Here is a 142,447-nt window from a genome sequence, read left to right on the forward strand (position 1 = left end):
GAACTTCATGACCTTCATTTTTTTTATTTTTCATATAATTAAATTTGCAATTTATTTGTTTATTTATTTTGAGACAGAGGGTGAGAGAGAGAAAGAGAGCATGGGAGGGGCAAAGAGATAGGGAGAGAGAGAATCCCAATCAGGCTCCATGCTGTCAGTGCAGAGCCCAACTTGGAGCTTGAATCCATGAACCGTGAGATCATGACTGAGCCAAAATCAAGAGTCAGTGATCAACCGACTGAGCCACCCAGGCGCACCTAAATTTGATTTAAAAAAGGGAGAGTGGCGCCTGGGTGGCTCAGTTGGTTAAGCCTCTGACTTCAGCTCAGGTCATGATCTCACAGTCTGTGAGTTCGAGCAAGTCTGTGAGTTCAAGCCCTGCATCAGGCTCTGTGCTGACAGCTCAGAGCCTGGAGCCTCCTTCAGATTCTGTGTCTCCCTCTCTCTCTGCCCCTTCCCTGCTCATGCTCTGTCTCTCTCTGTCTCAAAAATAAATAAAAGCATTAAAAAAAAATAAAAAATAAGATAAAAAAATAAATAAAAAAGGGAGGAGTGTTTCTGTGGAGTTCAGTCCAAAGAGAACCATTTTGCAGATAGTGGTTCTTAAATCATTTAAATGGAACATGCAGGGGCACCTGGGTGTTTCAGTCGGTTGAGCCTCCAACTCTTGATTTTGGCTCAGGTCATGATCCCAGAGTCATGGGATGGAGCCCCATGTTGGGTTCTGTGCTGAGCATGGAGCCTGCTTGGGAATTCTCTCCCTCTCTCTCTCTCCCTCTGCCCCTCTCCCCTGCTCATGTGCTCTCTCTCTCTCTCTCTAAAATTAAAAAAAATTTTTTTTTTTAAACATTTACGTGGAGCATGCAATCTGGAAAAGAAACTAAACACATTGCCTTTCCCACACACCAAATTGACTCCATTTTTTTATCCCTCATGCTCCAAGAGTCCCTTCCTGAACATTTCACATCTACCTGTTTATCTTGAACATGCAGAACTTCTATACTTATTTTTATGTCACATCTAAAATATTTATAATTTACAGAAGAATAATTATATGCATGTTTGTATTAATCAGATGTCATTTCCCACACACTAGCAATAATTTCAGAACAGCCCTTCATGTGTTAACAGCAGCTCCCTAGTTTTCAGTCCTAATACCTAACTCTTTAAACCTGATATGTTAAGGGAGAGTGAACACTTTCTGTGATAATACTTTTCATTTTTCCCAAGCTGCACAAAGAAGAGGAAACATGATTCAATGGAGTTGGGAAATAACACAAGGGTAAAAGAATTTATATTTATGGGACTTACTCAGTCCCAAAACCTGAGTTTGGTCCTATTTCTTTCTTTGTGCTTGGTATACATGACAACTCTTCTGGGAAACCTCCTCATCATGGTCACTGTGACCTGCGAGTCCCGCCTTCACACGCCCATGTACTTCCTGCTCCGCAATCTCTCCGTCTTGGACATCTGCTTCTCCTCCATCACCGCTCCCAAGGTCCTCGTAGACCTCCTGTCAAGGACGAAGACCATCTCCTTCAATGGTTGCATCACTCAGATCTTCTTCTTCCACCTCCTCGGGGGGGCAGACATTTTTTCTCTCTCTGTCATGGCCTTCGATCGCTACATGGCCATCTCCAAGCCCCTGCACTACGTGACCATCATGAGCAGGGGGCGATGCACTGCCCTCATCGTGGCCTCCTGGGTGGGGGGCTTTGTCCACTCCATCGTGCAGATTTCCCTGTTGCTGCCCCTCCCCTTCTGTGGACCCAATGTTGTTGATGGCTTCTACTGCGACGTCCCCCAGGTCCTCAAACTCGCCTGTACAGACACCTTTGTACTTGAACTCCTGATGATTTCCAACAATGGTTTAGTCACTACCCTGTGGTTTATTTTCCTGCTTGCATCTTACACAGTCATCTTGACAATGCTAAGGTCTCAGGGAGGGGAGGGAAGGAGGAAAGCCATCTCCACCTGCACCTCCCACATCACTGTGGTGACCCTGCACTTTGTGCCCTGCATCTACGTCTACGCCCGGCCCTTCACTGCCCTCCCCACTGATAAAGCCATCTCTGTCACCTTCACTGTCATCTCCCCACTGCTGAATCCATTGATCTACACCCTGAGGAACCAGGAGATGAAGTCAACCATGAGGAGACTGAGGAGAAGACTCATGCCTTTTGTAATGGAATAGTGTAAGTATCTCCAACCTCTTCATCACCAAGGACTCCTTTATTTTTTCCATAAAGTCATATTTATATACCCAAATACATTGTCAATAAACCAACTATACTTACTAGATAGCAATTTATTTTCCTATTTAATAGGTTACTGATAACTTAAGTTTCTGGTGAGCATGCAGATAACTAGTATTATAGGACTGAGCTGATTGATGTCCTTGAATAGAAATTCAAGGACAACTATATGGCAGGTAAAGACATAGATTGAATCTAACACCTTTTTCAACAGGCAAGTTAATAGAAGTCTAGATATGAGTGATTTGCTCAAAATCTTATATCAAGTGAATTGCAGAGAAAAGTCTTCAGATACTTAATCTATTGTCCTTCTGCCATAAGAAGGCAATGTGTTACATTACCAGAACTGTCTACACCAAACTGCAATCCTGTTCTAAGAAAGATCTTATGATCCGTGCCCCTGTAGTACACATATATGGGTGCATATGTCCTACACAGATTAGGGAATTTTCTCACCTTAAACTCCATATGGGGATGTGACCACTGAGAACCTCAATAGTAGTACGTAATGGTTGTCCTACTGGATTCCTATCAGGAATGAAGAAACTTGGGCCTAAAAGGATTTATCACATGCAGAGCCAGACAAGCCAGATGCACATTCTCATGATAAGTTTAGACAAAAGCAGAACCTCATTAATCCTATATGAAGAGCAACCCATTCTCATTATTTAAGAACCGATTCCAGTCTCATTGGCTTCACCATTAAGGATTTACATTCTTCCCACCAAAGAGGAAGAGAGGAGGTGTTCAAGAAAGTAAAATTCTAATCAGTCTGTTTTTCAATCTGTTGATGTTTGGGAAGATGTGGTATAGGCTAGTGTTTTATCTGGGAGAGCATGGGAAAGAAATAAAGTAAAAAAGTAAAGCCTTGTGACCTCTGCCATCTACCAGCTGTGTGACCTTGAGCAAGTTATTTTATTTCTCTTCAGGTTATATATAGTTCATTCATGCAAAGATATTTATAATGTCCATTTCATGGAGTCATTGATATAGTTAAAGGGAAATGGTATATGTGAAACACACAATCCCCAGCAGATAGTAAATGTTCAGTGCAAGACAAATGTCATTTTCAATATCACCCTTACTGCTCTGCCTAACACACATTCGGTCCCCCATGAGCCTATTGCACTCTTCTCCAATATGGCCTGTATTCCTAATTATCAAGGAAAAAAACCTGATGGGATAAAAAGCAAAGTAATGTACACTGAATTCAAAGCATCTATCATCTTAAAATTTCTAGTGTTCTGTCATTAAAACATGACAATGGATTTGCTTGCCATTCATTCAGGTCAAAGAGACATCCTATAGCTGATGAGATACAGCACAGGAGAGTTTCATACCAAAAGAAGGTAATGAGTCAAAGATAAACCCTAGCTGTGAAGGTGATATGAGGGGTCAGACAAAAAAGTCAGACAGACTCAGTAGGCTAGAAGAGAGCCCAAGTAAAGTTAGCCAAAGCGTAGTGAGTATTGAGGATGAACTTCAGTTATATCTGTCATTGGATCTGGGCTGGCCTCATAATCACTCATCAACTGACTGGCTCAATCATTTGATCACTTGATCAATTTCCTGTCACTTGATTTCCTGTCACTTGATCAATCAATTCTAACTTTTTACAGTATTAACCTACTTCCTCTAGCATGAAAATTATAAGAATAATTCACACTTAAGTCACCATTCATAGAGTCCCGCTACATTACTTGTATAGTTTTGGTCTTGAGTCCTTAGGCCTTTCTTTATGAAATTGCCTATAAAAAATGCACACCACAAGCCACTTTATGGTCCATTTCATGCAAATGTGTTCTATCCTTTCCTTCGTATCTCATATTTTTACTACTATGTCAGAACTGGATGGCACCGAAGATATATGGGGTGTGAATCATTGTATCACTGGAGCATAATCCCAAAGGTCGAGAACCCAGAAACCTCTTCCGCAACATGGCTCCTGACACTTCCTCAACCATCTCTAAATAAACATACAACATAACCTGATCAATAATTCAGGGGAAGGGAAAAGCAATACATCTGATTACACAAACATACATCATTTATATGGATGACATAAAATCACAACGTGGGTGGGCTGCATTTTTTCCATTTAAATAAGCTTTTATTATTTTTGCAGTTCTGCTGTTAACAGCCATAGGAAATTTAACAGATTCTGGGCATACATAGAGCTTTCAAATTACCCTTTCCTGCATCACTCCCTGAATCAAACGTTTTAATGATAAACATCTCTGCGTACCTGTGAACCCAATAACATAAAATAACTCCAAAATAATTAAATTGATGAATATCAAGAACTGTCACTGTGCTATGCTCCTAGGTCCTAAGTGAACTGTGGATCTCAGAGATGTAGTAGATTAAATTAATTGCAGAGGGACAATGTACCTATTGCATTAAACAGAAATTGCACAGATAAATCTACACTGTCCAGTCTCTGAGAGCTGCCCTATCAGTAGTCACAGAGCTTTGATTTTTTTCCATTGGTACTCTTTTACTTAAGTTTCATTTCCCAGCTGATTGCAAGCAAATTGACTTTGGTCAGGAGGAAGACTGCACAGTTCTTGGTATCGTTGAACACAACTCTTTCTTCTTGAGCCAAGGGGGATAATGCACTGTCTCATATACTTCCTCCAGAGAAAAGCTTGTGTCCTGAATGTGCATTGGGACCTCTGCATTATGTGTGAGATGGGGCAGAGAGGAGATGAGGGAGTCTCATAGGAACTCCGCTGAATTGGCCACTCAGCTTCCCTGCACATACCCAACAGTATTCCCTTTGCTCATTCCTATATTTGGCTTGTGGCTGAGGGACTAATTGAGATGGCCGAGGCACTATGGGGCAAAGTGGAGGAGTCAGTTGGATGTGATTCCCTGAAGCTTCCTTCTCCCACCTGCAGAAAGAAAGTAACAAAATCACTAACCTTGAGGTTGGCTTTCCATTAAACACAGTATTTCCCCAGAACGTACTTCCTGTCAGATGTAGCCGGAGCTTCATAAGAAGATCAATTTCCCATTTGGAGACTGAAGTCGGATAGTTTTGGTATGTGTGAATCTTCTGAAACTGGAAAGTTGTTAGTGTTGGTTTTTCAGAAATGCCACAAGTGTCTAGAATGTTCCTATTGAAACCATAACTCTAATCAAGCAAATGAAAGTGGTGGTTTTTCACAAAAGAGGAAGTAAGGATTACAGAATACAAGAAGGTCAGTTGGCTTCAGGGATGTGATGTATTCTACTTGGTGAGATGTCGAGATTCAAAGTGTTTTGAAAGTGAGATGGTGCTAATATCCCAGCTCTCAGGAGGGTGACTGCCTTGGAAAAATACACCAAGACAACAATTCCTGAATTTAGTGTATGTTTCTTGGCTGGGAATGGAAGTATGGGGGCTTTGAGTAAGGTGTTTTAATGGTTAGCTTGTTTATCTGTGCCCTTATGTGCTGATGAGCATGAATCATGCTCCTAAAATTTTTAGGGATTCAATTAAGGATAGACGCCTTTCAATATTGGGAAAGAGAAAACTGTGACATGAGAAATTCCATTCCATGTAGAGAATGCTTAGCATTTGCTCAGTGGGAAGCTGGGATGTGAGGGTAGCCCTCAGGCTGTAGGCTCTGTCCAAGCTTGACAAGCTTGTTTCCAAAGGATGAGGTCTCCTTGGGGGTGATTTCTTTTTAATGTTTATTTATTTTTGAGAGAGAGGAAGAGCATGAGTGAGAGAGCGGCAGAGAGAGAGATGGAGACACAGAATCTGAAGCAGGCTGCAGGATCCAAGCTGTCAGCACAGAGCCCAATGCAGGGCTCGAACTCGAACTATGAGATCATGACCTGAGCCGAAGTCAGATGCTTCACCAGCAGAGCCACCCAGGTGCCCCACCTTGGGAGTGATTTTTAAGAAATTCTTATGATCTGTATTTTGACCTTGCAAAGACACATAAGATTGTATTTCTTTGTCCATTTCCCCCTCACACTATTATGCATGTGTTTTGATGCAATATGCACAATATACTTTCAAAGTAGCTTTCCCACTCTTGGTAAAAAGATAGCATCCATAGGAACCCAGCAGATCCAAGAGGAGTTTATATTTAAAGTAATGCTACTCAGATCTCATTTCTGCGCCCTGCACTGGAGCACTGCATGTGGTACCTTGATGAAGGTACCTCTGAAGACTGCAAAGCCTGCTCTTTCGAACTCTGCTTTTCTTTTTTTGTTCAGTCACTCTGACATCCTCTCACAGGAGAGGATGTGCCATCTCCTAACACTCGCATACTACTTTCCCTTGATAGGAAAAGATTATTTTTTTCTCTGCATCGCTTTCTGGGACGGGCTGATCAACACTGGGAAGAAGTACAGGTGCAGTAGTTAAGAGCATCTGTCTTTGCAATAAGACAAATCTTAGTTTGCGACAAGGCTCTGCCAGCTGTGAGACCTTGAGCAAGTTACTTAATCTTTCTGTGCCTCAGTGTCCTCATCAACAAAGTCAAAATAATAACTATTTCATCTGGATATTACAGGTTTTGGAAGAGATAAAGTGAAACAGTTGGTATAGCACATAAGAAACACTCCATAAATGTTCACTAAAAGCAGGGAAAAAATAAGCAGAGCAGAGCTCCATTATCCTGCCCATATTTGCATAAGGCTGAGACTTTGAAAGTTGCATGGATCCTCTCCACCACCACTACCACCCTCCCCTGCCTGCCGGACCTGATAGCCTGATGACTGCCTTTCGAGTTGAGGATTATAGTCCATTTTCTTTCTTTCTTTTTTAATTTGAGAGAGAGAGAGAGCACGGGAGTGGGGGAGAGGGGCAGAGGGAGAGAGAGAATCCCAAAAAGGCTCCATGCTCAGCACAGAGCCCAACACAGACCTGGATCTCAAGACCCTGGGATCATGACCTGAGCCAAAATCAAGAGTCGGATGCTCAACCGACTAAGCCACCCAGGCACCCCTATAGTTCATTTTCTATCTAAAGACTTTTTATGACCATACCTATATTTATGACTGCATACAAAAATAAATTTATTGGTGTTTATAAGCAGATATGTGATACAATACTCTGAATTTTTTTTTTGGACATATGCTTCGCTCAAATCCCTAAGCAGAAAAGAAAACTATTGCTAAAGGAGAGATTGCATTTTTCATTTACCCCAAAGTGTTGGGAAGAGAGCTTTGAACCATAGGGGTCAATAGCAAGATGAGCCGCGCCCCTGGGTGGCTCAGTGGGTTAAGCATCCGACTTCAGCCCAGGTCATGATCTCATGGTTCGTGAGTTCAAGCCCCACGTCAAGCTCTGTGCTGACAGCCTGGAGCCTGCTTCAGATTCTGTGTCTCCCTCTCTCTCTGCCCCTCCCTAGCTCACACTCGCTCTCTCTCTGTGTCAAAAATAAATTAACTTAAAAAAAATAGCAAGATGAGCCACTCTCAGACAAGCCCCCACAGATGGACCCGGCAGGTATAAGGCAGAAGCACTCACCTGAGGCTGGTGACACTGAGTCATCACTGGCAGAATCAGCCTCCTCAGTACCTTTCAGTTTCCAAGACAGACATACAACCTCACCTCCTCCTTAGAAGGATCCTGTGTATGAGGTAGGTCTCGTTTATCATCATGGTACAGATAAATTATAATGGTGTAGGCCGAAAACTACGTCTAAGCCATGCCCTGTGAATCTCATGAGTTTGGTACTATTAGTAACTTGCCAAAGGTCACACCAGCTAGGAAGTGATAAAACCCAAATTGCGTAAGTGTTCCAGATGATCCTCGCACGTGTATCCCAAATGCGAGTGTGGGATGATACTGTCCAGCAGAAGTCCCAGACAGGGTTTACAAACATTACGTACCTAAATGGAAATGGTTTTTGTGTATGTCCCCCACGATTTTGTACACCCCCCCCCCGACTTTTCTTTCCACTGATTCCACAAGCTACAACACTCTTACTGTTCTAACTGTAAACTTATTTTTGTAATGTTTATTTATTTATTTTGAGAGCGAGGGCATGGGGTGGGGGGGGGGGGTGGGGACAAAAGAGAGGGAGAGAGAGAATCCCAAGCAGGCTCCGTGCTGTCAGCACAGAGCCCAACTTGGGGCTCGATCTCATAAACCGTGAGATCGTGACCTGAGCCAAAATCAAGAGTCGGACACTTAACCAAATGAGACACCCAGGTGCCCCATAAACTTCTTAAAGAAAGGACCAATAGGGGCACCTGGGTGGCTCCATGGATAAGCTTTCGACTCTTGATTTCAGCTCAGGTCATGATCTCACAGTTCGGCTCATGGGATGGAGCCCTGCGTCGGGCTGTGTGCTGACAGCACAGAACCTGCTTGGGATTCTCTCTCTCCCTCTCTCTGCCCCTCTCCCACTTGCACTCTTTCTCTCTCTCTCTCTCTCTCTCTCTCTCTCTCTCTCTCAAAATAAGTAAATAAGCATTAAAAGAAAAAAAAGGAAGGAAGGAAGGACAGATTTTTGAGTCACCTTTCCCTCTAAAAGATCATCTCAACATCATCATAATGGTTAATTTTATGTATCAACTTGACGGGCCGGAGGGTGCCCAGATTAAACATTATTTCTGGGTGTGTCTGTGAGAGTGTTTCCAGATGAGGTTAATTTTTTTCAATATTTTTAACGTTTTATTTATTTTTGAGAGACACACAGAGCACGAATGGGGGAGGGACAGAGAGGGAGAGGGAGACACAGAATCCGAAGCAGGCTCTAGGCTCTGAGCTGTCAGCACAGAGCCCAATGTGGGGCTCGAACCATTGAACCATGAGATCATGACCTGAGCCAAAGTCGGATGCTTAACCAACTGAGCCACTCAGGTGCCCCTGATGAGGTTAAGTTTTGAATTGATGGACTCAGTAGAGCAGATGAATTGCCCTTCCCAACTAAGGCAGATGTCATTCAATCCTTTGGTGGCCTGAACGGTTTAACAAAAGTTAGAGAAAGGAGAAACTTGCCCCCTCTCTCCTGTCTCACTGCTTGAGTTGGAACATGTCATCTCATCTCATCATTTATACCACTGGTTCCCTGGTTCTCAGGCCATCAGACTAGGACTGAATTACACAGCTTTCCTGAATGTATAGCTTACAGACAGCAGATTGTGGGACTTCTCAGCCTCCATAATAGTGCAAGCCAATTTTTCATAATAATTCCCCTTTTACGTAAATATATGTAAGCACATACATGTGCATCATACATACGTTGTCACAGTGGTTTCCTGAGCAGAAGATCTGCAACCTGTTAACCTATTCGAGGATTCAAAAGCAAGATTCTGGAGTGGGTGGCTGTCATCCTTTCTACATTCCAGGTTGATCAGACTCCTTTTGGAATGATTTCTCCACCTTCTAGCCATGGTATGTAATAGTGCAGGGGATTCTTAATTCTGGGATCCTGGAGTCCTGAAATCTACCACAATCATTATTCTAAACATCTATTCTTGTCACTCCATGTCGTTACATAAACCTCCAACACAGGGAGACTGAGATGAATCTGAACAAATGATATTGGAATGAGGAGGGAGCTCTTTATCTTATTTTTTGTGTGTGAGCAAAAAGTATATTACCATGAGGAGCAGTGGTCACTTAAGGATTTTTTTTCCCTATGATTAGAAGAGCAAAACAAAAAAAGAAATCCAAAAATTAAAAACCAGAGTCAGAGAAAGAACAAGAGGGCATCCTGCATAACACAAGGATTTGGGATGATCTGAAATCCCTGAGTGATGGGTACCTGGGTGGTTCAGTCAGTTAAGCATCCAACTTCAACCCAAGTCATGATCTCATGGTTTGTGAGTTCAAGCCCCACATCAGGCTCTGCGCTGACAGCTCCTGTCTCCCTCTTTCTCTGCCCCCTCCCATGCTCATGTGCTCTCTCTACCAAAAATAAAATAAGTCCCTAAGTGAGAGGAAAATAAGAAGGCAACTCTCAGGTTGCCTTTTAACTATAAAAGTAGACATTATGAAAGTGAGTAATCCATCAACTCTCACTTGAAATGAAATTCATTCTTTAGACATGAGATTAAAATGTTACAATCGCTATATGCTTATTATTTTTTTACATTTTACGGAAGTATAACGTACGTACATACAGAAAAATGTCCGTGAATGCACAGCTCAATGAATTTTCACACGTGCTGAAAACGCCTTTATAACACCCTGATCGAGAAACAGAACATCTTCAGCACCTCGGAAATCTCCTTCATGTTTCCTTTAACTTTGTATATTTTTGTCCTTTATATGGACGAACTAAGAGAGTGTACGTTCCTTTGTGCCTGGGTTATTTGGCTCAACGTTATAAACATAATGAGGTTCATTTATACCATTACACATAGTGTAGCTCATCCCCACTGATGAACAATACTGTGTGGATTTGACCCAGTGTATCTTTTCTACTGGCGATGGGTATTTTTTGTCATTCTCCAGTTTGAAGCAATTACACACAGCGCTATGAACATATGTTCTATTTCCTAGGAGTGGAATAGATGTTCTTATGTATATATTTCCATCCTAACTGATACATGCACAGCATTAGCCACTATAGCCCAACAGCAATTTGACTGCACAAGTTTCATACACCCTCCAGCAGTGTATGTATGTACATTCCAGTTGATATACATCTTCACCATCATGTGGTATTTCTCATCGTCTTCAATTTAGCCATGTTTGTGTGTATGCAGTAGTTTCTTCCTGTAATTTTAATTTACATTTCCCTGATAACTAATGACATTGAACTGGCATTTGGATGTTCTATTTTGTACAGTTTTGGTTGGTGTCTTTTGCCATTTTCTGATTCAGTCATCATCTTTTTCTTTGACTGATTTGTAGAAGTTTTTTAATATATTCTGCACATGAATATTTTTTCAGATATATATATTGTAAACATCTGGTCCCATTTGTGGGTTATCTTTTAATTCTTGTAATATCTTTTGTGAGCAAAATTCTTCACAGTCGAATTTACGCTTATTATTATTTTCAGTTTCAGATTATATGGTAAAAGTACAATTGAATAAGTTCACAGACCTGTCACCTGTATTTCAGTGACCACAGTGATAAAACCTATCTGCTTGGATGATGGAGTCAAAAACACAGGTAATCCTCCACCTACTGGTGGCATGCTGAATTGCAGGCACAGCTCATGCATTGCAAGAGCTTCCTCCTAAGGCAAACACCAAAACTCAAGTGCCAGAAAAGAAAACAGGAGATTATATAACACACTCTTTAACTGCTCTGTTATTTCTTCCAAAGATATACTTGAAAAAAGGATCTGTGACCCAATGGATCAGGGAAACTACACCAGAGTGAAAGAATTTATTTTCCTGGGAATTACTCAGTCTCAAGAGCTGAGCTGGGTCTTGTTTGGCTTCTTGTTTTTGGTGTACATGACAACTCTGCTGGGAAACCTCCTCATCATGGTCACTGTGACCTGTGAGTCTCACCTTCACACCCCCATGTACTTCCTGCTCCGCAACCTCTCTGTGCTTGACATCTGCTTCTCCTCCATCACTGCTCCCAAGGTCCTAGTTGATCTTCTGTCAGAGAGAAAAACCATTTCCTTCAGTGGCTGTGTCACCCAAATGTTCTTCTTCCATCTTCTTGGAGGAGCAGATGTTTTTTCTCTCTCTGTGATGGCCTTTGATCGCTATGTAGCCATCTCAAGACCCCTACACTATATGACTATCATGAGTAAGGGACGATGTACTAGCCTGGTGCTGGCCTCCTGGGTGGGGGGCTTTGTCCACTCCATCGTGCAGATTTCTCTGTTGCTGCCCCTCCCCTTCTGTGGACCCAATGTTCTTGACACGTTCTACTGCGATGTTCCCCAGGTCCTCAAACTCGCCTGCACCAACACCTTCACTCTGGAGCTCCTGATGATTTCCAATAACGGACTGGTCAGTTGGTTGATTTTCTTCTTTCTCCTCATATCTTACACAGTCATCCTGATGATGCTGAGGTCTCACGCAGGGGAGGGAAGGAGGAAAGCCATCTCCACCTGCACCTCCCACATCACCGTGGTAACCCTGCACTTTGTGCCCTGCATCTATGTCTACGCCCGGCCCTTCACTGCCCTCCCCACAGATACTGCCATTTCTGTCACCTTCACCGTCATCTCCCCTTTGCTCAATCCTATGATCTACACACTGAGGAATCAGGAAATGAAGTCAGCCATGGGGAGACTAAAAAAACGACTAGCGCATTCAGAAAGGATTTAAATTCTATGAGAATGAGATAGCACCGAAATGTAAAGGTAGACATTAAATTTCACCTTCTCAAAATGGGAAGAGATCACTTTAATGCCAAAAACAAAAGGGCATCTATGGATATCATGGAGTCCTCAAAGAGGTTGGTCCTATAGTATAGTGTGTGCTGAGGACTTATAGGTGACACTGCTTTAAGCTGAGGCTCACTCATGACTTCCATTGCTCACTTTCAATTATTCATTCTGCAAATATCTCACAGAACATGCACCGTGTGCCTGACAGTACTAGGATTCAGATTGCTGCAGAAAGATTAAATATAGTCACTTTCCGAGAGCCATACCCCAAGATGCTCTAATGAAGAAATGTTGTAGTCACTTTACCTGAGAGCTTCAAAAGATGTTTTACAGTGAGTAGACCTTGTCAAGGGGAACAGACAGAGAAAAACAACAAGAAAAGAAATCAGTATTACAGATGGAAAGAACGGTGTAAGAGTATGCCACATTTGTGCAACAGTGAGCTCAACGTAGCCATGAAGTAGTACACTCATGGAGTGAGTACCACTAGTTGACATTTACAAGGAAAGTTAGGAGAGAACTCCATTTTTTGTCCCTCAAGCAATGTAAATCTGTGATTTCTATTGGGAGAGAGGATCCTCAAATCACTCCAAAGCTATGGTTTCCTCCTAGACAAAAGATAATACTGTGAGCGGGAGTATTCATCAAGAAATAACAATGATGGGTAAAGGCTATGGACAACTCACCTGGATTTGTGCAAGGCTTAAGCAAATAGAGATGCTAAGCACTCCCCCTGGAGAAAAACTGTCTCCTCACTGTATAGCAAGATTATCCCAATCACAGGTGAGCCAGGCCCAAATTCCTCACTGTTTCTGCACATAGGGACCCCAAAACTCCTTAACATTTTCCACTCAATCCATTAGAAGGTAAAGAAAGGGTCATGAAAAGCATGAATGTTTAATTGTTGAATCTGGGAATTTTCTAGTGTCTGTAATGAGAGGAATGAGGATAGTACTAGCAAAAGTTTTACCTAACAGTCCAGCTGATATTTTGCTGGGACCTATTGACTTTGCTAGACAATGTCTCTCTTCATGATTATGCTCAAGCCACAGAAGCTGGCATTCATGTGTCAATCAGAGTAGATCAAATGCTATGACAAAATCAAAGTACTTAATAACCAGAGAGCTTAAAAGAAATGTTGTGGGCACTTTACCTGAGAGCTTCAAAAGATGTTTTGCAGTGAGTAGATATTTATTTCCTGCTCATGGCACAAATCAATGTTGGTCTGTAGAAAGAGCTGTTCCATGCAGTCATTTACAAAGATAGGCTTCTTCCACTTTGGGCTCTACCTCTCTCTACGTCCTTAGAATCTCTCCATTCATCTAACAAATGGAGAAAGGGAGAGAGGATTAAGAATTATGGGGAGAGGGGAGGGATCATTATTGGCCAGTCCTGAGAGTGGTATGTACCACTTCTGATCACATTCCATCAGCCAGCCCTTGATCATATGGTCCCAGGTCCCTGCAAAGGAATCTGGAGAATGTAATCTAGCCCTATTCCCAGAAAGAAAAGGAGAACGTGAAAAATGGTGAACTCTAATGATCTCTTCCACATTTATGATTCATTGCTAAGAAATCACAATTGGATAAGATTACAGAGACTAAGACTTTGTCTCTAAAAGGATTCTCTTAATATATAGATGTGCTGGAAATACTGCTAGACCCTTGGAATGCACAAAGAACTAAACTGAGATGAAGGAAATTGGGGGAAAGAAAATTTAATTTAAAAGAAGGGGAGGGGGATCAAGGTAATCCTGGGAATTAGAATGACAACAAACTGGAAGACCAGGTCCGCAAAGAAAAAACACTGGAGTAAAGTGCCCAAAGAAGATAGGTCTGGAAGACACCCTTATAGAAGACAACCCTCATTTCTCCCCATAGTTGCCATAGGCTAATTGTAAACAAACATTTATTAATGCAGAAGCTTCTACAGAGATGAGTGTCTTTCTGTTTGTTGATTGTCCTTTCCTGTGTTCTATTCCACTCCCAACACTCAAAAATGTTCTGAATTATTTTCCAATATCAGACGTACTTCCCCAAGCATTAACATTCCAATAAAGACAAAGTTTTGTCTTCAGTTAGATTTATCTGCCGAACAAATGATCATTTACCACCTGGCTCCATCTTTGCTCTGGTATCATTTTTCTCCAGATCCTATGTACTTTTCACAACGATGCCTTTTTCTTTTCTGTCCCTCTGCTGACTTTACCTTGAACAAAACCTTTGTGACTGGGTGGAATTTTAACTAACCCAAGATGTGAACAATCAGAGTTTATGTTCCCAAGTGTAGGACCCTCCAAATGACAGGAATCCAGCAAAAGTCACCCAGGAAGCTGTCTTAGATTGTTTACACATGCAAAATAACCTGATCAAACGCAGTGAGGGATAGCAATTGAATTCATGAAAACATTAAATTTACTTCTCTTTTGGAGTCCCTGGCTGGCTCAGTCAGTTGAATGTCCAACTTCGTCTTGGGTCATGATCTCGTGGTTTGTGGGTTCTATCCCCACATTGGGCTCTGTGCTGATGGCTTGGAGCCTGGAACCTGCTTCAGATTCTGTGTCTCCCTCTCTCTCTGCCACTTCCCTGTTCAAGCTCTGTCTCTCTCTCTCTCTCTCTCCGTCTCAAAAAATAAACATTAAAAATTTATAAATTTACTTCTCTTTCAACATGACACCAAATAATTATTTGTATTTATATTTTTCTCCAGGTAGAGACATTTCCTTAGTTAACTATTACATATAAACTGACTCTAGCTTATCTTACACAGGTTACATATGCTTGGTCCTATCACCTATGATTTTTTTTCTATATAAAGAAGCTTGATTTTACATTTACACTGTATTTTTCATAAGCAAATCAACATATCTATATGCACAAATCGGCTGGTTTAAGAGTGATCTTGCCATTCTGGACTTCTTTGAGAAATTCAAACTCTTTCAAGTCTGAAAGAGAATGTTGTCAATATAGCTCTTACTCAATAAAGAAGACTGTTAGTTCAGTGCTGTGTTAGTAATCTATTACTATTACATTGTATTACCCCAAAACTTAGTGGCTTAAAACAACACAGTTTTTGGGGTGCCTGTGTGGCTCAGTCAGTTAAGTGTCTGCCTCTTGGTTTCGGCTCAGGTCATGATCTTGCAATTTGTGGGTTTGAGTCCTGTGTTGGGTTCTGCACTGGCAGCATGGAGTCTGCTTGGGATTCTCTCTTTCTTTCTCTCTCTCTCTCTCTTTCTTAAAATAAATAAATAAAAACATTTTTTTTAAAGGAAGCAGATTTTTAAAAACTCAAAAAGCACAGTTTATGTGTGTTGGGAACCAGGCATGGTTTAGCTAAATCTTCTGCTTCCGGATCTCTCACAAAGCAACAGTCAAATGTCAGCTGGGAGTTGTCTCATCTCAAGGTTCGACTGGGGAAAAATCTGCTTCCAAGCTCACTGACATGATTGTTGGCCCGAACAGTGAGCTACAGGACTAAGGGCTTCAGTTCTTTATTGAATGTTGGCTGGAGACGATCTTCCAGCCTCTCTCCAACATGGCAGCTTACTTCATCAGACTGAACAATCAAGGCAAAAGAGTGTGCAGCAAGATAGAAGTTGGCCTTTTATAGCTTAATCTTACAAGTGACATCCTATCACTTTGGCTGTACCTCTGTTCACCAGAAGCAAATCACTAAATTCACTCCACACATAAGAGGAGGGGATTGCACAAGAGCACGAACATCAGGTCCAGGACCAACAAAGTTCTAGAAGAAAATTATGAAAAATTATTGCAAATTATGAAAGAAACCTGAAATTAATTTATTCAGAAAAGGTTACAAAAGACAAAAAAAAAAAAGGGTCATGGGGAATGTCGGAGATGATTCAGAGGTACTGAGCCCTTATTGACAAGCAGAATGATAGAATGATAGTATCAGTCACAGCTAGAGAAGTATTTAGTTATTAATAACAATGATCAGATCAATTGTATTAATAACATTGATCAGAAGCGCCTGGGTGGCTCAGTCGGTTAAGCGTCTGACTTCGGCTCAAGTCATGATCTCACAGTTCATGAGTTTGAGCCCTGTGTCAGGCTCTGTGCTGACAGCTCAGAGCCTGGAGCCTGCTTTAGCTTCCGTGTCTCCCTCTCTCTCTCTGTGTTTCTTCTACTCATGCTCTGTCTCTCTCTCTCTCAAAAATAAATATTTTTAAAAATTTAATAAAAAAAATAACAATGATCAGATCAAATGATTAGACCAGATCAACTTTTTAAAAAGATTTCATTTTTAAGTAATCTCTGCACCCAACATGGGGCTTGAACGCACAACCCCAAGATCAAGAGTCACATGCCCACCGACTGAACCAGTCAGACACCCCTGCTATAGACATTTTAAATGTCTATACATATGCAATATCTATGATATGCGATATCCAAGCGAGACCATCCATAGGTCTATGGTGAGAGACGAGGTTTCAAAAATGATATTAAGGAATGAGACGGGAAGCAACATGCAACTGTCTGCTTTTAGGACTTCCGGAATCATAGGGCCTGGAACATGGTGGATGCTCAGTAAATATTTTGCCATTAGATATTCGACGGATGAACAGCACGAACACGTCTTTTATCTGCTCCTACCCCCACTTCTCCAGGGAGAAGATGCATTGCCCAATCTTTATGATGCTTCTGATTATGCATATCAATAGGACATCAAGCAAAGCATCTGCCTAGGAAGAAAAAAGCTTGGAATGGGCTGAAATACAGCCTACTGGGGGTTCTGTTCATTTTCCCTGAGGTTCTACCACTTACGGAAGCAGACTCCTGCCTCTTAAGGAGGCAGGCTCCCCTCTATGAGCCCCCCTTCAGGCAAAGGTATGTGGGCTCTAAGCCCAAGGTTATTTTTAATCCAAATGAATACATTTGATTAAGGATAATTATTCTTTCTTCCTAAAAGAAGTGATTCAATTTATGAAAATTATGGGAAAAGGTTTACTTAAAGAAGATCTTTATTCAATATCAGATCATCTTACCTTCTTCTTTAAGTTCAAACATACACACATCCCCTTTGTTTTTCCTTATGTCTTATTTGCCAACTGATCTTAGTTCATATACCATAGACCTCCACGTGACCTCATGAAGGAGCTTTACATGTAAGCTTTACACGTAAGTACATGTAAAATGTGGCCTCTACATAGTTTGATCTGAGGAATCTGAGTGTATTAGTTTACTATCACTACTGTAAACTAATTGCCACAAACTAAGTGGCTTCGAACCACATACATTAATTATCTCACAGTTCTGTAGGTTAGAAGTTTGACAAAGGTCTCACTGGGTTGAAAGCAAGGCATCTACACACATCTTCCAGTACATGACTTCTTAATAACGCTCAAGGGAGCTTCATCCCAAAAGGAAAGTCTAGCTGTTCGAGTTAGCAGTCACATCCAAAACTATTCCCTGCGGTGAAATATCGGGCCCGGGCCTGGGAGACTGGTGCTCATGTCAGAGGCACCACAGAGCAGTGTGGTGGGACTGTGGGAGGACCGTGCAGAGGTGATTCTTGGAGCTGCCGTCTGCCTCTAACAGTAGGAAAGAAGACATTGACCCAACCAACACTCAGATTCACGTCTGCCCTACGGGAGAAAATTCTTTGATGGTTAGCGTCTCCTAAGGTCAGTATGTGCAACCAAATGGCAGGCTCTGCTTCTCAGGTAAGGGATTCAAGTTTGGGACCTTTAATGAGGTCACTTTGTTATGAGGGCACTTTAGTGGGTGCTCACACGTCCGACTGTGTGTCTGTGTGTGTGTGCCCACAGCCAATTTTGAAATGTTACGGTGAATCACAAAAGGGGTTTGAACATTAACGATGCTCTTGTACGTTATATTATGTAGATTAAAGCTAGAAACTGTAGTGAAGCCAAGAAGAGGAATTCGTCCTTCAAGATGAGGAAGGTGGCTTGAATAGCCTACAAGGATATCAGCTGGTAAAGGGATGAGTGGCCTCTCTCAGGCGGGGGATTCTGAAAATCGATAAGCCCAGTTTATTTCTTTTTATGTTTATTTATTTTTGAGAGAAAGCACGAGCAGAGAAGGGGCAGGGGGGTGGGGGACAGAGGATCTCAAGCAGTCTCTGCTCTGACAACAGTGAACCGGATGTGGGGCTCGAACTCACGAACTGTGAGACCATGGCCTGAGCCGAAGTCAGACACTCAACTCAATGAGTCACCCAGGTACCCCAATACACCTGTTTTATGAAGACGGGTTGACCTGGGCATGCTTCTGAAGAAGCACTTGGGATCTTGAGTTTGTTCTTGCCAAAAACAAAAACAAAAGCAAATTTATAAACGATGCTTGTCTGTTTTCTGTCCTCTTTTTTGTTCCAAACAGACCCATACATTCTCCACCTTTTCATTTCCTAGTTGCACATACATTTTGTGCACAGCAGAGCACCATTTTTGGCATTTCTTGGTGATTTTGGTGCCACCCAGGCGCCTCCAAAATTTTTTTTTTTTAAATATTACTCTGGGGGCGCCTGGGTGGCTCGGTCTGTTAAATGCCAGACTTCGGCTCAGGTCATGATCTCACAGTTCCTCAGTAGGAGCCCCACGTCAGGCTCTGTGCTGACAGCTGGGAGCCTGGAGCCTGGAGCCTGTTTCAGAATCTGTGTCTTCCTTTCTCTGCCCCTCCTCTGCTCGTGCTCTGTCTCTCTCTCTCAAAAATAAATAAACATTAAAAAAAAATTTTTTTAATGAGAAAATGTCTGGCCCTTTTAAAAACTAAAAATGTTTGAAGACAGTGACGTTCCCTGAGAATTATTGATGGGTCAGTAGATCATTGGCAGAAAGCCTAGAAAGTTAGCTGTGTGTGGCTTGGGCTCCAAGGGAAAGAGAACGGGAGGAAAGTGAGCGAAGGAGAAGTTCTGTTCTGATGAGAAATTGCAAGAGACAGTTCGGTGAGATCAGAGGACCCTGTAGTTCACGACAGGCCCCTGCTGGCTTCGGTGTGGACAGAATATGGAAGGAAGGAATACAAAGCAGCATCAGAGCCGAGCCCTGCCAGACATTAGAGTAGTGGTAAGGACCATATTAAGTATTGGCCATGGGGGAAGTGAGTTCCATCCTGATCTGCACAGAGGTGACTGGGCGGGCATTCTGGACAGTGAATGAGGGAGAAGCAAGCGTCAGAGAAGGGACAGATGGCAAGAAGCGGGTCCATGTCCCTGAGACTAGGCCTCTGCTCTGTCTGCCGGCGGGCAGTTACGGAAGTCAGCATTCTGACCTCGCACAGAGACAGGGAGACAGAGGCCCATCCTTCCTGATGATTACAACCAAAGGAACAGCTCTCCGGTCCTTGTAGAAAAACTACGTTGCAAGAAATACATGTTCACCATTGCAAGCCCTTTTTACTAAATGCTCTGAGAAAGGGAGGTCAGGGGTCTCTCTCACACAGAAAATTTTCCTGGCACTGATGAGCTTTTTCGGGGAGGCGTTTGAATGGGGGAATGGGGGGGGGGGGCTGGTGTCATCCTAAGGACACAGACTTCTGCTGCCCGAGGCCCTGATAAACTTGGGGCCTGTCTGGGTGCAGAGGTTTGGACAGAATCATTTGGGTCAAGAACTCGGCAGTTCTCCGGAGCACAGGGAAACTTTTGGGGGTGGATGGAGCTTTTTTAAGAGAGATCTGAAAAGGGAGATTTTATTGTAAGCAGGTGACAAAACCACAAAGCCGGATGCCTGTCGACACCCAAAGCAGGACTTATTGCAAATATTCTTCTCTTTGTAACAGGATGGGGAGCAGGGGGAAAGCACTGAATGAGGATTTATAGAAAGTGACACTTGGTGGGGTGCCTGGGTGGCTCAGTCAGTTAAGCGTCAGGCTTCGGTTAAGCATCAGACTTCAGCTCAGGTCATGATCTCACAGCTCGTGGGTTTGAGCCCCGCATCGGACTCTATGCTCACAGCTCAGAGCCTGGAGCCTGCTTCTGATTCTGTGTCTCCCCTCTCTCTCTCTCTCTCTCTCTCTGCCTCTCTCCCACTCACACTCTGTCTCTCCCTCAAGAAGAAATAAACGTTAAAAAAAAAGTGATGCTTGGTAATAAAAGTTTTTATTTATTTATTTACTAAAGTTTATTCACTTATTTTGAAAGAGAGAGCAAGAGTGTGTGAGAGCAGGGGAAGGGCAGAGGAAGAGAATCCCAAGAAGGTTCCGTGCCGTCAGCACAGCACCCCACGCGGGGCTTGAACTCATGACCCATGAGATCACGACCTGAGCCGAAGTCAGACGCTTAACCGACTGAGCAACCCAGGCACCCTTAAAAGGTTTTTTTTTAATGTGTTTCTTTACCAAATGTAAATGTTCTAAATCGTTTTATCCTTTGGTATATCTGCTTTTAAAAAAAAATTAATGGATTTTAGTTCTTAGAGTAGCTTAGGTTTACAGGAAAATTAAACAGAAGGTACAGAGAGCCCCACACTCCTTCTCCTCCCCTGCCCCGCCCCAGCTTCCCCACTATCAATATCTTGCGCTGTGTTCGTTAACAAGGGAGGAACCAGGATTGATACATTTATTAACTAAAGTCCTTAGTTTGCGTTAGGGCTCATTCTTAGTGTTGTACATTCTCTGGATCTGACAAATGTGTGATGCCATGTTGAAAGAGCAGACCTAGGCTGGCCGACTAGTGACTATGTCCCCGACATGGCCGCAGAAAGAAGTTCCCGCTCAAACCTCAGACCACGCATCCCCCCCTCCTTGAGTAACTTATGTTTTCTAAGAAAGCAGGCTACTACTGATTGATGCATTCTTCCGAAGTCTGAGGTGGGAGGAAGGGGAGTGTGAGAGGTGTGGAAAGTGTGAGTAGAAGAGGGAGGGCTTCTCTCAGGTAGGAGCCAGAGGCAGGAGCCCTCAACCCTGTCCAGGCTTAGAATGACCTGGGAGCATTTTAATAACTGATCCCTCCCCAAACCAATTAATCAGTCTCTGGGGATGGTGTTTGGTGGTAGGTATTTATCTAGCACAGCAAGGCTGACAGCCAATGGTTAATAGGTGACCAGTGAGAAACGTTCTGTATACACTGAGGCCAAACATGTTAAACAACCTCAGACACAGTGGTTCTTAAACTTCAGGTGCATCAGAATCTCCTGGAAGACTTGTTCAAACACAGATTGCTGAGCCCCACCCCCAGAGTTTCTGATTCAGTGGGTCTGTGACCACCAGGCCCAACATTTGCATTTTTAACAAGTTCCAGGTCACGCTGATAATTGCTGATCTGGGACCACACTTTGGCAGCCAATCGGCTGAGGCCACGACCCTTCCCCAGCCAATCAGCTAAGGCCGCGATCCCTATAAAACCTTTGTGCTTTTGAAACTCCCTCTCTCTCCGGTATCTCACCGCCTTGTCGGTGCAGGTAGGGGATTGAGCTCGAGCTAGCTCGAATAAAGGCTCTTTGCTTTTGCATCGGACTTGGCTCCCTGGTGGTCTTTGGGGATCACAAATTCTGGGCAAAACAATGTATCCATGATTAAAAATAAAAATCCCTAAAAGTCCCCTGTGCCTCACCTATTCATCCCTCCCCACCTGCACACCCCAGCCCTTGGCAACCGTTAACTTTTCTACTACAGTTTTGCCTTTTCCAGAATGTCATATAGTTGGAATCATACAGTATATATATTTTCAGATTATCTTCCTTTGCTTAGGAATTGTGCATTTAAGCTTCCTCCTTGTTTTCTCGTGCCTCAGTAGCTCATTTCTTTTTATAACTAAATAATATTCCATTGTGTGGAATGTATCTGCTTTTTAAATGCTATATTTGAGGGGCACCCAGGTGGCTCCGTTGGTTGAATATCTGACTTCAGCTCAGGTCATGATCTCCTGATTCATGAGTTCGAACCCTGCATCAGGCTTGCTGCTGTCAGCACAGAGCCCACTTTGGATCCTCTGTCCCCCCATTCTCTGCCCCTCTCCTGCTCACTCTCTCTCTTTCTCTCAAAAAAAAAAAAATTAAAAATAAATAAATAAATAAATAAATAAGTAACATTTAATAAAAATACTATAGTTGATCTTCATTGCAATTATTTCAAAACACCATCTTTTATAGGAGAAGTGTACCAGCATCTCCCAAATAATGTTGTGAGAAGACTGGCCCAATAAAATGTTAACTGGTGCAGCATGAGGGGACATGTGGTCTGTGGGAACTCAGGTTAAAGAATTAAACAAGTCCACTCGAACTTCACGACCCTATGACACAAGCGTGATTCTGCCCACTTGTACTGATGATACACAGAAGCTCAGAGTCACCTACTAATTGAGCCACCTACCCAGTTAAGACAGAGTCTGTATTCAAATCCAGGTCTACTGGTTCTAAAATCCGTGCTTTTTTGCACAAAACCGAAGCCTCTACAAATAGTGAGGTGAGACGAAGTGCCATCCAAATGTAGGTGTTAAGAAGGGAGGGAGCCCGAGAAAAGACAGCCATTTGTGCAGTGGCCTCAGTGAGAAAGCCTTTGCCAAGAGCGTTATGAGGAGCAGGGACTGTGGCTAGCACTTGCCAAGTCCCATGTGGACCAAAGAGAACAAGCCACCAAAAGGAAGAAAAACTGAAAACAAAAGCAGCTTGTGCTCAGATTGCATGAGCTGCTGCAAACCTCTTTATCCTCAGGGGAGAAGGCAAACTGGAAATGGTTTTTCTTGCCTTAGTGCTGATCATCAAGCATTGTGACAATTTGCACAGACTATGCCAAGCAGATCATCTACTGTGGAAGATGGTGAGACAAGACGCTCTAAGCTTCCAGTACCGTCTCAGGCCCTGTTTTATACTTTTCCCTGGCATGTTTCCCACGTCCTAACAATGAGATACATGAGTTCTCACTGAAAAACAAAATGAGTCCTCTTTGCTTCTCAGGCCATCTAGGGACTTTTCAAGAGGGGTACAGGATATGTAAAATTATGCAACCATAAAAAAAGGTCAAAAGAATTTAATAGCATGCTGATTTTGGTATTTTGATTAATCACATCCATTGGAAACTCACTTTTTCATTTACTCTGAAGGAACTCTAAACACACCATCTACTGGGGATATCTTCCTGAATTGTAGGCATCCCTGCCCACAAGGAAAATAACTGCAAAAATAACCCTTGAGACACTCCAGTCCTACAACTCACATTCCTTTTGTTTTTAACGATACACCTCGTATTTTCCATTTTCTCCCTAGGTAGTTGAAGACGAAGAAACATAACACAATGGAGCAGGGAAATTACACCAGGGTGAAAGAATTTATTTTTCAAGGACTGACCCAGTCCCGAGAGTTAAGCTTGGCCTTATTTCTTATGTTATTTCTGGTGTACACATCAACTCTTCTGGGAAACCTCCTCATCATGGTCACTGTGACCTGCGAGTCCCGCCTTCACACGCCCATGTACTTCCTGCTCCGCAATCTCTCCGTCTTGGACATCTGCTTCTCCTCCATCACCGCTCCCAAGGTCCTCGTAGACCTCCTGTCAAGGACGAAGACCATCTCCTTCAATGGTTGCATCACTCAGATCTTCTTCTTCCACCTCCTCGGGGGGGCAGACATTTTTTCTCTCTCTGTCATGGCCTTCGATCGCTACATGGCCATCTCCAAGCCCCTGCACTACGTGACCATCATGAGCAGGGGGCGATGCACTGCCCTCATCGTGGCCTCCTGGGTGGGGGGCTTTGTCCACTCCATCGTGCAGATTTCCCTGTTGCTGCCCCTCCCCTTCTGTGGACCCAGTGTTGTTGATGGCTTCTACTGTGACGTCCCCCAGGTCCTCAAACTCGCCTGCACCAGCACCTTTGCTCTTGAGGTCTTAATGATTTCCAACAATGGCTTAATCTCTACACTATGGTTTGTCTTCCTCCTTGTGTCCTACACAATCATCTTGACAATGCTGAGGTCTCACGCCGGGGAGGGAAGAAAGAAAGCCATCTCCACCTGCACTGCCCACATCACTGTGGTGACCCTGCACTTTGTGCCCTGCATCTACGTCTACGCCCGGCCCTTCACCGCCCTTCCCATGGACAGAGCTGTCTCCATCACCTTCACGGTCATCATCCCGGTCCTGAACCCCATGATCTACACCCTCAGGAACCAGGAGATGAAGTCAGCCATGAAGAGACTGAGGAAAAGACTTGGACCTTCAGAAAAAGAATAGATGGCTACGAAGTCCAGATTGAAAGTCAGAACTGAAAAGTATTCTCTCACAACACAGTAGCAGACCCCAATCAATAAGACCATCTTGAGGCCAAAGTTTCCCCTGTGTCTTATAACAGCATCCTCTAATAAGGGTGTCCTGAAATGGCCTTCTCTGAAACGTTTTTTCTTGGTGAAATGGTCAATGACTTAGAGTCTTCAATCCACAAATTGGCCTCTCTTCAAGAAACTCCAAAGCTTGCATCACCCAAACACCTCATTTTACAGGTGAGGAAATGAGGTCTGAGAGAGAGTGACTTCTCAGTTGTGGAGCTCTGGCTGTTGTTGCCCAACCAGTAATTAGCAAAATGATCTCCAGGGACCAGGAGTCAAGGCCAGAAAGCCCAGCCATCCCTCCCTTTGTGGAAATCATCTTCCATTGCCAACCTTGGAGGACCCAGGGTACATCTTTCTATGGAAGCCTCTGGGTTTCCCTTGCAGAAGCTGAGGTAAGTTTTGTGTGTCGCCAAAGGTTTCCTAGCTAACTAATGGTGGAGGCAAGGCTGGATCTGAGTTATCTGACCCTCAGCTAAGTGCATGGTTCCCTACTCCTGCCTCCTCATACGGGATTTGATAGGGTCTGAAACAAGCCCATCCACAAACATCTCTCCTCTAGCTTAGTATTATGAAAGGTGTTTGCTTGTCTTCACCTGACCAAGGAGTAAATACCTGAGGGCTTCGGGCCCCTTTAAGAATTTCAACATCATTTCCAGCCATTCATTCCCAACCAACCCTCCAGAGAAAGGAATCCTATCCTGTGTGCATTGCTAGAATGTGCCTGACTCAAGTCCACAAGAAACAACGGCTTAAGAATAAACTCAGGGGCACCTGGACAATTCAGTCAGTTAAGCAGCCAACTTCAGGTCAGGTCATGATCTCATGGTTGGTGAGTTCGAGCCCCGTGTCAGGCTCTGTGCTTACAGCGTGGAGCCTGGAACCTGCTTTGAATTCTGTGTTTCCCTCTCTCTCTGCCCCTCCCCTGCTAGTGCTCTGTCTCTCAGAAAATACATAAACATAAAAAAATTTTTTTTAAAGAATAAACTCAATTTGGGGTACTTGCATGGCTCAGTCGGTTAAGTGTCCCGATTTTGGCTGAGGTCATTATCTCACGGTTTGTGGGTTCAAGCCCTGTGTCAGGCTCTGTACTAACAGAGCCTGGAGCCTGTTTCAGTTGATTTCTCCCTCTCTCTGCCCCTCCCCTGCTCTCTCTCTCCCTCTCTCTCTCTCTGTCTTTCCCAAAAATAAATAAACATTAAAAAAAGAAGAAGAAACTCATTTTTCATTATCCAGACCTCCTTTGTAAGAGAATAGAAAACAATATTTTGTTTGAGTTGGTCTCCTGGAAACCTATTAAGTTTGTCAAGTAGAGATGAAGTTGGTGGTCAACTAGAATTTGGGTTGCATTTGGATCCCAGGCTTATCTCCCATGCAATCTCTGATGGATGCATGAAGTAAAAGTAAAGAGCCATTTGCGCTGCCCGATTCCAAGAAAAACACAAGTAAGGGAAGCCTGCCAAAATATAGCCCATCCCAAACATCTCTAACACTGCCTAGTATTCCTCCCTTGGTGCTGGCTTGAAATCCCTGCTCTTAGAATATTTCATAAGATAGACACAGTTCATGGGGGACAAGCTAGATAGAATGCCACCACTTCCGCAGTTAGATACGTCTCCGGATGGCCATAGCAATCTGCTGGTCTTGACGGTGGGAAGGGGGCATCTCTGAGTCTATTTTCAGGGGTATGCCTCTGGGGATTCATTTCAGATGGTTTGTTGGATTAGTCAAAGGCGCCAGGTGTCCTCTGAGGGTAGAGGAGATGTAGAACTGGAAAGCTGCAGTGGGTGGATGTGAGGGGGTGACTCCAAGTCCAAAGGTAGCCCAAGAGACCCAGGTGCAGAAGGGTGGAACCCTTCAGCACAGCAAAGCAAGGCAAACACTAGTAACAAAATTCACACGTGCTTATGCCAGATCCTGGACTCATGGCTGTTTCACCAAAGCTGGAAGATCTTTTTTAAAAGATCTACATTTGCTTCTTTGGGGTAGTTGTTACTTCCTGCCTAGAATTAAAACCATTCACCTCACTTTTGACCTCAGCCTTGACTTTTGTATCAAATTACCCATGTTACAAAAACAGCAAGAACAATTCAAACTTCCTTTTGAACCAGAATACAGAATCACATTCTGCCCTAACCAGTGTGTTCTTTTATCAACAGTAGCAGATATTTTCTTCCTTGTAAATTACTTTAAATTTTTTTTTCATTAGTATTACTTGGGGCACCTAGGTGGCTCAGGCGGTTAAGCGTCGGACCCTTGATTTCACTTCAAGTCATGATTTTGCGGTTCGTGAGTTCAAGCATCGGGTTCCACGCTGACAGTGCGAAAGCTGCTGGGGATTCTCTCTCTCTGCTCCTCCCCCGTTTTCTCTCTCTCTCTCTCTCTTTCTCTCTCAAAATAAATAAATAAACGTTAAAAAATAATAATAAAATAGAAAGTTTTATTATTCAAGTATGGTTGACATACAACGTTCTATTAGTTTCAGGTGCACACGTAGTGATTCAACAACTCTGTACATTAACCAGCAGTGCTCAACACAGTAAGTGTAGTCACCACCTGTCACCATACAAAGTTATCACAATATTACTGACTATATTCCCGATGCTGTACTTTTCATCTCCGTGACTTACTTATTCTATAACTGGAAGTTTGTACCCCTTAATCCCCTTCACCTACTTTGTTCATCCTCCTACCCCCCTTATAAATCACTTTGTTTACAAAAAAATCATGCTTTTCTTAAAACTTAAACTTCCTTTCTTTATACACTCTTCTAGCATTTCGTCTTTAAGAGGTAAATAATGAATTGAGGATTCACGAGACAAAAAAAAATATGTGTGTGTGTCCTGTATATACACATGTATGCTTACATATAGACTGCTTAGTACAGGAAAATATATATATATAGCATGTCAATTTTAAAACACACACACACACACACACACACACACTTACTTTTAAGAGAAAATTAATTGATTATGGCAGTCCCAAAAGACTATGGTACTTTAGAAGTGCCTGGGTGGCTCAATTGGTTAAGTATCTGAATTCAGCTCAGGTCATGATCTCACAGTTCATGGGTTTGAGCCCTGTGTTGGGCTTTGTGTTGAGAGCTCAGAGCCTGGAGCTTGTGTCTACCTCCTTTTCTGTCCCTCCCCTGCTCATGCTCTGTCTCTCTCTCTCTCTCTCTCTCAACTAAATAAACATTTAAAATTTTTTTTACAAAAAGACTATGGTACTTTACAGACAAGTAGTATCGATTAAAATCCATTTCTCAAGCAAATATGTTTCTTCTCCTTTAAGGTGATGAGAATGTCTTGTGGGACAACAATCTTTTAACATATGGATTCTAATACAAGATATATATATATTTTTTTTTACAGAGAGAGAGCATGTGCAAACGGGGGAGAGGGGCAGGGAGGTAGAGAGAGAGGGAGAGGGAGAGACGGAGACAGGAAATCTTAAGCAGGCTCCATCCACGCTCAGCGTGGAGCCAGACGTGGGGCTCAATCTCTTGACTTTGGGATCATGACTTGAGCTGAATTCAAGTCGGGTGCTCAACCAACTGAGCCACCCAGGCACCCCTCTAATACAAGATATTTAAGTTTTTGCTAAATTGTTCAATATCTCCCACATTAGGAAGCTGTATTTCTGAGAAAGCTCCTCTTCAATCAGGACTAGGTTCTACGAAGCAAAGTGTTTTGTAATTTCCTTACCTCTAAAGGGAGCCATTCCCCTTCCATGATTCTGCCTTTGGCAGACAGAACTTAACTGAAATTTTTTACTTCCAGAGATGAAGCCTCAAAACCCTTATCACATGCATTTCTTTCCCCCAAACCTCAGATCTTTCTTTGAGACAAACGACTTTGCACATGAACTCACACACAGATCAGGAGAAGCCACTCTGTAAGTGTTTCCCTGAGGTACATCCACTGTAGTCCTCAGGGATCCACAGATCACAGTTGGAAGCCTCTGCGAGGGCAGCCAATGTGCTCCTGGGCCAGTGGTTCCCAAACCTCAGCGGGCACAGAATCATCTAGCCATTTACATTACATTACATTACATTTACATTACATTTACATTACATTTACATTAAAATGTAAAGTCCCAGGCACCAGTGAAGAGATCAATAGTCTTCCTGGATACCAGGAATCCACATCCTTTTTCCGGTGGCCCTGGTGTGAGGAGCCTGTGTTTCACCACACTTTGACAGCACTGCTCCAGGTCAGTGTTTTTCTTGTCTTTTCTTTTTTTAATTGTCTTCTTTATTTTTTTTTAAGTTTATGTATTTATTTTTAAGAGAGACACTGTGTGAGCAGGATAAGGGCAGAGAGAGAAGGAGAGAGAGAATTCCAAGCAGGCTCCCTACTGTCAGTGCGGCACCCGATGCGGGGCTTGATCCCAGGAACCGTGAGATCATGACCTGAGCCGAAACCAAGAGGCAAATGCTTAACCGACTGAGCCCCCCAGGTGCCCCCCAGGTCAGTATTTTTCAAACTGCAGAAACTCTAAGGGGTGTGAGTCGTTAATAGGTCTGCGTGTGCACTTTTTTTTTTAATTAAATTGAATAGTTTAGGGTAGAATAAAAGGCACAGAATTCTTCAAATAATAATAATAATAGTAAAGCATCATTTCCTGAAACCTTTATTTCAGGCTATTTCATTCCTGAAACCTTTATTTCACTCTACTTGAGTATAGTGGCCTTGATGTAAATAAAACGTATTTCTTAGCACGAGCTCCAGTGAAAAGAGCTTGAAAACCACTGGGTACATATGAAGCCCCCCAGACCATCAGGTCCAGTTACCAAACCCTCAGACCCATTAATATGGAACAGCGTGCCTGTGCTCCACTCTGCTCCCTTCACTACCCCTGTCCAGTGTCAGCACGCAGGGGACGGGTGACAGCCACTAAAAGGAGCCACGTTCTAAATCCTGAAGGTCAGTGGGGCTGTCTGAATAACCCGGGAGATGCCAGCAGGCTGAAAGTCCAAGAAAATAGGGGACAGTGGGGCTCCCAAAGGACTGAGGGCCTTCAAGTTTTCATCTAGCATTTACGTCTTGCACAACGTCATGGCACTGAAAAATCACATCATAAAACCACGTGCCTTTGAGAAAGAACTGAGGCCAAAGGCAACGTGCACCTTTGCTAAAGACATGAACATTTGCACCAAACCATTTTATTTATTTATTTATTTATTTATTTTAAGAAAGAGAGGGGCAGAGAGAGAAGGAGACAGAGAATCTCGAGCAGGTTCCACGCTATCAGCACAGAACCCACCTCGGGGCTCCGTCTCACGAACCATGAGACCATGACCTGAGCCGAAATCGAGAGTTGGACGCTTAAAGGACTGAACCCCCCACAGGCGCCCCTCCCATGTGGCTTCTTTCACTTAGCAAAACGCTTTTGAAATGTATCCACGTTGTTGTGTACATCGGAAGTTCATTCCATTTTCTCGCTAAGGGCTTTTCAGTGGCATGGCTGTGCCACCATTTGCTTACCTATTCACCGGTCAAGTCTATTCGGTTTGGTTCCAGTGTGGGGATTATGACTAAAGCTGCTATGAACATTTACACATCCAACTTTGTATAAATGGGTGCTTTCATGCCCTTGGGTAAATACCTACGAGTAAGATTGCTGGTAAAATGGTAAGTGTGGGGGCGCTGGGGGGCTCGGTAGGGGAGGGCCTTCTCGTCTTCAGCACCACCTGCTGAACAATCTCATGGCACTGAAAGTTAGAACGTGACCTTACTTGGAGACAGGAGTTTTATAGAGGTAATTGCACTACAGCGAGGCCATTAGGATGGGCCCTAGTCCCGTATTACTGATGCTCTTATGAAAAGGGGAAGCAGACAGAGGACAGACCATATGAAAAGACAAAGGAAGAAGACTGAGCCCCTACAAGGCAAGAAGAGAGGTCAGTAAATACAGAGCTCACTCTGAGCACTTAGCATTTTCTGAAAATATCCTGGTGGGGGGGTGGGGGGGGGCACCTGGGTGGCCCAGTTGGGGACTTCAGCTCAGGACAGGATCTCTCAGTTCGTGAGTTTGAGCCCCACATCGGGCTCTCTTCTGTCAGCTCAGAGCCTGGAGCCTGCTTCGGATTCTGTCTCCCCCTCTCTCTGCCCCTTCCCTGCTTGCTCTCTGTCTCTCTCAAAAATAAATAAACATTTAAAAAAAATTAAAAAATTAAAATGTCCCTATGGGAAAACCATACTGTTCTACCTAAACTTACCAGACTTATCTGCCAAATCATAATGACGATGATGATGATGATGATGGTAGATGACATTTGCTAAGTGTTTACCCCATGCATTTCATTTGAAATACTTATGTACAGGGGCATCTGGGGGGCTCAGTCGGTTGAGCCACTGACTCTTGATTTCAGCTCAGGTCATGATCCCACTAACCCTGAGCTGGGCTCTGCACTGAGTGTGGAGCCTGCTTGGGATTCTCTCTCTCTCTCTCTCTCTCTCTCTCTCGCTCTCTCTCTCTCTCTCTGTCTCCCTTTGCCTCTCTCTCTGTCTCTAAAAATAATAAATAAATAAATAAATAAATAAATAAATAAATAAATAAAATGTTTCACATACAGTAATTTACTCAATCTTCTTGAGAATCTCACCTGAGCTTTATCTGCATTTTACAGAGGAGGAAACTATGACAGAGCAGTTAAGCAACTAAGCCAGTGTCACACAGCACAGACAGGTTATGTACTGTGCCATGGTCACACAACCAGGAGCGACAGAACCAGGAACTGAAGCCACAGTTTGGCTCTGGAGTCTACAGGTTGAGCTTCTACAGTCTGCGCTACGCCACCCAAAGCTATGCCCTTTGTGAGAAGGGAAGGAGCCCAGCCGACGCAACACAGAAAAGAGGAAGGAAGGTGGCTTGATGAGCCCAATGAGTACCAGAAGGGAAGCCGACATCAGCAGAACTCCTGGAAAGTTCTAAGGACAGGATGTTAAGGAACTTGAAGCTAGAGACAGGCAGAACCAGTCTGATTTTTGAAAACTATGTGATTTTGACCAAGTTGACTGATTTACACACCCCAATCCTCCAGAGTGATTTATAAAATCCCTCTATAGGGGTCTAATGTCCCTGTCTCATGGTTTATCCAGTGTCTTAGTCTGTTCAGGCTACTGTAACAAATATATCACAGACTGGGTGGCTTAGAAGCAGCAGAAATCCATCTCACAGTTCTGGAGGCTGGGAAGACCAAGGTCAAAGAACTAGCAGATTTGGTGTCTGGTGAGTATGCCACACCCTCGTTCATAGATCACTGCCTTCTTGCCATCCTACATGGCAGAGGGGGTGAGGGAACTTTCTGGCATCTCTCTTAAAAGGGCACTAATCCCACATAAGGTTTTATACTCAGGACCTTCCAAAGCCCCCCAGCCCCCCCCCCCCCCAAGCCTTCACCCTGAGGATTAGCTTTCAACATATGAGCTTTGGGGCATCACAAACATTCAAACCACAGCACTAGTTATAGAGATTTCAAAAGGACCAACGATATAACAGATAAATATTAAGGAAATAATAATCTGGAGAAAATATAGCATCACTTTTGGAATATACTCTCAGAATGGGGAAGCACTTTCCAGGCTAGAAATTTTAAAGCCCCCCCCCAAAATAAATAAAAAAGAGGATAATGAATTTGACTACATTAGCCGTTTTAAATGGCTACATAGCACAAAATAGCAAAAATAAAATTAAGAGGCAAACAGCAAGTCTGGGAAATACATTTGCAAAACATATCTAAATCTATAGTTATGAAAAGCACCAAAAGATCAATAGGAAAACGTTAACAATACAATAGAAAACTGTACAAAAGGATTGAACAGAGTGCAGGATGGAAGGAAGGGAGGAAGGGAAAAAGGAAGATAGGGAGGAAAGAGAATGGGTTTTTAAGCATATGAAAAAATATTCAACCTTACTCTGATAAAAGACATGTAAATTGAGACATTTTCCCCTTTCAAAAGGCAGAGAGACCCAAAAGCCCGTTAATACTTTTTATTTAAGAGAGACTGAGATGAAGCAAAGCACGCTCACGTTGGTGGGAATATAATATTGTCCAAGCTCTTTGGAGGTGAAAGCATTCATAGAAATATAACATACATATGCCTGGCAATTCCTTTTCTAAAACAAAAAGGCACTACTCTGCCTGCCTCGGTTGGTACACTGTTCTGTCCCTGGCCAGTGTGACCCTGGGCAATCACCCTCTCTATGCTTCTTCTTCGTCTCCCAAATGGGTTAGATCATAACACAATCATCCTGAGTATCCCCTGAGTCAACTGAGTCTCCCGCCTAACCACGTAGGAAACGCCTAGTCAAGATTTTGCTATTATTACTCTTTATGTTGATCTACCCCAAAACCAATCAACAAGGAAATCCACCACAGCATGGTAAGATGGACCACAGGTTAATTGTTCATCAAATACCACAGACTAAACAATTATGGTACATCCAAACGCTGGAAGTCAAAGATCGAGCAGACTTAAGAACGACATAGTAAGATTTCCAGAATAGTGTTGGATTGAGGGGAGCAGTACCAATCGTATGCTATCTTTTGGACAAAAATCCAAAGTGGCTAATAAAGGAAATGCACGTCTACACTGGAGAGAGCAAAGAATAGCTCGGAAGGGTCACAAAAGAAACTCCCAGCAGTTGAAAGGCAGGAGGTATCCAAGAGAAAGCTGGACACGAGTTAAAGGGAACAGCACAGATTCTAATCAGTAATATACTATGGCAAGAGGGAAAAGTGTCCAGCGTCAACTGCACTCACCTTCGATTTGTACATGAGGGGACAGGGAGGCGAGTGATGGCAGCTCAGTAGACCCAGGGGAGCGAAAATTACAAAAATCTGGAAGCAGGTGGAGTTGGTCCCTGAAAACCTCATGTGGGTTTGCTAACTGGTTCTTAACTCTAAGGAAGTTAGGCTCCTACCTTCCCACAGAGGCTGAAACACAGGGGCCCTGTGTCAGGCACTGGCTGGAACCAACAGTAAATTGGCCAGTCTTCTCAGCACTGTAAGTGGACCTAGGGTCACCTTAGAGATGCTGCTAGAAACTCAGCGTTGCTGTTTGTTCAAGTCCTCCTAGGCCGGGGTTGACAGGCCTCGCTGACAGGAGGGCTCAGAGGAGCTGGGCTAGAGTTTGGTCAAGGAGACAAGCTTTGTGAGAGGGGCACATCACTGTAAGACACGTGGAGCTCTTTGAAATCTTTAACATGTGCATGTAATTTTTCAAAAAGATTTTTAATTTCAATAAACAATGAGGTCAGTGGAGTTGGTGTTGATCAACAAAAGGAGGTGGCCCTCCGGGTATCCCCCCCACGGAGCGGTGGCCGCCACCTTTAAAGATGGCGGAGGAGCAGGTGGGCCCAGGACTCCTGCCCAGCCACCGGGAGGCAGGACTGCGGTCGGGAAGGCGCAGGCGCCGAGGTGCGCTGCGCCCGGAGCCCGGCCCGGCGGCCTGCACCTCCCCAGAGGCGCCACCCGGGGGCAGCCGCGGCGGCCGATCTGCGCAGGCGCCCACCGGACCGGAGCCCGCGCGGCCTGGCGCAACGCCAAGTCCCGGCGGAACCGCGGCGTCTCTCGCTTCCCGGAGTAAAGCTTAAGATCTGGCTGACAAAACAAAACCTGAAAACATCGCTAAAAGGGATGATTACAGCCTCATGGTTCCACTGGGGCTCGAACCCAGGACCTTCTGCGCGTAAAGCAGATGTGCTAACCGCTACACTATGGAACCGCGCGCCGCAGAAGCTCTCCAGGGTGAAATAAGTGCACATAAAGACCTTTCTCTTTCCAGTGTGGGAGGAGACTGAGAGTTGATGCCCAGCGATCGCTTACGGAGAGGAACTATCAGAAGGATCTCGGGCCGCCAAGCGCAGCTCCCACCCACGCTTCTCCTCGGCTGCAGGGGCTCCGCCACTTCTCCGAGAAGGAAGGCGCGGCCGGACCCGCGGCGGGTGTCCCGGGGCAGACGTTGCTCCTGCCTTGATGTAAGCAGCGCGGAAGGGTCCAGCTGGCTGGCTCTGTGGCGCAATGGATAGCGCATTGGACTTCTAGACAGATGGAGGCATTCAAAGGTTGTGGGTTCGAGTCCCACCAGAGTCGCTTTTGTTTTGGTAAGGGAAGTGAAGAAAAAAACCCACCTTAACACCTTTAAAATTCCCCATGTCACTCGCGTACTATGAAAAGGAAGGAAACTCATTCCAACTCCCTGTGGTGTCTTCTCGTGTGAAGTTGTTGGGAGACCTGTCACCCGAGTCTTCCCAGTCGCCTTCAGGGGGCCCCAGGGTTTCCGGTGACTGGAGGCGGAGAAATTGGCACGACCTGGTAAGTTTCGGAGATTTTTTTTCGCCCCCACATTGTCCTTTTACATCTCAATCCAAATTTTTAATTGTTTGGATACCTCCATAACTCCATATTGTTCAAGTTCACTAGAAGTAACCACAAGTTTGTAGCGTACCAGAATGGCCGAGTGGTTAAGGCGTTGGACTTAAGATCCAATGGATTTATATCCTCGTGGGTTCGAACCCCACTTCTGGTAACAGCTCTTCTGCTTTTCCAAACACGAATTCATGCTTCGAGTTTCCCCAGGGCTTTCAAGATGGTAAACAGTAAGGACCGTCTGTGTGTTTTCAATCTTACTAGGCTGAGAGACTATGATGGAACCAGAGTAACCAAGACGGCCGGAATGGTTACATGGCAATGACCTCTTATTCTGAGGGTTAGTATTTTTGCCAGACACGGAAAGTGTAGCAGCAAATTCAGAATTGATGGTTTGGAAAACTGAAAGAAAGGGTCTGTGTAAAACTGTACTACGTTGGGATGGGGGGAGTAAAAACGTTCACCCTTTGAAATTAGTCGACAGTTATTTCTTAAGATCCTTCTGTATGCCAAGTGCTGTTCTAAACGCCGGGGTTATGGGAATGCAAAAAATTTTGGAAAAGGAAAAGTAAAAAAGAAAGGTAACAAAAAAGACAAGGTCCTCACCAACAAGATCCCTGTCCAGCGGCACTTGCATCACAGAGTGACAGAGGGAAGAGATGGTTTATAAACAAATAAACAGAATATCAGATGGAAATAAGCGCTATCAAGTAAATAAAACAGGGAGGCCCAATAGAGTGGCATAGAACTTTCTCAGGGCAGAGTTACTCCATTTGTGGAAATCATTCACCTTGACAGGAAGGTTCTCCCCCTCTCTCTACCAATCAAAAACTCCCAAGAACTCCCAAAATCTGCTCTCCAAATCTTCACTAAAACCTTCCCGTGACCCATGACCCTCATTCATTCCACAACAGGTTTTGAGAGCTTGATCTGTGCCAGCCACTGACCAGGCACCGGGGACACACAGGGACTGTCTGCCTCCCAGCAGAAACATTGGAGGAGGGAAGACTGACCCAATTAGACAGGTGTTGAAGGTAGGTTGTGGTGAGTGCAGCAGGAGTGACAGCCTCAGAGGCCCCCAGCACGAGTAACCCGATCTGGAGAGGATCAAGCAGGGATCTCTGGACAAGTCCTCATCCCTGTCTTTAAAGTTCAGAGGGAACTTCCCAAACCAACGGAACTTGGAAAGTGGGGAGAGGATGGCATTTCAAGACTAGGGGGTTGGGGAGGACGGAAGGGAGTGGAAAAAAGCATTGCAGCTGTTAAATGACATGTAAACAGCTCCGGCATCAGTGAACCCTCTCTATGCTGAGTAGTCTGGTTTCACACTGTTAACGCTTGAGGACATACAGTTTGAGACTTTGGTTCTCAGTATTTGGTACCTGTCGATCTAGTCTTGTCTCAGGAGAGCAGGAAGCAGATCTTCCCGCTCTGTCGCACTCAGCACTGTACTGAGCAGGCCCTGTGAACAGAGCCCTGTTGTAAGAAGCTGAGGTTAGTTAGGCCAAAGGCTCACTAAGCCCCCCAACACTGACTTCCTAGCACAGGCAGCTCCTCTCCGGGGGGGAAGGGGGGGGGGCGGAAGCTGGTTTTGGTTTTCTTGGTAGAATCTAGACTTGTCATCTGATTCTTAGGGATCCACATCCTCATTTGTGAACACTACCTTATCCATTTGTGGTTTTTCAATAGAGCGATTCCCCTCCCAAACCATGAGACGTGGAGGGACTCCCCCTCATCCTCTCCTCCCCCCACCCCCCCCCACCCCCGCCCATGCTGGGAAGAAAATTTGTGCTTTTACCCTTTCTCTGCTGGGATCTGTAGAAAACACAGGATCAGGGATGCCTGGATTTGAAAGGCTCCCTGTGTGATCCCAGAAGGATGGAATAATTTAGCAGATTACATTTTTTTCATTTATTTTATTATGAAAAGAATGCATTTTTTTACTCCAGTAACACAGATGTACCCAAAGGAAATGGTGAGAGCCTCCTCTTACAAAATGTAGCCATTTTTATTGAACTTTCTATCCTTAAACATCTCATGTATAGGTAAACCCCAAATATACAAAATGTGTGATTAAAGAATGTATATTCATGTACAGATCCTTTATTTTTTTTCCCACAAATATTATCCCATACATATTGTATAGCACCTTGTGTTTTTGTTTAACATAACATGGATAACAGGTTACCTTAAACATTGCTCCTACTTCCTGATACATTTCATTCCTGATACGTTCCGGATCATACACATTTCCTAAAAGAATGCAAGCCTCAACTTTCCCCAATGTAAGGGAGTGTCTCTGAAGCCCAAGCAGGGCTAAAATGGTTGTGAGGTTCTCCATCATAGGATTCCCTTCCTTTCAAGGGATCTTGTCCAATACCTCAAGAAATCATATGGCAACAAGGGAGGAGGATGAATGAAAAAATTAGTTGAGTGCGAGACACAGCTGCCAGGATCATAGGACTTCCTCAACATATAAAATCCCACCTGGCCAAAACCTTTGAGCGAAAGCTCTGGGAAAATGTTCAGATTCCCTGGGCGACTTCCTGTTCGCTGTTCCCTCTGCTCAGAATTCTCTTTCCAAGACTACAGGGGCCCAGTTACCATTCACACCTCAGTTCAGGCTTCTCTATCCCCCTGGAAGACTTGGCTGCCCCTTACTTCTGGTGTCGGCCGGGCGCCTAAGAAAGCCAGTTTCCCACCATCAAAGCGCTTGACTGCGTCTGTTAGTGTATCTTTCTGCTGCACTGAGGACTAGGACTGGGTCTTGGCAGCCTAAATTTGCTTAGCGCTGGAGAGCAGCATGCACTCGATGAACGTCTGTGGAGTAGATTATCAGACACCTAATCAATTATTCATAATGCGCCACCCACATGACGCTCTGGGGCTCTTCAAAGACCAACACTGGAATTAAAATCCCGCTGCTCAACCAGAAGAACGCCCAGAGTTCCTAAATCTGGAGACTTCTTTAGGGGATGTTCCCTTTAGGATGCTAGTACTTAGTTGGCGGGGGGGGGGGGGGGGGGGGGGGGGGGGGGGGGGGGGGAGCTGCTCGGGGGCGGGGCAGGTGAGGCAGGCAGATTTTTTCTTTATAGTCTATCTCTGATGGGAGAGAAAACGATTCCATTCAGCCCAACACCCACTGGATCTTGATTTTGTAGTTTCACCTTCAGGAAATCAGTAAAAGGACTCAGGATATTAATTCAGTGAGAAAAGAGTGCAGCCACATGGCCTATTTCACTGCGGATAGGGTTAGGAGAGGGCCTCCTTTGCGAGCCCGGATAGCTCAGTCGGTAGAGCATCAGACTTTTAATCTGAGGGTCCAGGGTTCAAGTCCCTGTTCGGGCGAAGGTTATTTTAAATTCCAGAAACAAATTTGAGATTGTTAACACACTTAGAGAACAGGTGAGGGATCATGCAAAGCCCACTGGGCTCCCTTCCGTGCTGGGCGGGAGGGGCACCACCCCGCGGGCCAGACTGGCCGCGGACTTCGCGCATGTGCACAGTGCCTGACTACGAGCCTTCCACGCTCAGGCTTGTCTCTTCCAACTTTGGAGTGTTTTGGTGCCTTCGGCTGCTTTTTTCCTTGAAACTTATGTGTATTACTTTTATATACAAAAATCTATAGACCCACAACCAATAAACTGCACCCCCGTCATTCCCGACAGCAATGCTCCTGACAGTAATTGCGCAGCGTTTGGCCAGGAGCACTTGTTGGCGCCCCGTTTCTTAAAGGCGCGGTGAGAAAGCTGAGGTTCCAAAGATTCTTTCAGACAGAGACACGTGCTTCTGAGTCACATTTCCGGCTGGGAACCATCCTTTACCAGATTTCTGACGCGCCCACGAGGGTCCCTGGCTTTTGGGTCTGGCTTTGAAAAGGTTTTTGAAGGCACGTCTGTCGCCCAGGAGAAAAACTTGCGAGCGTGGCGCGCTGACCACACTGGGAACTGCGAACAAAACACTACGGAGCCTAGTGTGCGGTAGTGCGGGGCATTCCACGGCTCCGAGCTTCCCTACGAGGACTAAGCCTCCGAACCTTCCCTGTACCACCGTAGCCTCCGCCAAGCGCGCGCGCTGAGACCCGCACGGCCGCTGCGCAAGCGCGAGGGTGAGCACGCGCGCAAGAGACCCGCTTCCCCGCAACAGACACACAACCGCTGCGCACGCGCAAGGGTTGGCCCGAGCTCTGAGACCAGCACCGGTGCTGCGCAGGCGCGCGCGGGGGCCCTGGGCGGGGCTCTACGGAAATGAAAGCACCCGAGTCCCGTTGGGAGTCGGCAAAAACCCTGCCGAAACCCGGGATCGAACCAGGGACCTTTAGATCTTCAGTCTAACGCTCTCCCAACTGAGCTATTTCGGCGGAGGCAGGAGCCCTTACTACCCTGTTAAGGAAATTTAACAGAAAGAAAGAAAAAAGAACTTTCTCTTATTTCCTCCGCCTTTCCAGTTCCTAATTACGTTCTGAGGTTTGGAGAACAGTGAAAATTCATCCCTGTCATAGGAGGATTTCGCGTTCTTCCTAATGCTTTCTCTACCTCTCCCCAGAGCCCTAAAAAGAGTAAACGGCCACTTACTAACAAGTGCCTACTGTGTTCCCAGCCCATGACTTACGTGGTCTTATTCGATCCCCACCCGCCTCACCCTGCCGTAAGGTTGATTTCTAAATGAAATAACTGATTCGCCTCAAATCATCCAGAATTGAACCAGAGCTGTCCAGCTCCAAAGCCCAAGAGGTCTTGGTCAAAACAGATGTTAGGGTTTGGGGGTTTTTTTGTTTGGTTGGTTTTGGTGTTTTTTGTTTTTTGTTTTTCTTTTTTCTCACTTTCCCCCCCCTATGGGGAAAGGCAGAGGGAGTGAACTTGAATTGAGGAGGGAGGTAAGAACTAGGAGTCCTCAATGCTCTCCACCCCTGTCCTCTCCTTGCCTCAGCCTGCTCTATTCTTGTTCAGTCAGGAAATAATTGGAGCAAAGACACTTCACTTTTCAAGGTTGCCAAAAGTGCACTTGATCACTTTCCAAGGGACTCCCTCAGAGAGAAGAGGATAAATTCGAGTGTCTGCCACAGCTCCTCGCCTTCTTTCTCTCCCTGGGATGCCAGGTTGGCCCCATGATTCAATTTCTTCAAGAAAATAGCCTGACTGGCCCAACCAAACCACTCCGGTCTTGCTGTCCCTTCAGCACCTATCAACCAACACAAATCACATGAACATGTGCTTTGATCTTGGGCATACTGGGAGTATGTTTCCTTGAAATGGTTCCTTAACGTGTTTCCATATGTATCCGTTTTTCCTCCCTAGATTGGAAACTCTTGGAAAGAAAAATAATGATGGTAACAGCTACAATATTGAATGCTTACCTTGGGGCAAAACTCTACCAAGCACTGTGCATGCCTTGTTACTCATTTAATCACACGTTCATAAGTTAGATGCTATTGCTCTGATTCCCTTTCTTCTGATGAAGCTGCGCTTTGGAGACGGAGCTAATTGTGGGTGTGTGTAGGCACAGCATAAGGCGCTCCAGCGTGAAGGGTGAAGGCCCTCCCTCCCTCTTGAGTGCTACCTCCATCCGGGTCCTGCTCCACTAATCAGGACTCCCTGGGGAGCACAGTCCATCAGCTGGGGGGGGGGGCAGCTGACTCAATCAACCTACACTCCCATCCTGCTAAGGAGATCAAGATGGACTTTCTTCCGTTGCCTGGCAGAGACAAGAAAGGCTCAATCTCTAGTGAAGCAAGGACGTACCTTCCCCTCCACCTACCAGGGAAATTAGTTTTAGTCTTTCTCTTTTGTCCACAACCCAACTTCCTCAATACTTCTCAGGAGCCGAAGGCTTCCCTTGTTAGACTGTAGTCAGTGCGAGCTGACTCTTTTTGTCTTTGTGACACCAGGACTTGTCCCACCCCAGCCCCTTGAAGGCACTCTTTCCAACACGCACGTTCTTCCTCCCACGGCAATGCTGCCATCTCCGCCTCACTTTCTCCCCTGTGTTCAGGGTCACACTTGGGGTTGGGGAGGAGAGAGAAGACTTCATTTAGAGAGAAGACTGCTCTATTTGGTGTTTCGGTTTCTAAATGGCCTTCTCTTCCTTTTCAGCGTGCAGAAATATTCTCTAGAAGAGTAGTAAAGTGGCGTGTAGGTGCAGGAACCGTGCAGTAATCCCGGACACCTAGCGGGAGGGAACCCCAGAGAGAGGGTCAGCGGGGACGGCCCGCAGGACAGCGAAGCAGGACGGTGACCGGGGGAGTCCAACGGACGTCCTGAAGCATTCGTTCCCCCTTCCTGTGAATACCGCGGTAATTGGGACCTCTGCGGCCCCGCCGGTGGTTGCAGAATAAAGCGGTGTATTTAATTCCCTCGAACAATGCACTGCAAGCCTCCCAGGGGCCTTTGCACAAGGGTTTGCAATGTGTGTCCTCGCTGGGACGCGGCTTTTCCTCGCAGCCTACAAGCTCCAGGATTTTACTCCCTTCTCGGAAAGCACCCGGATAACGAAAGCTGATCCTGAACGCTTGTTCTTGTTTTTAAATTATTAGGAAAAAGTTTTGCGTCGCGCCCGAACAGGGACTTGAACCCTGGACCCTCAGATTAAAAGTCTGATGCTCTACCGACTGAGCTATCCGGGCTCACGGGAAGTGCCTCCCTTCGGTGCATGAAGACTCTGTTGTCGTTTGCGCTGCGAGCTAACAGCACCGCCCAGAACGAGCTCCCGGATTCGTCCTTTGTGTGTGACTAATCCAATTCCGGCCCACGGACCCCGCGGGGACGGGAGGTAAAAAGGAGAGCGTGTGGGGACGGTGTCAGGTCGTTCTTTGGCAGCTGAATGCAGATTTCTTAAATATAACAAAATAAAACGCGCCCCCTTTTATTTAGAGACTCCTTGGCAAACATGAATCTTCAGTTCTGCAAAAACCTGAAGAGGGGAGGGGAAGCCATTGCTTCACTGCACACACACACACACACACACCCCCCCCCCCCCACCCCGGCCCACGCATGTCTTTGCCCTAAAAGCAAAGAGCACAGGCTCGGAGACCACAATTCCGTGTTAAAGGTGGCAGGTGTCCCTTCTTCCGAGAAGCACCACTTCGCAGTCCCTTGTCCTCAGGTGCCCACCTCAAAAGAAGCACAAAGCGGAGGAGCTTAAAGAGGCGACCAGGGCTCGGGGGAGAAGCGCTAGCAGCCACCCTGGGCCTGGGCGCAGAGAGCGCGCCCCCGCCCCCTGCCCCGCCCCGCCCCCTCAGGCTCGGCCTCTGCGCACGCGCGCTCCGCCCTGCGGGGGCAAACCCGTCTCTTCACCAGGACATGCTACTATTTGCACATTACAGATGCCCTGCTGCCTTTCGGTCCTCTGGGTCTTTACACACGTTCCCTCCAACTGGCATGCTACCTTCCTTTCACTCCTTCCCCCTCGCCCGTCAGTTTAACTGCCGTCCTCCCTGGGTAGCACCTTCTGGTGACCAGCACCATCCCTAGCTTCTCCTTCCCTGCCCTTGTGTATCTGATGGGGAAAAAAACCAAACCCTGACCTTGAGAGGGAAAAATCATAAGATGGCCCACAGGACTGATAGGGAACTCCAGGCCCCGCCTGAAGACTCTCCTTCTGGGGTCTTCTTCCTGCCCCGCTTGCCTCACACCATATTGCCACTAATGCGGAAGTAGCAGACTATACATTGTCCCCCCATATGCTTATGCTGGTGGCTCGGATCTTTGGAGAGACCGTCTCCCCTGAGCCCATCGATGTAAATCAACCTCCGATCCTCCAAGCTCTCCGAGTGCTGCTTGGTTCTTCCGTCAGCGATCCAGCCTGGTTCCGTAACAAATCTACACCCCAAACCTTTGGGAGCCTCATAACCAGTGCTTTAATAGAGGAATATTCAAGTGCTTTGTCAACACACATGGACAAATAGAACGCGGGCAGAGTAGAACGTGGTAGGGAAAAAAAGACATTAACTGGGTAGGTGGATGCCACCAGGGCAAGAATGGTGATTCAGGCAGACACCCTGTATTCTCTGAGCGTCTTGCTTGGATCCCAAGTACTTCCCGCAGAGATCCTTCTTCTCTCCTCAGGCTGGAAACTGGGGAGGTCCGCAGTGAAAGAGAGAGATTTTAAGAAATTGGCCCACAATTGTGGGGGCTGGCAAGTGCAAGGTGGGTAGGCCGACAGACTGGAAATTCAAGTAAGAGTTGATGTTGTAGTCTTGAGTTTAACTTCAGGAAGGTAGCAAGCTGGAAGCCCACGCAGGTTTTCTATTTACCAGCTTGCAGACAGTGCCTTCTTCATCAGATGACCCCAGTCTTGGTTCTTAAAACCTTCAGATGACCGAACCGAGGCCCAGCCACATTCCAGAGCATCATCTGCTTTACTCAAAGTCTACTGATTTACATGTTAATCACACCTAAACACCTTCACAGCAAGCAACATCAGGACTGGTGTTTGGCTAAACAACCGCAGCCTAGCCAAGGTGACCTATAAAATTCCCTGTCACACATGCCAACGTACATCATGCAAACTCTGAACTACCCAGTTTATTAATACATCATTTTCTTTTCCTTCTTTTTGACCATCATTAGATTTCAAGAGTCCCTCATCAAAATGCATCCTTCCACCCAAGAACCCAAAGATGTGGGGGACAAAGCCCCTCATCAGCTAGCATATTGACACAGATGAACAGAAAGGGGAGGGCATATAAATAGGTTCCAAAGCAGTATTTCTCCATGTTGCCTTTCATCACATCTAGGGTTTTTAGAATATGAGAACTGAATCACCATTCTCTCTCCCCATGTCCCAGCCTGGCACCCAGCCCAAAAGAAGGCATGCCTAAGTGTATTTTGTTCCATTGCACTACCTTGAGTTGAGTGACTCATCATCTTAACAAGTTATAGTAATAATAATAATGACTATCATCATCATCATCATCATCATCCAGCCCAGAGCCTCCAAATTCCCCCTCTCCTCCACCCCCATCCCAGGCTAGTGTAAACAACTCTGGAAGCCTGGGTCAGGTTGGACGGTTTGATTCCCTGTGTTTCCTGGGAATCCCTGCTATGGCCTCCTCTGATGGTGATGGTCGCAAACCCATTTTGTGCATTTTGAGATTTTGAGAATAAGGAACTACCAGTCTGTTGTGCAAATCCGGATCATCCTGAGTAGTTTCTCAGTATAATTGCGGGGGCGCGGGGGGGCAGGGGGCGCATCGAGTTCAGAGTGTATGTATGTGTACGTGATGTCCAACAGCAGTTTGTGATTTACCAAATAAAAATTTAGTTACATTTAAGCTTCTGGGAAACGAGTGTGTACTTCGTATGATCCACGCAGTATTTGGAACATGCTTATACTAAAAAAAACATCTGTCCTTTCTTTGAATTTCAAATTCAATTGCGTGTCCTGGAATTTGATTTGGTAACCCTGCTGTAGACGTGAACCAGAGAGGGCTGCCCATACCACCGCACCATCACCACCACCACCACCAGCACCCAAAGCTGACCTAGGTGCTTGTTTTTGTTAAACCAGGTGGGCCAAACCGAAATCGAAGATTTCCTTGGCGGAGAGAGAGCCCGGGATGTCGGCATCCCCATCGAGCCCCTCGCGCCCCGCGCTCCGCGCCCCCGCGCGTGGCAGCTGCGTGGCCGTCAAGCCCCCTGCGGAGCCCGGGCGCGCCAGAGGCTCCGACCCGCGGGGAAAGGTTCTACCTCCAGCAGCTCCCGGAACGTCGCTGGAAACAGGAAAGAAGAGAGAGGGCTAGACTGATCAAGCAAGCGAGAGTTGTGTAGTACGTGCGGAGAGCGTGGTCTCAGCCAGATCCAAGGTTAGGGAAGGGACCCTGACTTTAAACTGAGCAGTTTAAAAGCAACGACATATACTCCTTTTCGGTTTCCCATTTCCTCCCCTCCCTCCTTTCCTCCCCTCCTTCCCAGAGGGGAAAAAAAAGCCAGTCCCTCCGTGCCTACACCCCAAGCTCGTGTGCGTGGAAGATGCCCCCCAGGGTGGCAGCCTGGGATTCCTTCATTAGAAGACGTGTTCTGCTCCCTGGAAAGGAGCTGCCACTGGCAGTGGCCTCTAAAACCACTGCCGAAACCCGGGATCGAACCAGGGACCTTTAGATCTTCAGTCTAACGCTCTCCCAGCTGAGCTATTTCGGCAGCTTATAAAAGCTGCTTTCCGTATTTCCATAATAAAATAGTATTTGTTCCGTTGTCACAGAAGAGGTCAGAATAGATTCAGCGGGAGGTAAGCATCTAGCAAATATTATAGAGGTGATAAAGCAAAGCCTCCCCGTGTATAAGCTAGAAATGACAAATAATTTTACATTTCTCAGTTGTTTGGACTCAAGAAACGTTATGGAACTGAACAGGACGGCCATGTGTAAAATGTGACTCTTCAGTGTCACCTCCAGATGAGGTATGCGTAGAGTCGCGGCATCTGTATGTTAAAAGCATTGATTTGCCAAACCTAAGTCGTGAAAATATGCCTCCGTTTTTGTAACCCCACCTGGACATCTTTAAACTCTCAAATATACAGACACTGTCAAAACATGGGATTGGCTGAGACTCTCTCAAACTCTAAGAAGCAAGCTGTGGTTTAATAATATCTCCTAATAGGTTAATTTTATTCCACCTATTTCATAACTTTGCATCCCTAACATTCACATATATAAAATTGAGCTAGCCCTAACGCTAACTGAATCAGGCTCTCTGCAGAGGGGGCTCAGGACTGTGTACTTTGTAAATTGACCAGGTGAAATTTAATGTGCAGCCTCCCTCAGTCTCACAAAAACTATTACCAAGAGATCTACACTTTCAAACGCTTACCCAACCTCTTCATGGGGACATCCAGCTCAGAATGTCCAAAAATGAACCGTCTTTCCCTCTAAACTTACCTTTCTATCACCTGCTGTCTGCATTTCCCGAGGCAGAAAAACACAATTTCCTCCCTCTCTGCTCGCCACCCATAATCAGACCCAGGTGCTGTTCATTCAAGTTCAGTATTTCTGGACTCCCTCCACTTCTCTTCATCCTCACACCTTCCCCAACCTCTTCATTGATCTTCCCACCTGTAATTCACTTTCCACACTGGAACCCATCACCCTGCTTAAAAATCCTGCACAGGCTCCCTACTTGAGAGCAAAAATGAAGACTTCTTTCTTCAGATAGGATATAGCCTTCCAGAAGCCCCTTGCTCTCTCCAGTGCCAGATCAGTGCTTTCTCCTTGACTCTGAAATCCAGCGACTCACGCAGCCACCCAAGCTCAGGATGCTTTCCTACACCGCTCTTCATCTTTGTCCACGCAGTGTTCTATACATTGCCCTTCCCTATTAAACCTCTCATCTCAGATACATTCTCCTCCTTCTAGAATTTCTCTCCGACATGTCTCCGTCGTCCCCCCGCCCCTGCAGGCTGGTGGCCCTTCTCCAGTGCTTTCACCAGCTCTTATTGCCTGTTTGTCAGAGCTCTTTCTCTCCACGTGTATCCTTAATGTATGTTACATAGCAGACTGGAGTCGATGCTGAAAGAGAAGGAAGAGAGAGAGGAGAGAGAGATAGGGAAGAGAAGAAAGAGAGAGAGAAAGCAAGCCATATCTCAGGGCCAATTGTTTTTTTATTTTTTATTTTTATTTTTTTGTTTTTCAACGTTTTTTATTTATTTTTGGGACAGAGAGAGACAGAGCATGAACGGGGGAGGGGCAGAGAGAGAGGGAGACACAGAATCGGAAACAGGCTCCAGGCTCCGAGCCATCAGCCCAGAGCCTGACGCGGGGCTCGAACTCACGGACCGCGAGATCGTGACCTGGCTGAAGTCGGACGCTTAACCGACTGCGCCACCCAGGCGCCCTGTTTTTTTTTTTTTTTTTTTTTTTTTTTTTTTAATGTTTTTATTTATTATTTTTGAGAGAGAGAGAGAGAGAGAGCGCGCGCGCATGACGGGGAGGGGCAGAGAGATGGGAACAAAGCTTCCAAAGCAGGCTCTGTGCTGACATCAGAGAGCCCAAGGCAGGGCTTGAGTTCATGAACCCTGAGCCACTAGATCATGACCTGAGCTGAAGTCAGATGCTCAACCGGCTGAGCCACCCAGGTCCCTCCCCCCTCCCCCCCCCCCCCCACAGGTTCTTCATTAACTTTTAAAATCACCTGGTTAAACTCAGATGTGATCTCTGCAAGGTTGTTTATAGGAGATTCTGAGCTCTTTAGTTCTTGCCTTGAAAGAGACCTCATCTGGCCACCCTGCCTCCTTCCCCTGAGGGATCAGTGTGAACTGAAAAGGTAGTAGGGAGGAAGGCCTGAGGAGAATAGAACTACCCATTACTTTATGAGCTTGGAAGGGAAAACCATGAGCGGCTTGGAATGCTTCCCACAGGGCAGGGCAGATCACCGGGCAAAAGCTTTATCAACTTTTAGAAGCAAGCTCTAAATTTTGACAGCAATCTTAGAGTTTCACAGGGTATACACCTTACAGTGAAAAAATTCCAAAGAAGATTTTTCTACACCTCTTTTTAGGGTTGGTTTTCATTTATCTTGCTGAAAGTAGAGTAGGCCCTTGCAATGTGTGGGACCTCAGAGGTCCCTGACAAGTGTACTCATTTGTACTTTTGCTGGGTCATCATTTTGAAGCATGAGTGAGTATGGTAGACCCTTCGGGATCCACATCCCAGCCAATCAGGTCACAGTAGCCCATGAAAAGACTAAAGAAAGGATCGTTACTATGTTCCAGCTACATCTGCCCCTTTTGGATGAAATTGTGGAGCACAGTGCTATTCAAGATTGCCGGATGTAGGTCTCACAAGTGCAAGGGTCTACTGCAATGTTTTTAGCTTGCCAGAAAAAAACCTGGTAAGTTGCTGAATTACCGTCAAGCCCGGAAGTGTGAATCAGGCAAATGACTTGAACAGATGAGTGGCCTTCCCAAGAACCAGGCTAGAACAATCCCTGGAGACACAGCTCATTTTTGTGGACTTGAGAGCCTTGGGAAATCAAGGAGCCTGGAGGCTGAACTTCAAGGTTGCTCTTTCCTGCAGATGGACCTCCAAGGTGGCACTCTCCACATCACTAAGCCTCTGCATAATATGACCTAATCCAGGAGGAAATGACTTAACTGCCAGCTGCCTTCCAACCCACTTTCTCTTAGGACACAGGGTTGTAGGGGGTCACAGACTCGGTGGTCAGACAACCCAGCTTTGGATTCGAATGACTGTGACCAACCATGCACTGTGTGACCTTGGGTGAATTTAGGTGTTTTTTTTTTTTTTTTTTTTTTTTTCCCTAGTGCCTTTCTTCATATTCAACACGACGATTCTAACATTTACCTCTTAAAATTGTGTGTGAGCCAGACAATGTTCAGAATCTCTAAGTTAGCCTGCTGGGCCCAGGAGTAGATGCCCAGTCACAGGACAGGGCCCAAGCCTGCCCTGATGTGCAGCCTATCTGGGTCCTTTGATTCCTTTGCCCACCTCCTCCCTGCCCTGAACTTTACAGTGAAAACCTAACCAAGCCTTTTCACAGTCCTAATGCTCTCCAAGGCCTTTAAATCAATCCTCCATTGCTTACGTTTCAAAGTACAGAATTGAATCCCTACATGAAACAGCTAAGAATCTGAGAATCTAAATGGGCAAGAGAAATTACATTCAAGAAAACTTTTATTTTTCGGAGGTGAAACAGGCTCAACATCAAAAGCACTAGACACGATTCCCCTATAACCAAGGTGGGACACTGACGGTTACATGCCATCGAAGCGGAAGGGCCTGTTGAAACTACTCTGCTGTCCACGGGCCCTTGAGAATGTTGCCAAATGGTTGGAACACCTAGAAACCCGTGCCCCATTCTTCTTTCAATTTCTCGCAAAGATCAGCTGCCCGCTTCCCAAGAATGAACCAGCACTGGGCCAGTCCTCCAGGCCCTCCTCCACCACTGCTTCCCTGGTGGGAGTACAAGTGAATCAGACAAACGATATGACTTTTTAAAAATTATTTAATTTAGTAGTTTTCTTGGAAAAAAAAAAATAAGGCAAAAAAAAAAAAAAACCGAAAATATATATAGTTTTGTTTCAATGCGACTTCATTTCACCTGAAGGACTCAAAACTTCTCCATTAGCAGGAATCTGACTGGGGATCAGGCTGGAAATGTAGTGCAGATGGTGAAGGAAGAAGGGGAGGGGCGGGGGGGATAAAGCAGAGCTGTTCAGTTTGGTTGAGGAATCCCCGCTCTGGCTGAAGTCCCCTGATTAGGTCACAGCCTTTACAGGCCTCCTTGCAAGAAGGCCCAGCGCAACCCCGTGCTTACAGTAGGAATTGGGGTCTTAGAGGAAACTCCCCGGCGGCTGCCCCTTTCTCAAGTGCATCACAGATAGGAAGGGAGGGATGGCGAGGAAGGAACGGGAGTACTAATTTGTCTAGTGTAAATCCCATTTCCGTGCAGGGATGGCTTCCTCTGGAATGATATTTCCCCCAGGACCCACACTGGCTGAGGCTCAGCAGTTAAGGAACAGAAACAAAAAACACTAACAAAAAGCATACAAGGAAGGCACCTCAATTTGTGATCCTCAACCAAGGGTGGGCTGCACAGGGGTAGATCTCTGAACAGGACAGCTAAAACAAATACAGAATACAAAATGAAGGAAGCCAAGGCCCGACAGGCGTGGTTCTCTCACCCACCCCAACATGACGGCACTTTCGGCCCCACGTCCTGGGAAGAAGTTTCTTTTGGGAATCAGCTGTGTGTGCTGCGATTTGGACAGAGGCAGAATTAAACTGGAAATCACCGTCCTCTCTACCCACGCTCTTCCTAACAGAAGAAGGAAAAAAGGCGGGAAGAGTTAGGATTTCATTTTCGAGTCAGGCAATCAGGAGAGCAGAATCTAGACAGCAGTGGGCAGGCACTCCATGACACAGACCAGGGATCGAGTCCCTGCTCAGTAACTGCCAGATGTGACCCTACGCACGTTCTGGATCTGCCTGCCCCTAAAAGACGGAAGACAGGGGAGGCCCCAGCCCACATCAGTGTGTCCAAGAGAGAGTCCCAGGGAGACAAATGATACCAAAAACCAAGATTCTTAATGGGAAGGAGGAAGATCAAACAAAAAAATTAGATTTTTCTCTACATATATATAATATACAGGTATTTAACACATTATTCGAGAGGTGGCTCCAGTCCGTAGGGCTTGAGAGATGGTGAAAACTTTTGTTCCAAATTAAGTCCTTCTCTCAAATTCTGAAGGATGTCAGAATAGGGCAGGTAGTGCTTTGCTCTGCACGGGGGCCCAGACCCAAACTGGTATCGTGCTGAGAGAGAGGGAGATGGGGGTGGGGGCAAGAAAGGCGATGAAGGATGGGGGTGAGGAGGAACGGGGACGGCAAAGTGACTAGCGGTCTCTTCCATCCTGCTTTGTGTTCTCAGAAGTTCTCGGCCTGACGAAGTCCAGAAAACTCCCTTGTGAGGATAACGTGACCCTCCTACCAGCCACCAAAGCGGCCTCCGGTCGCTGTCAAAGAGGGAGGACCGCAGAAGGGTATTTTACGTAAGATAGAAACTTCTAAGAATGTCACTCTGAATATTCCAACCTTACAGAACAAGCCCCCTCGCCAGCGTTCCGATACCGCAGTTACCTCTGGGTGGACACGCCATTAAACTGACCCCGTCTGTGACCCCGCCTCGTAACGCCACGCCTAAGCTCCACTGCAGTCATTCACGATGCCTCCGTTGGTAAGTCTTATGTGCTTCCTCTCTGAAGGAACTTCTAAATTCAGCTCTTGCTCTGAACAGCACCAAAAATGCCCCTGAATCATAATCTCATGCGGACCTTGGCTGAGCAGAATACTACAGGGGAGGGTGAATGACGTCATCTTAAAATGGGGGCAGAGGGAGAAGGAAGAGTCGAGAGTACTTGACTTTGCAGAAGGGCTGTAACGCTAACTTTCAGCCACTCACCCTCCCCCTTACAAACATAGGTATCTAGTATGTCGATTTCAGTTTCAATCAGCTAAGGCAACCAGCCAATCACCACCACTGGTGTCTGCTTCTGGTGATTGATTTGGAAAAAATGATTGGTTAAGACAGACAAACTGGAGGAAAGCGCTTGGTAAGAGTCACAAATGCCAGCTTTCCCGCACATCCTCTGTCATTTTCTCCTTTGGATCCTCCTCCTTTTTGTTGCTGCCATTTCAGAAAATGTCCGGGCATGAGGTCCAGTCCTGTTTTTCTTTACATTCCCAGTATCCTCCCCTATAAATATGGGTTAACTCCTTGGTAACAGGGTCCTTCTTCCGCTCAAACCACAGTGCTTTATAGGGATCGTACGGTGTGCCTAAAGGGAAAGCGGGGGGAGAAAGCGGAATGAGAGCCAGAAACACACGAAGTGATTCTCCTCGCATCAAGAAAGAGAGTAGAAGGCAGGTTCGTTACCATCCTCTGTGGCTTTCATAGCTTCTGCTTCTCTCTTCTTCCTGGAAAGTCTTTGTTTTTCCTCCAGGCGCTGCTTCTCAGCATTGGCTTCATCCCAGCGCCCGTTTTCCATCAGTCTCTGGTCGGGCCGCAATCGGCTGTCTGTGGGGGCAGTGCCACTTTCCCAGGCATTGAGCGTGAGAGCGAGCTCTGAGAAGTAGTACATGTTTTCTGCGTTCTTCCTGCAAGTAAAGGATGGGGAAGAGAAACGGTGATGCCAGAGCCCAGGGCCTCGTTAAGGAGCAACAACCCAAAGACGACCTCCCCGAAGCTGTTCTACAGGTGGACAGACTCTAGGACCAGGTCAGGCTCCCCTAGTTAAGAGACCCAGACTGGACCATCCCCCATCCCCTCCCCTAGCATCACTTGTGCTAGCAGTCTGCTGGGCTTGTGCTGTGCTCAGCGGAGATTAAGAAGAATGGAAGGGAACATTCTGCTAAATGAACTTTCTTATTCCTATTTCCTTTGCTTTCTTTTTAACCTGTTCTGGGATAATCTTGCTGTTATTATACACTGACAGGAGCATGACAGGAGACAAATGGCCTCCGTCTTCATTCCTAATTCCCATATATCATCTCAGAGACCTTTAGATGGCCACTGGGTTTCAGGCTAAATTGTTTTTTCTTTTAATGTTTTTTTTTAACATTTTATTTTTGAGAGAGTCAGAGCACAAGCGGGGGAGGGGCAGAGAGAGAGGGAGACACAGAATCTGAAGCAGGCTCCAGGCTCCAAGACATCAGCACAGAGCCGGATGCGGGGCTTAAACTCACGAACTGTGAGATCATGACCCAAGAGGAAGCTGGACACTCAACGGAATGAGCCACCCAAGCGCCCCTCAGGCTAAATTGTTAACAGGTGGTAGGCATCTTTCTCCTCCAGCCACTTCTGAAGAGGTTTGTTTGTTTGTTCTATTTTTGAGAGAGAGAGTGTGAGTGTGGGAGGGGCAGAGAGAGAAGGGGACAGAGAATCCCAAGCAGGCTCTGCACTGTCAGCACAGAGCCTGACGTGAGGCTCAAACTCATGAATGGTGAGATCATGATCCGAGCTCAAGTCAGACACTCAACCGACCGAGCCACCTGCTTTTGAATAGTTTTGCTCTAAATTATAAATATTTCTTGGCAGATGTGACTTGCTTTGTTTCAGCTTTCCTGACAAGGCACACTACAACTCAAATCATACAATGACCACCTTCTGGTTATCTCTCCAAAAGTTCTGATTTCCCTGGCTGGTCCCTCACATAATTCAGTGGGAAGGAAGGCAGAAATGCCATCAACACTGCTCCAAGGTTGAGGTCAAAGTGTTACCTGGAGAGCCGGGATATGGATACTCACGGTAAAGGGTTCCTTTTCCATAGCATGACCCTGCTTTCCTCTGCCTCATGGCCTCTCTGTCGAGCATCACCCCCATTTTCCCCAATGACTGGTTGTACTTTGAAACAATCCATTTTTTCATCCCATGTCCCCAGAAGGGCAAAGTGAACTTTTCCTGATGGATCGGTCACTTCCCCGGTCACCTGCAAGGGTGGGGAGCAGGGCTTTGGAGTACGGCAGTCGGCGTGATGTAGCCTCCCTGACTATTCTGGCAACCAAAGTCCTAGGGTAAATATTGGTTAAATCCTGCTATGGCAAACACCGTGGAGCCACCCAGATTATTTTGGTATACTTTTTTGAGCTGTGTAAAATAAATGGCCATGAGCCGGGTTTCATCGTTTTGTGGTACAGGGATTTTTGTTGCAATGATATATGCAGGGAAAGGATCTGACTGGTACTTGGAATTATGGTATTTTCTCCTCCCTGGAAGTCAGACAGCCACAAGCAGATTTAATCCCCGACTCTTCTTCACTGTCCATCAAAACTCATGGCACAATTCCACTGTGGTGGTGACGCAAGACTCGCACTCAGACCTCACAGAGGTCAAACTGCCCATCCTTCTTCCTGAAATCCTTTTACTGGCCCTTCCTCTGTGCTTCCCATTTCCAATCTCTCATTGCTCTTGACTTTTCCTTTCTTACTCAATGTCTTTCCCAGAAAAGAAAGGATTTGGTTTGGTAATGCAATCTAGTCTCCCTTCTTGCTGACTTTCTCCTTTACCTCTCCTTCCCTGCCGCCCTCCCCCTCCCCCCACCCCTGCCAAATCACCACATACATATTTAGGAGATGTAGATATATGTATGTTAGACTGTCTATCCATCCATTATCTACACCAACCCCAAAGGAGCAGGCTTTCTAAGAGATACACGCTAAGGAAAAACACTTAAACTCAACTTTTCTTACCTTTCTTGCTACATCACGAGAGAAGTAGCTATAAGGAACAAATTTAAGATTGCACTTGTCGCCCGTCTTGTGATTCACAATATCAATTTCACCCGACTAGAAAACAAAAGGCATCATGGATTGATTTCATTTATTTATTTGTTTATTTAATGTTTATTTATTTGTGAGAGACAGAGAGAGGGGGTGAGCGGAGGAGAGGCAGAGTGAGAGGCAGACATGATCCAAAGCGGGCTCTGTGCGTGCTGATAGCAGACAGCCCGATGCAGGGCTTGAACTCATGAACCGTGAGATCATGACCTGAGCCAAAGTAGGTCACTTAACTGACTGAGCCACCCAGATGCCCCTTATTTATTTTTAATGTTTATTTATTTATTTTGAGGGAAAGAGAGTGTGCAAGCAGGGGGAAGGGCAGCGAGAGGGGATCCCAAGCATGCTCCGTGCAGTCAGCACAGAGCCTGACACAGGACTTGATCTCACAAGCCGTAAGATCATGACCTGAGCCGAAATCAAGAGTCAGGCACTTAACCGACTGAGCTACCCAGGTGCCCATGGCTTGACTTTATCAGTCCCAGGGGATCTGAATGTCTGCTAGACCCCATGCCTCATAATTCCTCACTTTTCCATCTTACACTCTCGGACTCCCTTGCTTACGGCTTCCGGTCTCAGCTGACCCGAGAAGCCATGGAACCTTGGTATTCAGAACCTTGGTATTCCAGGTTGGGATCAGGACCAAATGCCTTCTGGTTTTCTTTCAATTGTGTGTCACGTTAGGTGGCCTATGATATGCCCCTCAGCACATATGCTGATATTCACATAACGGTTTGCCTTTTCCAAACCAGGCCCTTGTCAACAAACTGACAAGTAATTAGATGTTATTTTAGTACAGTTCTTACACTTGTGTATTTTGTTACTTTTCAATCTCTACATATTTGTCATGGGTCTCCAGTGATACAGTAACTCTTTGAGGACAATGTCTTATCTGATTTTGTATCCCCAAGACTAGACTCTGCCTGGCAGTAAATGTCTGATGAATAACGAAAGGATGAAGAGTAGGAGCAGTGTTTATCATTTTCCTGTACTTTCATAGTAGCCGACACAGTCCTGATAGAGCAGTCATTGAATGAATATTATAAATTGGTCATTTACAAGTAAGAATTTGTGGTATAGAAACTCGGGAAGGTTGGGGTAGGGCTACTGGCTGAGAGCAATTCGTTGGGAGAGGTGGGTAAATCAGGGGCAAGTTCAATCTGGGGCAAGTTCACATGCCCTGGACACTGCAAAGACGTACCTAAGAAGGTATTCTTCTGAACTTCAGTACACTTTGGGCACCTCTGCTTACCTGATCTATCCACAACTTGCCCACGATAATGTTGTGCACCGTTGTGGTAACTTTTTTCCAAGTGTAGTGGTGCCCAGTTGCATGGAAAATACAGTGGATGCTACCTGGAAACAGAAAGAGGTACACAAATTAAGCCAAATGTTAGGATAATAGCATCACTTTAGGTACAAATAATAATGGATTAACTTTCTTCTATTAATATTTCTCACTTTGAAAACAATAAACCAAAAAGGATTTATAATTTTTTTTAATGTTTATTTATTATTGAGAGACAGAGCGTGAGTGGAGGTGGGGGGGGGGGGGGGGCAGAGAGAGAGGGAGACACAGAATCTGAAGCAGGCTCCAGGCTCTAAGCTGTCAGCCCAAAGTGGGGCTCGAACTCACAAACCGCAAGATCATGACCAGAGCTGAAGTCAGATGCTTAACTGACTGAGCCACCCAGGTGCCGCTATAATCTTTTTTTTAAGTTTATTTATTTATTTTGAGAAAGAGAGAGCACAAGCAGGGGAGGGGCAGAGAGAGAGAGGGAGAGAGAGAATCCCAAGCAGGCTCCACACTCGGTGCAAAGCCCGACACAGGGGTCAATCTCACGACCCTGAGATCATGATCTGAGCCAAAATCAAGAGTTGGATGCTTAACTGACTGAGCCACCCGGGAGCCCTAGGATTTATAATTGTCTTAAATATTGGAAGCACTGATTGATTTTTTTCACCTGATTTTTAAATGTATGAATAAAATACACCTAAATGATGACAAACGCTGATAACTGATAGGGCTTAGCTAGGAAGCAACATTCTGCAATTGTAGAAATAAAAATGAAAGCAAAAGCTCCAATTCTTTTCACCAACTCTGCCTGCCCAGACCATCTGCAAAATTGACAGGAACAGGTCCAATCTGCCCCAATATGAAAAATGAAATAGAATTGTGGAAAGGAGCACACACTGGTCGTCAGGACTGGGGGCCAGGCCCTCTTGCTAGTCACCAGCTGTGTGACCATAAGCAAACCACTCTTCTAAAGGCCTTAGCAGTAAAGAAGGTGTAGTGGATAGAGAAGGGCTCTGGAGCCAGGAAGAACTGGATTCAATCCTGGCTCCACCACCCATTGGATGTGTGATCCTGGCTTGTGTAACAAAGAATTGGTCTGGTCTTCATCCATGGTTCCTGGGAGGGAACCTCTAAACCTTTGGAATTTCCTCAGTAATAGTAACGTCTGTGTTATTCATGGGGGCCCTGATAGTTTATGCCAAAGAGCCGACGTGGTGGACCCCTAGATAGCTTATGCTCAAGATGAGGCCAGGCCAGAAAGGCCAACCATGTAATTAAGAGACTTGGGGCTTTGAATCACTTGAAATCAGCCAGACCCCCCCAACCTCCTGGGAATGGTATTCCCTTCTCTGTAGGGAGGGAAGGAGGCCTAGATATTGAGTTCAGTCATGTGGCTGATGATTCAGTCATGCCTACCTAATGAAACCCTAATAAAATCTCTGGACAACAAGCTTGGTGCAGCTTCCTCGTTGGTGAACATATCAATGTGCCAGGAGGGCTACGTGCCCTGATTCCACAGGAGAAGGCATGGAAGTTTATGTTCACGACCCTTGCAGACCTTGCCTTATATGTCTCTTCATTTGGCTGGTCCTGATTTGTACCCTTTATAATAAAACTGTAATGGTAAGAACAGCATTCCCCTGGGTTCTGAGTCATCTTGGCAAATTATCGAAACTGAAGCCAGTTGGTCAGAAGTACAGATGGCCTGGGGACCCCCAATTTCGTGGCTGGCATCTGATGTGAGGGCAGTCTTGGTGGAGACTGTGCCCTTAACTTATGGGGTCTGCATGAATCTGGGTGGTTAGCAACAGAACTGCATGAGAGTATTGTATCCTGGATAGGTTGTGTAATTTCCCCAGGCCTCTGCTTTATAATCTGTAGACGGGATAAACAGACCTTGTTGTGCAGCAAATGTCTGTTTATTTGTCCAGTAAAATGCCTGAAACATCATGGGCACTCAGCAGATACAGTCTTCTCCTGTTCTTATGAGTTCATCTCAGACACCAAACCCAAAAGTGAGGTGAACAGAGGTGACTACAGATTCAAAACAATAAAAAAAAAAAAAAAAAAAAAAGGAAAGATACGCAACAGATACGTAGATCTTCACATATGTGCTGCGAATACGGTCACTTATGGGAGCGGAGAACTCTAAGCTCCCTCTGCAGCCACTAACGAACAGAAGACTAATTATGTGTCTTTCTCGTACAAGAGACTAAAATAGCCCTGCTGGCTGCAGCAGCCATGATGACAATGACGCTAACGAGAACAGTAGCAGCCCTGCTGAGAGCACCTGCTGTGTCCCAGGCAGTAGGCTGAGCTACCGGTCTCTTCACACATGATCTCATTTGATCTCAACAGCCACCTTTCAAGTACCTGTGCTGCCCACACATCTCCTCAATCCCTCACTCAATACCTCTTCCGCCACCCCTGCCGTCTAAAGCCACTGTCATCTCTTGCCTGAAGCCAACAACTTTGTTTTGGTCCCAGCTTCGTCGGTCACCTGAGAGTCTCTGGTCAAAATGATCCGTGTCAAACATGTCCCATCAACACTGTGTCAAATCTCTCCATTTCTGCCCTCTGCAATTAAAACAGGACTCACCCCCTTCCCCTGGTGTACAAAACCCTACAAGAGCCGGCCCCTGCCGGTCCCTCAGATCGCACTCTGAAGCTGCTGGCGGCCTTGGTGCTTCTCGAGCATGCTGTGTCTGCTCCCCTCTCAGGGCCTTTCTTTTTAAGGGGTTCCCTTGCTGGGACACTTGTCTGCAGATCTTCTTCTGGTTGCTTTCTTTTTATTAGTTAGGTCTCTGCTCCAGTTGTCTCTTCAGAGACCATTTCCTTGACGACCTTGTCCAAGAAAGCACAAACACACTTGTTTCTCCACCGTTAACCCCTGTCTCCACTTGCTCTATTTCTTCATGGAATTACCACTAGATAAAAATTAAATATTCACGGACAATAATTATTACGGAGGTGTTTTTGGTTACTTTTTTTGTCTGCTCAAGAAATGGATGCCAGCTAAGCGAGGGCAGAGTGGCTCTGCTCACCACAACACGCCCACAGCACCTAGAACCGTTTCCGGCATACCGTGGGCATTCAGATACCTGTGGACGCTTCGGCTGCAGGCACTGTTCTCCCCTGCCTTTGTTTCTACTGCTGCTGGAATGGATGCCACAAACTTTATGGCTTAAGACCACGCAGTTGTTAAACTGTTACAGTTCTGAAAGTCAGAAGTCTAAAATCAAGGTGTCGGAAGGGCTGTGTTCCCTCTGAAGACTCTATTAGAGATCCGTTTTCTTGCCTTTTCCAGCTACCTGAGGCCACCCGCATCCTCCAGGCTGTGGCATCTCTCTAGTACCACTCACACCTCTTGCTTCTGTTGCCACCGCCTCTGATTCTCTAGCCTCCCTCTCATAGAAACCTTTGGGATTGTACTGGGCCTATAGGAATACTCCAGAATTATCTACCCATCTCAAAATCTTTAATTTAACCACACTGCAGCGTTCCTTTCACTATGAGCAGTCGTATAGTCAGGTTCCAGGGATTAGGATGTGGACATTATTCTGGGAGGAGGGAGCCTTATTCAGCCTATCATACCCCCATTTTACCAATGAAGACTCTGAGCCCAGAGAGAAAGTAGTTTTTCCAAGGTCACACAGCTAGTGAACGCCAGAGCTGTGGATCAAAATAAGATCAGAGTATCTGTACTGCCTAGTACCATATCCTTGTGCCCCACCCTGTTGTTCTGCAGTGTCCCTTTCAGCTCCCAGGGATAGTGGGAAAACAAAGAAAGCCCCACGGGTGCCTTCCTTTATATAATATTTGTGTCTTGGAGACTTGGCAATAAATTAAAGATCTAAAAGTGGAGGTTCTTAAAATATTTGGAAAGGAAGATATCGCCACTTCAGAATGGTCAAGTAAAGGACTTCCATATTTCCTGTGCCTCAGGAAAATCAATTTTTTTCCAGTAAGATCGATTTAAGAACACTAGCAAAAAATTATCAGAATCAACTTCTTCAGAACTCTGGTGAAAAAAAAAATGAGCTTTGTGGCATTTTAACTTGCCCTACTCCCATCCTCCTCTCCCCAGCTCGGCAGTAGCCTTAAAAACCAGTAGCCTTACAATCACGGCAGAAGTGAAAACCAGGAAGCAGCCTAGCAAACACTGGAGGGAGCAGATGGTATGAAGCTCCCAAAAGCCTGATCTCAAGAAACTGTCACTATCTGATCTGTCTGGTGGTTCCTCTTAAGTTCCCACTCCTAGGACTCTGACCTGACTCAGCCCCTGCTCCCCTCAAACAGCCTTTTCCTAGGGGCGATGATCAAAATAACGAATGGCAATTGTTTAACACAGTGGCTGCCTGAGGCAGTGTTCACAATTGGGGCAGTTAATAAATAGTGGACCCAAATCCCAAATCTGATGAAAAACATTAATCTACATATCCAAGAGGTACAACAAACTCCAACAGGATAAACTCGAAGAGCACCACACCGAAACCCATCACAATCAAACTACTGAAAGACAAAGAGAAAATCTTCAAAGTGGTAAGAGAGAAGTGACACATCACATATAAATGACCCTCAATAAGATTATCAGAAACCTCAAAGGCCAAAGGCAGTGGGATGACATATCCAATAATGCTGAAGGAGAAAAAATTATCAAACCAAGAATTCTGTATCCAGCAAAACTATCCTTCATAAACAAAGAAAAACTTCAGACATTTCCAGACAAACAAAAACTGAAAAAATTCATAGCTGGCATACCTTCCCTTCAAGAAATATACCAAAGGAGGGCCCCCCCCCAGATGGTTCAGTTGGTTGGGCATCCAACTTCGGCTCAGGTGATGATCTCACGGTTCTTGAGTTTGGGCCCTGTCAGCCTGTCTGCTGTCAGAACAGAGCCCACTTTGGATCCTCTGTCTCCCAATCTCTCTGCCCCTCCCCCGCTTTCTTTCTCAAAAATAAATAAACATCGGGCACCTGGGTGGCTCAGTCAGTTGGGCGTCCAACATCAGCTCGGGTCATGATCCATGGATCGTGGGTTCAAGCCCCACATTGGGCTCTGTGCTGATGGCTAAGAGCCTGGAGCCTGTTTCAGATTCTGTGATTCTGTGTCTCCCTCTCTCTCTCTGCCCCTTTCCCATCTCTCTCTCTCTGTCTCTCTCTCAAAAATAAACATTGAAAAATTAAAACAATAATAATAAAAATAAATAAACATTTAAAAAAAGAGGAAGAAGAATGAAAGAAATACACCAAAGGAAGTCCTCCGGGCTGAGATGAAAGGGCACTGGACAGCAACTTAAATCTACTTTATGAAGAGACTGGTAAAGGTTAACTATAATTAAACTATTAACGAAAAAAAGAGTATGACTGTATTTTTTGCTGGCAACTCTTTTTTCCAATGCATGATTTAAAAGACACCTGCATAAAGCAACAGTTATAAAACTACACTGGGGGCATTCACTTTCGAGTGTCCCTTCTCTGTAAAGAGAGCTTTCCTACTGTTCTTCTTTTCTAATCTTATACTCTAATAAACTTTTGCCTGCTGCTAAAAACAAACCAAAAAACCTATAATGATGGGATTATAATGTATAAAAGTCATAATTTACATGAAAATAAAAGCACAAAGGAGGAAAGACATAATGGATCCATATAGCTGCAAAGTTTTTGTACACTATTGAAATTAAATTGGTATCAATCTCAACGAGATGCTTAGATGTTAACTGTACTACCCAGGATAACCACTAGAAAAATACCTTTAAAAATATAGTAAAAGAAACAACACGAGAATTAACATGGTAAATTGAAAAATATCTATTTAACACAAAATAAGGAATTAAAAAGGAAGAGAGGAACAAAAAAGACAGAGGATATATAGAAAAAAAAAAAAAAAAAGCCAAAATAGCAGATGTAAATTCTACCTAATCAATAATTATATTAATTATAAGTAATCACTCTAATCAAAGAGTAGAAATTGGAAGAATGGATAAAATATATCAGGGGAATTTTTTTTTTTTACTAATGTGTCATTCAGGAGCAAATTCAGGGTCCATGGAGCCCAGTAGTGTGTCACTGATGCAGAGATCAACAGACTGAGTTGAGTTGTTTCATTCATATTCCCAAATTGTGGTTCTTCTTGGGTTAGAGAGCTCCAAAACTACAAAATAAAACCCACTTAAATGTGTCTCTTTAGGGGCACCTGCCTGGCTCAGTCGGTGGTCATGATCTCGGGGTCATGAGTTCGAGCCTCACGATGGGTATAGAGATTACTTAAAAATAAAAATCTTAAAATAAATGTGTCTCAACATTAATGCTACCACCTGGTTCCAGTGCCCTGGCACTTGATGAGCAGATTCACATGTATCCTCTGCCACTATCTTCATCATTTTGTACACTTCCGATATGTTTTCCAGAAGCGTTCTTCTTTCCAGACTGCAGGAGTTCTAACTTTTCTACCCTACTTTACAAGGAGACTCAGACTTTCTGCCACCACCTCAAAAACCATCTGTCTGCTTACTCTCTCACAACTCTGTCCATAAATCGTTCTTCAGTGACAGCTACTGGCTTAAAAATTTACCCTAGGGGAGTCGAGTGCCACTGCAAATGCGAAAATTTCACTGCAGGACTCTCCTTCCAATTCACCGATCCAAAAATGTTAAATACAGCCATCCCCAAGGCCAATGTCTGGAAATCCCACTCTCTGTACTTCAGTTTCTGGTCACTATGTCAATTCTTTGTTCAGTCTCCCCATGAAGGCTGGGATCTTTGTTTTGCTCACTTATACTTCCCGCCTGGTCCACGGTGGGTACTCAGTATCTAATGGATGAGGGAACTTAAGGCAACAGCACATCCTGGTGACCTGAATCCTTAAATAGCCATAGGAATGGAATCCTTTCAAAGGTAATTTTTAACTCTAAAAAATTAGATCCACCACATATATCATATTCAAATATTTACCCCTCAAAGGACTCCAGATTAGACCACTCATAGACAAATGTATAGCAGATCACTGGTAGATTTACTGCTATTTTACTGCTATTTATTAGATTTATTGCTACTTTAAAAAATGAATACAACCCTCCTTAGAATTAAATATAACCTGTCCCTTTGGAGATCCTCACCAGGCCTCTGAAACTCTTCTCCATGGGGGAAAAGTCATATTGCAACAGGACCACTAATATCCTAGTTGTGCAAATTAGGTAAGAACATCCCAAGCATTTACTACCCTCTACCTAATACTTGTGAAATTATTAGCATCAAAGACAATTAAGCAATTGGAACCGTTTTCAGGGCCTTGGTAAATAAACATTAAGAACAAAATCATCGTCACCTTTTCATCTAAGATCTTTTTGCATATTAACCATGAAGCGGTAAAGCTAACATTCCATTTTCTTTTCTCCTTTTAATATATTCCCAACGTTTCTGGGTCTGGTCTCTGGCTACTTTCTAGTTTCTAGGAAATTTCTATACCTGCTATATTTTGTATTTCTGAGAGAAAGGGGAATTTACTAAAGAAGACAACTCTAGCCACGTGCTACGGCTAGGCCTCATGGAAGACTAGAACCAGGAAATGGAAGGTCACCAGGAGCTCAGGCAGTTCCTGGCAGCTCTGTTTCTAGGGAGGTTCTACTTGGTTTCTCTCTTTCCGCTCGTGTTTCTTTTTCGGCACTCACTCTTCTGGACACACACGGCCAAATGTGACTACTCTGGTTCAAGTGAGCGTCGGAGAATCTCTAGAACGCTTTGTGAACAATCTCATTTCCCCTAAAGTGTAGAGACTCTCCAACACTGCAAATCAGGATGCCTATTCCCAGGCCTGATCTTTCTGATCTCGGTGCAAAATTAACTTATAATCCAGTAAGATCTTTTAAAACAAAGTTTCATCCTACCTGGAGTTCAGCCAATACATCAATGATACCTAACCCTTCCGGTGGTGAAGAGAGAGGGGAGAAAGGAGAGGAAAAGGGGAGGGACCGTCTGAGAGACCTAACCTTGCAGTCACAAGACTTCTGATTTACTGAGTAAATGGACTGGTATGAAGTACATTGCCAGTGTAACACAGGAAACAACACTGGCTGATAGAAAAGGCGTTAAGCATGCTAGAATATGTATTCTAAAACAGTGCTTAAAGATTTACTAAATATAGCTAAGAAGATAAAGAATTCATGCCTGGATGGATCCTTAAAGAGCCTCCTGGCTCCTCACTCATTTGATAGCTGAGAAGTCAAACGAGCTGTCCAGAGCTAGAGAGGATGGTTCAGTGCCCAAATCAGACTTTCAGTCTCCTGACTCCTAAGCCAGGGACCACTTCCATCATGCCAGAAAATCTTTCACTCCTGGAGGACTAATTCTTACAAGGATGGCGGCCTTACCGAGGGGCATAATGGAGAGGTATTTGCCTCGGAACTTGCTGGTGATTTTGATTTCCTGACGCAATGTCCAGCCATTTTTGGACTCGGCATGGTGTGCAGCAGCAGGGGGATGATGACTCACCTTGAAGAAATCAGTGGTTCAAATTAAAGAAGAAAGGAGAAGGAAAAGATGCTGCCTACGAACTGGTGATAAACACCCCGAATTCACACTTGACACTTTTATCCCCACAACAGTAGGTGAATACCAGGGCCTCCAGTGTTGAAGCCCTGAAGGAAAAGAGACGGCAGTCTGGGATGACAGGGACCTATTTCTGCAAAGAGGACACCCAGGGGGATCAACTGAAAAGTCACCCCTTTCTTCAAAAAGTAAACGCATCACAGTCCTGAGGCTCCTTTACCTGCTCACAGAGGGATCGGTACCCGTTCTCCTCTAATCTGTCCAGCTCGAAGGTTTCCCCAAGGAGTGGGTTGAATGGCTTGCTGGTACGGAAGACAGTAGTGGAGTAGGAGGACACGGTGAAAGCTGCAACATAACAGAGCTGTTCTAGAGAGTTCTCACATTTTGCAGCTCGGTCTAACAGCTCGTGGTATTCCAGATCTTCAGTAAGGCGCTGAAGCATGGATAAGGGCTCGTTAAAGTTCACCTGTCAGGAAAAGAACAGATATAAAAACTTTGCCCACATATCCATAAGAGACCGTTTAATTGTTTTGCAGGTGGAGAGACATATCAAGATGTCAAGATGATAAAGCAAATCACTGGGAAGAGAAGAGGCCTTTGCTCAGGAGACCAGCTCTGAGATCTAACCTACAAACAACCCTCTCTCCCTGGTCAACTGACCCTGTCATTGAGCAAGATACATTACTGTTTTCATTTATTTCACTAACTGTATGCTCTTTGAGATGGGAACCGTGCCTCTCTGTTCATCACTGCATAGCCATGAGCTATCGATGCCTCACCCACGGGAAACGGTCATCAAATAGGTACAGAAGGAATGAACCAAAGAGGAAATGTATTTTAGCACAAGTATACCCAGAGAGGAAGTGAGGTATTTAAAATTCTTGAGGGTTGGGGCGCCTGGGTGGCTCAGTTGGTTAAGCGGCCGACGTTAGCTCAGGTCATGATCTCACGGTCCGTGGGTTCAAGCCCCGCGTCGGGCTCTGTGCTGACAGCTCAGAGCCTGGAGCCTGTTTCAGATTCTGTGTCTCCCTCTTTCTCTGACCCTCCCCTGTTCATGCTCTCTCTCTCTCTGTCTCAAAAATAAATGTTAAAAAAAAATTAAAAAAAAAAATAAATAAAATTCTTGAGGGTGAAAAGAGAGGCTGATAAATTATAAGTACAGGCACGTCCTGACTGGTGAAAAGAAAACATTACAAAAGTTAGCTTCTACACCCCAGAGGAGATGATTGTGAATTATTGATTGAGTTCTACATCAGGCCAGGATTCTGATTTCTTCCCTGAGGCTGGACAGTCGTGTTGTGGACCGGAGTGCTCATGATGGAGGCTGACAGGGGACTGAGTGTTTCTGCCTTTCAAGTTTTAGAGCCAACTTAGGGCTTTCAACCACAGGATCAAGTGTCTGTGTGTGTGTGTGTGTGTGTGTGTGTGTGTGTGTGTGTGTGTGTGTGCGCGCGCGCACGCGCGCGCGCACGTTTCTGTCAGGAGGAAGATATTCATTCATTCACTTATGCATTCCACAAATATTTACTGAGCCCTCATGTGTTCCAGACCCTGTACTACCCACTAGGTACGGAGAGAAGTGAACAAAAGAGACACTGTCTCTCCATCCCCGCAGGAGTTAACTTCTAAACTAACCGTTTGGAGTTTAAGATGACTTTACTACTTAAAAAATTACTGTAAAAACAGGTTAGGTTCCCAGGCTACCCCATAAAGCTTTACAATTTATTTAGCTTTACAATACAGCAATATCACTGAACAAGTGACATTAGCCTGAGTTCTGAATCCAGAGAAGACAGGAAGGAAGAAAGCAACTCCCTTTTCACTGGGAGCCGGCCTAGAGAAATATTTCAGTTAAGACAAAAACACTTCTCTTTCCTATGCTCTTTTTCTCTATTTTTGTATTCTGTATTTTTGTACAACCTTCTACCCACCAACCCCTGAGCCACATACTACTATAATATTTGACTGTCCTCTCAATTGTGAAGGGTCTTATAATTTTTACTATAACCAACTTTAAAAACAAAGTATAAAGGAAAACATCTACCTGAGATATCGTCACTCAAAGAGAACCAGTATTAATATTGTTTGTTTCTATGCATCTATACATTTAAAAATAAATAAATAAATAAATAAATAAGCTCGAGCTTACTTTTTCTCTGAGAAATATACCCAGCATTTATCTGGGAAAATTCCTCAGCGAATGCAGAGCCATCTAACATTAGAACACTCCTCTTGGGGCACTTGGGTGGCTCAGTCAGTTAAGCGTCCAACTTCGGCTCAGGTCACGATCTCATCGTTCATGGGTTCAGCCCCGCATTGGGCTCTGTGCTGACAGCTCAGAGCCTGTAACCTGCTTCAGATTCTATGTCTCCTTCTCTCTCTGCCCCTCCCCCACGCCCCCACTCATGTTGCCTCTCTCTCTCTCTCTCTCAAAAAAAAAAAAAAAAAAAAGTTAAAAAAAAACAACGCTCCTCTTTTGGGAAGTAGGATCTACCCCTGCCTCAACTAAAAAGGGCGCCACACTCCAAAACCATCTTCTCAACACTGAGAGACACTTAGAGAAAACCAGTGGAAGAAAAACGGACACTGAGGGGGTAATGGACTAACACAGCTCAAATCCTCAAGAGCCTTTTTTACAGAAGGTCCTTAGAAACTAGGCCAACAAAATCTCTCATCAGCAGAATTACAGGCCACACGAAGTAACACTTCCGTGCGTGTTGAGGAAAACGAGACGGGCAATGTGTTCCACCGATGGCTACGAGACACATGGCACACAGCCTGGGGCTGGAATCGGTGCAGCCTTAAGCCCTCGCCGTTCTCACTCGCACAGCCCTGGCCCCCAGCAACTGTTCCAGGAACCAGAGTTTCTCTAAAAGCGCCAAACTTTCCATATTGGTCACTTTATCACCCAGAGGCCCAACAGGGAAACAAACGAACCTGCGGATTTAAAGCAGAAGGAAGGAGGGAATTTGGTACTAGGCTGATGGAGGCTCAGGCAGCCAACAAAGACAACCCTAGAGATTCCAACAGCAGGAAGCCACGGGCTCTGGGCTGGAGGAACAAAGGGAAGCGGTGGGAGGACCAGGGCTCAGAGGCCAGGGGTACCCGCAGAAGCTGAACCTGGGTGGGGGGGATGGGGCAGTACCCTGGGGTCCCTCCGCCTCTCTCGCTCCAAACTCGCGCTCGTGCCTTGCACTGGTGGAGCCCAACTGGACGCCAAGGCACAGAAGCCTGAGAAACCGCCTGGAGGAATCGACTCTCCTGTGACACAGCATAAAGCAGGGAAGGGTGAGGACTAGAGTTTCAGGCAAACAGGTCCAGGACTGCACAGCCCTAGTGGCAAAGTCAACAAGGAACTACTGGTAAAGGAGAGAGAGGTCACCGAGACTCAGACGTTATTTCTAAGCAGAAACTGCACTTTTCTTTCTTTTAAAAAAAGGTTTTTTTTCCAATGTTTATTTATTTTGAGAGAAAGAAAGAGAGAGCGAGAGGGGAGGGGCAGAGAGAGAGAGGGAGACACAGAATCCGAAGGCTCGAACTCATGAGCCGTGAGATCACGACTTGGGTCGAAGTCAGACACTCAACTGACTGAGCCACCCAGGCACCCCAGGAACCTTATTTCTAAGGCTGCAATGGCCTGCCTTTCCAGCCCACCTTCCCACTACTTTCTGCAAGGCTCCAGGGCAGGTGGGGTTCTTTTTAGGCCCCTAGTGAACCAATTGTTTTATGTGTCTCTAACATGCTAACTCATGGCCTTTTCTTGTCTGGAGATTGACATTTTCTTACACACCTACCTATAAATCTATTTGTTTTCTTTTTCTTTTGAGAGAGAGAGAGAGAGAGAGAGAGAAAGTGCATGAACTGGGCAGAGGGGCAGAGAGAGAGAGAATCCCAAGCAGGCTCCATGCTCTGTGCTGAGCCTGATGTGGGGCTCGATCCCACGACCCTGGGATCATGACCTCAGCTGAAATCAAGAGTCGGACACTCAACTGACAGAGCCACCGAGGTGCCCCTAAATCTCTGTCTTCTAAGACCAGTTAATGAATCACTTCAACATCTACTGAATGGTATGTATGTATGTGCCAGGCACCGGCTAAGCATCAAAGATACGAAAACCAACAAGACACAGTCTCTATAGACCATGAGGAACACTGTCTGTGGAGAGGCAGAAACCACGCTCTGGTCCATAAGACCCAAGAGGGGAGGGAATACTTTCTGCATTTTCCCCGCTCTCCATTCTGCCCTTCTTCTGCAAGAAATAGAACCCCCCAATTGTTAACGAGGTCCTGCCACTGAAGGTAGGAGTTTTCACTTTCGGCCTCTTTTCCAGCTAGCTGTGGCCATAGAACTAAATTCTGGCCAAAGAGACTAAAGTGAAGATAGTTTATGTAATTTCCAGGAAGCACCCTGAAAAGGTAGGACATGCTCTTCTCTTTCCTTCTTCCTTCTGGCTGGAATGAGAGACACTGAGGGTCCCAGGAGGAGCGGCCACTTCAGACCTAGGAACTGAGGTCCTAGCAGGGCAACAGGACAGAAAGAAGCCTGGTCCTGAGAGTGTGGAGTATGGCACGGGCCCTGGATCACCTACTTCTGGACTTTAACACGAGAATGAGTTAAGCTAATATTTGTTTAAGGCAGGGGTTGGCCAGCTTTTTCTGTGAAAGGCTAGATAGTAAATATTTACATGGCCCTCAAAGCCTAAATATTTACTATCCCATATGACACTGCCATGTGGCCTGTTACACTGACCCAACACGGCTGGTGCAGGATGGAAGCAGACACAGACAACACATGATGCATGAATGAGCATCACCGTGCTCCAATAAAGCTGGAGGGTCATGAACATCAAAATTTTACACAATTTTCACATCATGAAATATTATCCTCCCTTTGATTCTTTGGAAATATTTAAAAATATAAAAACTACTCTTAGCTTGCAGGCTGCACAGGTGGCAGACAGATTCGCCCTTGAGGCCCACCGCTGGCTGACCCCGGGGTTTACGCAAACAGATTTGAGATGTTTCTTTACACTGACCCTATACCTAACTGACACACCGGCCCAACACCAGGCAGATCGTAGGCACTCAGTAAATGCTTATGTAATCTACAAGCAACGGAACCTGTTGGAACACAAGGGACAGCCCTCCCACCCTGACCGGACACACGGTGAAAGCTTGCTAAAAAAGATGATGCCATAGCTGAATCCTGAAGAAAAGAGTATTAGCCCTGGGAAAAGAAAAGCGGCACGGGTGGGTGGAGAGCAGATGTAAGTCCCGGCAGAAAGAGCAGTCTGTGCAAATGCCCTGCGGGGGAAAAAACCAAGATGCCTCTGCATGTCTGAAGGTAACTGAGTGACTAGACGGCCAGTGTGGGTGGAAACTGGTCCAAGAGAGGAAGTATCAAGCCCACTGAGGAATCTGGACTATGCTCAAAGCAAAAAGGATCCAGCTAAGGATTTTAGGCTAAGGAGTGACATGACTACTTTTGTAATTTTAGAAAAGCCATTTTCAGGGGTGCCTGGGTGGCTTAGTTGGTTGGGCGTCCGACTTGGGCCCAGATCATGATCTCACGGTTTGTGGGTTTGAGCCCCGTGTCGGGCTCTGTGCTGACAGCTTGGAGCCTGGAGTCGGCTTTGGATTCTGTGTCTCCCTCTCTCTCCGCCCCTTCCTTACTCATGCTGTCTCTCAAAACTAAATAAACATTAAACAAAAATTTTTTTAAAGAAAAGCCATTTTCATAACGGTGTGGACAGACTGGGGGAGGGCAGGACAGGAGGCAGGGAGGTTAGCCCAAACACTGACTTCACCACGGAGATGGTCCTCATCTTCCCAGATGGAACGATGCTTCTGTGCTCCCCAAGCCTATGTATGGACAGTGCTTCCCGTAACACTACCACGGAGAGTAAAACTGTCTACCTGTTTTCACGTCCATCTCTTTTAAACTATGTGCTTTTTGAAAAACAGAAACTATGCCGTATTTATCTGTGCATGCCCCCAGGCACATCTAGCTTAGGAATCTGCTCGTAAACGTTATAAACCAATGCATCTGATTCTAAATGCTCTGGAAACACACCAGATCCATAGACTACACTAAGGCAGCTAATTTGAAGGGGCAGTTTATGACTATAAGGGTAACAAAGACCATGTCACAAGCTGCCTCTCAAGTGGGTGGGGCAGTCACGGGGCAGAGCCCGGGTGTGTAAGAACCTCACCGGCATGGGGATCTTTGAGAGTTCTTTCCCAATGCAGTTCTTCATGATGCTCCATAAATTGAGGCTATAGTTTGGCTTGTATGGTATCCTAGTTCTCTTTTCCTTCTTGGTCTCTTCCAGCTGATGCTTGTACTGAGGGCAAAAACAAAGCCATTCAATTACCCGCAAAGAACAGAAAACCCGATATTTATAAGCTCCCCTTCCCCCATACTAAAGAATCAGCATTTTCTGTTTTTCTTAGCCCTTTACACGCCAATCCTTGGGAATCACACCCAAGTCCCTCACCCGATGGCTCCCAGGTGAGAGTTACCTGCTCATCCAGGCTGATGTCACTGCTGGCTCCACTGATGTTGCTGCCAGTACGTCTACACAGGCGGGAGACACATGAGAGTCAGAACACAGATCACAACTAGACTCTGCTCCTCGCCACGTCTTTACAGAGCGGAATGTTAAGCACACTGCGCCAACTCGGTAACGTAACGGGTGACCGAGCGACAGCACTCACATTCAAAGTGCGTGAATTTAAACATCTCTGGAGAACTTGCTCATGTAAAAAAGTTGACGGTGTTCCACTCGCTTAAGGAAAAGAGTCCGGATCTTAGTTAACCCTGACAACTACGATACTCCCACCTAAATATCTCTCAACATCGAAGGTCAGATGTGCTCATTTTTCGGGGGAGGCAAGGACAACTTACTTGTGGCCCAAATTTTCAGGCATGGTGATGATCTCAGGAGCATCAAAAAACTCATTCTCATCATCCTCATCGCTCATGTCTCCTTTGCCAGAGCAGCACTGATCTGCAGGGAGAAGCAGCCCTGTCGCTCACCGTGGCTCGGCTTTACCCAAACCAGGCATGGCAGGATCTTTACTGCGCGAACCACAAACATGGCCACGCATGATAGAAAGCAGTGGAAAAGCCAGGAGAAGTAAACGGCTCCAGTTCCCTGTCACAGGAGTCACTGGTTCTGGAGAGTCTGCAGCTGTTCTATCAAGGGCAGAAGACGGCCGTGGCTCACGTGTGAACAGGCAACCCCGAGGACCAAGCGTCTTACCTTTTCCGGAACCAGTGCTGCCGGGAGTGTTGGCAGGCAGCACAGTGGCGCCCCGGAAGGCCCTCTCCAGGTGATTATGTTGCTTCGCCAGCTGCTCCAGGGTCTCTTCCAGGCGGATACGCTGGTCTCTTTCATACTGGAGGGACTTCTGCCATTTTTTACTGTGGGTCTGGGCTAACATGAGGAAGTCTCTGCAGGCCTGTATGGGGAAAGAGTGGAGAGGGGTCAGCTCAACTCAGCCAGTCAGAGATTCCCCCCGCAGGCCTCTGCAAGCCCATTAAGTCACTTTATCCTAGGAACTTTACCATATTACGGGCAAAGAATCCCTGTTATTCCACGGCCAGGGCCGTGAAGCAAACAAGGTCAGCCCCAGGAGAAAATCTCAACATGGTCGTCACGGTTCTTTTATATATTCCTGGTCATGAGGCCTACACAAATGCCAAGTGAGCAGTAAACCTAGACGAAGTATTTGTGGCAACATCACAAAGGGCAGCTACGTGAACTGAACCAAAAGAAGAAATCTATTGACTAAAAGAAAAATGAGGACAAGCAGAGGAAAACTGCTTTCAATACATTCGGGACCAAGCTCAGGTCACCTCAAGCTGAGGAATTCGGATGCTGAGAATAGGGAATCTGCCCTGAATTAGATCAAATATGGGGCAATGTGACTGATTTTTATTTTGGTCGCTAAGAGAAACAACTAACCTTAACAACTAGAAGCTACCTGAGGCATCCAAGAAGGGATCTAGAGACAAAACACAGATCTGATCATATTAGGCCCTTCATGGGCTCCCCACTGGGAACCTAACTATTGGCTTGAAAGCAAATGACCCTTCAGGTGTGGCCACCACCTGCCCTGTATCCTCTTCCCCAGGCAGCTCCCAAGGGTGGAGCCACACTGAACTGCTCACCATTTCTTGGACACTTGTTTCTTTCAGGCCTGCCCACCACATGCACATGCTGTTTGCTTTGCCAGGAATGCCCTTTCCTGCCCGCTCCCTCTGTTTGGCCAAGGTTTGTTCATTCTCTGAGGTCTATGGCAAATGTTACTTCTTCTGGGACGATCTCCTAAGCGGCCAATCTCTCCTCTGCATTTCATAGCACTTTGCACATCTGTTTTATGCCATCCACAGCGGTATCGTGACTGATGTTCTGTCCTCCAGATGGATTATGAGCAACTTGAAGACACCGTTTATACCTTAATTATATATAGATCTCCAGCTCCTAACTTAGTTGGCTTTGCATACAGTAGGAGCCTGATAAAGTTTGCTTCATGAATAATGAAGGAAGGAAGCAACGTAAGCTTAAAAGTCTATGCCCTGTTATGGAGAAACTAAAAGGTAAACAGAATATCTACTTTCATGGTTTCAACCTCTGCTTATAGGCTAATGACTATTCCAGCTCTGTGTTCATGGAGACAGAATATCCAATTGCCCATCCAACGGCTCAAAGTAATCTCAAAATCACTGGGGCCCAGCGTGAACTCACCACATTCCCTCTCTGACTTTGCCTCTCCCGTTGGTGTTTGTTCTCCGTGCCAAGAACAGTACTCCCTGCCCAAACCAGGAAACCAGGAGGCATCCTTGATCCTTAATTTTTCTTCCCTTCCCATTTCCGATTATCAAGTGCTATTGATTCTTCTTTACTATTTCTGGGAGCTGTGGACATTTCTTTCCATCCTCCACCCTCAGAGGCAGGACAGAGTACCTACTGTAGAGGTCCACCGTCGGGGTTCAAATCACAGCTCCATCCTACTAACTAGCTATGGAATTTGGGGCAAGTTATTTAACCTTTTTGTGCCTCATCTGTAAACAGAGGATAACCACAGCAACTGTCTCAAAGAGTGGTTGTCTCACGTGTAAAGCACTCAGAAATCTTGGGATCACAGTAAGCATTCAATAAGGTGTTAGCTATCATAGTTAAGCCTCCATCAAAATCGGTCTTATCCGCTTCTAATCCACTCTACCAAGCCCATTGAGTAGGATCTGCACCCCTCCCCTCCCCCACACTTAATCCCTGGCCAGCCTTATCTCTAGCTACTTCCTTGTTCTAATAGTCAATTAGTAGTTCCCAGACTTTGGGAGAGAGGGAGGGATCCACACAGCCAGAGCTGTGCCTAGATCTATTCTTCTTCCTCACTTCCCTTCATACTGATCATAACTAAAATTTAGTGAGACAATTATACATCAGGCACTTTGCTGAACGTTTTCTGTCAATTAGCTACTAAACGCCTTTCAACAACCCTCTGAGTGGCTACTCGCATCGTCACCGTTTTATAGAACAGGACAGGAGTTCACAGAGGAAGCAGGTTATGGAGGTGGTTAACCATGGCAGTTGGGACTTCAGGGCCCCAAGCTCTTAATTGTCTTTTTTCACAGGAAGATTCTCTGTGGTCTTTGAGAATTTAGTTGAGTTACCTTCTCTAATCTTCCCACTCTAAGCTAAACACCTTGAATGTACTACACCATAGCAGCCTGTGTTCCTTCCCATCACGGCACTTAGCACCACTCTATGAAGATCTGGTTACTTCTCTGTCCCCTCACTAGAGAATAATCTCCCGGAGAGTGGGCACCACATCCACAACTGTTTTATATTCCCTAGCACAGGGCCTAGAGCACAGAGGGTGCTCAGTAGATGCTTGCCGAATAAACAAATGGATACGCTAACAGTGTCAAACTTACTTCCTTGGTCAGATTCACTTTGGTAATAAGAAAAGCTATGTCCTAAGCAAACAAGAAATTGAGTGCAATGTACTTTTCCTTTGATAAAACTTGGCCTATTTTCAGATGTGAAGTTAGCATGTTAATTTTAAGGCCTTGCCATCATCACCTAAAAAATACAAAGGAAGCAACACAATGATAAAAAAAAAAAAAAAAATGCACTGCAAGCAACAACCAGCTGTGAAGGGGGCACAGGAGGTACTGGGGAGAACAGAATGACAAAACAAAACCTCCCTCTCGCTTTCAAGGGATCATTCCCTTCAACACAAACTCTGAACATTTACAACCTGGGAAGAAGAATTGCCCCAAGGAACAAAGATAAGCATTTCTGAAAAAAAAAAAAAAAAAAAAAAAAAAAAAAAAATCCAAACTAAGTTTCAGTTTTATGGGAAATCTTTTAATCAAGAGGTGTTTGATTTAGCAAAATTTTCACATCAGAGAAGAAGAAAACTTGGAGCAGGGTGTTCACATGACATGCATAAAAGGCAACACTCACTGTCAGGAGACTGTTGTGTCCTGAGCTATTCTATTTAAAAAATATATCTAGGGGCATCTGGGTGGCTCAGTCGGTTAAGTGTCCGACTTGGGCTCAGGTCATGATCTCACGATTCGTGGGACAGAGCCCTGAATGGGGCTTTGCGATGATAGCTTGGAGCCTGCAGCCTGCTTCAGATTCTGCGTCTCCCTCTCTCTCTCCCTTCCCCTCCCCCGCTTGTACTCTCTTTCTCTCAAAAATAAACACTTAAATAAATTAATTAAAAGTGTATTTATTGGGGAGCTCAGTCAGTTGAATGTCCGACTCTTGACTATAGCTTCAGGTCATGATTTCACAGTTCATGAGTTCAAGCCCCAGACTGTCAGCTCAGAGCCTGCTTGGGATTCTCTCTTTGCTCTCTCTCTGGTCTCTCTCTCAAAATAAACAAATAAATAAACAAACAAAAGTTAATTGACCTGAATGATTTGAGATTTTCCTGATCATAAAAGGACCTGAAAAACAGGCATACAGTCACTAAGAAGTGGGACAGTTTGGAAAAGAGCACACGACTAGACATTAGAAACACAAGCATCCATGCTGATTGGTAGAATGGTCCTGGGAGACAGGTGATCTTCCTGAAGTCCTTAAGTGGACAAAAATAATTAGTCTCTTCTACCCGGTGTGAATCAGAGCACTGAAGAAAATGCTCAACACTTCAGAAAATGATAGGTTAGAACAACTTTCTATTAAGTAACAAAGGGGTTTTAAGTGAGAAAAACTAAATTTTCCCTTGGTCACAGGAGAAGACCTTTGATCTCTAGAAGCCATGTGAACTAAACTAGTTCTAAGCAGACGTCTTAGTATCACTCTCTGAACAAGCGAAAACCTGGCCCTAGTGAAGTAATTTCATCCCATTTAATTAGAGGAAAAGCCAGCATAAGCCCTTTCTCAGAATACTCTTTTCACTTGCCTTAGGACACATACTCTGGTGTTCTCATGTGCAAGCTAACTGAAACAACCAGCCAGGTGAGAATCGGTCACCAGCAGAGAAACAGCACTGTTCAAACCGTGTATTCACTTCAGAACTATCACCTCCTATCTGAAATACATCACTAATGCCCACAAACCAACAGCCACCCGAGGCTGGAGTCGTAAGGAGGCAGAAGGATTGGTCCCTTCTTTTTGAAAGCAAAGTACCCAAACTGGAGTATTTTGTTCTATCACCTGGAGTTACCCCTGAAATCAAGGACTAAAGATGGGACTAACTCGTATTATAAAGCTCTCTCTCCCTAGCACATAGCCAGCCCCCACTTACCACACTGTAGGCCAGAATGCACTAGCAAAGTACGGTAAGACCTGAAACTCAAACACAACTGTAAAAAGGACCCACGGAGACCTCTCAGATCCAACAGATAAAGCTAGATTAAAAAAAAATAGACAAAACCACAACCGGAGAGGTTAAGGGACTCAACTAACATCACCGGCAGATATCCTGCCAGCTGCAGAAGCAAGGCTGGACCTCTGGACTCCTAGTTAATTCCCACGCTGGGATGGTGGGCTGACCCATGGCTGGAGCAGAGCATGAAAGTCATTCCATCTGTGCGGCCTGTTCTCTTTCATGCAACAAACAATGTAACTTAAGTCCCCTGAGCAGTGAAGCAGGACCTAATGTTCTGTGCTTTATCAATTACAATTTTCCGGCACTTGGAGAGAATGACTTTTCCAGAGCGGAAGAATCAAAAAGCAACACAGGGGGCGCCTGGGTGGCTTGGTTAGTTGTGTGCCCCACTCTTGGTCTCTCGGGTCAGGTCATGATCTCACGGTTCAGGAGTTCGAGCCCCATACCCGGCTCGACGCTGGCAGTGCGGAGCCTGCTTGAGACAGAAATTCTCTCTCCCTCTCCCCACTTCTCCTTTCCTCACCCCCGCTAACGCGCACTCACTCGCTCTCTCTCTCTCCTTCTCAAAATAAATAAATAACCTTAAAAAAATGATTTAAAAACATTAAAAAAAAAAAAAAAGCTACACAGGTGCCAGCTGCACTTACGTTGATCATGGCGTTGGACGTTATCCTGAAGAGTGTGGCCCGTTCATTGACCTGCTTGATCTTCTCGTTGCTCTCGGCGGGGAGCCGCAGGGACTCCAGCTCGCTGAGGGAGCGCTGCAGCGCAGTGCCGTGCTTGGCGATCAGGTCGTTGCACGTGCTCAGGTCCTCCACCTTGCTGGACAGCGTCCGGAGGGTGTTCTGCAGCTCGGTCTTGTCGGTTTGTGACACAGACTCTTCATCTCCCGACTCATCTGCAGGGGGGCCCGAGGGCAAGTTAGAGGACTCCAGTTACAGGACGCTAGGGCTGAGGGTCGGAACCCTACCAACTGTCTACAGCTAAACCGGCTCTCACGCCGGGCGATCTGACCCACCAGGTGTTCGCCCTTACCAGATGATTCGACTATAGTGCGGTTCACAGCCCCCCACCGATCTGACTGCGGTGTGGTGCCACGGACACCTGGGGTGGTTCTTCCTTTCACCCCCCTGCCCTGGACCACACAACAAGCATTTATTTTGCTTTTCTTTTTTCTTCCAGTTTTATTGAGTTATAATTGACATGGCACTATGTAGGCATACTGATGCAACTTACATATATTTCCAAATGATTACCACAATAAATTTAGTTAGTATCCATCATCTCATATAGACACACAAAAAAAAAAAAAAAAAAAGGAAAAAATGTTTATTTGCCTTGTGATGAGAACTTTTAGGATCTACTCTCTTAGCAATTATCAAATATACTATACAGTGTTAATTATAGTCATCATGCGGTATGTTACTTCCTCAGTATTTAATTATTTTATAACTTAAAGTCTATATCTTCTGACCCCTACATTCAATCCCTCCACCCCTGGGATTCTTCTAAAAGGTGCCAAGGAAGCTCTGGCCTCACCCCCAGAAATTGATTAGACTGGTCTGAGGCAAGGCCCAGGACCTGCATTTTGAGTAAGTTGCCCAGGCCATTCCAATGCACGCCGAACTTTGAGAACCAATGACCCGGAGGACAGGAGGGAGAAATTAAATGGCCCCTGGCCTTGGGAATGAATTGTTGAGCTTTGAACTCAAGCTTGAGGGTTCCAACCCAGTCTAAGCGACCATCTGTTGGGTGATGGGAGAACCCTGTATGAAATGGGTTGAGAGTTGCAGTCTGGCTCTTGGTAAACAATGTCCACATCACCAAAAGACCCATTGATTTATCTTCTCCAAAGGAGAGCTCGGGAACTTTGTGATGAACTCATGTGACACGAAAGCCATCATAGCACTGAAAGCGACGCAAGGTCTTGTGTTAAATGACCCTCCAACAAAACATCAAACAGAGAGCTATGTCGTACCCTTCGCTGGCAGTTTTATAGCTAACACTCTGCAACAGCAAAATGCTTTTCCAGCAGTGTCACTTTCTTTGGGGGAGCTAACATCAGCACTAACATCAAAACAAAAGAAATAAGGAAAGCCTGCCCTGTCTGCTAGACCGAGAGGCAGGACCAAAGTCAAAATATAACCCGTTACAAGAAAACTCACAAGCAGAGAATTTTCCTTTCACTGGCCAACAGATATAAAATCCAGTGTGGGAGGTGACAGGGGATAAGAAAAACAGGAGATGAACAACAGCCAGCAGGTGACCATCTTGGTCAAGGTCTGAGTGAAGAAGCTCAGTGTGATTAAACTATCAACAGCTGGGACAGGGGAAATCCTAGCATTTTCCTTGAAGAAAAAACATGTCGAGACTGCTCTTTTTAGTGAAACTAAGGTAGCAAAATGAAGATTTTTCACAGAAAGTATCCCATGTAGGGGCACCTGGCTGGCTCAGTCGGTGGAGCGTCCAACTCTTGATTTCGGCTCAGGTCATGATCTCACAGTTCGTGAGATCGAGCCCCACGTCCTGGCAGTGCAGAGCCTGCTGGGGATTCTTTCTCTCAATCCCTTTCTCTCTCTGCCATTTGCACAGAGATCTCTCCCTCTCTCAAAGTAAATAAACATTAAAAAAAAAAAAGTATCACATGTAATGATTTTGGTAATCTATAAAGATGGTTTGTTTCAACTCAATTAAGAAATAAATGAGAGAGGTGCCTGGGTGGCTCAGTCGGTTGGGCATCCAACTTTGGCTCGGGTCATGATCTCACAGTTTGTAAGTTTCAAACCCACATCAGGCTGTGTGCTGACAGCTCAGAGCTTGGAGCCTGCTTCAGATTTTGTGTCTCCCTCTCTCTCTGCCCCTTCCTCACTCATGATATATGTGTGTGTCTCTCTCTCAAAAAAGGAAGAAACATTAAAAAAAATTTTTTTTAAACAAAAAATAAGAAAGGGGCCCCTGGCTGGCTTAGTCGGTAGAGTATGTGACTCTTGATCTCAGGGTTGTGAGTTCAAGCCCCACACTGGGCATGGAGCCTACTTAAAAAAAAAAAAAAAAAAAAAAAATTGTAAAAAATAAGTAAGAAACTGTCAGGGGAGAAAGAAAAAAGTAATGATAGAACCAAATTGTGAGTTGTAATCATCTTCACACTGCCCTAGCCATAAAATAATTATTTCTCAAAATGTTAAGGTGGTCAAATGGCATTAAAAGCCAAAAGACACCTGTCACGCCTCCAGGCTAGTTTCTCAACCTCGGCACTACTGGCATCCGGGCCCCGATCCATCTCTGTTGTGAGCGCTGTCCTGTGCACTGCAGGAGGCTTAGCGGCATCCCTGGCCTCTACTCACTGGATGCCTGCAGTACCACCAGGCCTCAGCTGTGACAACAAAAATGTCTCCAGACACTGCCTAGTGTCCCCTGCAGGGCAGCACTGCCCCCCCGTTGCAAGCCACCGCTGCAGGGAGAGACACCGCGTGACGAGGAGAAGCCGGACACACTAGGGGACGGTTGATAACTGAACGACAGCGAGGGAGAAGGTAAGATTCGTGCCTAGCAGGGGCAAACAGGACGCGTCCCCGACGCGGCGTGCCTCGCTCCCTACCCGATTCCGCCAGCATCTTCACGGCCTTCGCCTTGGCCAGCTCCAGGGCTGTCACCCAGCGCTGTCGCTCCACTTCTGAGCTCGCCTTCAGGTGGTAGGTCTGAGCACCCCCGTTGGAAATGATGAAGTTACAAGAGTCCTCCACGGTGATGTTGGCCGTGGCGAGGTTGATGGTACCACGGCAGGTGTGTCTCATTTCGGCCTTTGACCTACAATAATGAGATGAAGACAAGCTAAGGAGAAAGCTGACGGATGGAGTATCCTTCACCACGTTCCTTGTCTTCTCATAACCCTTTTCAAAAATACGGTAGTCCTAGGCAACAGCAAGTTCTACTCTTTCCCTCAGATGGCTCCCTCAAATTCCAGAAACCGTCAGTAGGGCTCTCCTTTCACGGCCAGTAAGTGTTGTTTCGGAGTTCTGAGCTCTCTCCCTTAGCCTTTTGGAAATAGCCTTCGCGGGAGCATTCACGACATACAACGGTAATCCGGCAATGCTAAGTGTGTAAGGCAGTGAGTTTTGACAAATGTATACAATTGTGTAGCCGCCTCCACAAACTGTAGAACATGTCCATCACCCCGACAAGTTCCCTTGTGCCCTTCTGTAGGCAGGAATTCCTTTTTATTTAGCGGGGTATAGTTATAAAATAGTGGTTTATAAACTCATGCAACAAAATTTCTTGTAACAATCTCATCGCCTTAAAGAATAGCTCCATTTTACATATACTGCACCCCCCCCCCAACTGTAACTCAGCCCTAATGAGAACTGTCACACTACGCTTAGAATTATATTGCGTAAGTGTAAGGAATGCTGAGATGCTTAGGGTATTAAATATCGACCACAGCTCAAATGACAGGAAAGAGAAATGACTAGCTTTCTGTGGGGGTAAAGAATAATCCTAAAAGAATCACCAGGTAGTATACTCTCTCCGGAATATATTCTCGCCAAAGGTCCGCTGGCCTCGCTTGGCGGGAACTCCTAAGCCATCCTATTAATAGCTAAGAAAGATTCAGCAAATCTGTTCTCGGAGGACTGGGTGTAAAAATTTTCCCCATCTCTGACTGACGGCTCTATTAATAGACTAACTTTTGAACTTTACATCACTGCTTGGTGACAACAGGCTACGAGCTACTTCATGTAAAATACCAAGCTACTAGCACGACTCAGTATACCTTGCAAACTGAGTGAATTTCCCCTCCACCCACCCGGCTGCTTCTGCCCAGAGACCTGCATGGTGAGACCACAGTTTTCCCTGACCAACTTGGAACATAAAGAGGTCAAAGTCCTTGGCCAACTGCCACAGGGCAGAGCGGAGCCATTTCCTTTGCACTGGAGCCAAGCGGCCCAACACACCTGGCACGTCCAGAGCTCCTGCGTGCCAGAAATGACACACACCCCATCTCCAGAAACGAAGACTTGGTATGTTTGAGAAAGTCTGCTTACTGTGCTTAGGAAGACAGATTTGCTATTGTTCAGTGTGTCACATGAAACTGGTTTTTCTTCCTCAAAGGCACAAATGAGCAGTAGGGGATGGCCAGGGGGGGTCTCACTGGACTGGGCCATTTTTCACCCCCTGCACCTGCCACAATGTAATGTGAATCCCTGTTTTTTCTATCCTTACCTCCCCTCCCCTCCCCCGCCCCCAGGCTTCAGTTACATTATGAATAATGCAGGCTGAATTTCAGACCCGCAGCTGACAGGCCAGCTCACCCTGGCTTTCTACTCCAAAGGTGCTGCTCGGACCCTGTACTGCGTTCCTCACAACGTGCTGGTACTTTTCACAAGCCACTTCCTAGGAATCTCTTCTGCCTGGGTCATCTTCATAAACTAAAGAAGTTTCTCAAATCACCTAAAGTCTGTAGCAGTTGCAGAAATACCAAGGAACCCTAGGAGTAAGGCAGGCTTGACTCAGGAGCTTTTGGGTTCAGGCCGATACACCTCTGTTTATAAATGATTAGTGCAGAGGCTGGAAAGACATAGTTTTGAGAGTGCAAGATAAGTTCTTCAGGCGCCACAGTATTAATTAGGTGGTGCCTTCTGACCAGAAAGTTCCCTTTAAGGCCAGCAGAAATAGTAACTCAATCTCTGGAAGCTAGTCAGGAAGACTAATGCTATGGCCCTGTCACCATGTGTCTGGGAAAGCCGGGATTCTACATACGGCTTTAAGTAATGGGACATCCATGTATCTGTGTATGTAAGGATGGGTAAAAAGAGGGAAGTGGCCCGTCAAAGCCTATGAGGACAGTTCATCACAGGATGGGTCTAGGAAGTATATGGTCTCAGTTAAAAAGAAAGCAGTATTTTGAAAAAGGCATATAGAGGAGACGACTGGTTTTGGAGGCATGAAAAGCAGGAGAAATGACAATTTAGTGAAATAACTGTAGGGAGACGGGGACACAGAGAACCCTGTCAAGAAGAATAAACTACCAGTATAGTTGGGAGGAAGAACTTCACTGTGATTTTGAAGGTAGTGCATAGATTTGATAACCCTGGTTCCTGTTGCTTGGTTGGTTTGTGGGTGGAACCATCTTAGTTGGCAAAGACAGGCCTATGGCATATTTCCCAATATGTGGTTCAGTATGCTTTGGAAGCAGTTTGATCTGTAGTCAGACAGGTGCCCCTAACTCTTGTAAGACAGAAATTAAAGGTGGTTACAAGTACTTGAAGAGATAGCAACAGAGAAGTTATTAATGTCCAACCAAGATCAGTATTAAGACTGGTACTGATCAAAGATTCAAATGGCCTGGAAAGATGATCTGATAAGAATTTGGAGAAAAAAAGACCACACAGTAAAGTCCTCAGCTGATACACAACTTACGAAAATGAGCAGTGTTAATAGTGACTTACAAGCCAAGTTAGGATACAAATCAACCGAACTTTAAGATGATGGTCAGTATAACAGGAAAACAGGAACTTGAATAGGAGAAAAACTTTGGAACACACATTAAAACTTTAGATGTGTGATCAAACCTTAAATTGATCATCCTGGATGAGAACTGAGAGAGGGTTAAAATTAAAATCAATTCTGAATATAATAATGCAAATGACCCACACAACTGTTCACAATGTGGCAGGAACAGTGAGGATGTGCTAAGGGATTTTTCACCCTCAACAACCTCCAACTCCCACCTTCAATTTCCCCTCAAAATCCTCTAAGTGCTGATACGGTGGGGTTGAGGAAGAGATTCATTCACCCTACCTCTCCTGGTAGCAGAGTGACTACGTGCAGAGGAAAAGAAATACAGTGAGCTGCTCTTAACAGCATTTTGGGTCTCAAATAGGACTTTTTTACAAAAAAGATTTCAACTAGAAGTGCCATTATATTAAGCAAAGTCTCTCTTAAAGGAAACTTTAAAAAAAAAAATTTTTTTTTTTAATGTTTATTTTTGAGAGAAAGAGACAGAGCATGAACAGGGGAGGGGCAGAGAGAGAAGGAGACACAGAATCCGAAGCTGGCTCCAGACCCCGAGCTGTCAGCACGGAGCCCGACGCGGGGCTCGAACTCACAAACTGCGAGATCATGACCTGATCATGAGCCAAAGTCAGGTCAGACGCCCAACCAACTGAACCAACCAGGCGCCCCTCCCTTAAAGGAAACTTTTATACATTTTGTATAAAGTACTGTGATCTAGAAACTATATACATTTCGTATATAGTAACAGTGGAAACTTTTGTACATTTTGTATAAAGTACTGTGATCTAGAAACTATACACATTTTGTATATAGCAACAGAAATCTAGAAACTTACTTGCTATAGGCAAGCAATTATCTGTTATTTGATTGATTCAAGTAACACTAACTTGGGTTTTAGGTTATGATGGTGTGAAGACAACCGGTTTCAAATCCTGACTCCTCAAGACTTTGGAATAGTTGCCCAGACTAAGTCTCAGTTTCCTCATCAGTAAGATGGGAATATCTCCTGATCCCCAGGGTTATTGTTGGGAGTCAGTGAAACTATCCAAACTGTCCAGTACTCAGGAAATGTTTATGTCCTGTCTCCACATCCAGCATCTTAACCCCTGTATCTGGCGTAACCGGAGTAGCCAAAAGCATGCTACAGTTATGGCAAGCTTGTGAGCTGCCACGAATATATATTAAACATTCCAAAACAAACACTGTTGAACAGAAGTAATCGCACCAAAGACATGGATTCTTCTTTTAATAAAACTTAAAGCGAACCAACCAAAGAGACCCCGGAAATACGGGAGAGACCACTGAAATCATTCCCATGGTGGGAGGTGGGGTCAGCGTAAATAAAAGCAGCACTGGAGTGCATGCACATCTCCGTTATGGGCTGTTCAGAAGGCGAAAGCATATGCCAAGTCTGGGAGACATAAAGACAGGGGAGAGATACGGAGGCCACCCTGTGCCTGGTGTCCTTGTGCCTGAACGTGGAGAGAGCAACGGCAGATACATCAAAGGCTGCTAATAACCTTGAATTCTGGAGACAGCTAAGACAGCACAGACAGCTAAGATTTGGGACTTTCACAGCAAGTTCCTTGCGAACCATGCCGGGGCTTTGCTCTCCTACATGTGCCCCTTAGCACCTACGACAGCGCCTTCCTCGCAGAATTCATCATTGCACCGCCGTGCTGGTGCAAACACAATGGAAGAGTAGATGCTCTCCGAACAACTGGAAAGGCCAGGGACGGAGGGGAAGGTAGTGCACCAAGAGCGGGTAACCCAGGTGGAGAGGGAAGCCCCGGGGCGTTCACTTTCGTGCAGGTGGGCTCGCGTCGCGGGCTGTCAGTGCGCGCAGGTGACGAAAAGGGGCCTGGGGCGACCTTGGCTGCGGGGCCGGCTCCAGAGGGTGACGGCGCGGGGACTGTGGGCTGCGGTGGGGGACGGCGCCCCGGAAGCAGTTACCTGTAGTAGCTCAGGAGCCCGTTGCTCAGCACGAACCACCGCCGCTGGTAGCCTTTGATATAATTGGTCCATTTGAAGAGCCAGCCCTCTCGAGCCGAGCCCGAACCCCCGGCGCCCGAGCCGCCGGAGCCCCCAGCCGGCGGCGCAGGGGCCGGGCCCGCAGCCGCCACTCCCCCGGCGCCGGAGCCCGGGCCGCCCGCCGCCGCCGCGGCCACCGTGCCCAGCGCGGCCCCGGAGCCCGGCCCCGAGTCTCCGCGGCCGCCGCCGCCGCCTCCCACCACGGGGGGACCGGTGCCGCCGCCGCCCGGAGCTGCAATGGCCGCCGGGCCCGGCCCCACCACCCCTCTCAGCTCCGTCGCCGCCATGAGCCGCCGCCGCCCCGAGATACAGGACCGGAACCGCCTACGAGAGCCGCCGTCGCCGCCCGGAGCGCCCCACACGGCTAGCGCATCAGCCGCGGCCGCGCAGCGTCCCCGCCCCGCCAGGCCCGCCGCGGGAGGAGGGCTCGGCCGCCGGGAAGGAGGCAGTCGATTGGTGCCGCCGAGCGTCACTTGCGGAGGACCCCTAGGACATTGGCATTTCTCTCGGGCCTGTCATCCCACACCGCCCAGTGAGAGCCCGGGGTGGGACGCGTCCTCCAGGCACGCCGATGATTGGCTCGAATGAAGGCCAATCAGACTCATGTTCAAGCTCATTGGTGCTTTCCCGAAGTCTCCGGCGCTCGGGGAGGACCCGAGAATGCAGAGTGCCCGGCCAATTCGACCACCGATTGGCCGGGGTTTCCGCCACTCATTTCAGTATATGTCCCCGTCACTGCCACGTCACCCCCTCCCATCACTCTTCTCTTCGTCCCCGTTCCATCCTTACGGATTGGTGGTTGGTATCAGCTGCTCAGCCTTTTCTACCATTTGCTGAACAAGCTGAGGAAAAGGGGAAGGAGTCTCGGTTTCTCATCCCCACTTTCATTTCTCATTGGTTCGCATGTATGTCACTCACAGGTTGGCGGAGAGAGGGGGTGGGGATTGGAGACGATTGGTTCCGGATATTGTCTGTGACTGCTGATGCTTGGCAATGCTGACCAATAACAGAGACGTACTGAGAGAGGGGCTGGCTGGAGGCAACCACTAAAATCCGGGACAGAGCTTGGAGGCGTGTTCGTCTGCTTCTAGCTTTTCGGAGTGGGCGAAGAGCGAGTTCTCTTCCCCAAACGCGTTTTTTGTTGTTGTTGTTGTTGTTGTTGTTGTTGTTGTTGTTTTTCCACTTAGGTGCAGTGTTGCATTCCCTCTTCCAGAGTTAAGACCATCGTAGTTTCCCGCTGGGAAGAGTGACTCTCAGCAGTTAGCCACTGCCCGAGAAGCTACCTTGTAGGGCCTCCTGCTAGCAGCTGGATCTGAGCTGGAGACCGGGATTCCTGGGGAGTCCAGTAATAGCTTCCCCAGTTCCTTCCTGGATCCAAGATCCTCCTAAGTCCCTTCCCTGGTTTGTTCATCATCGCACCACACCCCTTATCTCGTGATTCTAGATTGTCCTGTGCTCTGGTTAGAGTAGGAAGCTAGTTAGCTTTTAACAGGATACCTGGAGGCCAGGAAAGGGGAAGTCGTGGACAGCGCAGCTACAAGAAAGTCAGAGGCCCGTCCTGGCAGCAAAGCCACAGGAAGCCGGATCAAACTGGACTGGCCCAAAGTGTCTGACAAAGAAGGCTGGAAACCCCTGACCAAATAAGGAAGGAAAGGCGCGAAACGCTGCTTTCAACACATCCCCGCCTCGGGTAATAAATATCCCACCCCCTAGTTAACAGCTGTCGATAGAAAGTAGACATCCAAACCCCCAGTGTGCAGTTCTCCCTGGAGCCGGCCCGCTCTCACCTCTCCAGAGCATACTTTCACTTTAATAAACTTTCCTGCTTGCAACTGCTCCTCCACTATGTCTGGTCTGTCCTTGAATTCTTTCTTGCGATGAGACCCAGAGCCTCCAGGGACATCCTTGGAATGCACTGGGTGGAGGCCTCAGGGGACGAACGGGTCTCGCCAGTCCACCTGGCAACATCTTTTTGGGGAACCAGTCAGAAGGAGGTAACCTGCGTGTTGAGGGACCCTCTTCATCAGTGAGTCTCAACTTTCGCCACTTGGGCTGGAGTGTTGCTTAGTCAAGTCACCATTCCTTTGTTCTCTCTCTCTCTTTCTGATCTACCTGGGAACCGGATGGTCTGGTAGCATTTATGAGAAACTAATGTTCAGCTCCGAAGAATAAAGGGACACTTGCTCCTTCCAGCCGAAAGGCACTCTTGAGTGACTAAAAGTTGTATGGAAGTGTCCGAGATTATTTCTCAGGACGCGCAGCAATCCCATAGGGCTTTCCATCTCACTGGTAATTAAAACTTTGGCTCCTCTGGGTATGCACACATAGGACTGTTCCTTAGTGCTCCCAGACATGTAAGAGAGTGCTTCATGGCCCCTCGTGGAAGCGACACCAGTGATGCTCTGCACTGGTCCCTAGGTGACTGATATTCCCAGGCTGTCTCTGCGGGAATCTGCTTCTTGGTCAGGGACACTCTGACCCCTCCTTGTGTGGCTTCAGCCGCTTCCTCTTATACCTACATAGGCACTCTCTTTTGGTGGCGGGGCACAGGGACCTGGGAGATATTCTGTCACCCATTGCACAGGTGCTGCGTGATTGCCAACTCAGACTGCAAAGATCACTGTAAAATAAGCTATAAACCCTTTTGCTCCCTGGCAAGGGACCCCACTTATAGAGAGCTCTCCCTGTGGATCTGTGGGTAGGCCTTATCCACCACTTAATTAAATGTGGCTCCACCCAAATAATTCAGGGATGCAAAGAGAACTGGAAAATAGAGGTTAGTTTCCCCAGAGCTAACCACCAAGTAGGAGACTTCAACAGGTCAGGCAAGAAATATTTAGACACTCAAAGGGACCCCTGTCTCTGGTGGCTGTTGTTTGCCACCAACTGTTAAGAGGCCTATCAACAGAAGGAGAGTGGGATATTCAGTGATCTTGAAATCATGATGATCTCGGCTCCAAGGGATCCATCCTGGGACATCAGGGTTAATTATCAGGCATCATTTCATTTAGGGTCGTCCGGAAGGCTGTCACTCTCCGGATGGCAGATGCCAGGAAGAGACATGCGCCCTGGGACACCAGGGCTGTTGTTGGGTCATCACATGGCATGCTGGCCACAGCCATGATGACCGGGTGAATGGACAGCAGGCTGGGGATGCCCACAGTCCACTCGCCTTTGGAACTCTCTAGAAGAGTTCCCAATTGAGATCCTATTAGGTTCCAGAGAGAGAGAGAGCTCACTTTCCTCAGGGAAATAGTACTCCAGGCTTCTAGTAGTGGGAGGCCTGGTTTAGTTGTTCCTTTTCTAGTTAACAGAAGTCAATTCTCTCCCTGAAGACAATGGGAGATTCCACTTCCATACCCAAAGACTTTCTTCTGGGACATATTTTGAGACACTGGGATCAGTTCCCATTAGAAAGCCTAAATAGGGGCACCTGGGTGGCTCAGCAGTTAAGTGTCCAGCATCCTGCTCTGAATTTCAGCTGAGATTCTTGGATTGAGCCCAGCATGGGGCTCTGTGCCACAGTGTGGAGCCTGCTTGGGATTCTGTGTCTTCCTCTCTCTCTGCCCCTCCCCAACTCATACTCTTGTCTCTCTTCTTTCTCAAAAATAAACATTAGAAAGAAAGAAAGAAAGAAAGAAAGAAAGCCAGCCTAAGTAGGAAAATGCTCGTTTTCTTTTGTAACATTCCTTGGCCTCCATATAAGCTAGAGATCTAGTCAGAAAACGATAGTCCTAACTATAAAACTATATTGCAACTTGATCTCTCCAGTAAGAGACAAGAAGAGTGGGTAGGGATCCCTTACATCCAGGCCTTTACGGCCCTCAGGGATGACCCTGGGAAATGTAAAACATGCACAGTGGGAGGGGGTCATTTACATGTTTGGCCCCAAGAAAGAAATTCTCCCTGCAGTAGCTCCCCTCAGTAACTCCCCCTCGAAACAACCCAAGACCAGATTAACACCCCAACAGCCATTGGCTCCTCAGCCTACGCAACTAATCTCCCACCCTATCAATCCATCTACCCTCCATTACCAGACTCAGGCCAAAAGAAAGAGCTTCTTTGCCCCCTCCAGGAGATGGCAGGTGGACCTTAGGGGTCCACAAGAGTGTATGTTCCTCTTTTTGTTTGGTTTTAATGTTTATTTTTGAGAGGGAGAGTGCATGCTTGAGTGGGAGAGGGGCAGAGAGAGAGGGAGACAGGATCCAAGGCAGGCTCTGTGTTGACAGCAGAGAGCCCAATGTGGGGCTAGAACTCACAAACCCTGAGATCATGGCCTGAGCAGAAGTCCGACGCTTAACCAACTGAGCCACCAGGTGCTCCCCACCCCCTTTATTTTGTTAAAGTTTATTTATTTTGAGACAGAGAGAGAGAGAGAGAGAGAGAGAGAGAGAGTGCACGCATGCGAGCAAGCCAGGAAGGGGCAGACAGAGAATCCCAAGCAGGCTCCACTGAGCATGAAGCCTGATGTGGGCTTGATCTCATGACCAGGAGATCACAACCTGAGCCAGTATCAAGAGTCAGATGCTTAACCGACCGAGCCACCCTGGTGCCCTTCTACGTTCCCTTTTTGATGTCCGATCTCAGGCAGTGCCATGAGTGCTTAGGCCAGTTTTCTGAGGTTCCTAGCAAATTTACTGAGGAATTCTGGAGCCTGACTCTAGTCTTTTGATCTAACCTGGAAGGACCTTCTGGTCATTCTCTCTCATTGCTGCAGTACAGAGGAGCGATTCTACATCTGGGCAGATGTCCTTCATGCTACCTAGCCTAACAGATGTCCCATTAGAATGACAGCTGTCCCTCAGATAGACCCTTATCAGAATTATCAGCCCAGGTAGCAGGGACTAGCCTTCAGAGACCACATGGTACTGTGCCTCCTGGAAGGCATGAAGAGATGTATCATCAAGCTAGTAAACCATGATAAGGTGAGGGAGACCACCCAAGGACCTGATGAAAATCCTGCTCTTTTTCAGTCCCGTCTGGTACAAGGGCCACAGAAGCACCCATGTAGATCTGGATACCCTAGAGGGACAGTTGGTGCTGGGAATTCATTTTATAAGCCAGGCAGCCCCAAATACGTGTAACAAGCTCCAAAAGATGGTTTTAGGGCCCCAAACTCCCAGTAGAGGTAGCTTTACTCCTTCATGGGCCAATCCTCCCACAAAGGCCCCAATATACAAAGAGGGAAATAAACTGGGCTCAGCAGAAAGACCACCAACTACATCTGGAGGGATGGCGGACACAAGACAAAAAGGTGATGCTTCCCCAGGCATTCCAATGGAAAATCATCAAGGGACTACGTGACTCCTCTCATGTGGGAAGAGACACATTAACCTCCTTAGTTAATCGAGTCTTTTCAGGAATTAGCTTGTCATGGGTGATCAAGGAAGTTACCAGGACCTGTAACCTAGGTCACAAGAACACCTCTGGGGGAGGGCTTAGACCACCTCCACTCCTCCAGACCATCCAAAGACAAGGCACATACCCTGGAGAAGATTAGCAGATAGACCACACTCAGATGCCCCCATCAGGGATATAAATACCTCTCGGTCTTTGTGAACACCTTCACCGGTTGGGTAGACGTTCATCCTGGTAGAACAGAAAAAGCTCAAGAGGTAATGAAAGCTCTACCAAAGGAAATCATCCCACACTTTGGGCTCCCAAAGTCTCTGTGGAGTGATAACAGCCCATTCTTTACTGCAAGAGTGACTCAACAAGTATCTTCTGCCTTGGGAGTTCATGACCACCTCCATGCTGCCTGGAGACCCCAATCCTTGGCTAATCAAACCCTTTAAAAAATCTTGGCCAAAAATCTTTCCAGGAAACCTTAGAATCCTGGACAAAACTCCTGCCCGTAGCCCTCTTGAGATTGAGAATGGCCCCAAAAAGGAACCTCCAACTCAGCCCCTTTGAAATTCCTTTCTTAACAGCAGATCTGCTACTTGATTCAGAAACCCGCGAATTTATAAGACATTTAATCAGTTAGGACCGGTCCAGTAGATCATCTTTACCTGTGCCCAACCCAAGAAAGAACCTGTCCCTACCCAGATCAAGCCAGGGGACATGGTTTTATTAAAGACCTGGAAGGAGGATTTACGTTCAGCTCAATTAGACCCTGAATGGTAGTGACCCTTCCAGGTTCTTCTCAGCACCCCAACAGCAGCTAAGCTCTAAGGTATAGCTAGGTGGATTCATTTGTCGAGAATAAAATTAGTGGCTCTAGACTACCCACAAAGACTGAAGACATTCCATCCTATTCCTGTGAGCCAGTGGAAGATCTACGCTACATCTCCAAGAAGATAAGTGATTGACATCTTACTATGAATATCTGCTTTATAATGTTAGCTATTGACTGGATTTTCCTTATACTGCTTCTCCTCTTTGCAAACCTTTGTCTACTTGGACCTCTGAGTTGCTTTTCTTGCTACCTTTAAACCACCTCCCTTTAAACAAAGCAAAAGTAAACAAAACAATGACATCTTTCTGTTGGGTCTAACCCTCCGATATGACCCCAAAAGTCTTGTTTTTGGTTTTTTTTTTTTTTTTTTTTTCCTCATTCTCATTACTGTTCTAACCCACTCAGGTCCACAGAATGGTTCCAACATAACCTCCCAGGGAAATAACTTTTCCAATTGCTAGATTTGTCATTTATGTTCTCAGAAGGACCTTTCTTACTCCCTATTTTATCCCACTCATTCTCCTAATACAATTCTCCATCAGAAAAACTACACTGGACCACGTTCCCCTTCCCAAGAAGGGATTTTCATCTGCCCTAATGGGACCTGTGTTGACCTATCCACTCCCACCACCCATCTCAGGGATTTGGACCCCAATTATTCCTAAGCTCCAAGTCCATGCTTCCAGATAACTCCCAATAATTCAACCCATAAAAACAGATCCAGAAGATGGGTCAGCTGCCAAATAGCATCACCTCTGGGGGCAGTCTGTACAACTTTGCCAACGACCCTTGGACCAGCAGACAGTTTTCCAGTGTCTCAGTTCAAGGCTCCAAGCATGGAATGAGGCATGCCTGCTTAGGAAATCTAAATGACACAGATTATAATGCCACCCACTGGGTTGGTGTGCTAATCTCACCCTTTCAAGTAAAAACCCAATAAACCCATGTTTTGGATCATGGCCTAGCTGGACACCACTCAGCATTACTGTTTAATTTTTCCCTTCACAGCCATTACTTTCCAGTTACCTAGGATACGGAGCCATGGGGAAATCTCTATTCCCCAGCTGCACACACAGTAACTCTTGCAGGTGGGCCCAACAGCTCCAGGAGATAGGAATAGTAAATTACCCCACAAACTTTTGTGCTCCTTCCAACTGTCTCCTTATCTGTGTACGTCCTTCTCCCAACCTACAGGGACCAGTCTTTACCCAGCTTGTATTGGCCCAAGGATTTCAATGCATTGATAACCTCAAACATCAGGCAGTTGTACCCCAGGATATGTGGCTCCCCCAGGAGTCCATGTATATAATTCTGCCCACTCCCACAACCAGAACTGGAAGGACAATAGGCTTTATACTGGCTGGAAGAGTAGATACCATTGGTGCATTAGCTCTTTGGGGGGGTGGGGGTAAGGGTGGGGGTGGGGGGGATTTGCATATCAAATTTGCATGTTGGAGAAATCTGATGGGAGCATCGGATAAACTAGCTTTCCCACCCCATTGTATTTCTCCAATCTCTCCAAAGTCCTTTCCATCTTTGGCCAATGTGGTTATGGCTGGCTTTAAGGTGGGGTGTGTGCTGTCATTAACAGAGCATGTTGTACCTACATCAACACCACTGGACCGGTGGAGGAAAACATCCCAAAATTCTATGATCCAGCCACACGGCTACGCCAAATGGGCAAAAGGGCTGATAGCTAATAATATTTGGGATGCTGTACACGAGACCCTTCCATCCGTAACCTGGTTCTTGCCCTTTTTAGGGCCACTAGTGGCTATATTGTTACTTTTGCTTTTTTGGACCTTGTTTGTTTAATTTTCTTGTCAAATATTTATCTCCCAGGGGTGCCTGGATGGCTCAGTTGTTGAGCGTCTGACTCTTGATTTCGGCTCAGGTCATGATCTCACATCGTGAGTCTGAGCCCCATGTCAGGCCCTGCGCTGAACACTGAGGAGCCTGCTTGGGATTCTCTCTCACTCTCCCTCCGCCCTTCACCTGCTTGCTCTCTCTCTCTCTCTCAAAAGAAATAAACTTAAAAAAATTTTTTTTTTAATTTGTCTTTTCCAGACTCCCAACAGCTTCATTTATAAGTGATGGTTGCACCAGGGATTCCAATCTATCTGCCTTGAAGATGAAACCTACCAACACCCTCTGGACCAAGCCTGCGACTTCCTTTTACTCCCCACTGCCCATCAGGTTTCCTAAAATTCAGATAGCAAGGACTTCTGGAGCCCTCAGGCAGAGTCAACATCCCACACCAAAATAAAGTATTTACAGAAGATGTACCATCGCCCATTTTCCCTGAAAAGATTTTAAGGGCCCAGAGTCCATGGTGGGGGAGGGGAATGTTAGAGTAGGCAGCTAGTTAGTTTCTAACAGGATACCTGGAGACCAAAAAAGGGGAAGTTGTGGCCAGCGCCGTTATAAGAAGGTCAGAGGTGGGTCCTGGCCCAAAACAAAGCCACAAGAAACCAGATCAAACCAAGCCGGCTGACAAAGAAGGCTGGAAAGCCCTCACCAAATAAGGAAGAAAAGGTATGAAATCCTGCTTCCAAGAAATCCCCACCTCAAGTAATATTCCACCCCTAAGTTAACAGCTGTCAGTAAAAGGTAGACACCCAAACCCCACAGTGTGCAGCTCTCCCTGGAGCCCAGAGCACAGTGTCATTGTGATACACTTTCCTGCTTGTGCTCTTATCCACTGTGTCTGGTCCGTCCTTGTATTCTTTCTTATAACGGGACCAAGAGCCTCCAGGAACATCCTTGGGATGGGCTGGGCAGAGGCCTCAGGGCCCAGGGTCTCCCTAGTTCACCCGGCAACACTCCTACTTCCATCCCACGAGTTGCTGACGTTGTGGGGAGACAAATAGACTTGAGAGGACCTGACTGTGTGTGTTCCTCCTACCGGTGGGTGTCCCTATTTCTGAAAGTCACAGATTGAGTAACTCATGTAACATTTAGATGTCTCGGGGTTGCCTGGATGGCTCAGTCAATTGAGCGTCCGACTCTTGATCTCAGCTCAGATTTACTTGATCTCAGGGTCATGCGTTCAAGCCCCATGTTGGAGGTGGAGCCTACTTAAAAAAAAAAATTAGGGGCGCCTGCGTGGCTCAGTCAGTGAAGCATCTGACTTCAGCTCAAGTCATGATCTCACAGTTCACAAGTTTGAGCCCCGGGTTGGGGGTCTGTATTGACAGCTCAGCCTGGAGCCTGCTTCGGATTCTGTGTCTCCCTCTTTCCCTGCACCTCCCACACACTCTCTCTCTCAAAAGTAAATAACAAACATTTTTTAAAAATGTAAAAATTGGATGTTGTGAACTGTTGTTACAAAGGGAGCTTTGGGGAATCCTGCACCTGTTACATTTTGCTAATTTTATTTTTATTAAAAAAAATTTTTTTAACGTTTATTTATTTTTGAGACAGAGAGAGACAGAGCATGAACAGGGGAGGGGCAGAGAGAGGGAGACACAGAATCCGAAACAGGCTCCAGGCTCTGAGCTGTCAGCATAGAGCCCGACGTGGGGCTCGAACTCAGGGATCGCGAGATCATGACCTGAGCCAATGTTGGCCGCTCAACGGACTGAGCCACCCAGGTGCCCCACATTTTGCTAATTTTTTTTTTTAACGTTTATTTATTTTTGAGACAGAGAGAGAGCATGAACAGGGGAGGGTCAGAGAGAGAGGGAGACACAGAATCTGAAACAGGCTCCAGGCTCTGAGCGGTCAGCACAGAGCCCGATGTGGGGCTCGAACTCACGGACTGTGAGATCGTGACCCCAGCCGAAGTCGGCCGCTCAACCGACTGAGCCACCCAGGCACCCCGCATTTTGCTAATTTTAAACCCACAATAGAAACAGCTGTTAGGACAGTGTAAAACAAATTGCTTTTGCTTGGCACAGCCTCTCTGGTATCAAGTAAGTAAAGAGAAACACTTTTTCTTTTTTTTTTTTTTTTAAAGAAAATGTTGATATAGGGGCACCTGGGTAGCTCAATTGGTTGACTGAGCGTGCTTTGGCTCAGGTCTTGATCTCGTGGTTTGTGACTTCGAGACCCACATCGGGCTCACTGCTGTCAGCCTGTCAGCACACAGCCCACTTCAAACCCTCTGTGTCTCCCTCTCTTGTCCCTCTCCCACTTGTGCTCTCCCCAAGACTAAATATTAAAAAATAAGAAGAAAATGTGATACATAAAGGAGAGAAATATTTATTGAATTCTGGAGAAAGGATACACTTTGAAACAATCTGCAATTAGATGTAGGCTGTGGTTTTTTAAAAACTGAATTAAAGTGAACTCCTTTATGCTGAGTCCTGCCTCTGCTACTTATTGGCTCTGTGACTTTGGAAAAGTCCGGTAAGCACTCCCAGCCTCCATTTTTACCTCTGTTAAACAGGGATAAAACCTTACCGGGATGCTGTGGTGATGAAATGCACTTGAACATGTTTGCTAAATTAAACGGCTACGAAAATGTGAGCTGGGTGGCCAGGCACGTCCCTCAAATTACTTGCCAATCACAAAGGAGAATTACATTCTGTAAATCTGGCTGTTCCCACCTTCACCCAGTTCTCTGACTTAGCATCATTCATCCTGGGACAAAATGTGTTTTTATGAGGTTCCTGCTGTGCTGAGGCATGAAGCAGACCAGCATCCCTTAATGAAGTTTTCTTGCCATACATGTTGAAAACTCCTGAATGCAATCGAGCCCTTATGTCTAACCTTCAATTTATAGAGGCTGAGGGAGCAAGTTCAACAACACCCCCAAGGAGACCATCAGATCAATCAGGAATGTGAGGCATTCTGCAACACAACAGGTTTTATAGAAGACATAAAGATTAAGGAAATGGATGTCAATAAAAAGGGTCCAGGGTAATTGTTTTAAATTTTTAAAAACTTAGAAGACACAACCACATGCTTGATCAGATTCTGGTTCTGAAAAAAAAAATACCCCAGCTTTTTAGACATTTTGGGGTAACTGGGGAAATTAGAAAATGGCTGGTATTAGATGATGTTAGGCAGTTATATTTATTCAATGTGATGCTGGTATGATGGCTATGAAGGAAAACACTTAATATTTGGAGAAATGATTAGGAGGAAGAGTTCTAATGTCTATAATTTCCTTTGAAATGATCCAGAAAAGGAAAGAAAGTAAGCAAGCCAAGAAAAAGTAATACATACTTTGAAATATATTTATGTGTCTGTATATATATAAAAGCAATATGGCAAAATGTTAATTGTTGAATGTTGGTGAGAAGTATATGGGTGCTTTTTATACTATTACTTCTACTTTTATTGTATATCTGAAAAGAATTTTTTTAGTTTAAAAAAATTTTTTTTAATGTTTATTTTTGAGAGAGAGAGACAGAGCATGAGCAGGAGAGGGGCAGAGAGAGAGGGAGACACAGAATCCGAAGCAGGCTCCAGGCTCTGAGCTGTTAGCACAGCTCAGATGCAGGGCTCGAACTCACAAACCCAGAGATCATGACATGAGCTGAAGTTGGACACTGAACTGACTGAGCCACCCTGGGCACCCCAAGAAATTTTTTTTAACGTTTATTTTTCAGACAGAGAGAGACAGAGTGTGAGTGGGGAAGAGGCAGAGAGAGAGGAAGACAGAATTCAAAGCAGGCTCCAGGGGGCGCCTGGGTGGCTCAGTTGGTTGAGCAGCCGACTTCTGCTCAGGTCATGATCTTGCACTCCGTGAGTTCGAGCCCCACGTCGGGCTCTGTGCTGACAGCTCAGAGCCTGGAGCCTGTTTCAGATTCTGTGTCTCCCTCTCTCTCTGACCCTCCCCCGTTCATGCTCTGTCTCTCTCTGTCTCAAAAATAAGCAAACGTTAAAAAAAAAAAAATTCAAAACAGGCTCCAGGTTCTGAGCTGTCAGCACAGAACCTGATGCCGAGCTCAAACTCACAAACTGTGAGATCATGACCTGAGTCGAAGTCGGAGGCTCAACCGACTGAGCCACCCAGGCGCCCCAAGAAATTTTTTTTTTAACGTTTTCAAAGGAGTCATTGTTGTTTCCCACCACTGCCTCCAGAATACAGCCCAGATTTTTTTGTTTTTTTTTAACTAGGCTCCACGCCCAACGTGGGGCTTGAACTCAAGAACCTCAGATTAAAAGTCAGATGCTCTGGGGTGCCTGGGTGGCTGAGTCGGTTAAGTGTCCAACTTCAGCTCAGGTTATGATCTCACGGTTCGTGGGCTTGAGCTCTGCGTCGGGCTCTGTGCTGACAGCTCGGAGCCTGGAGCCTGCTTTGGATTCTGTGTGTCTGTTTCTCTCGCCCCTCCCTGGCTCACACTCTGTCTCTGTCTCTCTCTCTCTCTCTCAGAAATAAACATAAAAAAAATTAAAAAAAAAAGAGTCAGATGCTCTATCGACTGAGCCAGCCACGCGCCCCTACAGCCCAGATTTCTTAGCCTCACAAATCAGGTCCTTGACAATCTGGTGTCACTTTTCTTTTCCAGCCAGTCTCTTACTCTTTTGTCTTGATGTATTCCATGCTCCAATTAAATTGGCCCACACGTCTTCGTCCACATTTGCCCTGCACTTTCCCACACTAGTGGCTTCGTATATGCTTTTCCTTCTTTCATTGCCCAGCACAATATTCTCCCCCTACAGGGTCTCCTGATTTCCCTGTCTAGACGGAATGCTCCTTCCTCAGGACGTAGAATTTCCTGTGACATTAGTTGTCTCTCCTTAAGTCATTTATGTTCCTGACATATCACAGCTACCAAGGGGTGCGTTCCCCCAACGTGTGATCTGTAGCTCTGTATCTGGTTCAGCTTCGGTTCCCTCACACAGCCTAGCCTATTCACCCATGTAACAAATATTTATAGAGCATTTACGGGAGCAGCATCTCCAGGCTTGAGCCAAGTGCTGGGGACAGAGCAGTGACTGTACAGATAGGTTCTAGTTCCTCATGGAACACAGAGGATCTTGGGATGAGTATTAAACAAGAAACACATAAATGAATATATATCGTATTCGCATAGAGAAAATATGTAATTATGTACATACATACAGTAATGTGGAAGACAACCCAGGTGCTATGAAAGAGAGTAGCAGGTGTAACCCATTTCAAACACGGATGAATTCTAAAGAGATCTGGGGGCTGGGGAGGAGTTAGAGGAGGAAAGGATGGAGGTAGTCATTCTTTTTTTTTAAAGTTTATTTATTTATTTATTTATTTGTTTGTTTGTTTTTTGAGAGAGAGGGATCATGGGGGAAGGGCAGCGAGAGAAGGGGACAGAGGATCTGAGCCTGATGTGGGGCTCGATCGCATGAACTTGAGATCATGACCTGAGCTGAAATCAAAGTCAGACGCTTAACCAACTGAGCCACCCAGGTGCCCTATCCTAATCTCTTATTGTTTTAAAATTTTTAAATGTTTATTTATTTTTGTGAGAGAGAGAGAGAGAGATGGGTAGGGGCAGAGAGGAAGACAGAATCCAAAGCAGACTGCTGGCTCTGAGCTGTCAGCATAGAGCCTGACACGGGGCTCCAACCCACGAACCACGAGATCATGACCTGAGCTGAAGTCAGATGCTTAGGATGCTTAACCGACTGAGCCACCCAGGCATCCCGCTCTTTCCTAGTCTCTTAAAAGGACAGTCATATTGGGTTAGAGCTCACCCTAATGAATTCATTTTCACTTAAACTCTTTAAAGACCCCCTCTCCAAATACAGTCACATTCTGTTAGGATTCCAACATGGGAGTTTTGAGGGACACATTCAGCCACTAACAGACACAAGATGCATGATACGTAAAAGCCATGAAGCACGACAGTAAAACTAATGCGCACCAATCTACCACCCAACATAAACACAAAACAGCCATTTCTTGTATCTTTATCTGAATCCCATTCCCCTAAACACTCCCAAAGGTAAGCGCTGCCCTAAATCTAATGTTAAAAAAAAGGGTCCCTCAGTCACTTTGCCTCCTCAAGGCCCAGCCTTCTCCTGCAGACCAGGAAGCGTGTTGTGAGCCCTCCCCCTAAGGGTCCCCTTCTCTTGCCTATTTCCATTTCCACACGGCAGTGATTTTCCAAAGCATAAATCAGATCGTGTTTTGTGCTTTTTCCTGAAAAATTCTTCAGAGGCTTCCCATTACAACGAGAGCAAATCCCTTCAAGGCCCTGGGTGGTCACTCCACCCCCCACTTCGTTCCAGACACATTAGCCTTCGTGTTTCCTCAAACTCCTCATTCTCCTCTCAGGGGCTTGGGGATCTTCTTTTGCCTCGCGATGCTCTTCTGAGCTCTTTGCAGGGCTGTTCTCCTTATTCATGCACCTGCTCACAAGGTACCTGCTCATCAAGGCCTTTCTGGACCGCGGCCTGAAGGGCCGATCCTGCCATCATTCTTGATACCTGTAAGTGTCCTCCTGAGACCACAGGCTGCACCAGAGCTGGGCCTTCGTTCGTCTCTGTCAGCACTGCACCTGCAGTAACACAGCGTTACAAGTGCTTGCCTGCTTTATGTTGTCAACTTGCTCCTGGCCTAAGAGATGTTGGGATGCAGCAAGTGACAATGTAGTTTGAAACAGGTCCTGCAGGGGCGCCTGGGTGGCGCAGTCGGTTAAGCGTCCGACTTCAGCCAGGTCACGATCTCGCGGCCCGTGAGTTCGAGCCCCGCGTCAGGCTCTGGGCTGATGGCTCGGAGCCTGGAGCCTGTTTCCGATTCTGTGTCTCCCTCTCTCTCTGCCCCTCCCCCGTTCATGCTCTGTCTCTCTCTGTCCCAAAAATAAATAAAAAAAAAAAAAAAAAAACGTTGAAACAGGTTCTGCACAGGCAGATGAATTGATTACACTAAGGGGCCATACAGATGCTTGATCTTTACGTAATGCAATCGGCTCCGATAATTACAACCTGAATCACCCCCTTTTTGACACGACTGAGAGGCAACTGCTTGATTTGCCTACTGAGAATGAATGCATTAAGATCCCTTCGGGAGACTTTGCGGAAGTGTCCTCGAATGCTTGTAGCTTTTCAGCTGCTCCCCCATAAAGCAAGGACCTGGCGCAGGAGGCTTCTTGTGGCCAGGACACTACACGTGCAGCTTAAAACTTAAGGTTTAATGTTTATTTATTTTTGAGAGAGAGACAGAGTATGAGCGGGAGAGGGGCAGAGAGAGAGAGAGAGAGAGAGAGAGAGAGAGAGAATCAGAAGCAGGATCCAGGCTCTGAGCTGTCAGCACAGAGCCCAACGTGGGGCTCGAACCCACAAATTGTGAGATCATGACCTGAGCCGAAGTCGGATGCTTAACTGACTGAGCTACCTAGGTGCCCCTAAAACCTAAGGTTTAAATCCCAGTGTGGTTAGCCCTTACCAGCCGGCAGTCCTCTGGGCTACATACGGTTTTGGTGCTGCACCATCCAAGTGCGCCATCCTGCTCCAAAAGGTCACAGAGAGGACAGATTAGGAAATGAATGTGAGTGTTCTTTGTACACTACAAAATGGCTATAAGGTGATATTGGGGGTTTATCTTTGTTCACTGTTGGATGAACAATGGTTGACATAAAGTATCTTAAGATGGAATCCTATTAGGCGCGCCTGGGTGGCTCAGTCAGTTAAGTGTCCGACTTCAGCTCTGGTCACGATCTTGCAGTTTGCGGGTTTAAGCCCTGCATTGGGCTCTGTGCTGACAGCTCAGAGACTGGAGCCTGCTTCGGATTCTGTGTCTCCCTCTCTCTCCGTCCCTCTCCCACTCATGCTCTGTCTCTCTCAAAAATAAATAAACATTAAAAAAAATTTTTTTAAAAAGATGGAATCCTATTAGTAGGGGAGCAGTTAAATAAATTATGGTACAATAGCACACAGTGGAACAATACACAACCATTAAAAAGGCAGGGTAGCTCTTACACAGTGACCAGAAGATGTCCACGATGTATTATGGGGGGGAAAAGGTAAAAATAGTTATAATTCTAATTGTGTATGCATATGTATAGGGAAATCACTTGGAGGACAATACACTAAACTGTTAGCAGTATGTTTTCTGGGGCGTGGAATTCGAGATACTTTCCCTGCATGAGTTACATGTAGATTTCTCTGCTTCTTTAGACTGGTTTAACATCTAAGCAATTTAAGATTGTGTATTCACAGCCAAGTACACACATCACTGATTCTACCTCGCTCCCTTCTGGATGTTTCCCAGCCCTCAGGTCTGATCTAGGGTAACGTCGCCTTGGAGAATGAATTTGGCTGAGTTGGGAGCCTGCAGAGTCACACTGAATAACAGGCGACAAGCTCCTCAGGACAGCCTTATGTGCAACATTCGCAAAATAAAAAGCAAAGCACAGACTTCAAGCTGTATTACAAAGCTGTAATCATCAAGACAGTATGGTACTGGCACAAGAACAGACATTCAGATCAATGGAACAGAATAGAGAACCCAGAAATGGACCTACAAACGTGTGGCCAGCTAATCTTTGACAAAACAGGAAAGAATATTCAATGGAATAAAGACAGTGTCTTCAGCAAGGGGTGCTGGGAAACCTGGACAGCAACATGCAGAAAAATGATCCTGGACCACCTTCTTACACCAGACACAAAAGTAAACTCAAAATGGATGAAAGTCCTAAGTGTAAGACAGCAAGCCATCAAAATCCTTGAGGAGAAAGCAGGCAAAACCTCTTTGACCTTGGCCGCAGCAACTTCTAACTCAACATGTCTCCAGAGGCAAGGGAAACAAAAGCAAAAGTGAACTATTGGGACCTCATCAAAATAAAAAGCTTCTGCACAGGGAAGGAAACAATCAGCAAAACTAAAAGGCAACTGACAGAATGGGAGAAGATATTTGCAAACAACACATCAGGTAAAGGATTAGTATCCAAAATCTATAAAGAACGTATCAAACTCAACACCCAAAAAAACAAAGAATTCAGTGAAGAAATGGGCAAAAGACATGAATAGCCACTTCTCCACAGAAGACACCCAGATGGTCAACCGACACATGAAAAATGCTCAACAACACTCATCATCAGGGAAATACAAATCAAAACCACAGTGAGATACCACCTCACACCTGTCAGAATGGCTAAAATTAACATCCCAGGCAACAACAGATGTTGTCGAGGATGTGGAGAAAGAGGATCTCTTTTGCACTGCTGGTGGGAATGCAAACTGGTGCAGCCACTCTGGAAAACAGTATGGAGGTTCCTCAAAAAACTAAAAAAGAAGTACCCTATGACCCAGCAATTGCACTATTAGGAATTTATCCAAGGGATACAGGTGTGCTGTTTCGAAGGGGCACATGCACCCCCATGTTTATAGCAGCACTATCCACAATAGCCAAAGTATGGAAAGATCCCAAATGCCCATCGATGGATGAATGGGTAAAGAAGATGTGGTACACACACACACACACACACACACACACACACACACACACACACTGGAGTATTACCCAGCAATCAAAAAGAATGAAATCTTGCCATCTGTGACTACGTGGATGGAACGAGATAGAGGGTATTATGTTAAGTGAAATTAGTCAAAGAACACAAATATCATATGACTTCACTCATATGAGGACTTCAAGAGACAAAACAGATGAACATAAGGGAAGGGAAATAAAAATAATATAAAAACAGGGAGGGGGACAAAACAGAAGAGACTCCTAAATATGGAGAACAAACTGAGGGTTACTGGAGGGATTGTAGGAGGGAGGATGGGCTAAATGGGTAAGGGGCACTAAGGAATCTACTCCTGAAATCATTGTTGCACTATATGCGAACTAACTTGATGTAAATTTAAAAAATAAATAACAATTAAAAAAAATAAAAAGCAAAGCAGAGGCTGTTAAAAGACCAGCAGACAATTCACAGCCGTCCTCCTGCTGGACAAAGAAAAAATGTCAAATACAATGCTGTAAGGTGGCTTTAAGATACTGATTCCTCAGATTAAAAACTTGCTTCTTAAAAAACCACATGGTAGGGATGCCTGGGTGACTCAGTCGGTTAAGCGTCTGACTTCAGCTCAGGTTGTGATCTTGCAGTTCATGAGTTCAAGCCCCATGTCGGGCTCTGTGCTGACAGCTCAGAGCCTGGAGCCTGCTTAGGATTCTGTGTCTCCCTCTCTCTGCCCCTCCCCTGCTTGTGCTCTCTTTCTCCCCCTCTCTCAAAGAATAGATAGATGTTAAAAAAAAAAGTTAAAAAAATCCACATGGTAGTTTCTCAAAAGTCACAACGTTAATATATTTAAAACAGAGTTGGGCAAAGAAGAAAAGTGTCCGTTGCCTTCAGCTCCCTGCTTTGACTTCTCACACAGTGGACTTCACCGCCCTCCAGACGCAGATGGTAGATGGCATCCAGTTCTCTGTATCAAATTCAGAAAGTCATGTCTTGGCCTCTCTAATGATGGACAGGGCAATTTCAGTGCAAGCCAGCTGGCTGACACTTAGATGAAAGCAGATCCTTTTTTTAATTTTATTTTTATTTGTTTTGAGAGAGAGATAGAGAGCAAGTGGGGGAGGTGCAGAGAGAGAGGAAAAGACAGAATTCCAAGCAGGCTCTGAGTTGTCAGCATACAGCCTGATGCGGGGCTCAAACTCATGAACCATGAGAGCATGCATGACCAGAGCCAAAGTCAACAGAGCCACCCTGGTGCTCCGAAAGATCTTTCTGGAGATGGAGCTGGGATCCTTCTTGATCCAGGTTAGTTTGGAAACAAATGCACTTTAGTGTAAACCTGGAAGCTTCCTGGGAAATAGAGCTTGGATTTATCAAAACTGGTTCTTGGATCCCACAATTGGCAAACCATCTTAATTACCGAGCTACGTTAATACCTGATCACATTTTTCAGGGTAACTACCCTGCTCTCACGTGACTTTTTCAGACCCCTCGCGCATTCATTCATCTGCTACAAAGTCAAATGCTTTGTCTCTAAAGTCAAGCACAAGTAGATCAGATGCTTTTGCCCTCTGTAACTTATTTTCTCACTAGAAATAGAAAGCTACTACTATTTTTAGTTTAGAGAATAATCGCCCTTTTGGTTATAATAGCAATACATGCTCAATGAAGACAATTTGGAAAATATGGAAAAAGGAACAATTATTCCCACCCCCCAACCCCCCACAGTCCTCCCCTTAAAGGTCACCATTGCTAATTTGTCACCTTTGATGGCATTGTTTTTCCTACTTTTTCCCTCCATAGAGCTTGTCACATACATACATATATAGAACCTATTTTATGGTTAACATTTGTATTCTTAGTATTTTCCCATGTTAATTAACTAAACTCTCCCAAAGCAATTTTTCCTTAGAAATATTTCTCCTAAGAATATAAGCAATGTGTTTTCTCTATGGAAATTTGGAAAATACTGAAAAGCAAAAATAGGTTTCCCATATTCCCACCACCTAAGACAATTTTTTTTAATGCTTATTTTTGAGACGGGGGGGGGGGGGGGGGGGGGGGAGGGGCAGAGAGCGAGGGAGACAGAATCTGAAGGAGGCTCCAGGCTCTGAGCTGCCAGCACAGAGCCCAATGCGGGGCTCAAACCCATGAACCGCGAGATCATGACCTGAGCCAAAGTCAGACACTTAACCTACTGAGCCACCCAGGCGCCCCTGTATTCTCACCACCTAGAGACAGACACCAGTAACCTTTCAGAATATACCCTCCCCTCCTGTTATCTTTTTTTCATTATATATACAGCTCCTTTAAAAAATAATTTGATTTGGGGGGCCAGGGTGGCTCAGTCAGTTGAGCATCTGACTCTTGGTTTGGGCTCAGTTCATGATCCCAGGGTCATGAGTTCAAGTCCCAAGTTGGGCTCTAAGCTAAGCGCGGAGCCTGCTTAAGATTCTCACTCTCTCTCCCTCTGCCCTTCCCCTGCTTGCATGGTCTCTCTGAAATAATAAAAAAAATCTTTAAAAAAAAGAACTGGGTTTTGGGATGAGCACTGGGTGTTGTATGGAAACCAATTTGACAATAAATTTCATATATTGAAAAAATAAAAAATAAAAAATAATAAAAAGAACTGGGGAGGGGCACCTGTGTGGCTCAGTCAGTTAAGCCTGGGTGGCTCAATTGGTTGAGTGTCTGACTTCGGCTCAGGTCATGATCTTACGGTTCATGGGTTCGAGCCCTGCGTCAGGCTCTGTGCTGACAGCTCAGAGCCTGGAGCCTGCTTCGGATTCTGTGTCTCCCTCCCTCTCTGGCCCTCCCCTGCTCACACTCTGTCTCTCTCTCTCTCAAAAGGTAAACAAACAAACAAAAAGAGAACTGGGGTGGGGGGCAGCAGGTGGCGTCTGGGTGGCTCAGTCAGTTAAATGTCTGACTTCAGCTCAGGTCATGATCTCGTGGCTTGCGAGTTCAAGCCCTGCATCAGGCTGTATGCTGACAGCTCAGAGTCTGGAACCTGCTTCAGATTCTGTGTTTCCGTCTCTCTCTGCCCCTCCCCCACTAACATGCTGTCTCTCTCAAAAGTAAATATTAAAAAAAAAAAAAAAAAAAAGAGCTACCAGGGTGGCTCAATTGGTTGAGTGTCCGACTTCAGCTCAGGTGATGATCTCACAGTTCATGAGTTCAAGCCCCACATCAGGCTCAATGCTGTCAGTGCAGAGTCTGCTGGAGATCCTCTGTCCCCCTCTCTCTCTGCCCTTCCCCACTCATGCTCTCAAAAATAACAATAAAAAAATGAATTAAAAATTGCGTTCAAAGCATATATATTTTGTTTTCCCATATCTTTCCGTGATTAAATATTCTGCTTTTCTAATTGTCCGCGACACATGGATGATTATTGACCTAACCATCATTGTGAGACTGGATGTTTAGGTTATTTCTAATTTTTTTATTATAAATAATGCGTTAGTATCATTCCTTTGGAATCTTTCCTTAGATTTCTAGAGCCCAGTGAATTAGTCAGAGGCTATGAATACTTCTGAAGCTCTTCACATTGCCAAAGCACTTCTAGAAATGTAGTTTAGCCTAGCAGTATGGGTGGCTGCCTCAAATTCTCACTAGCATTATTTTTAAAGATTTTGCTACCTTGATAGGTAAAAAAGTATTTTGTTATCTATGACAAGTGGAGGTGAACTTAATATTACTTGCATTTTCTTTTGTAAAAATTATTTTTTAAATTTTTATTTTTCAGACAGAGACAGAGCATAGGTGGGGGAGGGGCAGAGAGAGAGGGAGGCAGGGAATCTGAAGCAGGCTCCGGGTTCTGAGCTGTCGGCACAGACCCCAACTGCGGGCCTTGAACTCATGAACCATGAGATCATGACCTGAGCCGAAGTCAGACGCTTAACTGACTGGGCCACCCACGCGCCCCTTCTTTTGTAAAAATTATTGTTCACAAGTGTGTAATCTATTACTTAACATGTTTTGTTTACTTTTGAGAGAGTGCAAGCAGGGGAGGGACAGAGAGGGGGGAACAGAAGATCTCAAGTGGGCTCTGTGCTGACAGGCTGACAGCAGCAAGCCGGGCGTGGGGCTCGAACTCACCAACCGCAAGATCATGACCTGAGTTAAGGTCCATCGCTCAATCGACTGAGTCACCCAGGTGCTCCCAGGGTCTTCTTTTCCTTACAGGATTACATGCACCGATGTCAGCTTTTAGCTCTGTGTCCCATTGTCGTAAATTATTTCAGTGCATCATGTAATCTGATTATTGTTGACATACATTAACACGGAGGTTAAGACCTGCTTTTACTGGTTACTCTTGAGTCTTAAAAATGACTTTCTAAGCACCTAGAACAATCTCTGTCACATACACTACGACTTAAAGTCAGGAGTTACTGTAAGCTAATGTTCCATTCATAAAGTAGGAGCACGTTTCTTAAACTCCGTCTTTCTCCCAAGAAATGCCATGTATTTTCTGGAGAAGAGCCTGCATCTCTGACTGGGGACTGTAATCTGGAGAGGAACAGGCAGCATACAAGCCTGAGCTCCTTTCTTGGCTTTTCCACCAACTGCGGGGGCTCGGAGGCAAGTCCCTGCCACCTGGGAGCTTCAGCTGCGGGCACGTGGGCCACAAGCTCCCTCAAGCCTCCCTTCCCACATTCTGGGTTGTCTTCTGGAACGCGAGGGTGCCCAGCCTGTAACACCGCGGCACCATCAGATGAGGCCTCAACGTTCTCTTCGTAAGACGGGAGAGGAGGTGCTCCCGGGAAGACAGCCTTAGTCGGTCCCGGCAGCCAGAACATCCAGAGTCCCCTGCTCCGCGGCACACAGGCGACATCGGCACAGGCAAGCTCGTTCCCCTCGAGGAGCCTGTCTTGTCTGCTGGTCAGGAAACATTTTCATGCAAGTAGGTGCCCAACAAAGTTAAAGATCTCCCTCTTTATCCTTTAAAATTGTTATCCTTTTAAATGTCTTTCTTGTTTGCTGAGGTCTTCCCCGCAAATGAAAGCTTTCTAGTTATTGCCGAACCAGGCAGCTAAGCGCAGAAGCATAGAGACAAAGAGAAAAATCATTTGCCCGGGAAGACATGTGCAGCCGTCCAGACGGTGGTCTTGGTTTCAGCCTGGCGCCGCACGCACGCACGCACGCACGCACGGGCCGCCTCCCTGCAGGTCCTCGAGGCCTCGGCCTGGTTCTCCGACGGCTCCTGGAGCTGCACGTGCTTTTGCTACCAGTTCTCACACGAACACAACGGGGACTGGAACGATTCTGCTCTTGGTTTGGGCCAGAAATCGCTTGATCCTGAAAGTTTTGTGAGAAGATACGGTGAGGGAGAGTCTAGCGCTCACACCACGAGGAGGGGAGAGAGGGGTGACAGTGGAGTCTCTCATCCGGGGCATGTTAGGGTAAAAAGAACACCCGAGCCTGAAATAATTAACACAGATTTACTACAAAGAATCGTCGACTCTTCTCCATCTCTGTTGAGCAGGCGAACTGTGCGATGTAAGAGCTAACGGCCGCAGCAGCTTTAGGCCAAACTTGGCTACACGGAGCCTCCAGAAGTCACAGGACGCAGACGGGCTGGTGTGCCTACTACAGCGCAGAACCTTGGCTTGTAGTGAAAGGGTGCGCAGAGGAGGACTCAAAGCACCTAGGTTTTTCAAGATAAGTTACCACGTAAACATAAGCTCTTTGCTCTGTGTCCCTTACAACATTTAACAGGGAAAATCCTCACCGGTCCCCAACACCGAGAGCTTTGCCAGTCCATCTCAATGGGCCGGAGACACAGGTGATATCATACAAATTCAGACAAGAAGTAACACGAAGCAGAAATGCAGGCACACGGTTTTTCAAGTATACAATTTGTTTTTATTTACAATACCCTATAAAAATGTAAATTTAGAAACTTTAATTTTTATTAATTAGAACCAAACAAAAAAGAGAAAGCACAGAAAGGAAGAAATAATAGTCAAGTATTCACTTGATCAGTTGTGAGGGGAAGGGAGGAGAGGCGCATGGTGGAAACAGTCAGTAGGTGAGGGCAGAGGGAAGCTAGGTCATGTCACCGCGGAGCAGCTGGTGGGGCCGGGGCTACGGAACGGGGACAGACAGATGGAGAGTGAGGACAGCCGGTTACAACGGGGGGCTTTCTGGTTGTACAATACATGTATGTGCAAAATGTTGATTCTCTTTAAATATCATAACCCGTCCCCTCACTAACATTTGAAAAGGTGAGAAGAGCAAAAAGTGTATCAGGACAGTCATGAGAAACGGACTCTGATTTAACTGCCTTGAGGGCTGAGATCACTCGGGATCAAACCCCTCATCCTGTGTGGCTGCTGCGCGGGACAGGGACAGGTGCAAAGGACCGCGGGGGGCTGTCCCTGGCGGGACGCAGAGCCAGGCCCCTGGCTGCCTGGGAGCGGGGGCCTGGAGGTGAAGGGGGAAGGACAGCAGGTGTGTCCGTGGCGTGGAGGAGCCCGCAGAGCAAAGCAAGCCGAACTCTGCTTCCGTGGCTACCGCTGGAGGTTGCTACCCACGACACCAAATCAGAATGGGGACGAGGGAAGTAAAAGCATGGCTTACTGAAATTGTCTCGGGAAGACAGAGCGAGTGTGCAAACGCTACGCTGCGGAAGCAGGCTCTCGTCCGGTTCATCGGGGGCAACCCTGCAGGTCACAGAGGGGACAGGCCCCGGGGCGCTGCCGTTGTAGCCGGAAAAGGGCTTAACCGTGTACGTTTTCACTGAGGTGGACAGACACCGAGGAAGTACAGCGGGGACGAGAGACAGGACTTCTCAGCCTAGAGCTGGGTGTCAGCCAATTAAGAGTTCTGATTTTATTAACGTGCTGCATACCCTGCGTTTATATTAAAACAAGTAGAACCCACCAAATTAATTACAGGATGGACTAGAAACAGATTAAAAATACATCAGCTGGTTTGTGTTTAGAGGAGGGACGTGTCAACTACGTATCTCTCAATCTAAAACTCTTTCTTTACGGATCCTCTGGAGACCACACGAACGCGTGCAGAGGGGGCGTGCGCGCATATATGTATATATTGGTTTCTACTTAATTGGTTCTCCTATAGTCGTATTAATGTGGGGCAACGAGAGAAGACTGTGGCAGGATGAGGGAAGGAACCCTCTGGCAGGCTACGGTCTACCGTGACCTGGAGCGGTGGTGGTGGGACAAAGGGAGGGATTACATTTGTGTCTCTAGGGCAAAGAAAACGCACAACTGAGAAGACTTGAGGGACAGCAGGACATGCAGAATTGTAACACAGAAGGTAAGAAGAAACCAGAAGGGTCACCCAGCCAAATTTCACAGAGCAGTGGGGAAATACCTGGCATTCAGAGACGACCCCCGCCAACAGGAATCAGTCCCACAAGACGCTTTGGGGAATAAGCTACCTTCCCTCCCTCATTTAAAAACACTCCATTGTGATGGCGGCAGTGCAGGTGGCAGCCAAAAGGAGGTACAGGACACATTTGGAGATCTTTTATCGTATCCCCTGAACTAGCCTATGGGTATAAAGAAAGAGAAAAAGGAAACTTGTGTAAATGAGTTAAAACAGAAGGCAATCTTTTGCATCAAAGTCACACCTTTGTTAGAATTCTCGTAACAGAACACCCACAACCTCTCTCTACCCTTATTTAGTGATCTCTGAGGGTGCTGCTGCTCCCGGTACGGGGCCTGGTCTCTGGCAGATGCTTAGAGATTTGATACGAGTCTCTACTGTCTTCCACTACATTCAGTCCTAGGCCCCTGACCTCCTCCTCGGGACTTCTAAAGTGCCAACTTTAGAAAGATGCGGAACTCTCCTGTTTCAAACTTACTGCAGCTTTGTTTCCAGCAAGTTCAGTTTCTGTCGGTCAACATAGCGAGAAAAGAGGGATACCAGGTTTGTCGGTATTGAGATTGGCTTGGCCAGGGCTGCTTGGGGAATCCGCAGAAGTTCTCGGGTCGCCATGAACATCACCTCTGTCCTGAAAGGTAACCCGGTGAGAACCGATAAGGACAGTATAAGAAAAAGAATAAAAGATTGTTCTGAAAAGACTGAAAGGAGAAACCCAACCCCGACTGACCACTGGTTGTTCTGTGTGGGTTCTGTAGCAGGCTCTGAACTCTGTAGGTCTTCCCCACGGCTCAGGATGACGAGGAGCAGTGACAGGCCAAACTACAAGAGGAGACAGAGGGACTCAAAATCAGCACCGCATCCGTCCTTCACCACCACCAAAGAGATCCCAGTACTAGATGGGGATCGGCACCAGATCAAAAGGACCCCACCGCAGTGCTGCGAAACAGGGCAAACGTCAGACAACCGTGAACTGGGAGGCCGAGTCCTCCCGACTCTACTTCCGGCAGAGCAGCAACAGGCATGCTCCACGAGAGGGGAAGTCCCTCTCTGCTCGCCCACCCTACCGTGACAGGAGAAGCTAGTTTCCCTGCCACGGAAAATGTGCAGTTAGATTTTCTCCTGTTCGCTACAACGGAAACGGATTAAAGAAGAAAACCAAAGACAAACTTGGATACAGAAAATTAAAGTTCACAGCAAACGTAAGGAAAAACACTACACAGATTACGAGATTTTGAACTCAGAAAAAAAGATGTTACGACCGGTGGGAAAATGTACAAAGAAAGGTAACTGAAATGATCAGGATATGAAGGGATTGCCTTAAATCTCTGTAAAAACTTTCCTTAACAAAGGATACACCTACTGGACATATAAAGGCTTAGACGAGACGTTAAAAACAGAAAAAGGATACACGATACATCCATGTTTCTAATCTAACAACGTGCTTTGAGGTTAAAGATTTGTTTCATTAATTTGTTTTACCCGGTGGACGTGTGGTCCGAAGAGGCACAGAAGGAAATACAAACGGGGACGAGTGGTACAAGGTTAAATGTAGAAGTCATAGCTATACTGGATCTGAAGGGAATCCCACCTTTCTGAGTTCACCTCACAGAGGACAACCTTTGTGTCACCGTCAGGAAAACGACACTGGGCTACACATATAACCTCTTGTCTGACTTCATGGTTTTCGATCGCCTTTATCAACGTTACAACTCATAGACTGAATAACGTGGAAGGCCCATAAGCTATCCCTCCAGAATCCCCATCTTCTGGCCCCCGAAGCACTGTCACCTCTCGGCCCCGGATGTACTGCCCTCAGTCACTCTTTGGCGGGTTTTCAGGTGCGAGGGAGATAGAGGCCTTGACACTACTTTCTCTCTCTGCCAGCACACGTGCCCACTGTGGAAAGGCATGACACTGAAGGTCACAGCGGTGCACTCATCTGAGTAACAGGACAGCCCTGGAATCGACCTCATCACTTCCACTTCCAGGTCAGGAAATGGGCTCGGCAAAGCAAAATCATCTGTTCGGTTCACAAGCCTAGAAAATGGCAGGCAAGGAATGGAAACCTGCTGAGAGCTCGCGTCTTCTCTTCTGTTATGCTTCCTTTGCACGTCTCTGGATCGTCAAACTGATGTAAATGAAATATGAAATGGGATGTCTTCTACTATTTAGTCTCACGACCGAGAGTGTGGATTACTGACCCAGTACGTTCTCGTCCTCATGTGAGAACTCTGATTTTATCTGAGGTCACACCACTGTGAACTGAGAGATGTTTTCCAGCCTTCTCTGCAGTGACGTGTGGCAGGTGAGTTGAACCTGGCCACTGAGGTTAAGCTGCTGGTTAGAACTCCTGGAACAGGTCCAGACAAGGCAGACAGACGGCAGATATCCACCGTTTGGCCCCTCTGCACGCACCTCTCTTCCTGATGCAAAGTGGAGCCTTGAATTCAACAACCGGCACGGAGTCTGAGGGTCACCGGCACGGCAGCCACTGCTAAGGCTGCAGAGAAGGCAAACCAAAGGAGCCTGTGTCCCTGAGGGCAACGTGGACACCACACGAGAGCTGTTCCACGTGAGATACAGAAAACCCTATTTTGCTGAAACCTTCGTCCTTCCTAGTCTCTGTCACTAGGAGCTCAATGTAACTTCTGACTGAAAGAAGCCTTTCTTTTACAAGTTGCCACAGCTACAGCAGCCACTATTTGTATCTACAACTCAAATCTAGAAGGCTGGCAAAGTTCAGGGACACAGGAGGGCAAGAGCACCTTGTTCTGGAGCACAGCAGCGAGGTGAGGGTTAGAGGGCGCTGGCGCGGCCGCGCTCTGAGGTAGGTTCATTAGCTGTTGCAGAAGGCTGGTGACAGTCACTGATGGAAGGTGATAGAGCAGGAGGGAGAAGGGACTCAGTAAGCATGGCAGCACCTACAGAAAACAGAGAAAAGCATTACATCCTGGCCACTGGGGTGTCAGTGGGCGCGGACCGGATGGGGGTGCTCAGCTGTGCACTCAAACAGCCTCAGGCAAGTTGTAACAAAAAAGGGTTGACGAGTCTAGCAGGTACTGCTGGGTCTTAACAATGGATTCGGAGGTGTCTACTGAGAACTTTTTAAAACTCAATTTGTGCAGGAAACATGACCTGTGTGAACCAAGGGTGTAAAATCACTTCTCAAAGAGCAAGATTCATGAGAAGACATCAGTGTTTTAATTCACTCCACAAATACTGACTGAAATGCCTACGGTGTGTCTGGCCGCGTGGGTTAAAATGAAATGGTAAACAGGACAGACCTTCAGGGAGCTAAGGCTCAGTGGGGAGTCACAAGTATACAGGCACTTTCATTATACCCTGAGAAGCACTGGGAGACAGGGAGATCCCGAGTCCTCAGAACTACCCAGAAGTACTTTCAGACTTCACTGGATCTTGTTTGATCTTTATAAAAGCTCAGTGAGGAAATGGAGAAATGATAATCCAATTTTCACAGATTAGACAAGCTAAATGAAAAGGGCCTCGGTGTGACAAAAAAAAAAAGGCGGGGGGGGGGGGGGGCTGGGTGTTCAGAGTGACATAGCTAACAGAGAGAACCAGAATCCAAGGCCGTTGAGTCGTTCCCTCCGTTCCGCCCCAAGGCCCAGACTGGAAGGTGAAAATACAGTGCTACCAATAAAACCAGGTTCTAACACAGGTAAGGAAATCAAGGGTGCTCCCAGCACTCAGTGTCCACGGTATAAAAAATGATGGCTGTTGTTACTTCAGACGGCATTCAAGGGTGGACTTCAAGAGTAGACTATCTGTGGGGCGCCTGGGTGGCTCAGTTGGTTGAGCATCTGACTTCAGCTCACGTCACGATTTCACTGTCCGTGAGTTTGAGCCCCGCGTTGGTCTCTGTGCTGACAGCTCAGAGCCTGGAGCCTGCGTCGGATTCTGTGTCTCCCTCTCGCTCTGCCCCTCCCCCACTCACACTCTGTCTCAAAAATAAATAAAAACATTAAAAAAAAAAAAGTAGACAATTTGTGATCTACTAGTCTAAATAAACACAGCTTTAACAATGAAAGCAGCTTTAATCATACATAAAAGTGAACAAGTGTATGATGTCTGTGTACCCATCACCCAGTTTCAACAATAAATCATCAGCATCCTGCCAGTCTATGTTTCTCCTAAATCATTTCATCCGTAAATACTCTACTTTGGATCTCTAACAAGACCTCTTGCTGTATTACGGCACCTAACAAAATTAAATCTCCTCCAAATTCAAATTTCTTCACTTGTCTCAAAAATGTCTTTTAGCAGTTGACTTATTCTAATCATGATTCTAACAAGACCCACACATTGCATCTGGCTGGTAAGGCTTTTAAAATCTGTGAACGGGGGGCACCTTGATGGCTCAGGAGGGTCTGACTATTGATTTTGGCTCAGGTCATGATCTCATGGGCTCTTGAGTTTGAGCCCTCAATCGGGCTCTGTGCCCGCTCCATTGCTTGTGTTCTCAAAAGAAGGAAAGGGAAAGGAAAGGGAAAGGAAAGGGAAAGAAAAGGAAAACAAAAGAAAAGAAAAGAAAAATAAATCTGTGAATAGGTCCTTTGCCCACTGCCCATCTCATCTTGTTATTTAGTTGTTGAAGACACTGAGTTATCTGTCCCATAGTTTGGATTTGGCTACTTGTACCTCTGTGAGGTCGCTTAACAGCTTCTACTAGCCTCTGTCTTTCCGATAAAAACCAATGGTTAGAATCAGAGGTTTGATTAAATCAGGTTTAAGTTCCCTGGAGGGGGGTGGGAAGACGAGGGCATGAAAACGTGTGTGCCTTCTCCTGCATCATGTTAAGAAGCACAGTGTGTGGGTGCCCCCCCCCCCTTAGTGATCAGATGTCTGCTCCTGCCCCAACCACTGTAAAGTTTCCCATCCACCTGTTATCTAATGCCTTTTGCACCAGTAGGCACTGCTGTCCAGACTGACTGGCTATGTTGTTAGGGGTTGTAAAGCGGTGATCTTCTAATTTCATCATTTCTTTTGCATTTATTAGCTGAGATTCTTCTATGAAGAACCTTCTGTTATCAACTTTCTGGTTACCGTGATACTTGGTTGTGATGGAAAGGCAAGATAAAGGTTTGATTCTCTTTCAAAGTTTACCCATTCTCAGAATAATGAGTTCTGGATGGCCTAGCAATCTCTGAAGGTGATTAATATATTTTTTGGTATTATTATGAACTCATTGAATGAAAAATCTTTAATGTATTTCAATCCATTGCCGTACTTTCTCTTTCTGATGCAAATTATCCCATTTTTGGCCAACAGGAGCCCCTTCGGTTTGGTTTGTGCAATTTTACATGGGACCCCAGTAATCTTTTAGCTTCCTTACTTTCTGGCATGAGATATTCCAGGATTACCTTGTATATTTTGTGCTGCGGACCTGCTAGTTATTACTTCAAGAAATGGTATTTGGAAAAGTGGCCTAGGACTCTAGTGCATATAGGTAAAAACTCTACCTCTGCAGTTAACCAAGTTTTCCTGCTCAGCAGGTACCTCCACTCAAGCAAGCATCTTTGAATTCCTAGCTCCCAGCACCTAGCTCTAGGTGCTGTATTTCTGGGACCTAAAATAGTGCCTGGTTCACACAGGCATTCAATATTTACTGAATGAATAAAGCTCTCCCAAACTTGTCTCCACTGATGAGTTCCTCTAAGACTGAGTGCCCGCCTCACGGCCTAGAACAATCTATAAGCTGTCAAGGGAGCTGTTGCTTTAGTCTTGCTTTTTCGAAGATAAACCTCAACTCCTTAAACTTCACTCCATTTTTCCTTCTTGAAATCCTTAAAAAATGTGTCTGTCTCATCCCACTTCACTGTTCTTGATAATGAAGGCTCCACTTGGCATTACTTTCTTCTGCAGGTGCTACAACTTCACAAGGAATTTTTCAACTCCGAAGGAGTTATTATTATTACTTCAGGAGAAGTAATGTTCAACTCTTTCATGCCATACCACTTACAGGGTATCCTGGCATCATGTTTTCTGTGGACCAACACCAGATTGTTCTTAATCAACTCACAGTCTATTGTAACAGGCTCACTCTCATAAATTCTAACATTCTGAACCTCACACTTGGTAATGATTTCCCTTTATGCTGCCTTTATCAATTTCTTGCTCTGAACTTAAGACTATTCTAAATATTGTTAATCTTTCGAGTGTTACGACAAGAACAAGAAAGCAATTCTTTCTTACCAACAGTTAGCTTCTAAACTTCAAAATCATGTTTCAAATTCCAGCCTAGTTTAAATTTGTAATGTTTGTTCATTTTTTGACGGAGAGAGACAGTGCGAGTGGGGGGAGGGGCAGAGAGAGAAGGAGACAATCTGAAGCAGGGTCCAGGCTCTGAGCCATCAGTACAGAGCCTAACACAGGGCTTGAACCCATGAACCGCGAGATCATGACCTGAGCTGAAGTCGGATGCTTAACCGACTGAGCCACCCAAGTGCTGCAAATTCCAGCCTAGTTTAGATCGTGACAATTATTAGTTATAAGCACTGGCTTGATTCCTGTGGGATACCATTCAACTAAGGCTACAGGCGAACGTTCAGTCTTGATAACAGCCAATGAGTGATGCTTTATATCCAGCAAAGTAACCAAGACCGTAAGTGCAAATTTTCATGAGCATCAGATTTACCTGGGGACTCTCGTTATAGATACAAAAGCCCTGATCTTTCTTCTGTAAATTCTGGTTCAGCATGTTTGGAGTAGAGCTAAATTATCTGCTTCCTAAGAAATTCTGATACGCAACACAGTTTTGCAACTGCATCAAATAAAATGGGATTTTTTGCTTTCCTCAGTTTAGGATATTGCTCTGTTGGAGGAAAAAAATGGGATCAAGAATATAGGCCTGGAGTAAAGTTTTGCTTTAAATAATCAAATCCTACTGCCAAAGGTTAGACAAAACTAGAGAAAAGGGGAGAGGAGAGGAGAAGCAATTTGGATTCTAGAGCTCTTATCAACTGTGAAGACCCAAAGGAAAGAAGTCCCACATGGGGGATCATCACCTCATCTTGGGCATCCTTCTTGATAAGGAAAGGGAGATTCCTGGCTGTTGTCATGAGAATGTCAGCTGCTTGCTCTGTGGAGAGGAAAGGAAGAATACGGGCAACCATTCTCTTCCCTTTTCGGATACACATGATCTGTACAAAGTGGTCATCACTTGGCCTGCAGGGGAAGGAAATGCTAACTTAGGTCAGCAAGAACAGTGCGAGACACCCTTCTTCTCCGCTTACATGTTACTGAACAAATTTACTGTACTCATTTTTACCCTACAATGAACTGTGCCACAAAACAGAATTACTTCTCCAACTCTCAACCAAATAATAAGAAGTAATTTTTCAAGTTTCACAAGCATAGAAAATCATCACTACACAAATGTATGTTAAAAAGATGTGGTCGAACTACAGGCATTAATTTCCTTTACGTTTATGTAACTTTACAAACAACATAATACAGCAAAATCTGAAAACCTACGTAAGCAAAAAGGATATCAAAGCATTCATTTCAGAGTTAATTTTATTAGTACTGTTATCATTTTTTAAGAACCTTTTTGCTGTATATTTTTTCATTAAAAAAATGACTCCATAGAATTCATATGACTTTGTTACTTTTTTCACTCAACAAATTCTTGTGACATTTTTCCATGTCAATAAATATACTTCAGTTACATCGATTTGATGACTGCCTAATGTTCCCAACTATGGACAAACCCACATTTATTCAACCAGTTGCTTGTCAACACACTCCAGAAAAGGTGTGTTGAAAAGAAGGTACTTATTCTTATGTTCTGGTTTGTGTATGTCCTGGCTTAGAAGAATCATCAATTCTCTTCAATGAGCAAAGGGAAATGGAGTTATCAGGACAGAGTCCTCTTGCATTCATCAAACACACACTTAGGGTTTATAAAACAGTTACTGTTAGCAAGATCCTGGGCAGAAGAGACAGATACAGAAAAATAGATAGATATATTAAGGAGCTTAGTCCCCACTGGAAGACTGACTGCCTTCCATAGCATGTGCATATTCTATGGAAATCCCAAGGAAGTATAAATATAAATGTCTATACTTTTCATCTCAGTAGAAAAAATAATACACAAAGATTACAAGCATGAACATGCTAAAATAAAGCATAAAGCAAGTACAATTCGTAGGCTCATAGAAACCAAACCATGTTCCCCACTACGTCTCCAGTGCCCAGCAGACAGTGAATAGATGGGTGTTGAATATATGAATCCAGAATAAAGAGATTTTCTTTTTCCTGGCTGGGAAGGATTATGAAATGCTTTATATGACATGGCATTTGAGTCAGGCTGGAAGGATACACTCTGAGCTTCCTGAGATGGTAAGGAAGGTCAGCCAAAATACAGAAATGTGGAGAGCTCAGGTCAGCCGAGTGAGGACTCCAGCTGGCCTCATGTGTCCCTCCAAGTGTACAATTCTTACCTCTCTTGTCCAGGCAATTTCCCCCTTAAGTTGTCATACATGCAACAAATTTTGTGCTTTCTTTCATCCGCCAGGGCAGGTCGCTCTTCTTCTAGACTTAGGAGATACCGCCTTTCATAATCCTCCACATCAAGGAGTAAACTATAGGTCTGAGTGAAACACAAAGCAGGCCACAGCATGCTGGGTCAGGATCAGAGTATTAGATAAACAGTTTCACAGTTTAGGACCCCCACGTAAAGACAGAAGACTGAAAACTAATTGTAGTAAGACTGAGAGGAAAAAAGTCCTCTTTTAAATCCAGAAAAACATAGTGCAGTAACTTAAAGAATTCCTGTCTGCTGTCCCTCCTTTAGTTTTTTTTTTTAATTTTTTTTTTTTTTTTAACGTTTATTTATTTTTGAGACAGAGAGAGAGAGACAGAGCATGAACGGGGGAGGGTCAGAGAGAGGGAGACACAGAATCTGAAACAGGCTCCAGGCTCTGAGCTGTCAGCACAGAGCCCGACGCGGGGCTCGAACTCACGGACCGTGAAATCACGACCTGAGCCGAAGTCGGCCGCTTAACCGACTGAGCCACCCAGGCGCCCCTCTGCTGTCCCTCCGTGACCTCTAACCCAGGAGGTATCCATAGTGAATGACTGCACACTTTGCCAATGTTACAGCAGCAAGAACGGCATTCTAACTAACATAAATGATGTTTATCACTGCTCCAAGTGATGCCCCATATTAATAAACACAGCAATCACTTTACTACTGGATACCAGGCACTGTGCTAGGCACTTTGCATGTACTCATTCACCAAATATTCTCCACAGCCCAGTGAGAGAGAGACTATTACCAGCTCCATTTTTATAGATGAAGAAAACGAGCACAGCACAGAAAGGTTAAGCAGCTTGCCTCAAGTCACAGGCTCAGCTAGAAATGGAGAAGATGTGAATCGCAGGCCGGTTATGCCATGGTGTTGCAACAGGGTGTTTACGCTTAACGACTTAATTGCCTACACGGTTCTACTTACTCTGTTCTTAGCATCCAGCCCAGTGCCCAGCACCCAGGGCGTACCCAGTAAATACATGTGGACTGACTTAATTAACTACATTGATTCACAGGTGGAACCACATAATTTTTATTCCCATTTTCTTAGAAGGTGACCTAACTAAAACACTCAGCGGTTAACTGAACAAGTGTGAACAAATCCCGGTACTTCTGATTGTAGCAGTGTTCTTTCTGTGAGGTGCAGCACACTCTTTTCTAGTGCGCTCGGGTACACAGCAGGTGTGTAAGAAGAATATATTCATTAACTGCAATCACAGGACACCACTCCCTACTTTTCACTTCTCGCGAACACATACATTTGCGAGTTCCGTATTTGAAACGAACGACAGCAACAGATTTTAAAACTTACTTTCTCAATTATGACCAGGGTTTTTCGTCTCTTGTCCCGAACCTGTTTTTCTTTTGTCTCCTAAAAAAAGACAAGACAGTGTGAACTGTTTACCTCTGTTAAAAACAACCTCCTAAGTGTGTACATATAGTTCCATTTGTGACAATACCGTAAGAGAATCCTAACTCTTCCAAAGTTAATAATCTAAAACAACACTAACTGGACAAAGGTCACAGAACTGAATGAACTAACCCACACAAATGATTAAACTGAATTTACAGACGGGCAAAAGGTAATGGTAGGATACAGTAAAGATGAAGATAATCCCAGGAAAATCTTAAGAGCACATAGAAAATGGTAATCTTAAGAACTGCACTAGATAGCTGATGCTGTTTGCAGCCAGTTACCCAGGTTAAAGACTCCTGCCGCCCCCGTCCTGCCTGGCTGCCTTAGAGGTGAAGGTGTTAGATCTCAGCCCCTGTGCAGGAAACCAGAAAGCCAGGACATGCCAGGTAGGACGCTCCTAGTTAGACAACAACTGACTCCATTATGCATGAGTCCATTCCACAATGACCTCCAGAACAGTAGGGACGACCCGCACAATTCTGCTGACACTTACGTCATCCTCACTCCGAGATGTCACAACAGCATCGATCATCTTTCGGGGATTATTCACACTAGAGACAGTGAGCTTTCCCAGAGAGCCCTCAAACTGCACTGCAAAGACAAAACATTTCCAAAAAGGAAGTCAGCGGTGCAGGTGGGCTGCTTCCAAAGACCTTTATGTTCTCTGGTCTTTCCTCACAGCCTAACAATTCGATACAAAAACCTACATATCTAACGTGATTTCTTATTAAAATCGATCTTTTCCCATTTTGGGGTTGTTAATAACAATGACACTCTGAAGTATTTCCCTTTTATTATATAGGGATACCAGAAATTATAACACATCTGAAAAAGTTACGCAATCTCAAGTCTTAAAGGATCTACAAGTGCATCTGCTGAACCACTCACGCCATGCTGCAGAAAAGGCTGCCCTCTGCACGTAAGGACAACAGTCCTTGATGAATGAGTTTCGAACAGCCCTATATCCAGCCATCTACACGGCTGTTTATATTTTATCGTATCAGCAGCATGTCAAATGTCTTCTAATACGGACCGAGGGATAAGGACTTACCTGGCTTATAGGCGTGCTCCAGTTTGGCCACCTGAGGGGTAATGAGCTTGGTACGCTCCTTTTTAGGGCCTTCACCTTGCACTTCTTCAGCAGCTGACAGTTTCTCCAGTTTTTCAAAGTAATTCTATCACACGAGAAGGTGATTTCAGTTGCAACATAAGCCCAGAGTATGGCTGCTCTTTACATAATTATGCCAGCGGCAGTTAACAACCTGAACTCTTTAGGTGTATTGATCTTTAATTTTTGCTAGACCGCTAGATGTTTCCTTCTCAAAAAGTCCCAGCCTTCAGAAAAGCTAATTATCAATGGAAATATCTTTAGACCTCCAATACCTTCTTTATAAAGTTTGATTTAACTTTATTTAGTTTTTAATTTTTTGAGAGAGAGAGGGAGGGAGAAAGCAGGGGAGAGTAGTAGAGGGGGAGAGAGAGATCTTAAGCAGGCTCCAAACTCAGTGCAGAGCCCCACGTAGGGCTTGTTCCCATGACCCTGGGATCATGAGCTGAAATCAAGAGTCAGACACTCAACCAACTGAGCTGCTCAGGCACCGCAGGCTGCCAAAATTCTTGTTTTTTAGGTTTATTTATTTTTGAGAGAGAAAGGGAGGCAGAAAATCACAAGGAGGCTCCGTGCTGTCAGTGCAGAGCCCTGACATGGGGCTTAATCCCAAGACCCTGGGATCATGACCTGAGCTGAAATCAAGAGCCTGATGCTTAGGGACGCCTGGGTGGCTCAGTCGGTTGTGCATCCAACTTCAGCTCAGATCACGACCTCGCAGTTTGTGGGTTCAAGCCCCACGTCGGGCTCTCTGTTGTCAGCACAGAGCCTGCTTTGGATCCTCTGTCTCCCTCTCTCTCTCAAATTAAACATTGGAAAAAAAGAAAAAGAGTCAGATGCTTAACCAACTAAGCCATCCAGGCGTCCAGACTGCCAATATCCTTAACTGAAAGAACTATTTCAAGACACTGGGTGTGAAAGCCTCTGTAAGAAATTAAAAGCATATACAGGAACCTTTTAGTGAATAGTGAGAGGCTCTCCTGCTTGAAAAGAGGACAGAATATGTTTAGGTAGTTCCTAACCCCCTGAAAACTACCTCCAAAGAAAAATTTGTCAGTATTTAAGTCTACCAGACTTCCACGAGTGCCTTCGTCAGAGTGAGGGACTGGTCGGTCACTTACCTGGTAATAAAAATCGTCCAGGTAGGGGTCAGTGCTCTGTAGCTGCATCATCTGGATTTTAGAGACCCAGTCTTTCTCTCGCTGCAGCATGAGGTTGGCGTAGGGGTCCTTTCGGAGATGGTCCTGATGGCTGCTCCGGTGACTTCCTCTATCTCCCGCACCGTTAAGACTCCGATGCTGACTGAAAAACAAACACAGGGCTCATTCACTCCAAGTCAGGGCATTCCTTGGGTCTCATAACAATATGGGAACAAACCAGGCCAAGTTAAAAAAAAAAGATGCCACTTTGCTTTTTTTTTTTTAAATTTTTTTTTTTTTCAACGTTTTTTATTTATTTTTGGGACAGAGAGAGACAGAGCATGAACGGGGGAGGGGCAGAGAGAGAGGGAGACACAGAATCGGAAACAGGCTCCAGGCTCCGAGCCATCAGCCCAGAGCCTGACGCGGGGCTCGAACTCACGGGCCGCGAGATCGTGACCTGGCTGAAGTCGGACGCTTAACCGACTGCGCCACCCAGGCGCCCCCACTTTGCTTTTGTTAAAAAAGGAGAACTGAGTCTTGCCGGAATCTGAGAAGAAAGAGCTACGCAACACACACTGAGGGAAGTAACGGAGATCGGAGTGCCTCACCATGTGCTAAGCCCTCTCACCTGTGGCCTTCTGCTTAAGCCCTACAAGAACCCTACCAAGTGGGGAGTTTTATTTTCTCCACTGAAGACAACAAACTGAGGCCGAGGAGATGTGAAACACAGGCCAACTGACTCCCAGTCTATACACTTCTTTTTTAACTTGTTGAAAATCATGAAATACTTCAAATATAGAGAAAAGCCCACAATAAACATTCACTTATCCACCACCAAGACTTAGTGGGAAAAAAAAAATTGCCCAAACTTGCATATATAGAAACCTTTTAGTGAATAGTGAGAGGCTCTCCCGGTTGAAAAGGGGACAGACCGTGCTTAGTTCTAACTAAGAAGCTCTATAGAGTTTTACGCAGGAACATTTAAGTAACATACTGTCACAACATTCACAGTTGAAGGCCCTCTTGAACCCCGTCTGGACCCTGGTTTCCAGCTTCCCTCCCTTCCCAGAGGAACCACCATCCTGACGTGGTGAGAACTCTCCCTGAAATGTTTTTAAGACTTACTGCTTGTGTGTCCATCCTTAAATATTATACAGTATTATTCTCTGTGCCTTTAAGTTTTACATAAATGGTACTGGATAAGTTTCTTCTAATTCAACATCACCTTCTTCATCCATGTCGACAGCATACCCAGGTGTATACCAAAAAGGAGAACTGCTAGGTTGTAGTGTATCCACATTTTCAACCTTATTATTTACTACCAAACTCTCTCACAAGAGGCTGTAAAACCAACATTCTTGCCAACAACGAGTGTTGAGACATTTCAAATTTTGCTTATCTGATGATGTAAAATGGTTATCTAATTTTAATCTGTATTTTCCTGATTATAAGTGGGCTTGAAATCTTTTCTTTGTTTTTGACTTTCAGGTGTCTGATACGATGTTCAACAGTTCCACATGTTACTCTGTGCTCGTCACGACAAGTGCTCTCCTTAATCCCCAACCTCTACTTCCCCCAGCCCCTGCCCACCTCCCCTCTGGACACCACCAGTCTGTTTTCTAGAATTCTGAGTCTGTCTCTTTTTTCCTCTGTTCGTTTGTTTTGTTTCTTAAATTCCACATATGAGCGAAATCATATCAGCTTTACTAAGGTATGACTGATACACAACTGTGCGTATTTAACATCTATAATTTTGTACATCTGGACACGCACGAACCCTTTCGACACCATCACCACACGTGGGGTAACAGATGTATCCGATACCCACCAGGGTTTCTGGATCTCCCACTGTTTTTTTTTTTGTTGTTGTTGTTGTTGTTGTTGTTGTTGTTGTTTTTTGGTGGCAAGACATTCCACATGAATGAGATCCACCCTCTTAACAAATCTCAAGCATGTAAAACCATACTGTTAACTACAGGCACTACAAGTTTCATATTTTCACACAGTCAAATGTATTAATCTTTTCCTTTAAGGTGTGCCCTTTTCATGTCTTATTTTAAGAGCCTCTATTGTTTTCCCCTGCTGAAAGTATCCTAGAGCTTCTTTGAAAGTGAGAAGGAATTACACAAACAGAACCACAAAACTGAAGGTTAAAGAAACCTCAAAGTTATGTTTACTTTTCTTATTTTCTGTATATGAATGATCATAGAGCACCAGGTCTGTGAAGTCAGGACTCTGACATGTCCTGTTTTTCTTTTAATCCTCAAAACCTACCACAGTGTCTGCTCTACAGCCAGGGCTGCCTATATAAATACACAGTTATATTTGTGAGTGAGATTAAATTACAGGCAAAAATAGGGTGACTTGGTTTTACTGAAGACTGAAGTTAAGGCTAGCCATTATGTTTCAAAGTTACCTCTGAGCTGAGATTATAAACAAAAGGTAGTTAAGAGTATGGTAAGAACTTGGTAAGGAGTATAAAATGACTAAAAAAAAAAATCAGATCTAAATTGTGTTTCTGATGGGGATGCCTGGGTGGCTTGGTTGGTTAAGCGACCAATTTCGGCTCAGGTCATGATCTCATGGTTTGTGGGTTCCACCCTACAGTGGGCTCCATGCTGGACGTGGACAGCCTGCTTGGGATTCTCTCTCCCTCCCTCCCTCTCTCTGTCCCTCCTCCACTCGTTCTAAAATTAATAAATAAACATAAAATTAGTAGCACTGTCAAAACTACAAGCTGAGTTAAAAAACCACAAAGGAGCAGGGTGAGTACTTACTTTCTGTTCTGCTGCTGCCTCTGATGCAAGAGCCGACGGTGCTGGGGATGGAGGTGAGTTGTGTCTGGTCTAAACATCGGGGCCTGAGACCTGAGAAAAAAGGGTAAGGTTTCCAATTCTACTGTTCTGATGACTTGAAATTTTAGAGAATGTTGTCAGTACAGGGTAACTTCATACATGTCCACCCAAGGGAATGTTCAAGTCTATTCTCAGATCTTTCAGAAGGAAAAGACAACTGTGTTCTTACATGTCTTCTACAGAGATTAATTCTCAACTCCTAAGAAGAGGATCATAAAATTTGAGTGAATTAGCAGTAAATAGTGTAACTATTTTTCTTCTCCCTCCTGTTAACAGAAGTCTCTTAAAAGATTTAACGTGCTTATTTTCAAATCTTTGGGAGAGACATTGAAAATATACGTGATTAAGGAAGACACTTGTTGGAATGAGCACTGGATATTAAACACAGGGGATGAACCACTGGAATCTACTCCTGAAATCATTATTGCACTATATGCTAACTTGGATGTAAACTAAAAAATAAATTAAATTAAAAAAATAAAATAACCCCCTAGCATTCCACACCAAAAATAAACAAGCAAACAAATAATTGCTGCCAAAAAAAAAAAAAAAAAAAAAAAGAAAGAAAGAAAGAAAAAAGAAGAAAATATATGCGTGACTATCAATTTATGTCAACTTGGCTACAGGCTATGGTACCCAGCTGTTTTCTGGTCACACACTAATCTAGATGCTGCTATGAAAGTATTTTGTAGACGTGATTAATTAAGAATTAATCAACAGGGGGCGTCTGAGTGGCTTAGTTGGTTAAGCATCCGACTTGATTTCAGCTCCAATCACAATATTGCAGTTCTGTGGGTCGAACCCCATGTTGGGCTCTGCACTGTCAGTGTGGAGCTGGCTTGGGTTTATCTCTCTCCTTCTCTCTCTTTCCCTACCCTGCTCACACATTCTCTCAAAATAGTTAAAAATCTTAATTAAGAAAAAAGACCTTTGAAAATGTGGGTGGGCCTCCCCTAACCAGTTGAAGGCATTAAGAGCAAAACTGGTATTTCCCAGACAAGAAGGAATTTTGCCTCAAGACTGGAACACAGAAGTCCTGCCTGAGTTTTTGTTTTTTAATTTTTTAATTACATTTAAATCTAAGTTAAATCTAAGTTAGTGAACTGCCTGAGTTTCTAACCTGCCAGCCTGTCCTACAAATTTCAGACTCAACTGCAAATTCAACTCTTATCTGAATTTCCACTCTGCTAGCCTGCTCTATGGATTTCCTTAGCCATTCCTTAAAATAAATCTTTTCTTTATGAAGATATACACGCGTATACATATATATACATATATATATACATGCGTGTGTGTGTATATATATCTTAAAGATTGTTTCTCTGAGGAATCCTGATATGATACAGTATGTAATAAAACATAATTTCCCTAGAAGCAGGAACTTGAACCCCTGTTATAAAACCAGAGCAGAAGCGAGCTAGCTAGAACCTAGCTAGCACTCAGATTAGCATCTGTATTATATCTCTGTTCTCTAACATACGGGAATTCTTGTTAAGCCATAAGCACTTTGTGCGTATGTCCGAGTGTTTGTAAAATGGATATAAAGTGAGACCTGAGGCAGGTTAGAAGAAATAAAAGAGGTGATTAACCAGCAAGGTGCAAATATACACAGGAAGCATGTGACTTTAGGGAAATGCTAATTTGGAAGAATGCCTGGAGGCTGTCAAACATTTCTGTGTTTGGCAAGTTGAGGACACAAGAACATCTCAAAACCCACCCCTTGCAAACATCATGAGCCCTCTGTATTGTAACACTAAGCCTCAATGACTATGACAGATCAACAGTGGCCTGTGTTTGCACACCTTAGGTTTTGCAGGTGAGGCCCTGGGCCGGGGGAGTGCTGCTGGGGAGGCGGTGGGGCGGGGGGTGCAGCACTAAAGAAGGCACGGAAGCCCGGCGCTGGGGGCAGCACCTGCCCCACTCGCCCTTGCAGCAACTTGGGATTCATGGCGGCAAGCGGACTACCAACAAATCCAGGGACCCGTGCAAACTGGCTGGGAGACATCCGTCCAGGCGGCAGCTAGAAAGAGGGACAAGATCTCAGATTTAGTTCATCAGCAAGTCCTCTTGCTTTTACAAAAGTGAATACGATTTCCATCAATAAGTTTGTTTGAATAAAGTGTAGGGAAAATTGGGAGGCAGTCGAGACTGATTAATGGCAAAGAGGGACATCATCTAGTGAATGTCAAGAAAGTAAGAGAGCTCTTCGTGAGCTGGGCTAATCATTGCCTTACCTGTGCTCCTCCCAGAAGCTGTGCTCTCTGGAGGGGGCTGAGGACAGGAGGAACACTAGGAGGGAAAGGGTGACCCAGCAGGGAAGAGTTCTAAGGGGGGAAAAAAAAAGACAAAAAGTTATATGCTTTCTGTGAAACAGGTAAATCAATATAACAAAGAATTCGGCAGGAATGCTGAATAAACTTGGATATAAAAATGCTCAAACTGTATAGTCAAGCTACCCATGGAAGGAATACAAAAGAGAGCAATGCTAGAAATCAGAAAGCACGATGGGGCAGCTGGGTGGCTCAGCTGGTCAAGCATCCGACTTCAGCTCAGGTCATGATCTTGCAATACATGAGTTGGAACCCCAGGTGGGGCTCTGTGCTGACACCCAGAGCCTGGAGCCGCTTCGGATTCTGTGTCTCCCTCTCTCTCTCTCTGCCCCTCCCCACTCATGCTCTGTCTCTCTCAAAAATAAACAAACATTAGGGGCGCCTGGGTGGCTCAGTCGGGTGAGCGTCCGACTTCAGCTCAGGTCATGATCTCACAGTTCGTGGGCTCAAGCCCCGCATCAGGCTCCGTGCTGACCGCTTGCTCAGAGCCTAGAGCCTGCTTCAGATTCTGTGTCTCCTTCTCTCTCTGCCCCTCCCCCGCTCACGCTTTTGTCTGTTTCTCAAAAATAAATAAATGTAAAAAAATAAAAATAAAAAAATAAACAAACATTAAAAATAAAAATAAAGGGGCGCCTGGTGGCTCAGTTGGTTGGGCATCCGACTTTGGCTCAGGTCATGATCTCACGGTCCGTGAGTTCGAGCCCTGCATCGGGCTCTCTGCTGACAGCTCAAAGCCTGGAGCCTGCTTTGGATTCTGTGAATTTGTGATTCTGCTTTGGACTCTGCTCCTCCCCTGCTCATGCTCTGTCTCAAAAAAAAAAAAAAAAAAAAAAAAAAATTAAAAAAAATTTATAAAAAAAATAAAAATAAAAATAAAAAGAAATCACGAAGCACGACACTCATGTAACTTGAAAAAGGAAGTGACTTTGAAAAAGGATAGGGACTGAAATAGCAGGCCAGGCCAAGTTTGGACTTTCAAAGATACAAAAAAGTTCAGGTAGGAAACAACGCGATGAACCAGGTCTACTTACCTGGGGACCGTAAGATCTAGAAATTCAAGCACGGAGATTATGAAAAGCGTGCATTATTTAGGAGCTACCTATATATGAGTAGCACTCAGAAACTACATGCTGCGTGCTTTCACGAGATTGTAGAAGGACATACCGGGACACTGCAGAGCTGGTTTGGGGACGCCCTCTCACTGTAGGGAGCAGGATAGCGCGGTGGCATCGGGGGCCGGACATGGACAGGCTTCGGACACAGGATCTATCAGGACAAACATATACACAACTACACTCAATGAAGTCAGTTTTTCCTCCACCTACACCCCCTCCCCTCAAGTACCGGTAGACACGCGAACTTAATGCAAAGCCCTACTTCTAAGCAAATTGCTATGGCTGTGGGTTCACAGAAGAACCTTTGGTTACTTCCTCTCATAAACATCAAGCAACGTGCCACTTGCAACTGAAGATTTAGCTAATTCTCCAGTTATCCCCACCCTTCCATGCTATCTGAGGGAGGTACCAGCAGATATTCTGACTTGCAAATTCTCTGCAAGAGGATATATTTTGGTAGCAGCGAGGGAGAAGGAATGATAAGAAAGCTGGAGGATTAACTAAGTCCTATTCTGAAGCCCCTGTGATATGGCCGCCATGCTCAGCTCTTTTGTGATACATTGTGACTCCACCGTTTCATAGGATACTGAGCCTAACTAGGCCATACCAACACCACCCTCCCCCCATACCTTCCAAATTGGCCTTCCTTTTCAGCTGCTGGTTTCAGGTGGAGGAAAGTCTATGGAACAGGACTGCACAGGCTCTAGGGAAAGCAGGGATATCTTAAAGGTAAAAAGGGATGTGGACAATGCTGTGTGTTCCCACTCCCCCCAGCTTTCAGTTACCTCTCTGCCAATGTTTTGGGCAGCCAGCAAAACACTCTGAAAAGGATATAGATGCTAAATGTGCTTAACTACCCTTTTTCTCCCCCACTTAATAGGCAGCAGCACCAGGAGCAGCACCAGGAAAGGGCATTAGGGAATGTGTCTCTTGTTTGTACTAACTTCTCCTCTAATTGGCTACTTCTCTTTCTACTCTAATGCCTACCCCAAACGTCCACCCTCCTCCCGGCATCGCCATTTTCCCAAATAATTTTGCCCAGATTCCCAATATCCTGGGCTGAGTGCCTGTTAATGAGAGGTACCTGTTGGCTGAAGCTGGGTACAGCCATCTGCTTAGGTGGGGTGCCTATGGGGACGGCTCTAACAGGAGGGCTCCCGATGACAGGTGACGTGGACCGCCGCGGCAAAGCACGCTCAGAAAGGTCCCGATCATCTTCTGGGCCCTGTGGGGGCCTCTGAGGCAGGGCATATTCTAATACAGACACTGTAGGCATTTCCTAATTAAGGAAATAGTTAAAAAAAAAAAAAAAAAAGAGCGCGAGAGAGAGAGAGAGAAGAGAAAATTAGCTGATAGCCAACTTAAAATGTTTTAATAATCCATACAGATGCCAAAAACATCTTGAGAAATTATTTTTAAGTTTGATTTCTATTTCACATCCAGTAACATTCACTCTTTGGTATACAGTCAGTCCTCTGAATTTTGAGAAATGCACGGAGTCATGGATCTACCACCACAATCACGAAGCACAGTAGTTTTGTCACCTCCAAACTTCTGTTGTATTGTCCCTTAGTTGATCCCTCCCAACACCCCCAACCACTGGCAAACACTGATCTGTTCTCCATCCCCACAGTTTTGCCTAGAAATGACTGAAGTAATCGAATCGTAAGCTAACAAATTTGAGTTCTAATGGCTCCCTTTCAACCTTTTCAAACTAAAGCACGGTAAAGTGAGCACAGCCACGGAGGCTGAGAAGTGTATGATCAACAGAGACAGCTCCGAGTGCTAGGTTGAGTAATCAGCATCATAACAGCACAGGACACACATCTGTACGTTGTTTCGGTAAGGAAAGGGTGACAACAGGAGCCAACCTGGAATCTGCAGATGCTAGGAATTTGTGTAAAGAGAAAACGCTTAATACCTGAGTTAGCAGTGGTCCTCGGATTCGCCTCAGAACTTCAGATCCATCCCAGATGCTGGAATTGAGACTCCCTGGTTGGGGCTGACAAAAAAGGAAAACACATACACAAAGTCTGGAATGGTGTGGGCTTTCTGGGCATTTAACTGCTTTTGGTGAACAAGGTCCCAAGAGAGTCTCAACTGCTTGAGGATACGAAATCACAGCGTTCCAGAATATACATTATTCCCTACCTTCGACTGCTACGGTCAGGAACTACGTTACCAATTTTTAAGGTACAGGTAAGTCTCTTGGGATGAAACAATATGGCAAAGCTCAATACTTCATCTCAATCACCAGTCTGCTATAGTTCTCAAATCACAGTAGCTTACTCACTTGCAGGACTGGCCTGGTCTGCACTGCCCTCATGATAGCTGGATCTTCTAGCTCATTCTCAATCACCATCTTACTGAGCCTTTCTGCCAGATTCTCTTCATGGTCACCCAGCAAGTCCATCTCATCCCTTTCTCCATTGCCCGTTTGTTCATTAACTGCCGCTGGGAGCTTCTCTTCCAGTTCAGCCAGGCGCTCATGTGCTTCCTGCCAGTCATCATCTAGAAGGAAATCGTAAGGAAGAAACACAGTTCGTACTGGGACTAAAAAGTTTCATGAAATTCTTCTGGGAACCAAATGAACAATTCTAACTTCAGAAGACAGTAAATGTCCACTTAGAGACATGAACTACGGTTTAAACTGAGAGGTACATAAGAGTGGGCTTTTCACTAAGGACAAATAACATCATACCAGCAACAAAGTTCGAGCACTTAGAGTAATAGTTGAATACGTTATCAGTGGCATCCAAACTCTATTCCGAAAACAATTTCTAAACTGGTGATAGGGATGTACATGACATCCTGCTGGTTTTGACATTCTATGACATTTCAGGCAAAAAAGGAAAGTTAAAACTCACTGCATTAGCCTATGCTTTCTTTTAGGTTATAACTGCCATCCTCTTTACAAGCTCTCAAATCCATTCATTTCATTCGATTAATATTCATTGAGCACCTATTAATGCGGTTAAGTACGGTTTTAGGCACATGGGACAGATCAGTGTATAAAACAAAGACCCAGCCCTCCTGCAGCACTCCTTCAGGGAGGGAAGAGACAGAACAGACAATAAATGTATTGATTAAGTACATTCAACACTATATCAGAAAATGAAGCCCTGTAGGAGTGTAGAGGAAAAGCAGCAGTTTGAAAACATTAAAGAGGGTAGTCACAGGTACCTGTCATTGTGAGAGTGACGTCTGAGCAAAGATTCAAGAGTAAGGTAGTTAGCCATATGGATAGCTGGGAGAAGAGTGTTCCAGACAGAGGGACAGTCCGTAGGAAGGACTTAAGATGACTGATGATTCTGAGAGACAGCAAGGACTGTGTTTGGATTAGAATGATCAAGGGGAAAGAGCTGAGAGGAAAAAAATGAGGCCAGATAGGCAGCAGGAAGGAGCTCCTTCTGGGCCTTTTGGGCCACTCTGACTGAAAGGGGGGAGGGGTGACCCTGGAGGTTTTGATGTGGCTTGACTTTTTGAAAGAGATACTCTGGCTGCTGTACTGAGAACACATTGGGGATTTGCGGGGTGGGCGGGGAAAGGAGCGGAAATATTGGAAGCCTGGAGGCCTACCAGGTGACTACTGCACACGTCAGGGCAAAGGTGATGGTGACTTGGACCTGGGTCCCGTCCTCTTCCATTTTAACAACGTCTCTGCTATTCCTGGACACTATACAGTCTGTGGCACTGGCACTAGGTTTTCTTCTCTTTTTATGCCCACACAGCATTATTTTTGAGTCCTGCTGCAGCACAGACACAAATTTTCAGAACCCTTCACCCTTCTCTATAAACTAGACCCTGTTTCCATCACTCGGTCTCCAATGCTCCTCAACCTCATCCCTCCATTCTGCTTCCACCGTAAAAGCTCTATTCACTATTATGTTCTTTTCAGTACTAAAATTCAGGTTATCTTTCCCCTCCTCATGGAAGCTTTCCCTAAACAATCTTTTCGTCTTAATGCTGCCTTCACCTCATCTAAACATGGAAGACTTTCAAACACAAAAAACTCACGTATTCATATACATCTTCTTACTTTAGTTTTTGTTTTTATGTCCCATAAAATTCAACAGAAAGGGTAACAGGTAATTCTCTTTATAACTAACATTAGAAACACAGGATTCTGCAAGTGTCCTCCATGGCAATCCTTCCACATGACTTTTCTTTACACCTCATTAAAAGAAAGAGGGAAGGAAGAACTAAAGGCACTATAACAAGAAAAAACAAAGGTGCCTGATATACAATAAGGGTATAATAAATGGTAGCCACTTAAAAAAAAAAAAGATTTAGTTAGATTTACTGATAATTTTCTGAGGGGCTCATGTTAAAATTATCTTTTTTTTCCCTCTGCTTACAAAGAAAATACATGTTTATTAAAAAATTTAAACATTGGGGCGCCTGGGTCATTGGGATGCCTGGATGGCTCAGTCAGTTAAGTGTCTGACTTCGGCTCAGGTCATGATGTTGCGGTCTATGAGTTCGAGCCTCGCATCGGGATCTGGGTTGACAGTTCAGAGCCTGGAGCCTGCTTCAGATTCTGTGTCTCCCCCTCTCTCTGCCTCTCCCCACTCACACTCTGTCTCTCTCTCTCTCTCTCTCAAAAATGAATAAAGATCGGGGCGCCTGGGTGGCGCAGTCGGTTGGGCGTCCGACTTCAGCCAGGTCACGATCTCGCGGTCTGTGAGTTCGAGCCCCGCGTCAGGCTCTGGGCTGATGGCTCGGAGCCTGGAGCCTGTTTCGGATTCTGTGTCTCCCTCTCTCTCTGCCCCTCCCCCATTCATGCTCTGTCTCTCTCTGTCCCAAAAATAAATAAAAAACGTTGAAAAAAAAATTAAAAAAAAAAAAAAAAAAAAAAAAATGAATAAAGATCTAAAGTAAATAAATAATTGAAACATCACACAAATCTGTTACTTTTATAGAGTTCCCCAGAACTCTACAGGTACGTTAAGTTTTTTAGATGCAAACTATAAAGTTTAACTTGTTTCTTTGTATTTTTTTTATTAAAAATTTGTTTTAATGTTTATTTATTTTTGAGATAGAGACAGAGAGAGAGAGAGAGAGAGAGAGACAGAGCATGAGCAGGGGATGGGCAGAGAGAGAGGGAGACACAGAATCCCAAGCAGGCTCCAAGCACTAAGCTGTCAGCACAGAGACCAACACGGGGCCCAAACTCACAAGCCATGAGATCACGACCGGGGCCAAAGTTGGATGCTTAACGGACTGAGCCACCCAGGTGTACCTTGTTTCTTTGTATTTAAGCAATACATCCTGTACAGCTTTTCATGCACACACACATGTATATGACTACTGATAATATTAGCTCATTCTTTTTAACACCTGTATAAGATTCTATCCTATTGATATACTAATTTAATTGATTGCTTGCTGATGGAAATTTGGATTATTTGCAAATTTTCAATGTAACAATTAACACTGTAATGAGTGTTACACAGATCTTAATATCTTAGTATACGTGCTGCTGAAGGGGGCACCACAGATCTTAACGTCTTACGCAAATATTTACTAAGTCGGCAGCAAAGTCCCTTGTAGGGTCAGATTATAAACATTTAAAATTTGCTATTTTTATTATATAACAATGCATCACCTAACACTAGTGATGCAAAAAGCAAGGGAAGGGAGACTTCCAGATGTACAATTTGGTATGATCAGAACCACTGTCTAGCCTTTGAGCACTGTGGTATATCTGAATATACTACTTGTGGTAAAGAAAAAAATTCACTTTAGATGAAAATTATAGTATTATCAGTTACCCAGAAAAATATTCTTAAAGATGAATGTAATTAAAAATCAGTTGCGACATTAATATTTGTGTCATCTTTGCTAAGGAAGAGTAAGCTGAGCAAGTTTTTAAAGGATTGTTTTTTGCAATGTTACTAACTCGGGGATGCCAAAAGATGAGGACTCTATACAATCCTCAGTTGGGGGATTTTTTTTAACATTTATCTCCCCAGTTTAAGAAGCTAATTTGTTAGCAGACAGATCCTAATGCAGAAGAATTCTAACTTGAGTTGTTTTCATTCACCACCTCCCATACTCATGTTTACTAGGATTACCAGATCCTACCAAAGACAAACAGTGTATTTGTCCTTAATAATACATTTTAAAAGCACTGGTTAAATAGCCATATTCTGTGAGAATGGCTTTGTTGTGAATGGACTGTCACTGTTTCAAACATGTAAATAAAGAAATCTATGCCACAGAATACTGTCATCTTTATTTTGGATCTTCCTTGCTCTTGTGAAAAGTCAAGTGAAGCAATATGTCAAGAGATCACATGCCCTTACTAGAAGAGGATACCTCACTCATATCTTTTTCAAATGACCTAAAAATAAAGTTACGTATATATGCCAACACTTGACCTCAATCTACAATGGTCAAAATCATAAAGGCTAGGCAAAAGAATACCAGAGAAATGAAGAAAAAAGAAGTATCTGTTTTCTGTTAACTAATTAATCTATACCCAGATGTGGGTTACTGAATTCCGGGCTGCGTCTGTCTCTGGAATATTTTTGAATAAAAACAAAATGAAAAGGAAATACAGGTGAGTTAATGTTAAGGCAACTTAAGTCCCTAAAGATTTTAACAGCTATCAATTAAAGGGAAGTGGAAAGAATGGGGAGCCTTTCCAAGTAGAGGCAGGAGATTCCCAAAGATTCCTCACCAACTTTAAACCTAACTGGTAGTTTACACTGATTGCATTTATAGTTACTTAACCTCTCTCACACTTTGCTTCCTCATTTGTTCAAATGAACAAGGTTCTTGTGAGGATTAATAATATATATACACAACATTTATAGTGGTGCCCAGCAGACAATAAGTACTTTGTAAGTGTCAACTTTTATTTTTAGAGGATGAGTTAAGATTACTGTGGCCATTTACTGCTTTAAGACGATGTAAATATTTTTCCATGCAGAAGACAAGCACTAGTTTCTTAGGGAAAGGTGACATCAGAGCATTTGCAGCCAGTGACTTAAAATAACTACTGTACTAACAAGTATCATTCAAGACACTCACTCCTTGAGTTAAAAACCATCAACCCATAACATATGTCAGAGGTCTGACATTTTACCTCCTGGTTTAAATTCTTAAATTTTTTTTCTTAATTTTTATTTAGTTTACAGGGAGAGAGATTGATTGATTGAGACAGAAAGTGAACAGGGGAGGGGCAAAGAGAAGGAGACATAGAATCCATAACAGGCTGCAGGCTCTGAGCTGTCAGTACAGAGCCCCATGCAGGGCTCGAACCACTAGCAGTGAGATCATGACCTGAGCCAAAGTTGGATGCTTAACCGACTGAGCCACCCAGGCGCCCCTCCTAGTTTAAATTCTTTATACCACCTGTACAAGTGTATTAAACAAATCACAGGTTGACTTAGCAATTTTTTAAAATAAATCTGTGTAATATTTATATCAAGATATCATAAAGAATTATGATTTTAACTTTAATACAAATATATCATACTCCTACAGGAGAGGGCTCATATTTGGAAATCTCTTTTTCTAATGTTTATTTTGAGAGAGAGAGAGCGAGCGAGCACGCATGCATGCAAGCAGGGGAGGGGCGTAGAGAGAGAATCCCAAGCAAGCTCCGTGCCATCAGCACAGAGCCTGATGGAAGAGGTTTGCACTCACAAATTGTTGGATCATGACCTGGGCCGGAGTCAACAGTCAGATGCTAAACTGACTGGGCCACCCAAGCACCCCTAGAAATCTCTTCTCCATTATAAACTTTGATGAACAAGGAAAGTCTTTCTTAATCACTTATGCCCTCAGGTACAAACTGGGCTAACCATATGTTGCTATTTCCCTGCCTTTACTTTTTACTACCCGTTCTTTTACTGTGTAACCCTAGGGGCTTTTTCAACATGTGTGTGCTTTTCTTTTTTTCCATCATACAAAAAAATACAGTTCTGCACACTAAGGAAACATTTCCCTCAACTTGTGAGGAACGGAGAAGCAGAAAAAGATTGCCCACAGCACGCTGGAAGTCAACGAGAAGAGGCAAGATTATTTCTCTTCTGTCGGGGTTCAAAACTGAGGGCTTATTACTATGCTGTTTCATCTTAATGTAACATCTGTCAGTCAATTCCATCAACTTCATTTAATAGTGACGAATTTGCTGAAAAATGGTAACAATCAGTACAATACTTTAAAAGAAAAGGAGTTCCAGAAACAAGCACACAATGCTTGTAACTTCTATTGTGTTCTATAGGTTATACACTAAAGGAACTTCCACATACAATTTGCAATTCACATCAGTTCATTTGCAATTCTATCCTACCTCTCTTCTTCGGTGATCTCCATGGAGAGAGAACAGCATCTTTGACATTGTCCTTCTCTTGGCCGATCTCATCTCCTAAACTATGGCTATAATCCAAATGGTCTTTGGTTTCCTTCTGTAATCCGTCTTGCTTCTACCTTAGACACTTCTCTTGCTGCTCCTGATAGTGGCAGTTGTATATCTCTACTGAATTCTGTAAGCCTCGACTAACGAGCAAACTTTGTTATTTTTGCCAGTTAATTCAACGTAGTCTAAGTTTTAATCAACTCAAGCTACTTAGGTCACTGCAGAATGAGTCACCATTATCACACCTCTAAGATCTCTTATTTGTTTTTGATATTCAACATTTTAAGATTAGTCACTATTGCATAATTTCCTCTTGCTACTTAACTTTGAACAATGTTTGTTGCATAGACAGAAATGCTGATTCCAAAGAAATCACATATACTTACACATCCCAACAGAAACACTGTTATTGCTACTTTTCAACACCAACAGTTAAAGTAAAAATATTTGCACTCTTATTTATTTTTTTTTAAAGTATATTTTATTAGTACACTTGTTCTGAGATCTCTAATTCTCGAACTTTATCATATAAGCTTGCTCCCTAAGTCTCCCATTTTAGTAATTATAACTCTGAGCTATGTTACGTTTAGTTTGGCTCTTTAGTTTTTTACCCTTTTCCAATTCCTAGAATATATGTTCATATCCAGGGATGAGAAAATTTCATCTGTGCACAGCACTCTTCTAACTTATGAAGACTTCCTATCACCACAATTCTTGGAATAAAATGCTTCCTATTTTACTGAAGATACTATAAGGCAATAGCAGGGTCATGCAATATACCACTGGTTAATTGAATTTCATTGTATTTATTTTTAAAAGTTTATTTCTTTATTCTGAGAGGGAGAGCAGGCATGGGAGGGGCGGAAAGAAAGGGGGGGAAGGATAGGGAGAAGAGAGAGGGGGAGGAGGGGGAGCGGGAGAAAGAGAGAGAGAAAAAATCCCAAGCAGGCTCACACTGCCAGCACAGAGACTGATGCAGGGCTTGAACCCACGAAACGTGAGATCATGACCTGAGCTGAAATCATGAGTTGGACACCTAACTGCTGAGCCACCCAGGAGCCCCATGAATTTTAAAACATACACACTCAAGTCCAAGTTTTCTCTTAGTTAACTGGTTTTCCAAAAGTTACATGTTCCACAAATAAAAATTTCCTTCTTGTAGGATTATTTTAGATCTTCAGAAAATGCCTACTTGTCTAACCATTTGCATTCCTTTTAGCATCCAACCTACAGCTACAGGTAACGTAGCCAGAAGGGACAGGGCTCAGAGAACATCTGGTTTTATATATGAGGAAAAAAAAGAGGCCCAGGGAGTGGGGTAGATGCTTCCAGTGAGGACTGAACTATTCTGAGACCGAGAATGCAATATTTTGCCCAATTTGTGAAGGCAGTTACTCCTACTAAGATAAAGCACTTAAAAGAGAACATTTGAAAAGAGCAAGAGACCAAGATGACATTCTAAGAACATTGTCACTTACCAACTGCACCTGACCCAAACGTATCATCATTGAATTGATCAATCTCTTCATCTTCCTCTCCCAAGCCCTGAAAGGCATCTTCATCTTCGTCCAGAGGACAATCCTCTAAAGACTAAAAAAAGAGAAGAGATTAACTATTCATGAAATTCACACTCATGAGTAACAATTTGAAAAAGTCATTGAAAAAAAATGTTCATTTTATCTTCCCCATCATCAGAATAGCTTCATTATGACCTCTTGTAGAGACAGCATTTTTTCTATGCCCAATTTCCTTGACATTGGAAGATGTCAGCATCTTCTTTCAGTTTCTCTTGGCCCAAACACTCCGTTTCTCCATCAAGAATCTAGTAACGGTATTTCTTCGCATAACTAAGGAATTAGGCCCCCAACTTTCTTCACATCACTGGTTAGAGTAGTAATGACTGCTGAAGATGCACACTTTATTATTATTTTGCTTGAGTTTTACAAATATTTTTCAACATTAAGTATCAGGTTTCCCATATTCACGTCAAATTTGCAACCATATTTCATTATGCCCTTTTAAGGTTTTCTGTTCATTTTCCATCCTGTTTTCTGTAGGCCCAAACTCTGGTGATCAAACAGAAAGCTAAATTTTCAACCCCAATCAAGAGAACTCTGGAAAAGCTGTGATACGGTGAGTTCAAGTTCTGGCTCCATTCGTACAAGTGGTGCAAACTTGGGCAAGTCATATTCTAGTTAACGCAGTACATACCTCTAAAGTACCTATTGTGTCTCAGGCTCTGTGTTAGGCTCTAGGTGGTAACAAAGGGACAACACCTCAGTGAGGATAAAATGGGGCAGAGATTTGGCAAAGACTCTGGACTGCTCCACAGTGCTAGATATTCCCACAACCATGTAGGTCCGTTCCCTTTTAAATATTTCCCCCCTCCGCTACCGTTTTCAACGGACTTATTTTCCAAGTTTTCTTTTCTTTTGACAACTCTGCCTCCTGCATCTCAGCATCTCTCTCCATGTTTACATCAAGTCAGTTCATCTTGAACCCTTCCTATTGTGTATGTGTCCCCCAATGTCCAAAGACTCAGGATCACAGCACCACCTATCAACAGGCAGGTCTGTGACATACCTTGCCAGGCTACTTCTTCGCTAGGCTGTCCCCGAAGGAAAGGTTAGGCCAAAGGGCCATTCCACCCATCTTAAGCCCTCCCAAACTTACACAAAGCAGGCATACAACTGCCTCCACGTCACAAGCAACTCCCAGCTGCACGCCCTTCAAAATCACAAAGATCCACTTAGCCAAATCACTGCTTTTTTCAATTGTAGAGGCTCTCAGGGATCACCTAGAGCAGCCCTTTCAGTCTACAAATCTAGAAACTTTATGTCCAGAGACTGGGAGTTGCTCAAGGTCATACAGTGAGTTAGCGGTCGGGTTAGACTGTCGCTAACTTGACTGTCGCTACATTCCCGGGATGGTCACCAAACCCACGTCTCCCCCCACTCGCCCAGAAGGAACTTCTGCTGGACACGCCCCCTCCCAACTCGGGGAGCCCGCTTTGGTAAACAGTCTTCGGCCCCAGAAAAGGGCAAGTCCGGGCACCCCCTGACCCGCTGGTTGCCAGTGCGCACGGGTATGGAACTGGAGGGGAGGTGGTTCCGGGTCCAGGGCGGGAAACGTGTTTCTAGGCTTTCCCGGGAGACTCTTCCGCAAGCCGGTGGGTGCGACGCTCTCCCCTCCGCGGCTCCTTTAGGGGTGGGGGTTGGGGAATGGTCTGGATACAGTACTTAACGGGCCCTCGCCACCCCAAAACAGAGGCCAACTCTCCCGGCGGCAACGGATAGGACAGTCCCGCCCCCTGGAGCCTGCTCACCACCCTCGGATTAAACCCGCGACCCCAGGCCCCAAGCGCTCTACTCGGTCCCGGCTGTCCCGCCGCCAGCCCCCTCCTCCTCCAGGGGCGCGGGACGGACGCGCAGGGGGTGAGAGACGAAAAGGGGCGCAGGAGGGAGGGAGGGGTTACTTCCGGTCGCAAGAGCTCACCTCGTAGCGGAACATTCTTGGGGAGGGGGGGAGGGAGCGGGGAGGGGAGTGGGGGAGGGAGGGAAGAGGCGCTGACTCGCCGGGCTCCTCCGCGCGCGGGTCCTCCACCGGCTCGCGACCCCTGGCCGCCGCCGTACGCCGGAGCGTGCGTGGGAACGTGCACAGGCGCGCCTCGGGGAGGCCGGCCGCCCCGCTCGGCGCCCGGCGCGGCGGCTGCGCGGGGACAGATTTGGCGTCCCGCTTCCTAGTCTCAGCGGCGGGAAGGAGGTCCCGTGGAGAGCTACTGCGCACGCGCCGCCCGTCGGGGGCTTCCTCGCGAGCCGGGCTCGCAGCTCCGCCCCCGGCTGCCTTCCGCCCGCCCCGCGCTCAAGTCCGAGTCACGAGTTTTCCGTCACCGACGGGGCGGAGAAAACCCCTGTGATTGTCACAGGATATGGCTTTGAAGAGTCCCCGGTTTAGCCCGAGCTGGGAGAAATGGAGGTTCCCGGGCTGTTTTTCTAACGACCAGCACGATCTTCGGGGCTAGGGTGGGGCGGGCGGTCCTCGCGATATGCCCTGTGCGCGGAGCGGAGGGGGAAAAGACCGAAAAGCCCGGGTCATCGAAGGGGGCTGAATTCGTCGCTGCTTTGAGGGCCCCGTCACCCGCTGCCTCCGCAGCAGGTCAGGGCTGTGATTTATGAGTCTCGAGGTGATGACGGCGGCCGGTTTTTAAAAAGCGAAGGCATGTACCGGGTGGTTGAACCGGGGTGATATTTTTAGGCGCCAGGCGCCCCGGGCACGTGGAACGGGGGAGCCAGAAAGGGCAGCGGGGCCGTGGGTAGCAAGGTCACCGGGGCCGAGGAGCACCAGCCCGGCTGCGCCGCCGAGGGACACCACCTCCTGCGCGGATCGAGCCCAAAAAGGAGTTTTGTCCGGATCATAAGCCGCGACACCCTGGTTCCCGGAGTCTGGTGGCTTGCCGCCTCTGCTGGCACCGCCCGGGCCCTGTCGGCCCGCCCGTTGACCCGTTGAGCTCGCGGAACTCTCTCGTTTCCCGTAAGGACTAAACTTGAACCGCGAAGAATTAATCCCTGTGCGTTCCGCAACTCCTTTCTCCGCGTGTCTGACAATGCAGCCTCGCCTAAGGAATGGCATACGGTCAATTAATTCCTCACTTGTTAGGGTGATTGGATTAATCAGAGCCTGAGTCCTGGACGCTTTGGATTTGGAGACAAGAAGCTCTGGGTGGGGATCGGTGCTTTGTCACTCACTGGCTATCAGATTTAGGGCAAGTTACCTAAACATCTTTGAGCCTTAATTTCTTTGTAAAATGGGTTTAATGATACCTACCCCACTCGATAGTGGTTCGATGGCATGATGATGTTAATGCTACTGATAATGATTGAAATCTGTCTGGCACTCTGCTAGGTGCCATATATGGATTATCTCGTTAAATCCTTCCTATGCCAACCCCATGAGGTATTTATTATTAATTATTATTATTATTTTCTCTATCTTACAAGTGAGGAACTTGAGGATTAGAGATGTTAAATAATTTGCCCCAAATCACCCAATGGCAAGTGGCAAAGCTGGCAGCTGGGGTCTCTCTGATTCCAAAAATCCAGTGTCTGAATCACCGTGATAATTTAACAAAAGCAAATGCTTACATGGGGCAGGCCTGAACCTTAAGGAAAAGGAGCAGACGGAGGATAGGATGATAAGTGGGTTTCAAGCACACACTGAACATTGCTACAACACAGTACTAGGTAACAGCAAGTCTTAACGGTGACCAAAAGGAATTGGTACTATATAGACCAGGGGTTGGAAATGACTCTCTTGGCTGAACCAGGCCAGTTATCTACTGTTGTAAGTAAAGTTTTGTTGGAATAGTCACTTTCATTTATTTACATACTGTCTTTGGTTGCTTTAGGGCAACAAAGGTGGAGATGAGTACTTACAGTGGAGACCCATTTGGCCCGCAAAGCCTGCACGGTTTACTAACTGGCTCTATACAGAAAAGGTTGGCTGATCCTTGACGATGCAGATCATGTTTTCTGATCATTATGTTAGAAATCAGACATCAAGGGGTACTGGGGTGGCTCAGCTGGTTAAGCATCTGACTCGATTTACGAGCAGGTCACGATCTCACAGTATCCATTTCATGAGTTCAAGCCCCCACATGGGCTCTGCGCTGACAGCGTTGAGCTTGCTTGAGATTGTCCCTCTTTCTCTGCCTCGCCCATGCTCACATTCTGTCTCTTTCAAAATAAATAAACTTGAAAAAAAATCAGACTTTAAAAATAATACACCTCGGGGCGCGTGGGTGGCTCAGTCAGTTAAACATCTGACTCTTGATTTCGGTTCAGGTCATGATCTCACAGTTCTTGAGTTCGAGCCCGCATGGGGCTCTGTGCCGACAGTGCAGAGCCTGCTTAGGATCCTCTCTCTCTCTCAAAATAAATAGACTCAAAAAAATTAAAAATATACCTCTAGTTCATTCACTACTTAAGAAAATATGACAAGCAGAAAATATTTAGAACTTAATGATAAACATATAGCTTATCATGACTTTCAGGATATAGCTAAAGCAGTTTATATAAGAAAGTAGGAAAGCCTGAATATAAATGAATCGGGTAAGCTCAAAGAAAGTGGAAAAATAAGCAGTAATTAAAGAAACAGAAGACAAGGTGTCACTGAGATGGTTACCAAAATTACCCATTTTTTTCCCTCACATAACACCTATTTGTGAGGGGGATTAATGAGAGAGTTCCTTTAAGGGAATAATGCAATTTTTTTAGTTGTGTAATCCATTATTTTTTTTAAATAAAAAATTGTCTTAATGTTTTTATTTTTGAGAGAGAGAGAGAGAGAGAGAGAGAATATGAGTGGGGGAGGGGCAGAAAGAGAGGGAGACACAGAATTTGAAGCTGGCTCCAGGGTCTGAGCCATCAGCAAGAGCCCAGTGTGGGGCTCGAACTCACAAATTGTGACATCATGAGCTGAAATTGGACACTTAACTGGCTGAGCCACCCAGGTGCCCCTAGATCCATTGTT

General features: G+C 45.4%; 6 protein-coding genes and 7 non-coding genes across 14 annotated transcripts in view; 7 read left to right on the plus strand and 6 right to left on the minus strand.

Annotated features, from left to right (window-relative positions):
- The first annotated feature begins 1,258 nt into the window (after positions 1 to 1,258).
- On the plus strand, positions 1,259 to 2,194 carry LOC122200259 (olfactory receptor 4D11). Its single transcript, XM_042905737.1, has one exon. The coding sequence runs from the start codon at positions 1,259 to 1,261 to the stop codon at positions 2,192 to 2,194; it is 936 nt and encodes a 311-aa protein (XP_042761671.1).
- Positions 2,195 to 11,516: 9,322 nt separating this feature from the next.
- Positions 11,517 to 12,452, plus strand: LOC122200298 (olfactory receptor 4D9). The gene has a single exon (XM_042905840.1). The coding sequence runs from the start codon at positions 11,517 to 11,519 to the stop codon at positions 12,450 to 12,452; it is 936 nt and encodes a 311-aa protein (XP_042761774.1).
- An 11,269-nt stretch (positions 12,453 to 23,721) lies between these two features.
- Positions 23,722 to 24,657, plus strand: LOC122200301 (olfactory receptor 4D9-like). Its single transcript, XM_042905847.1, has one exon. It carries the CDS (start codon positions 23,722 to 23,724, stop codon positions 24,655 to 24,657), a length of 936 nt encoding a protein of 311 aa, XP_042761781.1.
- Positions 24,658 to 34,413: 9,756 nt separating this feature from the next.
- TRNAV-UAC lies at positions 34,414 to 34,486 on the minus strand. The gene has a single exon. It is a non-coding gene; the product is annotated as a tRNA-Val (tRNA).
- A 282-nt stretch (positions 34,487 to 34,768) lies between these two features.
- TRNAR-UCU lies at positions 34,769 to 34,854 on the plus strand. Its single transcript is given in 2 exon segments — positions 34,769 to 34,805; positions 34,819 to 34,854. It is a non-coding gene; the product is annotated as a tRNA-Arg (tRNA).
- A 353-nt stretch (positions 34,855 to 35,207) lies between these two features.
- TRNAL-UAA lies at positions 35,208 to 35,290 on the plus strand. Its single transcript has one exon. It is a non-coding gene; the product is annotated as a tRNA-Leu (tRNA).
- A 3,115-nt stretch (positions 35,291 to 38,405) lies between these two features.
- TRNAK-UUU lies at positions 38,406 to 38,478 on the plus strand. Its single transcript has one exon. It is a non-coding gene; the product is annotated as a tRNA-Lys (tRNA).
- Positions 38,479 to 39,417: 939 nt separating this feature from the next.
- Positions 39,418 to 39,490, minus strand: TRNAF-GAA. Its single transcript has one exon. It is a non-coding gene; the product is annotated as a tRNA-Phe (tRNA).
- A 2,189-nt stretch (positions 39,491 to 41,679) lies between these two features.
- On the minus strand, positions 41,680 to 41,752 carry TRNAK-UUU. The gene has a single exon. It is a non-coding gene; the product is annotated as a tRNA-Lys (tRNA).
- A 3,441-nt stretch (positions 41,753 to 45,193) lies between these two features.
- On the minus strand, positions 45,194 to 45,266 carry TRNAF-GAA. Its single transcript has one exon. It is a non-coding gene; the product is annotated as a tRNA-Phe (tRNA).
- Positions 45,267 to 48,795: 3,529 nt separating this feature from the next.
- LOC122199526 (oxysterol binding protein) lies at positions 48,796 to 84,449 on the minus strand. Its single transcript, XM_042904663.1, has 14 exons — positions 84,080 to 84,449; positions 79,215 to 79,423; positions 76,264 to 76,514; positions 71,023 to 71,221; positions 70,665 to 70,767; positions 70,280 to 70,334; positions 69,970 to 70,101; positions 63,979 to 64,224; positions 63,581 to 63,701; positions 55,167 to 55,270; positions 53,828 to 53,923; positions 52,886 to 53,067; positions 51,516 to 51,736; positions 48,796 to 51,417 (listed from the first exon to the last, which is right to left on the minus strand). Exons 1-14 carry the CDS (start codon positions 84,442 to 84,444, stop codon positions 51,275 to 51,277), a joined length of 2,427 nt encoding a protein of 808 aa, XP_042760597.1. The 5' UTR covers positions 84,445 to 84,449; the 3' UTR covers positions 48,796 to 51,274.
- A 24,030-nt stretch (positions 84,450 to 108,479) lies between these two features.
- PATL1 (PAT1 homolog 1, processing body mRNA decay factor) lies at positions 108,480 to 140,146 on the minus strand. 2 transcript variants are annotated; one of them, XM_042904176.1, is made up of 19 exons: positions 139,415 to 140,146; positions 137,398 to 137,509; positions 129,842 to 130,059; positions 129,470 to 129,550; positions 128,633 to 128,827; positions 127,598 to 127,699; positions 126,338 to 126,427; positions 125,906 to 126,123; positions 124,026 to 124,115; positions 121,228 to 121,408; positions 120,050 to 120,173; positions 119,492 to 119,589; positions 118,894 to 118,953; positions 117,493 to 117,641; positions 116,056 to 116,215; positions 111,796 to 111,951; positions 109,758 to 109,849; positions 109,509 to 109,658; positions 108,480 to 109,193 (listed from the first exon to the last, which is right to left on the minus strand). In XM_042904176.1, the coding sequence occupies exons 1-19, from the start codon at positions 139,427 to 139,429 to the stop codon at positions 109,172 to 109,174; spliced, it is 2,313 nt and encodes a 770-aa protein (XP_042760110.1). In that variant the 5' UTR covers positions 139,430 to 140,146; the 3' UTR covers positions 108,480 to 109,171. The 2 variants fall into 2 exon arrangements, with proteins under 2 accessions (XP_042760110.1, XP_042760109.1); XM_042904175.1 differs by lacking the exon at positions 139,415 to 140,146 and adding an exon at positions 137,632 to 138,565.
- The window catches only part of LOC122201354 (olfactory receptor 10V1-like), a 63,680-nt gene continuing 60,176 nt past the window's right edge, over positions 138,944 to 142,447 (plus strand). Inside the window, exon 1 of the mRNA XM_042907216.1 lies at positions 138,944 to 139,004. The gene's annotated coding sequence lies outside the window, so the exon portion shown is untranslated. The remainder of the gene's footprint in view (positions 139,005 to 142,447) is intronic.

Source organism: Panthera leo, chromosome D1 (genome assembly GCF_018350215.1).
Source record: "Panthera leo isolate Ple1 chromosome D1, P.leo_Ple1_pat1.1, whole genome shotgun sequence".
Taxonomy (NCBI): Eukaryota; Metazoa; Chordata; class Mammalia; order Carnivora; family Felidae; genus Panthera; species Panthera leo.

Bases quoted from the DNA above. Each gene is read 5' to 3' on its own strand.
- LOC122200259 (XM_042905737.1), top strand. From the start codon at position 1,259: ATGGAGTTGGGAAATAACACAAGGGTAAAAGAATTTATATTTATGGGA.
- LOC122200298 (XM_042905840.1), top strand. From the start codon at position 11,517: ATGGATCAGGGAAACTACACCAGAGTGAAAGAATTTATTTTCCTGGGA.
- LOC122200301 (XM_042905847.1), top strand. From the start codon at position 23,722: ATGGAGCAGGGAAATTACACCAGGGTGAAAGAATTTATTTTTCAAGGA.
- LOC122199526 (XM_042904663.1), bottom strand. From the start codon at position 84,444: ATGGCGGCGACGGAGCTGAGAGGGGTGGTGGGGCCGGGCCCGGCGGCC. The intron at 79,424-84,079 runs GTAACTGCTTCC...TCATTATTGTAG, and splicing joins GGGCTCCTGAGCTACTACAG to GTCAAAGGCCGAAATGAGAC. The intron at 71,222-76,263 runs GTAAGTGCAGCT...TTCCCCATACAG, and splicing joins CGTCCAACGCCATGATCAAC to GCCTGCAGAGACTTCCTCAT.
- PATL1 (XM_042904175.1), bottom strand. From the start codon at position 137,676: ATGTCAAGGAAATTGGGCATAGAAAAAATGCTGTCTCTACAAGAG. The intron at 121,409-124,025 runs GTAAGTACTCAC...TTTGTTTTTCAG, and splicing joins AGGCAGCAGCAGAACAGAAA to TCAGCATCGGAGTCTTAACG. The intron at 109,850-111,795 runs GTGCTCTTGCCC...CTCCTCTTGTAG, and splicing joins CTGCTGTGCTCCAGAACAAG to TTTGGCCTGTCACTGCTCCT.